The sequence below is a fragment of the Taudactylus pleione genome, unplaced genomic scaffold (assembly GCF_031769625.1).
Source record: "Taudactylus pleione unplaced genomic scaffold, aTauple2 ptg000483l, whole genome shotgun sequence".
Lineage (NCBI taxonomy): Eukaryota > Metazoa > Chordata > Amphibia > Anura > Myobatrachidae > Taudactylus > Taudactylus pleione.
In genome coordinates, this window is record NW_028284885.1 from 272,601 (window position 1) to 402,690 (window position 130,090).

The window sequence follows — 130,090 nt, forward strand, 5'->3', positions numbered from 1 at the left end:
TTTGGGGAAGATTGTTAAAGTCTTGAATTGCTGTTAACTAGCAATTTAGAGTTGTTTTTTTGTACTATGTGGATTTGACAAAATGGTGCTGTGTGACCTATTTCTAAGATGGAGTCTTGTCGCCATTTGCAAGATGGCGTCGGGCAAACCCTGTCTGCTAATCATCCGGCTTCGACAAGTCCCACAATCATTCCACTCCGACAAGTCCAATGGCAGCCTGACTGGTCTGCTTTCTCATCAGCCCTGTCACGGCCAGGGTTTCTCGGCATGGTGGTCACTGGGTATTACCTGTGAGGTCATTGTGGCGAGGGGCAGCGGTGCGGGTGTTTGGTGAGGGGCATTGGCTGCGCGTGGTTCTGTGCAGGCACTTTGGACCGCACGGCCGCCTCGATGTTTTGCCAGTGCGCATGCGCATGAGGGAGCCGGCTCCCTCGTACGCATGCGTGAGACCCGCTACGACCGACAGCGCCGGTCATAGCGGGTCTCTTTCCAAAGGGGGCGAGTTGTCGATGTTGATTGATAGCTCGCCCCGTTTGGAAGGCGGGCCGGGGTGGTGGCAGCCCAAACGGAGGCGTTCCCATGGGAATGCCTGCCGTTTGGGGGAGGCCCCACTGACATCACTAGTGATGTCAGTGGAGAGCTTCCAGCTCTGACAGAGGCGGCCGGTCAGGATGCAAGTGGCTGCCCAGTTTCTGAGCGACTGCTTGCATCCTCCGACCACCTCTGAATGAGGCCCATTGTCACTGAGGCCTGGTGGTGTTTCTGTTCCATTTGGCATGGTCGCCGCCATCTTGCCTCAGGTCATGTGATCCAAGCTGTCCAATCCTGGTGGGTCATGTGCTCTTTCCAGCCAGTCACAGCACCTGGTATTTAGGAAGGTCCAGAGCCTTCGTTCATTGCCAGTGCAACGTGTTTCTCAGCTGCGGCTGAGAGAGAGTACCTGTGCCTTACCTGTCTGCCTGGAAGCACTACTAGCCTGTTACCTTGCCTGCTCCAAACCTGCTGGACTCACCCTGCACCCTCCATCTACCTTTCCCCTGCCTGAGTACCTGAACCTGCTGTTTCCCTGCACCTTGCCTCACACTCTTAACTCCCAGCTTGACTTCATTACCTCTGCCTGCACTTCGTTACAGCTCACCAAACCTGCATACTGGACATTTCCTGCCTGTCACTATCTGGACATTCTCCCATTTGCTTCACCACAGTTATCAAGTGCACTTTAGTGCTAAACCTGGACTTTTTCTTTTGCCATTCCCATGTCTGCTAGATCACTCTTTAAAAACTCCATCTTTTTATTTAAATCTGCTTCTGTCACCACCCCGGGTCCACAACAAACCCAGACCTTCACAGTTTGCACTGGCCACATGGATCCGGCCACGGAACAGGAGTCTGGAGTGGATTTATTTTGCTGTATTGCTGGTCGTTTAGAAAACCTGGAAACTATGCAGCATCAAATGGCTAAGTTATTACAAGAGATGTCTAAGCGACAAGATAATCTGCAAGCCTCGTTAACCACCCCAGGGGTATCAGCAACTACACCTCCTCCTGTGCCTGGTAATACAGGGACCAGGGTATCCCCTCGTTTACACTTACCTATGCCAAGCAAATTTGACGGCAATCCTAAGCTCTGTCATGGTTTCTTAAATCAGTGTGACATACACTTTACCTTACAGCCTGATAACTTTCCCACTGCTAGAACTAAAGTGGCATACATCATGTCTTTGTTGACCGGCTCGGCTTTGGGCCTCCCCACTCTGGGAGTGTTCAGACTCGCTGCTGGATAACTATACAGACTTTGTATCTTCATTTAGGAGGATTTTCGATTAACCTGGACGCACAGTGTCAGCATCATCCAGCATCATGACCCTGAGACAAGGAACCCGTCCTGTCAGCCAATATGCCGTACAGGTTTAAATCTTGGCATCAGAGCTTAAGTGGAATGAGGAGGCCCTCACCTCAGCCTTTTGGCATGGCCTTTCTGTCCGATTAAAAGATGAACTGATCACCCATGAGCTTCCCACAAATTTAAAAGATATGATCTCACTCTGCAACAAAATTGACCTACGCTTCAGAGAACGTCAGCCTGAAAAGCACAGAACTGACTGGCAAGGGCCATTTACGCCTCCCTTACCTACCCGTCCACCCCATCCTCCTATAGATGAGGAGCCTATGCAGGTGAACCAAACCCATCTCTCCAAAGAGGAACATCAGAGAAGGATGCCAAAAAACCTCTGTCTGTACTGTGGAGATTCGGGTCACCTGGTGGCCTCCTGCTCCCGCAAATCGGGAAACGCCCGTTCCTAACTGACCTTGGGGACATCAAGTAAGGAGTCATGAGTCTGTCCCCAAACACTAAAGATTTCCTTAGCTTTGGCTCTCAAGTCCAACCCTGTCTTCGTCTCTGCTTTATTAGACTCTGCAGCAGCCGGAAACTTCATGACTTCCAGCCTAGTCGATAAAACACAGATTCCTTGTTCAGCTCTCAATCACGCAAAATCCCTGACTTCTGTCGATGGACGGCCTCTAGCTAAAGGAGTGGTCACCAAGGAAACTCAACCAGTATTAGTTCGTGTTGGGGCACTCCACTCTGAGGACCTCATTCAGAGTCGGTCGAAGCGGCCGCACGGTCGTACGGGAAAAGGGGCCGGATATTCAAATGATTCCCTCGCAAGTTGTGTCCCTAAGTTCGGATCGGTAGTTGGCCGACCATGGAGAGGAAGATGTCGGAAGACAAAAAATACGCCCCCTTCTCGTACGCATTGCACGTCATCTCTGGGCATATAAGGATTAATCGAGACCATCGGAACTGGTCGTAGAGCTTAAGGTTGACCATACCCTCTCTTAAGCTCTACGATCATGTCAGTGTAAAAACCTCCCATGTCACATGTGCCATGACGCTACTTTGTTAATTATGCACTCCCATAATCCGTATGCACTCCCATAAAACGCTGTTCGCATAATGAGGCACGCCTGCGTTCGGATCTCCACTCCCCCGTTTTCAACCACCTTCCCGTTACCACCCACAAACGCCTCCATCTGTCACTCAAACTACCGACCTGGCTGTGTTCAAGGAGAGAAATTTCTGATTGTAGCGGCTAGTTTGCACATGCGCATTGCGAACATCGGTGGCGTACGACCGTGCGGCCGCTTCGACCGACTCTGAATGAGGTCCAGAGTCTTTAAAGTTCTTAGTGATACCAGAGGCTTCTCAAGAAATAATTTTAGGACTACCCTGGTTACGCCAGCATAATCCCAGAAGACAGATTCTTTCATGGGGACCTGACTGTCAGAAATCCTGTCTTCCCAAGATACAACCTGTAAGAAAGACAGCTTCGTTAACATCTCCAGCTATTCCCAAGGAGTACCAGATGTTCTGTTTTTTCTGAACAGGCGAACGTCTTATCTCCACACAGAGAATGGGACTGTCCTATTGAGCTGCTGCCTGACAAGATGCCACCCCGTGGTCGCACCTATCCTCTATCCGTGCTGGAGACTCAAGCCATGTCTGAATACATCCAGAACAACCTAGCGAAAGGGTTTATTCATCCTTCCACCTCTCCTGCTAGAGTTGGCTTTTTCGTTGGCAAGACAGTGGCCTAAGGGCCTGATTCAGAGCCGCTCGTAAGTGGCCGCTCGTTCGCTCAGAGCGATGTTCGCACAACTGCGCATGCATATGGGTTGTAATACGCATGCGCGAACCAGTCATTGCGGTCGGAAATTGTGTACTCGCAAAATAGCGAATGCCTGCTAATTTGAGTGACAGAATGAGGCGTTTGTGGGTGGTAACAGGGGAAGGTGCTTAAAAACGGGGAGTAGAGATCCGAACGCAGGCGTGCCAAAAGGTCAAAACGGGCGTTTTAAGGGTGTGCATAATTAACAAAGCAGCGTCATCAACCACGTCACTTGGTTGTCTTTTAGCCTGAACTGCTCGCATGATTGCGGTAGGAAAATGCTACCACAAGCACTGTGAGCAGTTCAGATGCCTTTCGATGTACTCGATTAATCTAATAAATAGCGGAGATGACGTATGATGCAAGCGGCCAGGGGGCGTTTTTTAAAAAATAGCGAGCGCATGTTTCATTCGTTCGTTCAGACATAGAGGCATCAACAGACCGCAAAGAGCGAGCGCTCTATTTAAATATCCAGCCCCTTTTTCTGAACGAGCGAGCGCAAATAGCGTCCGGCTCTGAATCAGGCCCTAAGACCGTGTATAGATTACCGGGGCCTTAATGATATAACGATTAAGAAACGATATCCTCTTCCCCTGATCACAGAGTTGTTCGACAGAGTTAAAGGGTCCATCATATTCTCAAAGTTGGATCTGAGGGGCTTATAATCTCATCCGTATTCGCGCGGTGATTAATGGAAGACCGCCTTTAATACCAGAGATGGACACTTCGAATACCTTGTGATGCCCTTTGGGTTGTGCAATCCCCCTGCCATGTTTCAGGGCTTTGTTAATGAAATTTTACGGGACTTATTGTATGTCTCGGTTGTAGTTTACCTGGACAATATACTGATTTTTTTGTTTTCTATAGAGAAACATCATGAACATGTGAAGGAAGTATTATCCTGTCTAAGAAAGAACCACCTTTACTACAAATTGGAGAAATGTGACTTTGGAGTACCCAGTGTGCCATTCCTTGGTTACGTCATCTCCGGCTCCAGTCTTGAAATTGATCCCAAGAAGGTGCAGGCAATTTTGGATTGGTCCCAACCTCAAACCTTGAAAGCCATCCAGAGATTGCTTGGGTTCGCCAACTACTATAGACGTTTTATTAAAGGATTCTCCTCATTATTGGCTCCCATCACCGCTCTGACCCGTAAAAACGCTAATCCTGCCCTATGGTCACCTGAGGCAGAGACTGCCTTCCAGCATTTAAAACGAGCTTTGATTTCTGCTCCAGTCTTACGTCAACCAGATTTGGACATGCCTTTTCTATTGGAAGTGGATGCGTCTTCAGAAGCCGTGGGTGAAGTTCTTTCCCAGCATTATGAGGATAATCGAGTTCATCCCTGTGGGTTTTTCTCCAAGAAATTGTCGCCTGCCAAAAGAAATGATGCCATAGGTGAACAAGAACTCCTGGCAGTGAAATTGGCATTAAAAGAATGGAGATACCTGCTGGAAGGGGCTAAGTTCCCCATCACTGTTTTTACAGATCATAGAAACCTCCTATTCCTCAAGAATCTCTAGTGTGTGAGTCCTCGACTGGCCCGATGGGCAATATTTTTTGCTCGTTTCCAGTTCACCCTGACCTTCTGGTGTGGAGCCCTTAATCAAAAGGCAGATGCTCTGTCCAGATCTCTCCTCTGTGATGACAAAGCGGAGAATCAACAAAATACCCGTCTTGGAGTCAAGAGTATTTGCCACCCTACAAGTACAGCCTCCCACTGGGAAGTCCTTTGTGGCCCCAGAGTTAAGGAAGCAGCTCCTCACCTTGGCTCATTCCTCTCACTTTGCAGGTCACTCAGGTACCTGGAGGACCCTGGAATTTCTGAAGAGAGGCTATTGGTGGCCATCCATGAAAGCGGACGTGTCAGAGTTTATTTCTTCATGCCCCTTGTGTGCTCAGCAGAAGACTTCACGTCAGGCTCCGGCTGGTGAGTTGTTGCCGCTACCTATTCCATCACGTCCATGGACGCATCTCTCCATGGACTTCGTCATGGATCTGCCGAATTCTCAAGAGTTCACTACCATCTGGGACGTAGTAGACCGATTCTCAAAAATTGTCAATTACATACCGCTAAAGAAATTACCTTCTGCTCCTGACCTAGCTCATTTTTTTGTACAACATATATTCCGTGTCCATGGTCTTCCTGCCGAGATAGTCTCTGACCGTGGTGTTCAGTTTACAGCAAAATTTTGGAGAGCCTTATGTTCAGTATTACAAGTAAAGCTACATTTTTCTACGGCTTATCACCCACAAAGCAATGGTTCCACCAAGAGGGTTAATAAAGACCTTGAGACCTTCCTGAGGATTTTCATGACATCTTCCCAAGACAATTGGTCTGTATTGCTGCCATGGACTGAATTTGCACATAATGCCTCCTATCACTCTTCCATGAACCAAACCCCATTCCAAGTGGTCTACGGTCTTCATCCTCGGGTTCCTCAATTTCAAAGCCTGCCCGTCTTTGATGTACCAGCTGTGGAAGACACTGTAAAGAGATTTGCATCAATTTGGACTCAAGTCCATGCTGACCTGGAGAAGGCGTCCTCCCGTTACAAATTTCAAGCTACGGCTCAGAGTACCATCTATGAAATTTGTTCCATGCTTCATCGGGCACTTCTCCATTATAGAAATTATTAACCCCGTGGTTTATCGCCTTCAGTTGCCCCCTTACCTGAAAATTCCCAACTCCTTTCATATTTCCCTGCTTAAACCCCTAGTGTTGAATAAGTTCCAGTGTCCTGCCTGCTTCTCCCAGTGTCCAGACAGAGAAAGAGGCATGGAGTATGAGGTTTCCCAAGTCTTGGACTCTCGTATCCGCAGAGGACATCTGCAGTACCTCTTGGATTGGAGGGGTTACGGTCCAGTTGTTGGACTGATGCCCATGATATCCATGCTCCTGCACTCATCAAAAGGTTCCACGCTGCCCATCTGGAGAAACCTGGTGAGTGTCCTGAGGCCACCCATAAGGGGGGGTGGGTACTGTCGCGGCCAGGGTTTCTCGGCATGGTGGTCACCGGGAATTACCTGTGAGGTCTTTGTGGCGAGGGGTCTCTGGCAGCGGTGCTGGTGTTTGGCTAGGGGCATTGACTGCGTGTGGTTCTGTGGGGGCACATTGTCACTGAGGCCTGGTGGTGTTTCCGTTCCGTTTGGCATTGGTGCCGCCATCTTGCCTCAGGACGTGTGATTCAAGCTGTCCAATCCTGGTGGGTCATGTGCTCTTTCCAGCCAGTCACAGCACGGCACCTGGTATTTAGGAAGGTCCAGAGCCTTCATTCATTGCCAGTGCAACATGTTTCTCAGCTGCGGCTGAAAGAGAGTACCTGTGCCTTACCTGTCTGCCTGGAAGTGCTACTAGCCTGTTACCTTGCCTGCTCCAAACCTGCTGGACTCAACCTGCACCCTCCATCTACCTTTCTCCTGCCTGAGTACCTGAACCTGCTGTTTCCCTGCACCTTGCCTCACACTCTAACTCCCAGCTGGACTTCATTACCTCCACCTGCACTTCATTACAGCTCACCAAACCTGCATACTGGACATTTCCTGCCTGTCACTATCAGGACATTCTCCCATTTTGCTTCACCACAGTTATCAAGTGCACTTTAGTGCTAAACCTGGACTTTTTCTTTTTCCATTCCTATGTCTGCTAGATCACTAATTAAAAACTCCACCTTTTTATTTAAATCTGCTTCTGTGTCTGCTCCTGTCACCACCCCATGTCCACAACAAGCCCAGACCTTCACAAGCCAACACCTGGACTCTCTCCACAAGGCAGCACCTAGGTGTGGCAAAACTTAGTTTAACTACCCTGTGTGGGTGGATCCCCCCAGGTTATCACAGAATCCATGGCTCACTATCGCCATCTCTGGTGTTCCTGTCACTATATATATATATATATATATATATATATATATATATATATAGTGATGACTTGGAGTAATTATATCAGTAAATGGGTGTCAGTGGTGCAGTGTTTAGGTGCAGAATTAAAGTCCACACATGGCATTCCAGTAAATATGAATGGTGCTTTACTTCCAGCATGAACTAGTGCAACACAAATTAACAGAAAATAACAAACGCCTAGCCCCCATTCAGGGCACTGACTCACTTCTTTGCCCCTGAGTACCTTTGAGCAGCTAGTCTGCAAATATAGTCTCTGCCTGCTTCTCTGCAGATCTATCGCTGGCTCTAGCCTAGCTTGGCTGCCACAGCTACACAAGACACAGTCAATCTAGGTGGCCTTCCCTTAGCCTGCAGCTTAGCTGCTTCAATGTAGTCTGAGATTTACTGTCCTCCCTGCCTCCTGCAGGTCTGGACTCAAGCCCCTGTAGCTTCCAATCCTCCTTGGACTGATTCCACTAGCAGCCTGACTGTAGGTCTGCCCCATTAGCCCTCACCTGAGCTCTCTCCACAAAGCAGCCATTAGGTGAGCTAACACCTGTCTTTTCTTCCCTGTGTGGGCGGATCTCTCCAGCCCTACACAGAATCCATGGCTCACTTTCGCCATCTTTGGTGACACTGCCACAATATATATATATTGTCACTTATAAATACTGTGATTTATCATGACGATATTTGTTGGTCTACGCAAGCCGATTCTGTATCAATGCGGAATACGTGGGATCGATGAATGGCGATCCCTAGATTTTAGACATGCAGATACAGTGCCAAAATCACATGCTATCACGAGTTTACTATCTTGTAGTCAAAACGCAAAATTCCAGCCAATGGTGACTGACTTCAGTAAGACTGAGCACACACTGCACGATACGTTGGATGATTTGTTGTTTTGAGGCAAATCGGAACGACAAATCACGCATACAGTGGGCATGCCCGATTGCAAACTCCTGCGGGTCGCAAACAATATGGTGTGATCATTCATGCTGCAAGGCTAATCACATACTGCAAGTGATCATTCCCTTGCTCATTAAATCTAGTATGTACCGGCAATCTTGCATGGTCCTGGGCGAAGGTAAATCGCCCCGACCACTGGCAAGATTGCCGGGGCGTCTAGTGTGTAACCCACCTTAGCTATTCAAAGCCACAGGTGTACAGAGACAACTTCAACAGCACACACAGGGGGTGATTTAATGGTGGATGCAAGGAAACCATCAAGCATAGGTGGCCGATGGTTTCTCTGTGTTCATGCGTCCTAGGAGCACTATGCATGTGTTCCAATGGTTACCGTACAGACGCAGATCAATGCAATTTAGATGGGCGTTTCTGGATTATAACTTGGGTGTCGGCTACCGGACACAGCCATGTAGGTGTTACCGGCTTCGTCTAAAGTCGTAGTTGCACTGACACTGGCAGCCATGTTCAGTCAGACAATTTCCGATGGTGTGGCCAATGGTGATCCGATAGTGCATCTTTGTACCCAAATCGGTGGATTTGCCCCATTGCCAGTGGGCGATTCATTAGGACGCCCATCGGCCACTGCATTAGAAAAAAGACATGGTAACAACTGCAACAAAATATACAGCCGCTACTGCAATAGCTACCACCTCTGAATCGCACCCATCAGCAGGCTCTCCGATATGCCCTATTTCATGTTACACTGGATTTCTAATGTGGGATGGTTGAGCAGTCTGACAATGGAAAACCCTCTCTTGATTTAGAATCTAAACAGAGCAAAAGAGAAGGATGCAGACTCTTGTTTAGGGGCACTACTTGTAATGTAATTATGAAAATAAATAAAACTTAACATTTAATATCACTATTTAAAATAAGTTTGGACAGACAATAAACATATAACATATATTAATACATAGGAGAGTAAATCATAAATCACGATCTCCTTAAATTTGACATAATGCCCTGCTGCGAAATAAAGGGGTTAATATACATCTATATCCCTAAAAAACAGACTGGTAACAATCAATACAGTCTAACAGTAATTCACTGTTGCTAAAGCAGCACACTTCTACAAATTCATGCACATCCTATAACCTTGAGGTAAACAAGGATATACTTCTGCAACATTGCAGTACAGATATAACATGTAACAATTTATTAGTCACAATATCCAAGGTCAGATAACAAACAGCCTAGCAACACAATTTGATTGCAAGGTAGTGTGTTAGTATGGGAGAATAAACACGAGGTCTGCTAAAAGATAACATCATATCATGCAAGGAATATAATTATCTCTGGAAAGAACATCCGAAGGTTGCAACTTTCTATCTTTTGTTTAAAGTACATAAAAACTCTACACAACTACCGGGATGTCCAATCATATCCGGGATAGGAAGCCTATCAGAGGGAGCTAGCAAGTTTATTGATTTACATCTAAGACATCTTGTATTCACACTCCCCTCATAGATACGAGATACCTCTGACATGCTCAAAAAATTACACAACGTGGCACTTAATGAAGGACAACTACAAGTGAACCTAGACGTAGAGGCTTTATATACAAGCACTGATCACACCCTTGGGATACAATCAGTCCGATACTTTCTATACACAGGTAATAGTGATTTCCACAACTTTATTTTGCAACTTTTACATTTTGTTCTAAATTCCAATTTCTTTACCTTTGACGACAAATTCTTTGTGCAAACACGGGGCACGGCAATGGGATCTGCCTGTGCTCCCACCTACACCAACATATATCTAGGCTGGTGGGAACATTAATTTGTTTTTCATGATGGAAACGATAACTAGACCAAACACGTGATGATTTGGGTTGGATATAGGGACCTTCTGATGGAATTTATCCGGGATATGAATAATAACATCAACTTTAAACTCACACATAACATCAGTGATTCCTCTATATCATTCTTGGACTTGAAGATATATAAGAATTCTACAGGGTTATTGGAAACTGACTTATACAGGAAAAGTACTGCAACAGTGTCCTGTATCAAACAATCCTCTCACTTTCCACCTACAGTGGAGAATATCCCTAAAGGGGAATTTCTCCGATTACGACGCAATTGCACCGATCCAGATACTTTTAAACAACAATGGGTGGTATTTACATCAAGACTTAGACAAAGAGGATATAGCCATAATTGTATAAAGAGAGCAAAAACTTCTATTGTTAAAACTAATAGGGAGTCTCTTATTTTTTAAACATCCACCAGGAAGTCTCATAAAAAGGAAGAACAAGTCAGGTTTGTGGGAAACTTTTGCCAGGAATGGAAAGACAATAAGGACATCATTCAGAAACATTGGCATATGATTTACTTTCCTATGTATTAATATGTTATATGTTTATTGTCTATCCAAACTTATTTTAAATAGTGATATTAAATGTTAAGTTTTATTTTCATAATTACAAGTAGTGCCCCCAAACAAGAGTCTGCTTCTTTCTCTTTTGCTCTGTTTTGCTTGTACCCTCTGGCTCTGGGGAGCACCACCAACAACTAAATTATTACCACTTGTGGGTTATGCTATTGTTATATATCTGAATCCTGTGTGGCTCTCACCCCTCCTTTGTTTCTTGATTTAGAATCAACTGATACATAGAGACACTTGGCGGGTATGGCACTGGCCACTGTGGGTGAAGCGTTATATGATAACCAGCTGTCTGTATATGTAACCCATTTTCTCTGACAGTGCAATAATGTTCAGCTTGTTTTCCACACTATGGGGCATATTCAATTTGGAGTGAAAAGTCAGTTGCTGGACTTTTCGCCATCATCAGAGGTTTTCAGGTCGACAACTTTCGTGCGCGTCCCCGCGTATTCAATTCCACATCGGCGAAAACTAAATTGGTGAAAAGTCCTGTTGCTTTTTGGGTAATCAGCCTGACAACCCCAAAAGATGCTTTGACATGGGGGTTCACTGTGGGTTCCCCCCGAATATTTGGGGTCTTTAAATGGTCTCAATAGGAGCTATTTAGCGTCTTTGGGAGAGTGGTGAAGAATAGCATTTAGCAACTTTTTTTTTTTACAAAATTAAGTAGTCCCATCAAATTTGGGGTACATGAAAATGGGTGCAAGCATATTTAAAAATTGCTAAAGTCAAGCATTAAAAAGCGCCAAAAACGCACCTTTAGCAAGCACCTGCAATCAAAAAAACACCTCCCCATACTTGCAGACTCCCCCCAAAGGCTATTTCGCTAGTTTTTGAATTTGTACCCCCACTTTGAATTGTTTCGCCCACATTTTCAAAGTGTTTTTTTGGGGTGTCCTATGTGGTTTTTTTAATCAGTTTTTGACGGTTTTAGTCAAGGGGGGTGTATAAAGGGTACAGAGTGGTTTTCAAACCTCTGCACCCCAATTCTGCACTTTTTTCCGGGTATTCATTGCGTTTTCGCACCGGCAAAAAGGAGCTACAATTGAATACGGGAATAAGTGAAATCAGCAAAAATGACATCATCGACAATAAAGTTTTGCGGAGAACAGCTTTTCACTCCAAATTTGAATACGGCCCTTACACTGTAATTGCCTGTGATTTAAGTATGGCATCAACAACTGATGGTTGGCAGTCATTCATGTTCCAAAGCACCTCACTTTTTTCCACATACAAGATCATTATCATCACACTCACACCTAGCCCATCTGTGGGAAGCATTGTAGGTTTAATGGTTAGCATTACTACCTCACAGCACTGAGGTCTTAGATTTGATTCCCAAGACCCTATCTCTGTGGAGTTTATGTTCTCACCATGTTTGCATGGGTTTCCTCCCACAATCCAAAAATTATTATATTAGTAGTGGGTTTATTGAATTCTGGAAAGAAAAATTAACCCTAGTGTATGTGTTCTGTGTCCATGTGGCAGGGGATTATAGATTATAAACTCCACTGAGGTAGGGACTGTGGGCCTGATTTATTAAGGCACGCAATATTGTGTACACATGCAGTTTCACATCCATGGCAATCACAATGCCGCTGCAGCACTACATAAGGACGCCCACTTCACATACACACACATCTGTAATGTTTAGCAAGACTGCGAAAACATCGGTACAATCGAATACCATTGCAGCCTCACACAGTTAAGGCAGGTCAGACCTTACTCAGGAATTGCTTATGCATGCTTTGAGGCCTCAGGCTGCGTATGGTATCAGAATGGATAATTTATGCATGCCCATGCATCGGCGTTCAAACACTCCTGCTGTCGTCCGTCCAACACCCTCCCCACCCACAAACTGCATCCTGTCAATTACTCTGCCATGGGTCTCCGTAGCCTCTGTGATCTCAGTCCCGATCGTAATGCCTAGTTTGTGCACTGTGACTGCATTCCTTGCTGAACTAGGCTCTGTGTGCACAGTATCAATAACATAATTAACACACCCATGCAGGGCTGTAATGAGGGCGGTGCGGCCGATGCAGCCACACGGGGAAGGATTCCCTAGGGGCGGAACCGGCCATACTCACCAGCAGCTGCAATCCGATCCCTCTTCCCACCCCCTGCGGCACAGGGTTATGCCGATATGCATAACCCTGTGCCAGGGCTTCACCCATGCTAGGCGCAGTAGACTCGTCTGAATCTGGCACCCGCCATGGGTACGCACACTAGCATACCCTCCAACATTTTTCAGCAAGAAAACGGTACACAGATTAAAAGATTAAAGGGGGCATGGTCACAGATAAAGGGGCGTGTCCACGGGGGTCTTGAGGCAGCTGGCGCTGGCGGGTTTCAAAACTTGCAGTATAAGTTCAAGCTCTGTTTACCGGCGCAAGCGTCAAGACAGACTGTGGAGAACCACGGAGGATGGAGAAGAGCCGGCTGTCACTCAGCAGCGCTGCTAAAGAAATCAGGAGATTGTACCCACCCGGTACAGTCCCTGTTTGCCGGTATAGACCATTAAAAAAACGGTACTGTACCGGCTAAAACGGTAGAGTTGGAGGGTATGCACCATAGACAATGGCAACTCCGGCTGCACGCCCACGAGACAATTCCTTTACGTGTGATCGTACTGCTGCCACCCAAAAGCGCCCATTTAGCGGCCACAGAGAAACGGCTGAGGTGCGCACCCACGCTGAACCGCAAACCCGTTCGCAGAGAGGAGCACCGAGCCGGCGACGCATTGGTCGTATAATAATAATAAAGATGGCTAGATGAGGCGGCAATCAGACCTATGTGCGCCTCAGAATCATCCCCGACTTGTCTGTCACCGATGAAGCCACTCAGGCACCTGGGGAAGGGGGTGATACTGATGCACACCCTCATCCGGGTCCCTCAGGCATGTGCGGACTTTCCCAGCTCTGAATTTTGGCGGGAGAGCTGAGTGCAGTGACGTCACTGTACGGAATAAGCCCCCGCAGGCGGCTGAGAGGGGTGTGCCGGAGCTTTCCTGAGGAGGGTATCGGCAAGGGGCCCTAGGCACGCCTGGCAGGGGACACCTCGCCGGTCACGGTTAGACGTTCAGCCGTCCCCAGGCCCCGACTACCCCCGTTGTCGATCCCCCACCAGCCTCCCCTCCTCTCTTCAGTCCGAAGCAATCGACCGCCGATCGGTCTGTGCATGGGAGCAGCGCCGAGCGTGGCTCGGTGAGCGGCTACTCCGGCCTGGTCTGTTGTGTGTGTGTGTGTAGCGGCGGCGGCTCCGTGTCTGCTGCACGCGGCTCCCGGTGTCTCCGTCTCCTCCACTCCGCTCCCCGCCATGGCCGATGCCTCCGACAAGCCCTACCGGGCCGAGTACGCCAAGAGCGGCCGCGCCTCCTGCAAGAAGTGCGGGGACAGTATCGCCAAGGAGTCGCTGCGGCTCGCCATCATGGTGCAGGTATAATAATGTCTATATCTCACTCTGTAATGTATATATCTGTCTGTAATACATTGCATATAATACAGTATATAGTTATCTGCCTGTAATACATTATATACAATATAGTTATATATACACACATCACCCTATCTGTGACACTTTATAATAGTACAGTATAGATCTCACTCTGCCTGTTATACTTTATATGCAATACAGTGTGTATGTGTGTGTGTGTGTATATATATATATATATATATATATATATATATCCCTGTCTGTGATACTTTATATATAATACAGTATATATCTGCCTGTAATACATTACATATAATACAGTATATATCTCTCTGCCTGTAATACATTACATATAATACAGTATATATCTCTCTGCCTGTAATACATTACATATAATACAGTATATATCTCTCTGCCTGTAATACATTACATATAATACAGTATATATCTCTCTGCCTGTAATACATTACATATAATACAGTATATATATATATATACACACACACACAATCTCCCTGTCTGTGGTACATATATATATATATATATATATATATATATATATATATATATAAATATTACAGGATATAGTTATCTGCCTGTAATACATTACATATAATACAGTATATATATATATATATATATATATACACACACACACAATCTCCCTGTCTGTGGTACATATATATATATATATATATATATATATATATATATATATATATATATATATATTACAGGATATAGTTATCTGCCTGTAATACATTACATATAATACAGTAGTTATCTTACTCTTCCTGTGATCATTAAATATAATACAGTATACATCTCACTGTGCCTGTGATCATAAATAATAATACAGTACATCTCTGCCTGTAGTACATTATATATAATACAATATATATCTTACTCTGCCTATAATACATTATATTGTACAAATAACAAAAAAAAAAAACAGATTATCTGATAGATATGAAGTGGAAATTACACAGACAAGTGCTCATGTATGTCAGAGGTAATAGTACCTTTACCAATGATCACTGAAAAGAAAAGGAAAGTCAGTGCATTACCCTATTGGGTTGCAGCAAATCAGAAATCCTCAAAACATGACGTGTGAGGAAACCTTCAGGGTTGAGGTTAAGAACCACTGGAATAGACCATATTTTGTGTACAGTATGTAGTATTTCTGTAAAGCCATGTCCCTTTGCTGTGTACTAGTGCTTAAATATGTCAGACTCTGCACCCAGCGGTGCCGGGAGGTGGTGGGAGGGGGGAAGCAGGTACAAATTACCCAGGCCCGGGCTTGCTGTGGGGGCCCGGTGGGGGCCTGGGTCCGGCACCGCTCCCCCTCCCTCTTTAGTAACAGCAGCCCTGCACATGCTGTTTCATGCTGGACTGCACTGGGAGACTGCTCCAACAGTCTCCTATGCCTATGGGGGGAGCGATCATGCTGATCGTGCCCCCCATAGGCTGTGCACCAGGCTGAGGGGCACACAGCTCCCCCTCCCCAGCATGCAGCGCCGCTAGAAAAAAGTATTTTTCCTGTGGAGGCGTGGCCACGCCTCCCGCGATTGGGCCATGTCACCTGGGCCCGGCGTGGCTCTCGTCGGCCCTGTCTGCACCTCTCTACAATCATTCAAACGAGCTCTTAAGACCCACTACTTCATTAAAGCCTTCCAGCTGTCATCCTAACTTGCTGCTACATCTTTCTTCCTTCCCGCCTACCCCATTGGTGTCACTCCTGTTTGTCTGCCCCTCCATTTTAGAATGTAAGCTCTTTTGAGCAAGGCCCTCTACCCTCTTGTGCTTCTCCCTACTGTATTTTCATTTATCTCTTAAACTGCATACACACACGATTATTTGAACGATTATCGTTTAATGATATCGTTAAACGATAATCGTTTGAAAAAACCGTTCACTTTCTGAGTCAAATGATTAACGATTATCGTTCATGCGCGTTCACGTTTGTAGTTCAGTTAGACTTGTCAACTGAACGATTTTCATTAAGGGAATATGCAAAAATCGTTTGTAGTTCATAAAAATCGTTCATTACACTTTAAAAAATCTGACAGAAAATCGTTCATGAAAATCGTTGGTAACAAAATCGTTGGTAACAAAATCGTTGTGTGTGTATACAGCTTTACTCCCCACTAGGGCAACTAATGGAGCGTACACACGGTCAGATTTGTCAGACTTGTCAGATTTGTCAGATGAACGATTAAACGATCTGAACGATTTGAACGATTTGACCAAAGTTTTGAACGATTTGAACGATTGAACGATTTTTGACTGCATTAAAATGAATGGAATCGTCCAAGTCTGACTGCAAACCCATCAGATGTCAGATATCGTTATCTGACAAACGGGAACGCGCATCGTTGATCGTCCATCGTTCAGGCATGTCAGATATGAACGATTTTCCTTCAGATATGAACGACTGAACGATTTTTAAATCGTTATCGTCCATATCTGAAGAAAAAATCTGATCGTGTGTATGCACCATAACACTTGTCTGCTTATGTGGGTGTAAATGTCGTTAATTATAGCAATGTTTATTATCCTTGTCCTGTATTGTATTGTAAGTCACTGGTTACTTATTTGTTTATGTACTTTGTAAGGCGCTGCGGAACACTTGTGGCGCCATATAATTAAATGATGATATATCTTACTCTGTCTGTAATACTTATACATAATACAGTATATATCACCCTGCCTGTAATACATTATATATAATACAGTATATATCACCCTGCCTGTGATATTTATATATAATACAGTATATATATTACTCTGCATGTAATACATTATATATAATACAGTATATATCTTACTCTGCCTGTAATACATTATATATTAGTGTTCCCTCTAGCTCCGGCGGGAGGCAGGGCGCCGGAGCTAGAGAGGGCATGTCCGCGCGTGCGCCACCGAGAAGCGGCGTGGTCATCGAAAAGGGGGCGTGTCTATAAGACGCGTCCCCTTTTCGTCACTCTTGGGGGCGTGCCCGGCGCTTACGGACACTCCGGGCAGCCCCCAAGCCCTGCAGACAGGGAGAATAGACGCCGGGCGCATGCGCCCGGCGTCTATTCTCCGACGGTGACCGGGTCACCGCACATTTCTTCACCCGCGGGACACTGCGATCTGTTAGGGCAGGGCGCTTTTTGCCCTCCTTCTGGAGGGCAGGGCGCTTTTTGCCTTCCAGTTGAGGGCAGGGCCCCGCGCCCCGCTAAAACAGCCTAGCGGGAACGCTATATATAATACAGTTTATATCTTACTCTGCCTGTAATACATTATATATAATACAGTATATATCTTACTCTGCCTGTAATACATTATATATCTCACCCTGTCTGTGATACAGTATATGTGTATGTATGTATATATATATATATATATATATATATATATATATATTGATATATCACGCTGCCTGTTATACATATATATATATATATATATATATATATATATATATATCACCCTGTCTGTGTTACATAATAATAATAAAATGATAACATCAGTGGACGTTTCTATATACTGAGAAAGTATGGGGATTGGTGTCAGAGCATCTTCTTCCTAGCAGGACATGACCAATCAGCCACCTCCCTCCCACGGCACAGTTATGTAATTATGTTCTTGCCAAGTACCACAAAATTTAGTTCTTTTCAACTGAGCTGCAAAACTGGCTTTTGTTGTGTTTATATTCAACTGCTTTGACCTTTGCTTATTTTTTTCCTTCTTTTTACAAAATACTCACGACTTAAGGTCGCACAAGTGTTCCCCTGGCACACTTGTGTGACCGGCAGTCGTGCCGATGTCCAGGGACACCCTGGACATCATGTGATTGCCGGTACACACTGCAACATTAACCTGCATGGCACTGCATGCGCTATCGTCATGTGTGATATGCAGCACATCAAACTTGACAACAACATCGCTCCAGTGTGCACCCGGCATTACAGTAGAAACTGTAGTCTAGCCTTCAGGAATATGTATGAAACTTGAATGAGTTTTCAACTTAAAATCTTTCTTACTAAATCCCTCCCCAATTAATAGTAGTTTTTGTAGGTGACTCTCCAGACTCCCATAATCCTTTGTGTTTTTCCGCTTCCTACCATAGCCGGACTTCTGCCGATCACTTTGGGTGTTTTTCTGTTCTGTCCATAGCAGGGGAGGTCTGCTGGAGTGTCCCTAATGGTTTGGTTAGTCGCAGGGGTTTATTTCTACTTCAGGGTCCATAGGGTATCCACAGGATACCTTGGGGTATAGGTGTGACGTCAGTCGCAGGGCACCAAAGAGTTAAGCTTTCAGCCTCCCAGGATGCACTAGGTCCCCCTCCTATACCCCGCCCCCGGGCCAAGGCACCTCAGTTTAGTTTGGTGCCCGGCCGGAGTCGGGTGCACCTGTTGGAGTGGGGGCTAGAAGAGCCCCTGAAGCTTTTTCTTCATGCAGCTGTGGCTGCACATCTGGATGAACAGCATGGACAGTCAGTCCTGACGTCCATGCTGTCTTCCCTACACCCCGCCGGTACCAGAACGCCGGTACTGATCCGGGGATGCTGGTGGGCGTCTGGGGTCACAGCGGTGACCCCAGATGTTCCGGACCATGGCCGGATTCAAGGGGGACAGAGGTAAGCAGCGGGGTCCCGCGGTGGGTCCCCGCTGATCACATGGTCCTAAGTCCCCAGGCAGGGGGCTCCCTGGGGACTGGCTGCAGCGTGGAGCCAGGCGACCAACCTGCGCTTCCACTACCCCCTGGGACAGCGGACCGCAGCAGAGCGGTAGCGCTGCGGCGTCCCAGGGGTTAAATGCATGCCAGGGGAGCGCGCCTTCCCTGTCTCACAGCCGGCGCCTCCCCCGCTGCACACAGCCCTCTCTGCACTGTGCTGACTGGTCCTGTGTCAGCGCTCCTCCCCCAGGCCAGCTTCTCTCTGCTCCTCGGCGGCCATCTTCTCTGCAACGCATGGTGAACGCTGCTGGAAGTCTGGAAGGAAGCATCGTGGTCTGGGTCCCCCCGCATACCTCTCCTCCGCTGTGGCTCAGGTCTGTGTATGCAGCGCTGTGTCCTACCAGGCCCTGTGTCTGTGTAGTTGAGTGATCAGCGCTGTTAGTGCAGGAATTGTTATTTCTCTGCATTGTATGTGACTGTGCTAGCGCTGCCTGTAACTTTTCTTCTCTAAACTGTCAGCTTTATTACTGTCCCTGTTCTTTCTGCTAAAGCCCTTGCGGTGCGGTGCTGCAGGGTGGTCTCTCGCCTATTTAATACTTAATTGGTGAGAGAGGTCACATACGTGGTGCCATCATGTCTGAAAGTGATTTTCCCCTCCGGCTACAGTGTACCACGTGCAAAGTACCGTTAGCGGAGGGGGAGGGTAGCGCGGAGGGCCTTTGCCGGCAGTGTTTGTCCATGGCGCGGCCTATTACGGTTACAGCACCGGTACAGGAGCCGCCCTGGGCTTGTTTCGCTCAGGCGTTAACAGCTTTAGTGGGCCAGTTAGCTCCGCAGCCCGCGTTTACTCCGATGGGTTTGTCCCAGCAGTCTGTGGTGTCGTCACCCATGCAGGGGTTCCCACGACAATTGGTGGTACCCCACAGTCTCCCTATTTCCCCGCTCCCGGGTTCTCAGGAGCCAGCGTGGGTGAACTCCCTGACGAGTTCTGTACAGCACTTGTCGGATGTGTTGCAAGGGGAGTCTGTGATGCGGCCTCATAAAAGGCCGGTGGCGTCTCTGTCCGCTCCTTATGAGGATGACGAAGGGACGTCTGATGATGGGGAGATTCTGGATCCTTACGATCAGGAACCTTTCCATACTAAGGACGCTGATGCTAAGTCCAAAGTATATATTCCTGGACTTATTCGGGCGGTCCGCACAGCCTTGGTGATTGAGGACGAAGTTCCCCCAGCGGCTAAATCTAAGTATGCCTTTTTCAAAGATGTGAAGGGCGATGCCACAGTCTTTCCTCTTTCGGGTCAGTTGGTGGACCATTTAGAGGAGGCGTGGAAACAACCTGGCAAAAGATACCAGCCGCAGAGACGCCTGGCGGTGGCTTATCCGTTCGCGGATAATTATTTTGCTAAGTGTGAATCCCCTCCACAGGTGGATTCTCACGTGACCCGTCTTGTCCGTAGTGCCACATTGCCAATGCCATCCATGTCCTCCCTTAAGGATGCTACGGACCGCAAGGTAGAAATCTGCCTGAAGTCCGCTTATTCCCTTGCAGGGGGGGCAGCACGGCCGGCTATGGCCATTTGCTGGGTTGCCAGAGCGATGGAGCGCTGGGCGGATTCATTAGAGGCTTCTTTTGAATCCGACTGTCCGGCCGAACAGGCGGAGTTGATTGGCAATCTCCGTGATTCGGCCACCTACATCAACGAGGCGGCTCTAGACATTAGTACTCTGGTGTCTAGAATTTCTTCAGCAGCGGTAGCTGCTCGTCGCACCTTGTGGCTGCGATCCTGGAAGGCGGACGCAGATCCAAGAAAGATCTGGAAGCGTTGCCGTTTACCGGAGAAGTTCTCTTCGGTCCGGATCTGGATAAGATTGTGGCCACGCTGGCGGCAGCCAAATCTGCTTGTCTCCCGTCGGCCGCTGCTCCTTCTGGTTCTGGACCATCGTCCTTTCGGTCATCTAGGGCCCAGGGCAGGCCCAAACCACAGTCGTTTCCTCGACAGGCTGGCCCTAAGAAATCGGTCAAGCCCCGGAAACAGGCATGGAGTACCAGACGTCCAGCCCCCAAGCCAGATGACAAGCCTGCGGCCTGACGGTCCGGGTCTCCCCTTGGGGGATCCCAGGGTGGGAGGCCGCCTGCTGCAGTTCTCCCGGTGTTGGTCGTTCACTACGACAGACACTTGGGTTCTGGAGGTGGTCTCTCACGGGTACGCCCTCTCCTTCCGGCACAGACCCCCGGCTCGATTCTTCACCACGGGTCTACCATCAGACCGGAACAAGGCTACGGAGCTGCGGAAGGTATTGCACACTATGCTCCAGGCTGGAGTTATAGTGCCTGTTACATTCTCCCAGAGGGGCCAGGGTTTCTATTCAAATCTATTTTTGGTACAGAAACCCAATGGGTCATATCGTCCGATTCTCAACCTCAAAGCACTCAACAAGTCTTTGCGGGTCCCGAAGTTTCGGATGGAGACCCTACGGTCCATCATTCTGGCGCTGGAACCTGGGGACTACATGGTGTCATTGGACATACAGGACGCTATGGCGGTCATGGCGGCTTCTCTGCGGCTGCAAGGAGTCCGCATGTTGCCGCACTTGGACGACCTGTTATTGGTGGCAGGATCTCCAGAGCTCCTGTTACACCACTTGGACCTGACCATTGCACTGCTGCAATGGCACGGCTGGCTAATCAACTGGCAGAAGTCCACTCTAATCCCGTCTCGGAGGATTCTGCATCTTGGAGCCTTATTGGACTCGGGACAGCAAAGGATCTTCGTGACGGAGGACAAGATCTCTGCTTTACAGTCAAGGGTGCGCAGTTGTCTGCACAGCCGCCGGGTGTCCTTACACTCGGCGATGAGGTTACTGGGCTCCATGGTGTCGGTGTTCGACATGGTGGAATACGCCCAGTTTCACTCCAGACCTCTGCAGCACCTGATCCTGTCCAAGTGGAACGGGCTGCCTCAGACTCTGAAGTCCCAGACGATTGTGCTCACCCCGGAGGTTCGCCTGTCCCTTGCGTGGTGGTTAAAGACGACCCACCTCAACAAGGGACGTCCGTTCTGGGTTCCAAATTGGGTCCTGTTGACAACGGACGCCAGTCTTCGGGGCTGGGGAGCAGTTTCGGGTCCACACTTGTTCCAGGGCAGGTGGACACCGACAGAAGCGGAGCTTCCAATAAATATCTTGGAACTCCGTGCGGTCTTCAATGCTCTCCTGCAGGCACAGCGGTTTCTCCAGGGTCACCCGGTGCAGGTCCAGTCGGACAATGCTACCACCGTGGCCTACATAAACAGGCAAGGAGGAACTCGCAGTCGGGCGGCTCTCGTAGAGGTCTCTCGGATCCTGGTTTGGGCGGAGCGCAGTCTTCCGGCCATATCAGCGGTCTTCATCCCGGGAGTGCTAAATTGGGAGGCGGACTTTCTAAGTCGCCAGGACGTTCATCCAGGGGAATGGTCCCTGCACCCGGACGTTTTTCAACTACTGGTGGACAGGTGGGGTCTTCCAGAAATCGACCTCATGGCGTCCCGGCACAACAACAAGTTGCCGGTGTACGGGTCTCGCACAAGAGACGAAGGGGCGTCTCTGGTGGATGCTCTGTCCGTCCGGTGGACGTTCAGGTTCGCATACCTGTTCCCTCCGGTCTCCCTTCTTCCACGGGTAATCCGGAAATTCAAACAGGAAGGAGGGACGCTCCTGTTGATAGCTCCCGCGTGGCCCAGACGGCACTGGTTCTCAGACCTTCAGGGTCTGTCCGTGGACAGTCCTCTGCGGTTGCCGCTACGACCGGACCTTCTGTCTCAGGGTCCTTGTCTTCACCCGGACCTGACTCGGCTGTCTTTGGCGGCGTGGCTGTTGAGACGGCCATGCTGAGGTCCTGGGGGTTTTCCAGCTCTGTGGTGCGTACCATGTTACGAGCTCGGAAACCGTCTTCCGCGAGGATATACCATCGCGTGTGGCATACGTTCTTCCAGTGGTGTCGACCGAGAGGTTATGCACCGCGGGAGTTTCGTCTGTCTCGGATTCTCGCCTTCCTGCAAGCGGGACTAGATCATGGGCTTCGCCTTGCTTCTTTGAAGGTACAGGTTTCGGCCCTATCTGTCTGGTTTCACCGTAGGATTGCTACAATCCCGGATGTGCGCACCTTTATGCAAGGTGTTCTCCGTATTCAGCCGCCCTTTGTTCCACCTGTGGCGCCTTGGGATTTGGCTGTGGTCCTGAGGGCTCTCCAAGGACCGCCGTTTGAACCACTGGGCTCAGTGGATATTAAATGGCTAACAGCTAAGACTGTTTTCCTTCTGGCCGTTGCTTCAGCCAGACGTGTTTCTGAGTTAGGGGCTCTTTCTTGTAGACCCCCTTTCTTGGTTTTTCATGGGAACAGGGCAGTGCTCCGCACTCGGCCCGAGTTTCTTCCCAAAGTTGTTTCCCAGTTTCATGTTAACGAGGAAATAGTTGTTCCGGCCTTTAACTCACCGGGTCTTTCCGTGGGTGAGGCCTCTTTGGATGTTGTGCGGGCCTTAAGGACTTATGTTGACCGCACTTCTTTGTTTAGGAAGTCGGACGCTTTGTTGTCCTCTATGGCTTCTGTAAAAAGGGTTGGCCTGCTTCAAAGCAAACTTTGGCAGCCTGGATCCGTATGGCTATTTCTGAAGCTTATCTTCATGAAGGCCTACCGGTCCCTCCTTCTCTGAAGGCTCATTCCACTAGGTCTGTGGGTCCTTCGTGGGCAGCTCGACGTGGTGCCTCGGCAGTTCAGATCTGCAAGGCTGCTACGTGGTCTTCTGTCCATACCTTCGTGAGGTATTACAGGTTTGACACCTTCGCCTCTCAGGATGCTTCCTTCGGGCGGCGGATTCTCCTTTCTGCACAGGAGCGTCCCCACCCTTAAAGGATACTGCTTTGGGACATCCCCAAGGTATCCTGTGGATACCCTATGGACCCTGAAGTAGAAAATATGAGATATGGTAAGAACTTACCCTTGTTATCTCTATTTCTACGAAGTCCATAGGGTTCCACAGGACTCCCGCCCTGTCGCACCTGTGCTGCAGATGGGCTTTGCTCTGGTCACCGGTTTTCCGTCTCCCTCTGGTGAGAATGTGATTCTTGTATGTGTCCAGATCTTTGTTCTCTCTCTTCCTTCTCCTCCTCCGGCCTATGGCTTGGTAACTAACTGAGGTGCCTTGGCCCGGGGGCGGGGTATAGGAGGGGGACCTAGTGCATCCTGGGAGGCTGAAAGCTTAACTCTTTGGTGCCCTGCGACTGACGTCACACCTATACCCCAAGGTATCCTGTGGAACCCTATGGACTTCGTAGAAATAGAGATAACAAGGGTAAGTTCTTACCATATCTCATATTTTACTAAGTAAGCTGCCTTTCCTGGCTCATAGAAGCCCAAAACTTAAAAGGCAATGCTTGTAATAGCAGAACACTGCTTTTTCTGGCTATTAAAAGCATTGCCCTTTAGGGATGGGTTTCAACCATCCATGGTTAACAACCATGAGTGGTTTTGCCATCAATGGCGGAGATAAGATGGTTCTGCACCATAGATGGGCAGCACAGACGTGTAATGGTTAGCATTACTACCTCACAGCACTGAGGTCGTGGGATCGATTCCGACTACGTCCCTAACTGTGTGGAGTTTGTATATTCTCACTGTGCTTGCGTGGGTTTCCTCCGGGTGCTCCGGTTTCCTTCCACACAATATATTGGTAGGTTCATTGGCTCCCAACAAAAATTAACCTTAGTGTGTAAGTATGTGCATGTCCATGTGGTAGGGAATATAGAGTGTAAGCTCCACTGGGGCAGGGACTGATGTGAATGGCCAAATATTCTCTGTAAAGCACTGCAGAATATGTGTGCGCTATATAAATAACTGGTAATAAATAATTAAATGTTTTTAGAGCAGGAGTGGGGAACCTTTTTTCTGCCGAGGGCCATTTCGATATATATAACCTTATTCACGGGCCCAGTGCAGACCACGCTCCCTCCATGTGAAGTCACACGGGGAGGGGCCACAATCGCTGGTGATTACAGCAGTGCCCCGGAGCATCGTGGCTGTCTGAAGCGTCCTCCTGGCGGCCCCGCTGCCGAGATTCTGGCTGCAGGGTGCCATTCTAGGCAGCAGAGAAAAGCTCAGAGGGCCAGACCAAATGACTCCACGGTCCTTATACGGTACCCCAGGCCTGATGTACCCCGTCCCTGGCATAGAGGCAGCAATGTTTTTCTTTTCCCCTGGCACAGAAATGGAGCTTAGCCTTTTCCTGCTTGGCCTGCTGCTTGCCATTCCACAGAGCAGGGAAGTCCATTGATTTGGTGCAAACCACAGTGTTCTCACCACGCTTTATTTGTCGGGCGGTCCGCCCGGCAAAAATCCCCCACCGCGCCCGGCAGTTGAGCTGCACTGAGAACTAGCGGCGGTGCAGCCGGTGCATTGCATCGGGGCCCGCACCCGCCGCTAGTGTCCCACAAGTGTAGGGCAGACCGCTGTGAGTAGTGGTCTGCCCTACACAGAAACAAACACACAACCACCAGCGGCAGCTGTGTGTTTGTCATAGAAGCGCAGCCAGCCAATGAGAGTCACACAGACTCTGATTGGCTGCTGCGGCCTCGGAGGGAGCCAGCTAGAGCTCACTCGTGGGCTCCCATTCCGGCTCCCCCCGCAGCGGTTGATGGGAGAGACGTCTTGACGAGCAGCGGACAGTGGCTGTCGTCGGCTGGAGCGGGGATGAGGTAAGTTGTCTATTTTTTTATTTTGTGAGTATGCGTTACTGTATAAAGAGGACTGCTACTTGGGGCACTGTTAGCGTTCCCGCTAGGCTGTTTTAGCGGGGCGCGGCGCCCTGCCCTCCTTCTGGAGGGCAAGAAGCACCCTGCCCTCCAGGAGGAGGGCAAAAAGCGCCCTGCCCTCACAGCCTGCGGGTGCCGTTCTCACCCGCGGGACGCAGTGTCCCGCGGGTGGAGAAACATGTGGTGTTGCGGTGATGTCCCGGTCACCGCCGGAGAATAGGCGCCGGGCTCATGCTCTATTCTCCCTGTCTGCGGCACTTGGTGGCTGCCCGGCGTATCCGTAAGTGCCGGGCAAGCCCCCAAGTATGACGATAAGGGGATGCGTCTTATAGACACGCCCCCTTTTCGGGAGCGCGCACAAAGTTGCCCTCTCTAGCTCCGACGCCCTGCCTGCCGCCGGAGCTAGAGTGAACACTACACTGTATAATGGGGCTGCTACTGGGGGGCACTGTATCATGGGGCTGCTACTGGGGGGCACTGTATCATGGGGCTGCTACGGGGGGGCACTGTATAAAGGGGGCTGCTACGGGGGGGCACTGTATAAAGGGGGCTGCTACGGGGGGGCACTGTATAAAGGGGGCTGCTACGGGGGGGGCACTGTATAAAGGGGCCTGCTACGGGGGGGGCACTGTATAAAGGGGCCTGCTACGGGGGGGCACTGTATAAAGGGGCCTGCTACGGGGGGGGCACTGTATAAAGGGGCCTGCTATGGGGGGGGCACTGTATAAAGGGGCCTGCTACGGGGGGGGCACTGTATAAAGGGGCCTGCTACGGGGGGGGCACTGTATAAAGGGGCCTGCTACGGGGGGGCACTGTATAAAGGGGCCTGCTACTGGGGGGGGCACTGTATAAAGGGGCCTGCTACGGGGGGTGGGCACTGTATATAGTGTTCCCTCTAGCTCCGGCGGGAGGCAGGGCGCCGGAGCTAGAGAGGGCATATCCGCGCGTGCGACCGAGAAGGGGGCGTGTCTATAAGACGCGTCCCCTTTTCGTCACTCTTGGGGGCGTGCCCGGCACTTACGGAATCGCCGGGCAGCCCCCAAGCCCTGCAGACAGGGAGAATAGATGCCGGGTGCATTCTCCGGCGGTGACCGGGCCACATCACATTTCTTCACCCGCGGGACACTGCGACCCGCGGGTGAAGACGGTTCCCGCAGGCTGTTAGGGCAGGGCGCTTTTTGCCCTCCTTCTGGAGGGCAGGGTGCTTTTTGCCTTCCAGAAAGAGGGCAGGGCGCCGCGCCCCGCTAAAACAGCCTAGCGGGAACGCTAGGGCTGCTACGGGGGGCACTGTATCATGGGGCTGCTACTGGGGGGCACTGTATCATGGGGCTGCTACTGGGGGGCACTATATCATGGGGCTGCTACTGGGGGGCACTGTATAAAGGGGGCTGCTACGGGGGGGCACTGTATAAAGGGGGCTGCTATGGGGGGGGCACTGTATAAAGGGGGCTGCTACGGGGGGGGGGGCACTGTATAAGGGACACTATTTAAGCCTGGGGGTACTGCATAAGGGGCCAGTCTGGGGGCAATATTTAAGCCTGGGGCACTACATAAGGGACCAGTCTGAGGGCACTACATAGGGGCACTACTTCAGCCTGGAGGCACTGCATAAGGGCAAAGCTAAACGACAGGGGGCACTGTATAAAGGGGAAAACTACAGGGGGCACTGTATAAAGTTCACAAATACAGAGGGCATTGCATATGATGGGCACTTTTGACTGAGTGCCAGTGGGGGAGCAGCCTGAGACCTGTCAGGCTGGATTGGTAAGGGAGATGCCCCTTTTCCCGGCGCGCATAATTGCGAAGGTCCCCACCCGGCTACTTTTTGATGCCACCCGGTTGGAAAAAATTTCTGGGGAGAAAACTGAAACCATAAAGGTCCCTCGTCAATGGTTTCATGCCATTGATGTTAAGTACCAATGGCACAATCAATGGTTAACCCACCGATGACCATATTTGAGCCTAAACACTGCAGGAAGTGGCGACTTTTACAAGCTGCTACTTATACCCCTTTTACACCAAAGTCCCCGGGTCTGACCTGGGATTTGGAACACGTTTCCAACCCGGATCAGACCCCCTTTTACACTGCGGCGCCGACCCGGGCTGTGCCCGAGTCGACACCATTCACACCTGACCCGGGTCGGCACTGACCCGGCTGTCCGGCGAAGGTGACCAGCGCTTTTTCCCCTCCCTCCCCCTCCACAACCTACTTACCTTATCCTGCAGCGGTCCGGAGGCAGGGAGAGCAGGTGGGGTGCGCTGCTTCGTGCCACTCGGGCAGGCGCTGCTTGTCATCTCCAAGCGCCACTGAAGCCGGCAAATCAGGCGGCATGCGGCGCGACCCTGGTCATTGTGGGCCGTGCCGTTTACATTGCAGGGTGACGGGAACAACCCGCGCTCAACTCTGCAATCGAGCAGGGTCGGATCCCCGGGTCGTTGGACCGGGGTAGATCCGTTTACACCGACTAAAATCCCGGGGTTATGCACGTTCACGTGCATCAACCCAGGATATTTCAGTCGTTGTAAAAGGGTTATTAGTATATAAACCCTGCAGTGTCTAATCTCGCCTGCTACAGGTAGCACTGTGCACCACCAAGAGAAAATTCGTGCCATATGTGAGTATCGGTACCCTGCTATGTACTGAAAATAATGGTTAGGGAAACATATGTAAAGCCTTGGGTAAGGAGTTAGTAAATAATAATTTTATTTATATATCACTTTTCTCCTAAAGGACTCAAAGTGCTTTACATTTGTCTTTACAGTACAAAATCCTGAATAACTGGTTTTCCTCTTTAAGTATCAGAATTTTAGAGATTAAAAAAAGAAAAGAGCATACATGGAGATTGGATTCTGGGTAATGCCAGCGCTGTCTACATTAAATTGCCCTTGTCATGTGTTTGATCGTTTGCATTAAGCCAGGCATTGCTGGTCTATAATGCATTAGAGTACCGCAAGCTACTGGAAGAAAGTGGATTAATGCTGCTTTGGTCTGAGCTGTTGATCCATCATCTGGCAGCAAAACACAAACGCACGTAAAAAAAAAAGCTATTTATTCGAACCCTGATGACATTTTAGAACTCATTTCTGTCCTCTGTATAGAACCACTGTGTTCCAGAGTGTTACCGAGGTTTGGAAGCATTAGAGAGTGCATTGATAGAGGGGTTGGGAGATTCCCAGTAATTGCCTGGTAGTGTAATTATCTTCCTCTCTTCATCCTTATCTTGTCCTGCATGATGCATATCTAGATCAGCAGGATACTGAGGGCATCCGCATTCCTTCAATTACCATTCAATTAGTAGAACCCCCATCTGATGTATTCTCAATGCATGGGTCTTTGTTGGTTCACTTGTTGTGGTTTTAAATAATTCTGCAGTCATTATTTGCAAGTCTATTATTTTGTAGTCTGATTTGGAAAGTGCAACAGTATATGCTGGAGATATATAAATGTTTGTTAAAATTCTGTGCTTAAGATATGTTTCTCGCGCATGTGAAGTGCAATAAAAATCAGCACATCATACGAGGCAATGTTTATCGTACCTGCGTTACACCGCAGTGCATTTCTGTTTTGGGGGATATTTTTGTAGGCCTATGCGTCTTGTTCTACTTCAGTGCATCTGACGTGCATTAGTGTAATTGCAAAAGCTCATTGTGTACACACGTAAACACAAATGAGTTATAGTCAGGAAGACGTCACAAGTGTTTGGCATGAACGAGATAACTTCCTGCTCTCTCATAGGCACATGTTACAAACCGCAAGTGCTCTTAAACACCATGGGGTAAATGGCCTGCGACTTGCTGTCATCGTCGAGATCCCGATGAGTCTGCCCAATGTTGAAGTGGCAATGGCTTAAAAGGCAGTTTGGGTTTAGGAACAGGTGGACCGAATTATGTGGAAATCAAGGCAAATGTGCAGCCATTGATCTCATTGGAAATAATTCCTGAAAGCTAGATGCAAACAGTACATTGTTGTTTTTGGCCAGCTCCACTGGGCCAGGGACTGATGTGAGTGACTAAAATACTCTCTGTAAAGCGCTGCAGAATATGTGCACTCCTATATAAGGAACTTGATAAATAAATGTGGGTCTTCTCCAACCAGTAGGTGGTAGTGACTGAAATCCCTCTGCATTCTGGTCCATGCTGGCGGGAGGGTCAGCCTCTGGCTTCATTACTGGTGACCAGTGCGATTTGGCTGTCAGTGTGTGTGCCCAAAGTGTAAAACTGATCTTGATGTTCTGGATTAAAGAGGCTCCATCCCCCATTGTGTTTAAAAGTTTTCAATGTTTCTCTTCATAATAGTATGATAGCCTGTGTTCTCTGGCAGCATTGAATAAATCTGTGTTATAACTATGGACCAGCCCCTCGATAAACAGATCCGTGCCGCCTTCTCCTTTGGTGACGTTCGCTGTCTCCTTTATGGCAGCTGAAGCAGACAACACAACACAACTTTCAGTGTCCTAAAAATACAGGATCATTATAATTTGCTTGAGCGTAGGCTATTTATTATCTGGCATTTTAGTCAGTCTTTAGCTTGTAAATAAATAACCTACTGCAGTGTTCTTCTCAAGCCTTAATTCCCAGGTCGCATGTAACTGTGATGTGATAAGTGGCGCTGTTCTGACGTTTCTATATGAAACTTCTGTGCAGGGCGACGTCGGGCTGGAGGGCAGAGTAGATCTGTCCCACATTATTAAAGGAAGGGGGCGTGGTTGCCAATGGGAACAGAAAAGATGCTGTTGAATGGTGGAAAGCGTGGACTGCCTGCATCCATTCTCTACATTTCGTGTTTGTTATTGTTCCTTCTGTGTAGCCAGCAAGCCGGGTAGTATCTAGGCCAGGGGTCTTCAACCTTGGCCCTCCAGCTGCTGTGGAACTACACATTCCAGCATGCACTGCCACCTATTTGATATAACAGTATGCTAAAACTATGGCAGTGTATGCTGGGATGTGTAGTTCCACAGCAGCTGGAGGGCCAAGGTTGAAGACCCCTGATCTAGGCAGGGCTGCCATCTGTGTTCAGTGGGGTAATAACTGGGCCACTCTGAAAAAAAATGTTTCTACTTCAGGGTCCATAGGGGGTCCACAGGGTTGACCTTGGGGTTATAGCTGGAACAGGATCCATGGGCACCACACAGTTAAGCTTTTAGCTCCCAGGATGCACTTGGGTCCTCCTCTATACCCCGCCCCCGAGCCACAGGCACCTCAGTGTAAGCTGGTGCCCGGCCGGAGTCGGTCACCGCGCAGGGGGGCTGCAGGAGCAGCCCCCAGAAGCTTTTTATTTTAAGTTAGATTTTATTTATTTTTAATCTATTTTTACTACAGACGGCAGCGAAGGGCTGTCTGTACAGACGCCCACGCTGCCGCTCTGATCCCCGACTGATCTGGGGATCGCGGCGGGAGGGCAGAGTCCGTACTAGCCGGACTCTGTCTACCTCCCAGGACTGCTGCCGGAGTCGCCGGGGAGTCAGGTAAGCCGCGCGTCGCTGGCTAGCGGCGGCGCGCGGAATGCCTTAAATGCAGTCCTTTAGCCTCCGGTCCTGGGGACAGACCGGAGGCTGCTGGCAGTGGCGGCGGGCCCCCCCCCATAACCCGTGGGACCACTAGACCACCAGGGATAAAGGGGCAAGCGGGAAGCCAGCATCCCTGGGGTTATGGCCAGCCAGGGGAGGAAGCCTTCCCTGTCTAGCGGCTCCTCCCCTCAGCTCAGCGCGCCTTTCAGCACGCAGTCTGGCGTCGCTGAGCTGCAGTTACACGGCCACTCCTCCTCTGAGGTCTCCAGCGGCCATTTTCCCAGTGGCAGCGCAGATCTCAGGGAGCACGCGGACCGGTCCCCCTGTGTACCTCTCCCCTGATTAAGGACAGCGTACACAGCACTATAGCCCTCCCAGACACTGAATCTGGGCAGGTTGATTGTAGTGTAAAGGTGCAGTGAGTATATCTTCCTGCATGGTATGTGACTTTTGCTAGTGCTGCCTGTCTGTGCTTATTTTCTACTTACTGTCAGCTTATACCTATCCCTTTACTTCTCCTACAAGCCCTACAGGTGTGTGGGGGAGGGGCGTTTCTACTGACCTCACTTATATAGATCACGTATTTGTGAGGTCCGTCACATACAGTTGTATGCTACTCAGTGCCATATTGTGGGCTGTTGTTCAGCACACCGGTGAGTGCGTTTTACTTCTACCCTGGTGCCAGATATATAATATATTCTGTCATGTCAGACGAGGAGGTTGAGCGCTCAGTGGCTCCTCCTGCGGACGCTGTTCTGCAGGAGTAGATAGCAGGAACCACCGTGGGCGATGTTTTCTCAAGTGCTGGTGTCTATTGCGGACCGTCTGTCGGTCCCGACTGCTCTCCCTACTAGGGCGGTGCCCCAGCCGACCATCCCCCATTCCCCGGGTGTCCCGCAGTTATTGCGGAGTCCTCCTGGGTCTCAATCAGTAGGTCCCTATGTGGGGTTGCCTATGTATATACAGGCTTCCCCTGTGCCGCAGCAGCCTGTGGTACCTTTTCAGGCCCCTATGGCGACGCCTCCACCATGGGTGGATGTGCTCTCCAACTCCGTGCAAAATTTGGCGGCCGCTTCCTCGGCTTTTCAGTCAATGTTGCAGACTGACATGCCTTCTAGGATTTCTAAACGCCCACTCATGACACGGGCTGCTCAGGTATCGGACTCAGAGGGTTCCTCAGATGATGGGGAGGTCCCTGATGACACTGACTCGGACGCCTCGGTCCAGGAAATTGATACCAAGTCGTCCATTAATGTGCGAGCACTAGTTAGGGCGGTGCGAGCTATTCTTCTTATAGAGGATGAGGCACCGGTTCCTAAGTCGAAGTTTCCTAGTTTCAAAAAAACTAAGGTGGCTTCTGCGGTGTTTCCCCTGTCGGATCAGTTGACGGATCATATCTAGCTTGGCAGGCGCCCAGTAAGAGATTCCTTCCTCAGAAGCGGTTGGCTTCTAATTACCCCTTCCCTGAGGCACATTGTAAAAAATGGGAAACTCCACCGGCGGTGGATTCCCATGTCACCCGTTTAACTCGGGGCGCCACCTTACCATTACCGTCGATATCCTCGCTGAAGGATCCCACGGACAGGAAAGTTGAGACTTGCTTAAAGTCTATTTACTCCCTCTCCGGGGCGGTGGCCCGACCGTCCATGGCCATTTCCTGGGTGGCCAAGGCCATTGAGGGGTGGGCCAATGCATTGGAAGATACCTTCCCGGACGACGCTCCAGATGTCCAGCGGGCGTTGTTGGGACAAATGAGGGACGCTGCTTCTTACATTGGAGAAGCTTCTTTAGATGCTAGTCTGCTGACCTCGCGGGTATCGGCTGCAGCGGTGTCTGCCCGCCGATCCTTATGGTTGCGGTCCTGGAGAGCGGACTCTGATTCAAAGAAAGGTCTGGAGGCCTTACCTTTCAATGGGGAATTACTATTTGGTCCGGACTTGGACAAAATAGTGGACACCCTGGCTAAATCCAAGTCGGCCTTCCTCCCTTCGGCGGCACTGCCTGCTAAGGTTCGGAGTTCGGCTTTTCGTTCCTTTCGGGTTCAGGGTAAGGCGAAAGGTCAGTCCTTCCCGAGACAGTCTGCGAGTAAGACGGCCTCTAAACCCAAGAAGCAAGCCTGGAGTGCTCTGCGCCCTTCTTCCAAGCAGGAAGATAAACCTGCGGCCTGATGGGACGGGCCTCCCTCTGGGGGACCTCAGAGTGGGAGGCCGACTTCTTCTATTTGCCCAGTGCTGGCACAATACCACCACGGATGCCTGGGTTCGAGAAGTGGTCTCCCAGGGGTACGCCCTGTCTTTTCGGCACAGACCACCCCACCAGTTTTTCTGCACAAGTCCTTCTCAGGACAAGACCAAGGCGTTACAGGTTCAGGAGGCTATAGAGTCCTTGCTGAAAGCAGGGGTCATTGTTCCCGTTCCTCTATCACAACGAGGGACGGGGTATTATTCGTCTCTGTTTCTGGTGCAGAAACCCAATGGTTCTCATCGCCCTATCCTCAACTTGAAGTCTCTGAACAAATTCCTCAGAGTTCCCAAGTTCAGGATGGAAACGTTACGTTCCATCATTCTGGCGATGGAACCGGGGGATTACATGGTGTCCCTGGACATCCAGGACGCCTACCTCCATGTTCCGATAGCATCTTCACACCAGCGGTATCTGAGGTTCGCTATCCTTCAACACCACTATCAGTTCCGGGCGCTACCCTTTGGTCTCTCCACGGCACCGAGGGTGTTCACGAAGATTATGGCGGTCATGGCCGCACATCTTCGGAACCAGAATGTACGGCTGCTGCCGTACCTGGACGACCTCCTGTTGCTGGCGAGCTCCCCGGAGGTACTGCTTCAACATCTCCATCTGACGATCGCCTGCAAGCACACGGGTGGTTGATAAATTGGAAAAAGTCCTCTCTGATTCCATCACAGCGGATGGTTCATTTGGGAGCCCTGCTGGATTCGCGTCAGCAAAGGATCTTCCTGACTCCGGAGAAGGTCGCCTCCCTACAGCTGCGGATACGCAGTTGCCTGAGCCGTTGCCGCCTGTCGGTCCATTCGGCTATGAGAGTTCTGGGGTCCATGGTGTCGACATTCGACATGGTGGAATTTGCCCAGTTCCATTCCCGGCCCCTGCAGGGGCTGATTCTATCAGAATGGAACGGGTTACCTCACCGGATCCGCTCTCAGGTGCTGGTGTTGTCTCCGGACGTTCGGCTATCTTTGGCTTGGTGGCTTCAGACAGCTTATCTGGTCGAGGGGCGCCCATTTTGGATCCCGGACTGCGTCCTGCTCACGATGGATGCCAGTCTCCGGGGTTGGGGGGCAGTGACCGGCTCTTTGTCGCTTCAGGGTCGTTGGTCAGCGGAAGAAGCACTTCTCCCCATCAACATCCTGGAACTGCGGGCAGTATACAAGGCCCTGCAGTCGTCCGGCCCCGCTCTTCACGGAAGGGCGGTACAGGTGCAGTCCGACAACGCCACCACGGTGGCGTATATCAATCACCAAGGCGGAACTCGCAGTCAGGCAGCGATGTCGGAGGTGTCTCGTATCCTGTCTTGGGCGGAGGGTCACATTCCAGCGATCTCGGCGGTCTTCATCCCCGGAGTCCTCAATTGGGAGGCGGACTTCCTCAGCCGTCACGACGTGCATCCCGGGGAATGGTCGCTTCACCCAGAGGTGTTTCAGCTACTCGTGGACAGGTGGGAACTGCCGGAGCTGGACTTGATGGCCTCCCGTCACAATCACAAGTTGCCCGTTTACGGGTCAAGGACAAGAGACGCAGATGCAAGTCTGGTGGACGCGCTGTCGGTGACATGGACGTTTCACCTGGCGTATCTGTTTCCTCCGATATCCCTGCTTCCTCGGGTTCTGCGGAAATTTAAGGAGGACGGCGGCATGCTCGTGCTGGTAGCTCCGGCGTGGCCCAGACGTCCTTGGTACTCCGATCTCAGGAGCCTCTCCATCGACGCTCCGTACCTTCTTCCTCAACGTCGGGACCTGTTGTCTCAGGGGCCCTGCCTTTACCCGGATCTGGGACGGCTGTCTTTGACGGCGTGGCTCTTGAGACAGCCGTCTTGAGGTCTCGGGGCTTCTCCAGTTCGGTTATTGGTACCATGCTCAGGGCACGCAAGCCTGCTTCAGCACGGATTTATCACAGAGTGTGGCACACTTACTTTCAGTGGTGTGAGTCCAGACTTTATGATCCTCAGGTGTTCCGAGTTTCTAGGATCTTGGAATTTCTTCAGTCAGGATTGGATCTCGGCTTACGCCTTGCATCTCTGAAGGTTCATGTGTCCGCCTTGTCCGTGTGGTTTCAACGGCGGATTGCAATACTACCAGACGTTCACACCTTTTTCCAAGGTGTTCTCAGGATCCAGCCTCCCTTTGTGGCTCCTTGGGACTTGGCGGTGGTGCTACGGGTCCTGCAGGGTCCTCCGTTTGAGCCTCTTGAGGCTGTGGAGCTCAAGTGGCTGACATTTAAGACGGTTTTTCTCCTGGCAATTGCTTCGGCCAGGAGGGTGTCTGAATTGGGGGCGCTTTCCTGTCGCCCTCCTTTCCTGATTTTTCACCAGGACAGAGCGGTGCTCCGCACTCGTCCTGAGTTTTTGCCCAAAGTGGTCTCGAAGTTCCATATTAATCAGGAACTTGCTGTGCCAGCTTTTCAGTCCCCTGATCTTTCAGCTGGTGAGACTTCCTTAGATGTGGTCCGGGCGCTTAGAATTTATGTAGACCGGACGGCTTCGGTTAGGAAGTCTGATTCCTTGTTTATCCTCTTTGGTTTTCACAAGAGGGGTTGGCCTGCCAACAAACAAACGTTAGCCCGTTGGCTTCGTTCCGTTATTTGTGAGGCTTATGCACAGGAGGGCTTACCTGTGCCAGCCTCTGTTAAGGCTCATTCCACTCGTTCTGTGGGTCCCTCTTGGGCTGCTAGACGTGGCGCTTCTGCTGTTCAGCTGTGTAAGGCGACCACTTGGTCTTCAATTCAAACGTTTTTGAGGTTCTATGCGTTTGACACCTTCGCCTCTCAGGATGCTTCCTTTGGGCGCCGGGTACTCCTTTCAGCACAGGAGCGTCCCCGCCCTTAGTTGTACTGCTTTGGGACATCCCCAAGGTCAACCCTGTGGACCCCCTATGGACCCTGAAGTAGAAAACAAGAGATATGGTAAGAACTTACCTTTGTTATCTCTGTTTCTACGAAGTCCATAGGGTCCACAGGGCGCCCGCCCTGACGCACCTGGCTTCAAATGGGCTGTGTGGCTGGTCACCGGTTTTCCGTCTCCTATTGCTGTGAGTATGGTTTCTTGTGTGTTCCAGTCTTCCTTCTCTCTGTTCCATATTCTCCTCCGGCCTCGGCTGCTTACCAACTGAGGTGCCTGTGGCTCGGGGGCGGGGTATAGAGGAGGACCCAAGTGCATCCTGGGAGCTAAAAGCTTAACTGTGTGGTGCCCATGGATCCTGTTCCAGCTATAACCCCAAGGTCAACCCTGTGGACCCTATGGACTTCGTAGAAACAGAGATAACAAAGGTAAGTTCTTACCATATCTCTTGTTATTTGGGTGGAATTAAATTGTTTCTACCCCCCTTTGCGCACGTCAAAGCTATTCAATTGTTGCTCCTGTTGGATGCGATCAGCTGCCGGCTGCACCATTTCAGCTCGCACCCCCCGAGGTGGGGTGCGAGCTGTAATGGTTGAAAAGTGACCCGTTTGGGTCGGGGGTAGCGCCCCATGATCTCCCGTCACGTTAGACGAGAGATCGGGCACACTAAAGCAATTGAATTCCACCCTTTGTGTCCAAAGGGTGCAAGAGTGCAGTATCTATTAAATATTGTATGTGTTCAGTCAGCTATTACCCATGAGGAGTAAGAATTTAAATCAGAAAACATTCTTAAAATGGAAGACCTGCAATCTTAAACTATGAAAATAGTAAACTAGAAGGGGCAGTTGCATCAAAATTTGTTTGAACTAGAGTCCTACAAAAATCTAGATTCAAAACGAATCATGCATACATTCTCAACAACGGAGCTCAAATAATCTTTTCCAAACTTAGCAAAACTAGCTGCTATTGGACTGGCTATACCTATAAGCACCGCTGAATGAGAGAGGGTTTCTACTCTATAACGTATTATATAACCTGTCTAAGGAATTGTATGATACAGAGCACACTGGGTGGGAAGGATCAAGCATCGCATTCTGAATGCGATACATACCTCCACCTACTGCATGCATAGCAGCGTTTATTTACGCTATATGCATGTAGATTAGCAATTAAAACCGCAGTGAAGAAGCTGACCTTTGCGGTGTGAGGACTTCTGAGTTTATGACCCAGGATTCCTTCTATGTATATGCGAGCAGTGGGGAATCCTATTGGATTATGCGAAAAGTAGGCCATAGGGTACTATAAGGCAACACCATCTTTCCGGAGCTTAATACATATGACAAATGTGGTCAAACTTTCGAAAACTACAGTTTCTGGAGTTTTGACTGCATTTTGCTGTTGATACATCCCACCCTAAATAATTTGCTGATTTGACTAGAGGGACCAGATCCTACCGACTTTGATTATGAAAAAAGCTAGTTTAAAGTTTTTTGTATTTCTTGTGTGTGGGGGTTAAGGGGACATAGACCATACCTAAATTATCTATTGGTCCAGTCAATGTAAAAAAAAAATAAAAAAAAAAAAAAATTGATCACTGGGAAATGACTGAATTTTATGCCATATATTCCGGGGGTTTCCATCATGTAGTGAGTCATGTATAATTTAGTTAAATGTATTTAAAAAAAAATCCCCTTTAGTTGCCTTCACTGTATCTGGCATTACTTTGTGTGGGGAGCTCCTCCTATAGACTGTGGAAAATGAAACTTAGGGCCTGATTCAGAGCCACTCGTAAGTGGCAGCTCGTTCGCTCCGAGCGATGTTTGCCCAACTGCGCATGCGTACGGATCGTTATACGCATGCGCGAACCAGTCAGTGTGGCCGAAATTCATGTGCTCGCAAAATAGCGAATGCCTGCTAATTTGAGTGACAGAATGAGGCGTATGTGGGTGGTAACAGGGGAAGGTGCTTGAAAACAGGGAGTGGAGATCCGATCGCAGGCGTGCTTAAAGGTCAAAACGGGCGTTTTAAGGGAGTGCATAATTAATACAGCAGCGTCATTGACCACGTCACTGGGTTTTTTGTAACTCAGAAATTGTGGTAGCAAAAACCAACCACAAGAATAGCGAGCAGCTCATACCCTGTTCGATGTACTCGATTAATCTAATAAATAGCGGACATGACGTAGGATGCGAGCGGACAGGGGGCGTAGTTTCCCTAAAAACGACCGCAAGTTTTGTTCGCTAGTTCAGACCTAGAGGCGTGAACAGACCGCAAACAGCGAACGGTTCATTTGAATAGCCACCCCTATTTTCTGGACGAGCGAGCGCAAATAGCGACCGGCTCTGAATCAGGCCCTTAGTTTGCATAGCTGTCTCTTTCATGTAATCCCTGAGTATCCGCAACAGTAATTTTATTATTTTTAATACATTTTTAAAGCTTCCTGAATACGCACATTTGTCCATATTCAATCTAAAGATAAAAGTCCCTAAAAATAAATGGCAAAAAGGATGTTCCCTACTGATTTATTGCATTCCATGTTATGCAACTTTTTTGCATAGTATTTGTGTGGTGAGCTTTGCATTTGGTCAGTCTGTTTTGTGAGAATGCTCCTGTACCAATCTTCCCCCAGGATCATTGTATGTAGAATTTAATCTTCAGCTTCAGTGGGCGCGATTCAATTCAACGCAAATTGAATAGCGCCGGGAATCTGCTCCCGGGGATATTCAATTCTGCGCGCTGTTAGGTCGGGGAAAGCCCGTTCTCGCGCCTTAAACAGGGTGATGCTCCCTTACTGGTCTGATTATCTAGGATGTGGACAGTCTTTGGTAACTGGCAGTCTCCTGTTATCAGTGCTGCATCTTGTAGTATGTTAGAGAGATCCCTGCACGCTGCAGAGATTTCCTGCACAGCACTATGGTATCTGACTCACAACTACTGTGACATTTTAAGCTGTAAACATTTATATTTTAACCATCTGGATTTAACCCTGATAGTAGCACTCTCCCTTCTAGGTTAATTACATTTTGTCTGTATTTTGTTGAATTTGGGCACGGTCCAGTAATGAGCTCAGTCTCAATGGCAGTGCAACTATTCGTGATAATATCAGTTTAGTATCCTGCCAGTAAGCATCGTTTTCCTTATGTCTGTGTTTTAAATGTCATAGTGTGGGCAGCTCACATTGCACAGCATCAGAATTACTGCTTCAGTGGCCTGTGAATAGAGGAACCTTCTTGTCTTGTTCTAAAACTTAGCAGCGCTGTTCAGTAAGTTGGTGCAATTATAATGGAACAGTTTTTAAAGTATTATCCACTTTCAGGCAATATATTACACAGTACCCTACTGCAACTTTGTTATGCTGATAGATAGATATAAATATATCTATTATGCACATATATGTAGTGTTCACTCTAGCTCCGGCGGCAGGCAGGGCGCCGGAGTTAGAGAGGGCACTTCTGCGCGCGCTGAAGGGGGCGTGGCCATTGAAAAGGGGGCGTGTCTATAAGATTTGTCACTCATGGGGGCGTGCCCGGCACTTACAGACATGCCGAGCAGCCCCCAAGCGCTGCTGACAAATAGAATAGATGCCGGGCGCATGCGCCCAGCGTCTGTTCACAGGCGGTGACCGTTACCGCACATTTCCCCACCCACGGGATACTGCACCCGCAGGCTGTCTTAGCGGTGCGCTGCCCGGTGAGGGCAGGGGGCTTTTTGCCCTCCAGAAGGGCTCCGCTAAAACAGCCTAGCGGGAACGCTATATATGCTTGTGTATATACAGATGCATCATGCTACATCTTTGCTCATAGCGCGCCATACTTTATTCTAAGTCACGGCATGAGAATAGTGCGGTAAGGCGCAGTGAGACTTAACAATATCCACGGTATGCAATACACAGCTTCACCGCTGGGTGGCCAGTGCTCCGCTGATTTAAACTACAGTGGTTAATAATACCGCAGTGGATGGATATGGCACTACAGAATACAATAGTACAGTAATGCTGCATACACACGGTCAAATTTGTTTCGGATATGAATGATAACGTTTGTAAAAATCGTTCATATCTTTGCCGTGTGGGGCATGCATCGATGAACGATGCGCGTTCCCACATGTCAGATAACGATCTCTGAAATCTGATGTGTTTGCAGTCAGAATTTAACGATTTCATTCATTTTAATACTGTCAGAAATCGTTCATTGTTGATGAAATCGTTGTAAAAATTGTTCATCTGACAAATCTGGGCAGGACAGATGGTGTAATGGTTAGCATTACTGCCTCACAGCACTGAGGTCATGGGTTCGATTCCCACCATGGTCCTACCTGTGTGGAGTTTGTATATTCTCCCTGTGCTTGCGTGGGTTTCCTCTGGGTTCTCCAGTTTCCTCCCACACTCCAAAAATATACTGGTAGGTTAATTGGCTCCCAACAAAAATTAACCCTAGTGTGTATGTGATGGGGAACATAGATTGTAAGCTCCACTGGGGCAGGGACTGAAGTGAGTGGCCAAATATTCTCTGTAAAGCGCTGCAGAATATGTGTGCGCTATATAAATAACTGGTAATAAATAATAAAATAAATAAATCTGACCATGTGTATGCACCATAAGCCCTGACACGCAGGCCAATCACATACTGTACACTACCGCACAGTGGAAACGGTGTCTTTAATAAAGTATACAGTACTGTAGTAATTCTGCACAGCAGACTATTATCTAAATGCCTGCCCATGCGATTACGGCAATTTCGGCACTCTCACAGTGATGGCATGCCTTAGTAGTGGGGTTTTAGCAGCGCTGTATGAAATAATTACTGAACCACAAATCTCAGCCTAGAGGCGTTTTTGGATTGCAAGCTGACTGTGCGCCTTCTGTAGCACACTTGCTGCAATGTCGGCACTGCTGATGTGGCTGGCTTGTGTGGGTAACGTTACGGGTATCGCAACTTGTAGGATGTATGTGGACACTGTAGCATAGAAATGCCAGGTGGTTGCAAGTGGGGAGCAATGTATTGAGTTCGGCAGAGTTCCTTTAAGAACATTGAACTTGATTTGCTCTGTCTTTATTCAATACTGGGCGTGCATCTTCTGGCCACCGCAGATATGTATTTTTATAAATGACAGAACTCACCAAATAATTTAATTCTTAATTTAATCCTGTATTGAAGATTTAAAAAGCATGAAAAAAAAAAAAATACTGATGTACAATATTACATTGTCCCTTTCCGGGCCTCGAACTTGAAGCGCCGGCTCTGTAAGGTGCTCACCTTACCCACTCACCCACATACGCCAGCCATGGGAGGGCAGAGTACATGGGAGAGCAGTAGGGGTACAGAAATGGCGAGCAGGGTACTGGGGCACAGAGGTGGGAGGGCAGAGGATACAGGAGAGCAGAAGGGGTACAGACATGGGAAGAGGGTAACGGGCACAGGTGGAATGGCAGAATACACAGTAGAGCAGAAGGGATACAGACATGGAGAGAGAGAGTAAGAAGAGGCACAGGAGAGCAGAAGTGGGGAGAGGGGAACGGGGCATAGAGGTAGGAGGGTAGAGTACCCCAATGCAGAAGGGGTACAGACATGGGGAACAGGGGTAGGAATTAATAAATGTCATAATCTATGTAGGAAGCAGTGCAGACCAATGGATTTATCAATGAGAAACATCAAACAGGTCACTTCAAGTTGTTTTGTTACCGTAAGTAAAGTGTATCAGCGGCACTCCATAGTTCTACTCCAAAACGTGCATCACTCTCTTAATGATAGGGCCCTCAGTGTCTCTAAGGCCTGGCGCTGTGCCCCTCACTGCTTCTAGGCAGGGCCCTTCAGCTGAACTCTCGTCTCCTTGTGCTGTGAGGAGCCTCGGGCCACGGTGGTGAACAGCAGGTGGGGCCCTGTCACAGATTATTGCAGGGTGCCTAATGATACAGGTTGGAGAGGAGCTGCATCATTCAGTTGATGGAAACTGACCTCTGTCCTTCTCATTGGTGAAGCCTCCTGGTGGCAGATCGCTTGTGAGGGGGCTGGAGATGGACTCAGCCCAGCTGCATTCCCATAGCTGTCCTCAGCTGCCACGCTCTGATTTTAATCAGCTGGAAGAGCCGGGCGCTCGCAGTCCTCGATACTTTATACTCCCAGCTCAGCCTCGCACAGGCAGTAAAGCACTCTAGTAGGCAGGACACTTGGAGCGCGCGGAAGTCAGGTGGAATGCACAGCCTGCGGCTATTGGATGAGAGAGAGAGACCGCCGGCGGTGATTGGTTGGTGATTGGCTGCTGCGACTCGTGTGTGTGTGTGCGCGCACGCAGCAGCCAGTCACCTCTGGCAGCATCTCCCCAACCAATTGCCGGCGGCGGTGATTGGCTATTCACAGCGTGTCCTGGGGGACCCGGTCATTTTTTGAAAGCAGAGTCCCTCACTTCCTGTATTGCGTAAAAACGCGCTATAGCGTGTATTCAGTGATGGTTTTATACATTGCCGTTCAAACCCAACTGTTAATTTCTAAGGCATGTTATCACTGTGTGAGTGCCGCACACCGCTGCAGAACATGGCACATGTCACACGTACTTGGAACTGACTTTTTTCTAAAATGAGTGTTATCGTGCTGAAAAGTGTCTAGCATAATATACTGTAATAATGAAGGACACATTTGTAAATTGTTTTTCAAAAGTGTACTCTGGACTCGCACACCGAATGATTTAATCCTTTATTACACCCTCCGTTATAGCTCTCGAACCGTGACAACTATAGCGTACCGAATTACATGTTCAGTCAGCCAATCAGTGGGCTGTGCTACATACATTGCATTGTTTTATGTTACGCATGCGCAGTGCAGTTTAGGAAAAGTGACATCTGGTGCTTAAGTACGTTACGAAGCGACTCAGTGCGCCACGACACAGTGCGACTAGCAGGGCGCACTACATGGCGTATGAAGCAAAGATGTAGCAGGGCACATATATATATATATATTTTATAAAAAAAAAAAAGCTTCTTGACAAAGGGACACGTTCGGTCCCGAAACGTTGGTGTCTATTGTTATTACACGCTAGTTGTTCACTTACAACAGTCTGAGTGCCTCTGTTTATGAGAAGCTTTTGATGGAATTGTGTACGGAGGGCACCTGAGCAGCTGATGTGGAAGGAAGAGTGCCGGTCTGCATGAGATTGTATATGTATGTGTGTATTTGTGTGTGTATGTATATATGTGTGTGTATGTATGTATATATATATGTGTATATATATATATATGTGTATATATATATATATATATATATATATATATTCGGGGTGGTTCTAGATATTGTGGAGCTCAGGGCGAAAGTTCCTGGTTGGTCGATCAGGGAGGGTGTGTAATTGCGAACACCCCCAATTCATCACACTTTGGGGCGTGCCCAGCACTTACGGAGGTGCTGGGCTTCCCTCTCCCCTCATGGTGAATAATTGCCATGTGCAGTAATGTGCCTTACACCGTATGTCTTACACAGTAATGCCCTTTATGCCACACCCTTTATAACACTTGATGCCACACCCAGTAATGCCCTTTATAATACATTGTGCCACACACAGTAATGCCCTTTATAATACATTATCCCTAATTTAAATTACGCCACGCAGTAGTCCCTTATTCATGTTATGACACAGTAGTGCCAATTTTTACCAAAATGCCCAAATTAGTGCCCCTTATGCAATGCCCACAGCAGCTGTGCCCCTTGCACAATGGCCCCATTAGTAGTGCTCTCTGTAGTAATGCCCCCAGTGTAGTGCTTCTAAGAAAAAAAAAAAATACAATTAAAAATACAAACACAATACTTACCTTAAGCTCCGGTGCCGTCCGAACGGTCCTCTGATCTATGGGGGAGACGTCATGTCGTCCCCGTAGTGCTCTCTGCGGAAGCCGGCACTCAGGAGTGAGCTCCAGCCTTCGGCTGTGGGTAAGGAGCCACATGCCTGCTGGTAACCAATCTCAGTGGGTGCCCGGCAAATGGAGCCTCCCTGCGGCAGCTTTAGGAGGGTGGGGGTGCGAGGACCGGACCAGCGATTATTTTATTTTTTTCTATTTCACATTAAGGTTAACTTTTTTTCAATTGCGCTTTTTTTGCTCGTCCACCATTCATAAGATGACACTTGTGACACCACGGAGACTAAGGGCCGTATTAAATTAGAAGCGAAAAGCAGAGATCCGCGAAAAAGTATCGCCAATTGCGACTTCGCAAGGTGGAAACTTATCTACGTATTCAAATGCAAATACTTTTTTCGCATGCGCGAAAACGCAATGCAATGTAATAGGCGAAAGAGTTTTACCTCTGAATACTGTAGGTGGAGAAAAAAAGGTAAAAATCGCTACTTTGGGTGCAAAGGTGGGGAAACCACTCAGTACTCAAGCACTTTGAAAATGGGGGCAAAAAAGTGCAAAGTGGGGGTACAAACTTAAAAACTAGCGAAATAGACTTTTGGGGGGTCTGCAAGTATTGGTGGTGGTTTTTGGATTGCAGGTGCTTGCTGAATGCGTTTCTTCAAGTGGTTTTTTTTTTTTAAACTTTAGTGACTTTAAACCATGCTTGCACTCATTTTCAAGTACCCCAAATTTTACAGGACTACTTATTTTCACCCCAAAAAAACTGCTTAATGCCATTCTTCACCACTTGCGATAAGTTTCAGCGGCTAAAATACGCGATGTAGGCGAAAAGTACGGCAGGCGAAACTTTATCATGTACGCGAGTCTACTTGAATACGGGCCTAAGGGGTATATTTACTAAAGTCAAGAGTTTTTAGAAGTGGAGATGTTGCCCATAGCAACCAATATGACACCAGCTCGCGCCCGGAGCCAAGCTACTCCCGCCGACGCAGGTGGTCCCTTCACCAGGTACCCGCCACAGTGGCTTACCCGGCGCTGGGAAAAAACACTGTCCCAGCCCCGGGCACGGACGCTGTGCCGATGCTGGGATCAGACGGCTTTCCACAGCAGCAGCCAATGAGAGTCTATCTGACTCTCATTGGCTGGTCTAACAGACAGCGATGTGTCTGTGTCTCTGCAGGGCGACACGCTGTGCTGCAGCCAGCTGTCAGGGATTAGCCACAGCACAGTGGGGACCCGGGGACTTTAAAAAGTCCCCAGTGCCCGATAGCTGGTAAAATACGCGCTATAGCGCTTATTTGCGACCACTGCTGATGATATAAAGCCCTGCCTATAAAGCACATGAATAAATCAGAAGGAATTTGCTCTGTTTCGCAAAATTTCCAAGAGACAGAGTACAAACCTCCAGGAACTATATACCCTTGGTGATAAGATCCCATAGCCCACAGCAGTAAGCTTATTTTATACCACAGTAGATCTACAATTATATAATATAGTGGCCAAATGTTTAAAATAAACCCTATATCCGTACAGTCTCCGTCATTAGTGCCGTCCTGTCGTAGACTTCTTGCTTTCTGTGGCTGTCGGCTAAAGGGCTTTTTGAGCTCACTATAACAGTTTGGGATTGTTTAGTCGAATTACAGCCAAGTGTGATTCAGCGCAATGAGTTTGCTGCCATGTTTGGAAATCATAGGAAGTTATTTTCCCATAAACCATACAGCGCACTCGGGCAAATCCTAGCACTTCAAATCCTCGTAGCCCTCTGCTAAGTCTTTGTGGTGTGTCACATAGCTTTCTATTGGGAACCCTAAGCAAAGAGAATGCCTTTCAGCTATTAAATTATTGCATGTGTGCGTGTATGTATATGTGTGTGTGTGTGTGTATATGTATATGTGTATATATATATATATATATATATATATATATATATATATATATATATATATATATAATTATAGTCAAATATCTGTATCTATATCTAGTGCCTATTTTTTTTTATATAAGGATGTTATAGGAGCAGATTCAATTAGCTGCGAGCTTCGTACGGCGGCTCGCTTTCGCCATATTTCCGCGCATTGCGGTAGGCAGGTTCTGTTCTTGGTTCCATAGGCTGCAAGCAGAATTTGCCGTCTGCGGTTCACACGCGGAAACTATTGGGACCCGTTTTGATGGCTTCCACATCTAATTGAATCTGCCCCTTTTTTGTGGGTTTTCTCAACCATATAGAGGAACAAGGCTCTAGGTCTATTGTCTTTACCCAGGTAACAAAATACAAGTTTCCCCAAAGAAAACTGAAGCGAGGACCTCAGATCTTACTGAGAACGCGGGAGTTCATGCCTACTTATTAGCGTCACATGAATTATAAATTAATCCCACATACAAGTCTAATGTCCTTATTGGCTGTTTATTTTGCCTGACATGGAAAACTGACCGTCTCCAGTTGCTGTTGTTTCTCCTAGTCGCCCATGTTTGATGGGAAAGTCCCACACTGGCACCACTATTCGTGTTTCTGGAAGCGCACGCGAGTCTTATCCAACGGGGAGATTGATGGCTTCACAGATCTACGGTGGGATGATCAGGAAAAAATTAAGAAGGCGATCGAAACTGGGGGAGCCACAGCTGGTAGGTGGATGACTCTTTCTAGTACAATTGTGTCAGAAAACATATCTAAATAATTTATATGTGCCCTGTGTTTGGTTATTCCTATAGCAGCAAACCCTGGGCAGCCCTATTAATAAGGAAGTTATATAGAAGCATTTGTATGAATTATTGCTTTTTATATTGTTTTTTATTTTTTGTTTTAGTGTGTGGTTCTGCTTTAGAGGGGGGGGGGGGGGAAGAATCGTCATTAGGGCTTAACACATGACCTCTCTATAACAGTGGGGAAACTATGCATAGATTATACTATATATGAGTGGAAACTGCATGCATTATACACAGGAATTAAGCGTGGTCTCTTGTAACTGCTTCCACGAAGTATGAAGAACCCTCGTCTGGTTTTATGCACTAGTACTGTTCCCCTGGTTCAGCCTACAGACTAGTAGGTGAGGCCCTGTCCATGTGAATTAAGAGCGCATAGATGACGGATGGGTAGGGTATAAAATACCGGCTGTCTGGATGCCGCCGGTCAGAATACAGACCGCGGCTCCCGACAGCCAATATCCCGACGCCAATAGGAAGTCACGGTAAGTATTTTTCTAACCCCTACTCTAACTTCCCCCCCCCCCCCCCCCCCCTTTAGTGCCTAAACCTATCCTCCCCTACCCAGTGCCTAACCCCGCTACCTAACCTCCCCCTAACACCCCGATACTTCTCTTCGGGAAGCCAGCGGTCGGGGTACTGGTTCCAGGAGGGGTACCTGACAACATGGCTACCTCTTTGACTATAGCCAGTCTGTAAAACCAGTGTGGGAACTTTGGGGGTTTTAGGAAGTAGCTTAAAGAGGATTTCTTGTTAAAATAGGGAGCTCCACCCAGAGGTTTTTTTTTTTTTTTATATATTGTAGAGGGTTTTTTTTTTTTTTTTTACATCTGTGCAGAGTAACGGTGGGCAGTATATTGGGTAGCAAATAGAATTCCAGCTGGTGATTTATTTTTATTTTTGTGGCAGGAGGTGACTGTAAAGGAGGTAAAGCAAGCATGACGCTGAATGATTTTGCAGCTGAATATGCAAAGTCCAACCGAAGCACCTGCAAAGGCTGTGACCAGAAAATAGAGAAGGTAACACGAAGGATATATAAAAAATAATAGCTGGATGAATGTACTCCATTTCCTGTAGAGGCGCATAACACGCCAGTATTCCTGCTCCAGGAGCCTCACATTGCTGCTCTGTGCTGCTAGGGACCCTGCTCCTCCCACTATATAGCTCTACGTGTGACTTCCTACTGCCTCCATTCCCCTCCTCCCACCATGCCCCTGTCACATGCAGCCCTGTCCTCACTAACCCATTACTCATCTCCTAATATACTCTGTGCTGCTGGGGGACCCTGCTCCATCCACTATATAGCTCTATGTATGACTTCCTACTGCCTCCATTCCCCTCCTCCCACCATGCCCCTGTCACATGCAGCCCTGTCCTCACTAACCCATTACTCATCTCCTGATATATACTCTGTGCTGCTGGGGGACCCTGCTCCATCCACTATATAGCTCTATGTATGACTTCCTACTGCCTCCATTCCCCTCCTCCCACCATGCCCCTGTCACATGCAGCCCTGTCCTCACTAACCCATTACTCATCTCCTGATATACTCTGTGCTGCTGGGGGACCCTGCTCCTCCCACTATATAGCTCTACGTGTGACTTCCTGCTGCCTCCATTCCCCTCCTCCCACCATGCCCCTGTCACATGCAGCCCTGTACTCACTAACCCATTACTCATCTCCTGATATACTCTGTGCTGCTGGGGACCCTGCTCCTCCCACTATATAGCTCTACGTGTGACTTCCTGCTGCCTCCATTCCCCTCTTCCCACCATGCCCCTGTCACATGCAGCCCTGTCCTCACTAACACATCCGTCATCTCCTGATATACTCTGTGCTGCTGGGGACCCTGCTCCTCCTACTATATAGCTGTGTTTTCCTGCTGCCTCCATTCCCCTCCTCACATCATGTAACTGCCCTTGTCACATGCAGCCCTCTACTCACTAACACATCCCTCATCTCCTGATATACTCTGTGCTGCTAAGGGAACCTGTTCCTTCTACTATATAACTCTCAGCCTGGTAATTTTAAAGGGCAAGAATTGTGCCCTTTGCCAGTTCATATACCGGAGAACCAGCTTATCCTTTTGCTTATTTTTATCTCATTTATGTTATAAGTGTTTCATGTTGTTCAGTACGAGCCTGTGTGTGTGTTCTATGCGCAGGGTCAGGTCCGATTATCGAAGAAGAGTTTGGATGTGGAGCGGCCTCAGCTGGGCATGATTGACCGCTGGTATCACCCAGACTGCTTTGTGAGCCGCAGGGAAGAACTCGGCTTCCTCCCGATATACAACGCCAGCCAGATGAAGGGCTTCAGCATTCTCAGTGCAGAAGACAAAGAGGCTCTGAAAACAAAGCTCCCGGCAGTAAAGAACGAGGGGTATGTATGCGAGCTTCATAGACTGTACTCTGGGAACGCGCTTCCTACAGAGGTGACTAAATATCGGGTATCCCCACCAATCAGCAGCATTGTGTAACCGTTTCTGTATTACTGAACTAAACCACCTGTTCACATTTCATGTCCCCCCATCTGCTTCACACTATCGCCATGTGGCCACAAGTAATAGCTTCTCAGTTCACTAATACCATATTCTATCAGGTGATCTTCTGCGCACTGACCCAGAATGCAGTGGCCAAAGTCGGGTTCTAATTGGTCTGCACGGTAATGAGTGTCTTCTGCAGTCTAACCATTAGCAAGTAATTGTCTCCTGTCCTCGGGGCAGGAACGCTGTAGTGCTCCCCTTCTGTGACCCTTTCTGGCTCATTGCCTCATGCAATAGAGCATTTTCCAGGGGACAGACATGCTGGGGGCTACAGAGCCTGGAGTGAGGTGAACTTGTCTTACATTTTCTACAGACTAGCACAATGCACCTTGTCTTTTATACCTGTAACTTGTATTGCTCACCCATATGCCAGTGATATCATTGGGAGATGGGCACCATGTAACGCCGCATTACATGCATCAATGTAGGGTTCAACCAACAGGGAGAACCTACTAAACATTCAAATTTGATACATTTAAATAATTGTATTAGAAATATTTACACTACTGCATTTCTCCCATAAGATGTAAAATAACATATTACACCAGGAAATGTTGAAACTAATTCTCTTAAACTAACAGGAATAACCACATCTATCTCCTGCAGATGGCACTTGGACATGACACATTAAGAGCCTTCGTAGTTGACTTCAATTGTTGAACGGATCTGTCCATTCACTTTTATCACTTACAATCCACTGCTCCCTTTTGCATATCATAATCTCCGTGGGTTATGAGTGGTAGGGGGTGCACAATATTGCAGTGATTTTATTAATAAGAGCTCTGTGTAAAATAAACACTAATATATACTGTGTGTGTATGTTTGTGTGTGCCATACACAAACAAAAGTGTTAGATTTTAGGAAGGCTGACTTTGCAGAGATGGAAAGATGTGTTACTCAGTCAGTGGCAGATTGGAGGAACTTGGAAGGGGTGCAGGAGAGGTGGGGGAAAATAAAAATGCAATACTGAAGGCTACAGACCTTTGTATTAAAAGGGTTAGGAAAAGCACCAGGAAAAGGAAACCAGTGTGGTTTACAAAACAGGTATCAACTAGTGTGAAATAAAAAAAGATGGCTTTTAGGAAATATAAGCAGGCCTAAAATAATAACGACAAAGAGGTGTATCTTGCCAGAAGGAAGGAGGCTAAGAAGGTGATTAGGCGTGCACAGGCAGAAGCTGAGGAGAACATGGCCCAGTCAGTGGATAAAGGGAGCAAAACTTTTTTTAAGTATATAAGTGAAAGGAGGAAGTCACATGGGGAATAAGACGACGTAAGACAGAGAGTGAGTACATGATGGAGGGAGACAAAGAAATAGCAGATCATCTAAATAATTATTTTTGTTCAGTTTTCACTACAGAAAAAGAGGGGAAGGGGCCACAGTTAAGTTGCAGAGTCAGTCATAAAAATAAAGTGCATAAAATTTCATTTACAGAGGATCGGGTCCTAACAGAACTAAAAGTGGATAAATCAATGGGGCCAGATGGGATTCATCCGAGGATACTAAAAGAGCTTAAAGGGGTCCTGGTAACACCATTATCAGAATTATTCAACCAGTCGCTAGTAACAGGAGTGATTCCAGAGGACTGGAAAAGAGCAAATGTAATACCACTGTACAAAAGTGCCAGCAAAGAAGAAGCAAGTAACTACAGACCAGTGACTACAGACCAGTGACTACAGACCAGTGAGCCTTACATCAGTAGTGGGAAAAATTATGGAAACACTATTAAAAGAAAGAGTGGTGGAATATCTCAAATCCAACAATTTAGACACACCAGGAGGGGTAAAACAAATGACTGAGGATCTGGGTAGACTAGAGGAATGGGCAAGAACGTGGCAACTACAGTTTAATGTAAAAAAATCTTATATCATGCACTTGGTACATAGGGAGAGGAATCAGTAGCAGGAAAAAAGAAGTGATAATACCACTGTATAGGTCCTTGGTACGTCCTCATCTAGAATACTGTGTTCAGTTCTGGAGGTCATATCTCCAGAAGGCTATAGACACATTAGAGACTGTACAAAGAAGGGCAACTAAAATGGTGCATGGCCTACAGCACAGAACTTACCTAGAAAGACTAAAAGATCTTAATATGTATAGTTTGGAACAGAGAAGGGAAAGGGGGGACATGATAGAAACTTTCAAATATATGAAGGGTTTTAACAAGGGACAGGGGGGAAGCATTCTTCAAAGGAAGAGGTGTACAAGAACCCGAGGACATGCACTGACACTGGAGGGAGGGAGGCTCAGAGGAAGAGATGTACAAGAACACGAGGACATGCACTGACACTGGAGGGAGGGAGGCTCAGAGGAAGAGATGTACAAGAACGCGAGGACATGCACTGAGACTGGAGGGAGGGAGGCTCAGAGGAAGAGATGTACAAGAACACGAGGACATGCACTGACACTGGAGGGAGGGAGGGAGGCTCAGAGAAAGAGATGTACAAGAACACGAGGACATGCACTGACACTGGAGGGAGGGAGGGAGGCTCAGAGGAAGAGGTGTACAAGAACACGAGGACATGCACTGACACTGGAGGGAGGGAGGCTCAGAGGAAGAGATGTACAAGAACACGAGGACATGCACTGACACTGGAGGGAGGGAGGGAGGGAGGGAGGCTCAGAGAAAGAGATGTACAAGAACACGAGGACATGCACTGACACTGGAGGAAGAGGTGTACAAGAACACGAGGACATGCACTGACACTGGAGGGAGGGAGGCTCAGAGGAAGAGATGTACAAGAACACGAGGACATGCACTGACACTGGAGGGAGGGAGGGAGGCTCAGAGAAAGAGATGTACAAGAACACAAGGACATGCACTGACACTGGAGGGAGGGAGGCTCAGAGGAAGAGATGTACAAGAACACGAGGACATGCACTGACACTGGAGGAAGAGGTGTACAAGAACACGAGGACATGCACTGACACTGGAGGGAGGGAGGCTCAGAGGAAGAGATGTACAAGAACACGAGGACATGCACTGACACTGGAGGGAGGGAGGGAGGCTCAGAGAAAGAGATGTACAAGAACACGAGGACATGCACTGACACTGGAGGGAGGGAGGCTCAGAGGAAGAGATGTACAAGAACACGAGGACATGCACTGACACTGGGGGGAGGGAGGCTCAGAGAAAGATGTACAAGAACACGAGGACATGCACTGACACTGGAGGGAGGGAGGCTCAGAGAAAGAGATGTACGAGGACATGCACTGACACTGGAGGGAGGGAGGCTCAGAGGAAGAGATGTACAAGAACACGAGGACATGCACTGACACTGGAGGGAGGGAGGCTCAGAGGAAGAGGTGTACAAGAACACGAGGACATGCACTGACACTGGGGGGAGGGAGGCTCAGAGGAAGAGGTGTACAAGAACACGAGGACATGCACCGACACTGGAGGGAGGGAGGCTCAGAGGAAGAGATGTACAAGAAGACGAGGACATGCACTGACACTGGAGGGAGGGAGGGAGGGAGGCTCAGAGAAAGAGATGTACAAGAACACGAGGACATGCACTGACACTGGAGGAAGAGATGTACAAGAACACGAGGACATGCACTGACACTGGGGGGAGGGAGGCTCAGAGGAAGAGATGTACAAGAACATGAGGACATGCACTGACACTGGGGGGAGGGAGGCTCAGAGGAAGAGATGTACAAGAACACGAGTACATGCACTGACACTGGAGGGAGGGAGGCTCAGAGAAAGAGATGTACAAGAACACGAGGACATGCACTGACACTGGAGGGAGGGAGGCTCAGAGAAAGAGATGTACAAGAACACGAGGACATGCACTGACACTGGAGGGAGGGAGGCTCAGAGGAAGAGATGTACAAGAACACGAGGACATGCACTGACACTGGAGGGAGGGAGGCTCAGAGGAAGAGATGTACAAGAACACGAGGACATGCACTGACACTGGGGGGAGGGAGGCTCAGAGGAAGAGGTGTACAAGAACACGAGGACATGCACTGACACTGGGGGGAGGGAGGCTCAGAGGAAGAGGTGTACAAGAACACGAGGACATGCACTGACACTGGAGGGAGGGAGGCTCAGAGGAAGAGATGTACAAGAACACGAGGACATGCACTGACACTGGGGGGAGGGAGGCTCAGAGGAAGAGATGTACAAGAACACGAGGACATGCACTGAGACTGGAGGGAGGCTCAGAGGAAGAGATGTACAAGAACACGAGGACATGCACTGACACTGGGGGGAGGGAGGCTCAGAGGAAGAGATGTACAAGAACACGAGTACATGCACTGACACTGGAGGGAGGGAGGCTCAGGGGAAGAGATGTACAAGAACACGAGGACATGCACTGACACTGGAGGGAGGGAGGGAGGCTCAGAGGAAGAGATGTACAAGTACACAAGGACATGCACTGACACTGGGGGGAGGGAGGCTCAGAGGAAGAGATGTACAAGAACACGAGGACATGCACTGACACTGGAGGGAGGGAGGCTCAGAGGAAGAGATGTACAAGAACACGAGGACATGCACTGACACTGGAGGGAGGGAGGCTCAGAGGAAGAGATGTACAAGAACACGAGGACATGCACTGAGACTGGGGGGAGGGAGGCTCAGAGGAAATGTGAGGAAAAATGACATCACGGAAAGGGTAGTGGATAAGTGGAATAGCCCCCATCAGAGGTGGTTGGAGCTAAAACAGTGGAACAATTTAAACATGCTTGGGATAAGGCAGAAGAATATCCTTGAGAGACGTAAGGAGTAAATATGTTTGAAGTTGCCGAAAGGATACATGAAAAGGGGCAGACTAGATGGGCCAAGCGGTTCTTATCTGCCGTCACATTCTATGTATGTGTGTGAGTGTGTGTATAATATATATATGTGTGTATATATATATATATATATATATATACATCTATATCTTATAATAAAATGAATGGATTTATCGGATGACTCTTCCTGGGGATGTGGGGGTGGACTATGCAGCTCGCTGTTGCTGGGATTAGTGTTCTATAATGAGTCTCCTCGCTGGGATGTCCTCCATTCCTGACCTCAGACCAGCAAGTGAGCCTAAGCATTGTTTTAGGTTGCTCATGTGCACGATGATGATATTCCAATGCGTTTCATGTAGTGACTTTCTCAGGGGAGGGGATTACATTTATCATTTGCTACTTTTTCCCAAACTTTGTACAAAACTTAGGCCGGTATCCATTTAGCCGCGATCGGCAAAAAACGGGGCTATTTTGCTGACTATCAAAGTTTCTTCTTTTGGATATACCGTATATACATTTTTTTCCCCATATCTTATTATTTCAGACAAAATACCGTATATACTCGAGTATAAGTCGACCCGAATATAAGCCGAGGTACCTAATTTTACCACAAAAAACTGGGAAAACTTATTGACTTGAGTAGAAGCCTAGGGTGGGAAATGCAGCAGCTACTGGTAGTAATCTCCAAACCCCCCCCCTACCCTGGTAGTGCCCCCAGTAGTAATATCCCCCCCTGGTAGTGCCCCCAGTAGTAATATCCCCCCCTGGTAGTGCCCCCAGTAGTAATATCCCCCCCTGGTAGTGCCCCCAGTAGTAATATCCCCCCCTGGTAGTGCCCCCAGTAGTAATATCCCCCCCTGGTAGTGCCCCCAGTAGTAATATACCCACTGCGGGAGCTGGAAGATGGCTCCCACAGTGGGAGCAGCAGCAGCCGATGAGAGTCTGACAGACTCTCATCGGCTGCTGATTACAGCAAACGCACAGCTGCCGGCTCCGGCAGCTGTGTGTTTGGCTGTGTGTAGTGCTGACCGAACTCCGTCCGCATCGCTCCATCGCATCGCTCCTTCACATGGTGTGTCAGCGCTACACACGCGGTGCAGCTGTGTCACAGAGACACAGTCTGCACCGCGGCCCGCATGGTACACAGCTGAGTGAGGCGCCCTCCAATATGTGGCGCCCTACTCAGCTGCGTAAAGGGAGAACCGGCCCTGGTCCTGGAGCATCACTCGAGTATAAGCCGAGGGGGGACTTTTTCAGCACAAAAAATGTGCTGAAAAACTCGGCTTATACTCGAGTATATACGGTAATAGGATATTTTTGCCAAAAACCCATAGGATCCGTGATAAGCTCATAGACCTATGTGTTTTCGCCATTGAGGCAGTGAAAAAACTGCACTTTTTGTGTATTGTTTTTCGGAATCAGGTCTCGAAAAAAAATCCACGATAAGTGCCGGCGTCTGTAATGTATTTTCTTACTAGCCTAGAACGTGATCTGCAGATCAACTTGCATTTTAGGAGCATAATTTGTGTTTAGTACAATGTTTTTGTATTATGACAGCTCTTAATAGGTAAATTTTTATTGCATTTTTTCAAGTACAGGGCAGTGTTTAGCGATCACTGTCCCAAAAATAAAATTTCAAGGTACGTTTTCTTTCCCTCCCCCTCCCCCTTTTTTTAAATGACTGCTTGTGTATAAAGCTAGTTGTGTGTCTTCAAGAGTCTTACACAGCAGTCTCTCGCCTGGTAACAAGGCCATTAAATTATTTGTTATAGAGCACCCCACCCCCAGAGCTAATAAAACAAAGGGACATCGCTTAATATTTGGGTGGGTGAAGCCGCTGTTGCCCGCAGCTTCACGCACGATGAATCGCTTTTGCCAACATTTTTTTTTTTTTTAATTGGTTATTTAATTAGTTGTGTTGCTTTGCATACAGGGGCCATGTGGCGGGAGAGGCCCACGTGACCAGCAGCGCTATACAGACTGGTGTCAGTAGCGCCTTCACCCACCCTCACACCAATGTCACTGTGTGCCCTGTAGCCTATCCTATTCATGTGACCGCGGGCCCAAAGCTCCTCTCCCACCACCCCTTACCTGCCGCACGCATTGGTGCCGCACCTATCTCTTGCATTGATGATGTCAATACATTTTTATTTTAGTTATTGCTCAGCTTTACCTTGATGGATGGAGATGAAACAAAGTGCAGGTTATTTCTAGGAGTTCCCACTACACAATGTTCAGTAGTTTTTGCGCCAACTTGAAACGGACTCAACGTTCTTATGATATTAGTTTGTGAATTATTTTAATTATGCATTTTTGATTATAAGTGGGGGGGGGGGGAGCATTACATTAATGTAAGTGAACAACAGAGGTTTGATCCGTCCATGCGGCCGGTGTGACCGCCTCGCCCCTGCTGCACAGGAAGATTCTCTTGAAGGAGTTTCTGAAGGACTTCAGTTTGTAGACGTACATGATGGGGTTTAGGGCAGAGTTGGCGTGGGTGAGTATGATGCCGATCTGCAGGATGATGGGGGGGATGTAGCAGTGAGGGCAGAGCAGGCTCAATCCGTTCATGATGTGCAGGGGAGCCCAGCACAGCATGAAGAAGAAGATAATCGTGAAGAGGGAGGTGGCCGTCTTTAACTCCTTCATCCCTGCTCCCTGTTTACCCACCATGCCTTGCAGCTGCTTTTTCACTGCAGAGTAGATCTGAGCGTAGATGATGAACATGATTATCAGGGGCAAGTAGAAGAAGACGAAGGAGAAGAAATACACCAGATAGGTCATATCGATGACATGTACAAAGATGCAGTAGCCATGTTGGGGCGGCGGCTTGTGCCAGCCCATCAGTGGCATCAGCCCACTTAGAAACGCCACGATCCAGGCTGCCACGATCAGGATGAGTGAGTTTGTGGGGGTCATTATGCTCTTGTACCGCAGAGGGTTTAGGATGGCGATGTAGCGGTCCACGGAGATGGCCAGGAGGCTGAAGGTGGAGCTCATGGTCAGCATGATCAGATTGGAGAGCATCAACAGGCAGACCTCCAGATTGTACCGCGGGACGCCGACAGCCGTCAGAATGGCGCAAGGAATGGCGAAGGCCCCCACGCACACGTCTGCCAACGACAGAGACACCAGGAAGTAGTTAGTTACCGTCCTCAGCTTCCTGTCCTGCATGACCGCAACGCACACCAGTATGTTTCCTAGAGCGGCTGCAGCGGCAATCACTATCTCCGCCGCTGTGTAAGGTTCATCCAGACTGAACAGGATATCCGTAGGGGCTGAGACGCTGGCGTTCATGGTGCCGTAAAATGTGTTGAAAGTACCTGATGTAAACTGGGGAAAGAAATTATGATCATTATATTGTGATTGTACTTCACCGTATATTAATACTCCAGCAGAAATGCACCTGGCATGCGATGGTGGGGTTAAGGGCTGGGCACTCGTGCTTAGGTCTACATCCTCACTGTTTAGGAAATGTTGAAACTAAAGCTGGGTAGCCACTATACAATGTATAGTGCGATTATATCGTTCCAATGCAGATATATCGTATAGTGTTTACGTCCGATGCGCCGTTCATCACATCGTCCCATCTGCTGTTCTACATGGCAGATGGGACGATGCAATGAATGACGCGGTGCCACGCAGCATGTAACGACTCTCTGTGCCGTTGTATGCCGTATTGTGCAATGTGTATGGCGCGTGCGATATGTCGTTACATCGCATCGCTCCTTCACATGGTGTGTATCCAAATGGTGTGTCAAATACCACGCTCCTCGTTGATCACTTTATTATGAAGAAATAGTGAATGATAGAACATTGATCTGTTCACAACCTCTGCTGTATAGGAATCAGGTACTTTGTAGTTTTGTCATTTTTCTTTTTTATTTTTAAAGGTTACTACGCTCAACCTGAAAGCGAATCTGGAGGCTCATTGTTTTTAATTAGCGGCACCTGAATGACTAATAGGACGAGACTGGGAACATTGTATCTCAGGTCGATAGGCCACATCACATCAGGATTGTTTTAAGCCTGTTAGTGCTCCTGAAAAGTGACCGCAAACACAGACCTCCTTCTACCGCGCCATTTACTAATCCTATTGCTTTTACATTGGCTCTTTATATATGAAAGCGCAAAATTATTAGGATAAAATGCTGCTATATCAGTGCGATAGCCGATGAATATTGCAGCGTGCGTGTCAGCCTTCTTCCCATGGATGGTTTTATTTATTTATCAATCATGTTTTGTTTCATTACAAACCGGTACATAAATACTTTTGGAAGTGACACAGATAAATCAAGATAGTGAGATGTCAGTACAGTTAAGTATAACGGCAGTGTCACACCAGCGATTTCTCACAGGCGGTTTCCCCCCGCGAGTTTTTCGTTTGTGACCGTGGAGCGATTTTCCCGCTGGCTATTCCGGTAGCATTGTATGTGATGACCCAAATTTCTGTCAGCAGCAAATGACCGGGATGCTGAGAATCACTAGCGGGACGTTGTTCAGTAACATTTCAATAGTATCAACGAGAATATATTTACAGATGTTCAGCTGAAATCTGACATAATGTGGAGTAATCATCAATATCGCACTAACTATAGTGTATGAAAACAAAGTTGAAATCCGGTGCAGATTAACTAGTGTCGCGCTAGTGATGTGTTTCCCTGCGATTCTGAAATTTGACCTAAGGAGGAAATAAAAGCGGCTACAAATCACAGCACTACAGGTACCTGTCCGGGTATCATTGGTTTTAGTAGTGCTGCATTTTATAGTGGCATTTGATGCATGGGAATAAATCCCTGCCGGCTGCAGGTTGCCAGAGAACGTAATCCAAAAGCAATTTAATGGATAATGGAATTATTTATTTATTTTTATATGATCAATACCAAGAGTCCCAGAAACATTGTTACAATACATTTTTTTCAGTGGAATACAGAACATTTCAACCTTTTTAATAGAAAATTGTGATGTGGTAAAAACAATGACCTTAGTCACATATGGCGCATGCGTTTTATTGCGTCTGTTTGCACGATGTGTACTTTTGAGGCAGTGTGAAATGGCTTCTGTTTTATTTCCAGCTGTTCTCCCCACCCGGTCTCCACATATCTCATTTGTCCATTATAAGTGATCTTATTATCTCTAGTGTGATTGTATCAGGTGAACAGAACAGTGTAGGGACCAGTACTGAAGTCGGCACGAGTGAACTGTGAGCGTTACATTAGAAAGACATAGGCCCTCATTCAGAGCCGTTCGCTATTTGCGGTCGTTCGTTTAAAAACAAGGGGTGGCTATTCAAATGATCCGTACGCACATTGCAGTCTGTTCACACCTCTAAGTCTGAACGAACGAGCAAAACATACGCTCGTTTATTTGTTAAAAACGCCCCCTGGCCGCTCGCACCATACGTCATGTCCGCTATTTATTAGATTAATCGAGTACATCGACCAGCGTATGAACTGCTCGCTATTCTTGTGGTTGGTGTTTGCTACCACAAATTTGCGAGCAGTTCTGGCTATAAAATAACCCAGTGACGTGGTCATTGACGCTGCTGTTTTAAATATACACACCCATAAAACGCCCGTTTTGACCTTTAAGCACGCCTGCGTTCGGATCTCCACTCCCCATTTTCAAGCACCTTCCCCTGTTACCACCCACATACGCCTCATTCTGTCACTCAAAATAGCAGGCACTCGCTATATAGCGTACAAACGATTTTCGGCCGCACTGACTGGTTCGCGCATGCGTATAACGATCCGTACGCATGCGCAGATGTGCAAACATCGCTCGGAACGAGCGTACTGCCGCTAACGAGCGGCTCTGAATGAGGGCCATAGGTAGCAGTTAAGGCTGTTAATATAACTTATTTGAGCTTAGACAGCGATAGAGGCATCATTTTATATGCTGGGACATTGACTCCTAAAGGAAAGCGCATGACTTTTGTATCTCTCAGGATAAGCCCGGCTTTGGGGTCAAACCGTGTTGGCAAGATTACCCACACTCCCCTTTTCTCCTTTACTGTAGGGATCCTTCTCATCTGAGACCTCCATCATCTGCACTATAGGGGTAGCTGAAGACATTGGGCCCTTACAACTAGGAGAACCCTATTTGGGGTAGGCGGTATACAGCCCTCTTCCTGCCCCGTGCACCAGTCATCTCGCCACTTTAATATTGAAAGATGGCGGGCTTATCAATGTGATGGTGATCCAGAGAGGACATAGTGGTACCCTAAACGGGGCCAGCCTCAGGTCAGAGGAGATAGGACGCCATAGGGGGTGACCTTCACACATATGGTGGAAAATAGAGAGGAGTAGAGTGTAAAGATGTTCCACACACAAATGTATTTGTCATGGCACAAAGTAAATCAACTGTTTCTTTGTATATTTAGTATCATATTGGTAAAGTATAGAAGCATAATCTGATGTCCTTACACACTGAAGAAGTCCAATGTTACATAATATGTGCAGGCACAGTCCTACGTACAATATATCTGATATAGAGAAAGGTGCTACACTGACACTACTGTACTGTACGTAATCTTATTCCAAGAAAGATAAAATATGCTGCTTCCCAACCAAATGGTGCGACTTACGGTTGCTCCGTGTCAGGTGAATGAGAATCTGGTGATGTCCAATCGCTCCCTGTAATAAAGTTCTCGCTCTGTCCTGTAAGTGGGTCACTACCTCCTCTATTTATTTCTGTCCGTCACTTCTCACTTTATTGCCGTCCAGCTGTCTCTGCTTCATCGGTCGTAAAGGTGTTGGCAGTAGATTTGATTAATTACCTTAATAATTAGTCACTCTCATTGTGATTACCTGCAAATATCTGCCCCTGGAGGATCTATAATGCCCTTTCCTGGGACACAGCTCACACCTCGCTGGTTAGGTGTTCTAATTAGGGATGCGGCACAGCTGGGAGCAGTATGGAATATTACACAGCGGGGGCTCTGTGTGTTTCTGTCCCCTTTACGATTTGATTTTTACGATCAGTAGTCCCACTGTCCGCCTTCTATTTCTTGCATTCTCTCTGTTGATTTGAGGCAGTTTATGAGCATTATAAAACAATGTAACCTCTAACCTCACCCACTACATTTTAAAACACTAGGCAGTCACAGCGCGCTTAGCGCCGATCTGCTTAGCGCTCAATCTGTATCTATCTGTTCCCAGGAATACTACTGAACTAGTGTCGGCATGATATTTTCCAGCCTGGCCACAATGTGCATCGATATCTTCATACACTGCATCCCCTTAATATGCTCTTTTCTGCATTCCACCTAGGAAGAGAAAGGGGGATGAGCTGGACGGATCTGTCGTATCCAAAAAGAAACTAAAGAAAGAGAAAGAAAAAGAATCAAAGCTTGAAAAGTTGCTGAAGGTGAGTTAGGGGGGTGCAGTCATTACAGCTGTATGTTATTTTTAGGCGTGCGCGCACGCTTGAACAGGATATAGTTGTATCATTCATGGGTTAAGGTTACAAAAATGTCTACGTTGTTTTATTATTTTGATTTAAGTATTCCTAAATGGGCGAGCTGCAGGTGTTCTCTCGTTGCCTCTGAATGCTTTGTTACTGCACAGAGTCCAGTGTTAGCCGATTTGTGAGGTCTCGGAGTGAGGACATCGTTGAGTCACCAGAGCTTCGATATGTCAGTAGACATGAGGCTAAAGGTTTCAGTTACGTGGTCTCATGGCCATATTAGCTACATAAATGTATGCAAATCGGAAGTACGCAGTGAGACTGATTCTCAGTGTTTAGTGAGGTTGAACAATGACTCCACACGGTCAGATCAGTCCACTCCGACCCCCAACTTCTGCAATTTCCGATCATCGTGATATTTCCTGATCAGATGTTGATCTCTACTTCTATATATTGCCTAAAACAACATAACATGTCTGCAGAGCCCGTAGCATATATAGGTACGAGTCATTGTCACCGTGAGCTATTCCAGTTGTGCAGACAGACGCAGGCTCCTGCACTTCCTGTCCGACTTATGACCGTACTCTCGGAATAAATGTAGACCAAGATTACATTTAGACCACACAGGTGTGACTTTGATGAGAAGTACAGAATTGGATGACGGGTTTGGCCGACTTTGACAACCAAAACCACGGTGTGGGCAGCTTACCTGTTAACATTAGCAGGACGTTTTATTTTTGCTGAACTGTATTTAAGACTTTAAGGGGTCTATTTACTAAGCAGTGTTTGGAGACAGGGTGATAAGGTGCCAGCCAATCAGCTCCCAACTGTCATTTTTCAAACTGGGAGCTGATTGGCTGGCACCTTATAACTTTTCACTCTGTCTCCTAACACTGCTTAGTAACTAGACCCCTAAGACGTTAAACAAGCACCCACATTAAGGCCGGAACTCTCTTACTGGAGTAATCGCAGGACACTGAAGCATTAATCTCCTCCTCTGTAGAACTAGATTACATTTGGCGCTTATTAGTTGTGTTCTATAAGTGTGTGTATGTCACTGAATTTCCCCGTATTCTGTCTCTGGGTACAGGAGCAGACAGAACTCATCTGGAGTATAAAGGATGAGCTGAAGAAGGTCTGTAGCACCAATGACCTGAAGGAGCTGCTTATAGCCAACAAGCAGCAGGTCCCATCTGGAGAGACCAACGTAAGTCCCTTCCTGTCGTCACCATGTATACGGGGAATAGACCGTCTCTTTGTAACATACCTGTCATTTAGAGATGAGCATTATGGTTACTGGTATTGAAATGGGAGCATCTTGTGCCTCAGAAATACTCTATATACCGCAGAAGCATTGTGCCAGCTACTGGCTAAATTACCAGGATAATTGGCCAATATTTCATTGAAGTGTACCACAGGCACGAAGGCGCATTCCTCAGATCTCGTCATGTTGTGTTTTACCCATTTGTTTTATTTTTCTAACCGTAAGTCATTTTGTATTTATTTTTGTAATGGTTCTTAAATGTGTTATTGTTTCCTGAATGCTTTAGATCCAGGACCGGGTGGCGGAGGGCATGGCGTTCGGAGCTCTACTGCCTTGCGAGGAATGCAAGGGACAGTTTGTGTTCAAGACGGATGCCTATTACTGCACAGGAGACATCAGCGCTTGGACTAAATGTGTTGCTAAAACACAAACCCCCAACAGAAAGGACTGGGTTATACCGAAGGTGCGTAAAGCCGTTTTCTAGCATTAACTCTGTTTGGAATCATTCTGGGCTTCCGTGTTCACCCAAACCTCATGCTTTCCTTTCTTTGCCTGTTGCACGAATTTGCTGGTGTTTCTTCTATCCTACAGGAAATCCGTTTGTATTTGTAATACACAAGTGCAGACAATAGTCCAGGCAATCTCTAGCCTAGATACTGTAGCGCTCGGCAGATTAGTGCTCTAGAGATACAATCTTCTCATACTTTTTATTTTTTTTCGTGTGTCCAGGAGTTTCACGAAGTGCCGTACCTGAAAAAATTCAAGTTTAAAAAACGGGACCGGGCATTCCCCCCATCCGCAGCGCCAGCTCCAGTCAGTGCTCCTGTCCCGCCTGTACCTGCAGTTAAAGAGGAGCCTATTCCAGAAGGTGAATGGAATTATTATTTTTTTTTTTTTAAGGCTTAAAAACAGATATCTGCATTGGGACTGTTCCTGTTTAGGAAGAACATTACTTGAGCAGCCTGTGGGGGATATGTATCAAACTTTGTGGAGAGATAAAGTACCAACCAATCCACTCCATAACTGTCATGGTACAGGCTGTGGGCCTTATCTATCAATGAGTTTTATCATTCACGACGAGTGATAAACACAACGTATGATAATGGTCGTCCAGCCAATCGGCTACCAACTGTCACCTGTTTAAAAAAAATGGCAGTTGGGAGCTGATTGGCTGGATCACCATTTATCATACACAACAAGTTTTATCACTCGTTGTGAATTCTAAAACTCGTTGATAAATGAGGCTCTGTGTTTGAAAATGACAGGAGAAGATTGGCTGGTACGTTATCTCTCAAGATTTGATACATTTCCCCCTTTAAATGAATGGTAAACTGGGTGCAGATACGTGCAACAACGATTTTAAACAGAGGTGGCAGACACTATTATGGGACAAAGAAGAACCAGGTTTGGGTTGTTCTTTGGTAGGATTGCACCTGTGAATAGTCCCTGTAATTCATCCTGCAGCCGTCCATGAGCGGGAGTATTACAAGCCATGAAATCTGTATTTATTACCGTTATTCACATACTATTAGGGGAATTCAATATGGGAGCGAAAACTCAGTTTTTGCGTTAATTTCGCACCTATGACGTCATTATCGCAGGTTTTAGTTTTACACTGTATTCAATTTCAAAGACTTTTCGCAGGTTCGAAAAGTCTTTGATAAAAAACGGGGATAACTTTTCACCATTGAATAGGTGTCGAAAAAAAGTGCAGAATTGGGGTTTAGGGGTGCAGGCTTAAAAAAAAAAGCCTGCACCCCTGGGAATGACATTTAAAAAATAACTTAAAAAAAAAAAAAAATAGTGACACCCCAAAAAATGTATTTAAAAATTGGGGTGAAAAAAAAAAAGGGAAAAAATTGTTTAAAACTAGGGAAATAGGTTCAGGGCTATTCTGCAAGTATGCGGCAGGTGTATTCTAGAATAGATTATTAGCGGCAGATGTTTTCTAGAATAGATTTATAGCGGCAGGTGCACAAATGCAGAATTATTAAAAACTTACTTTAGGGACATCAAAATATGCTAGTACCCATTTTCATGTACCCCAAATTTGATGGGACCACTTAAAAAAAACGATAAAAATAACCTAAGTGCTCTTCTGCATCACTTCTTCAATGTCGGGAAAAAAACACCTGCTGCGGCTATTTAAATCCCCGACTTTCATTTACAGGCTAAAACGGGGGGGACCCATAGTGATCCCCCATGTTTTTACAACTTTAGGGGGTTCCTACAATTTTTTTAAGGAAAATTTTGTAACTTTATGCAAATCCCACTTCGCAGGCTCCCGTTTTCGTCAGTTTCATATTGAATACGGGGATAAGCGGGCGCACGCCCGATACTTTATCCCAGGTAAAAGCTCCGATATGAAACGTAAACTTCGACAGCGAAGTTTACGTTTCATATTGAATTCCCTTCTATATCTAGGCAGATATCTGTGCTTGAACAAGCTTTATGAAGTTACTGTTACGTGTACTAAGTGTATCCGTGCTCTTGCTCCAATCAGCCCCTGTGGTGTTGCCTTAAGGCTCTAAGATGAAGGAATCGGCATGCTGGGACCTCTGGTGCGTTACCGCTGCTGATTGTATTGACCTCTTATTTAAACCGTCAACTTAGACTCTTTATTGTCCTCCTAGGCAAGCCGTTGACAAACATGATGGTTCTCGTTGTTGGAAAACTAACCAAAAACAAAGATGAAATAAAGACTTTAATTGAAGAGCTGGGCGGAAAGACAACCGGATCTGCAAATAAAGCCACAATCTGCGTCAGCACCCAGAGTAAGTTCACAATCCCTGAGAAAGAAAAGCGGAATTTCATGTATCTATAATCCAAAATCAGTCAGTATAACCCCTCCTAGTATCTCTAATATATGATAATTCAAATATCTTTATTATTATATTTCATAAGTGGGTGCAACCACGGAAGTACACGGCAAGCACACCGTTCCCAAAGAGGTTGGAAAAAAGAAATCCGTATTAGTGCGCACACACACACACACTGACTGACAAGTTTATTTAAATCTATTAAAATGATTAAATGTATGTGCTCAAGCAAGTGACAAAGATAAAACCAAAAAAGTGAAGAAAAATTAATACAAATTGTGAATTAAAATAAGAACCGAGGGGTCTCCTCAATGATTTGTCTGTTTATTATTTATTGTTGTTTTCTTATAATTATCATAAATGCTGTTTAAATTCCCACCTTATTGGCCGTCCCAATCCTCTGTCGTTATTCTGGTTATTACAGAGACTTGTCTTAATATCCAACAAGTCTGCAAAGAGATTACGGATATATTTTACAGCAATCCGTGTTGTGATGACAATTGCAACTATGTAATAAAAATTACAATGTTGTTACCAGATGTATTGTTTTACTGCAAATATTGCTGACACCTGGATGTTAAATATACTTGCTGTATGATTCAGTTTTAAACATGCACAAAAAAGTTCCTGTAGCGGAGGTTTTATTAGCCACAAATGTATAATCCAATCTCCACAGTTTAATAAAACATTTCATAGTTGTAGCATTGTAACAAGATTATATACATGTTGTTTTTGGGGGGCATTTAACATTTAGCCCATTGTATTACGGCTTATTCAATCAGCGATGCAGGAAGACCGAGGTCAGAGCTATTTCTGCCTGTGTGAGACTGTAACACAGTGCTCTACCAAACAGTATCTCTTCTAACCCACCAATGGTTATTACATTGGTGGGTTAGAAGTGACTTATGCTTAACGCCATCCATTATAATTAAGCCATAGAGTATATCGCTACTATTACTAATCAATAAAGATTGTGAATTAATTATTATATTTGTGATACAAGCTTATGGATATGGATGTAATATACTTTTAAGTATAGAACAGGGCTCGACAAATTTTTGTAAAATCTAGGAGCCATCTTAAAAGTTTAGGAGCCAGACCATCGTCCATTACCAAAATATATGAAAGCTTGTATAGACCACCACACATGCCCTTTCAGTGCCCCTCAACCTCCCCACATGCCATCAAATCACCACACATGCTTCTTTTAATGGTCATCAGATTCTGCAACATGCCCATACCAGCCCATGTAATAGTGCCCCCAGTAGTAAGCCCCCTGTAATAGAGCCGTGCGAACACACACACAAAAAACACAATACTTACCTAAGCCCCGATCCTGCGTCCGCTGCCGTCCGCCGCTATTTGGAACGTGACATCTCTCCCATAGTGCCCGTGGGAGGAGCCGGACGCCGGAGCTCAGGAGTGAGGTCCGGCTGCTGCTGCGGGGAGTCGGGCGCCCACTGGTAAAATTTCAGCGGGCGCTCGGCAAATGGGAGCCTCCCTGCGGTGGCAGGGGGGGGCTTGGAAAACTCGGTCGCCAGGACTAAAATCTTAGTTGCCATGGCGACCGGGATTTGTCGAGCCCTGGTATAGAAGCATAGTCATGTGATCTTGTAGGAGCTGACGAGAATAACAATGGTCTTTAACTGAATAGATGTACATCTATCTTCTGCAAACTTCCTACTCGTATCTCTAAAAATCACAAATAGATTTAACGATATCAGATATACATTTATCTCTCCCAGTTCATGACGTGATCGGTAGACAAAATAGCTACAAGAAAAAGCAATTATTGCAGTAAAACAATACATCTGGTAACAACATTGTCATTTTTATTACATAGTTGCAATTGTCATCACAACAGGGATTGCTGTAAAATGTATCCGTAATCTCTTTGCAGACTTGTTGGATATTAAGAGAAGTCTCTGTAATAAACAGAATAACTGCATAGGATTGGGATGGCCAATAAGGTGGGAATTTAAACAGCATTTATTTGTAACAATAATTATAAGAAAACAACAATAAATAATAAACAGACAAATCATTGAGGAGACCCCTTTGGTTCTTAATTTAATTCACAATTTTTATTAAAAGATTTTTCTTCACTTTTTTTGGTTTCAACTTTTTCACTTCCTTGAGCGCATACATTTAATCATTTTAATAGATTTAAATAAAGGTTACATTTTACACTTGTCAGTCAGTTTGTGTGCACTAATACGGTCGACTTTGGAAACGGTGTGCTTTAAATTCACAATCCAACAGGAGGCCTGCGGGCTGGGAGAACGTAGCTTATTTCTCTGTATATTGTGCAGGATTTTATTCTAGATACAGTTTCTGCATTAAAGTCCCCTTAACCCTTAAATAGAAAGTTATCTGAACTATCCAACACTACATGCAGGGGTCTCGGCGTCTCGCCAGAGCTAAGATGGCTCATAGTGCCTGTGTTTCGCCCATAAACAGAGGAGGTGGATAAGATGGGTAAGAAGATGGAGGATGTGAAGGCGGCCAATGTACAGGTGGTGACTGAGGACTTCCTGAAGGAGATCCAGTCTGGGAAGAGCACTCAGGAGTTGCTGACCCAGCACCGGATATCGACGTGGGGCGCGGAAATCAAGCAGGAGGTACCGGAGCCCCAGCCAAAGCAGAAGCCCAGTACTGGGAAGAGCGCAGGGAAAGTTAAGGAAGAGCAAGGTGAGTGTTTATCTAGAAAATCCTATACATGATGGGTAGCGGAGTGAGAGAATGGTGCTTATGGGGGTTCTCAAGCTTCTGATAACTGTATTGGATGTTGTGCACCGTTTCTGCAACTTATACTTTTGTGTGCTTCTCGGCCATATCATTATATCATCCAGCACTTGTAGCTTTATTAAGATCTACATACAGAAGATACATGATGTAAATTCCACCACAGGGTGAGGTTTTACCAGCATTGAGCAGCCGTGAGCAAACCTTTGTACCCCTGATACTGTTCAGTGGAAAAAAAAAATGTTTTAAAAAGGGTAAATAAAAAAGCAGCCATGTATCGTTTCCATCTGGAATAATCTCGTGCAAGGCCACTGAGACTTTCGGTGGTCTCAGCTAATGGAGGGGGGCTACACCCCCTTGTTCATTACTTACCTTATTTGCGCACCGCTGCAGAAATGCCCTAGTAATCTGTACCCGCTCCCCCTACCCCATGGTGCCCTTAAGGATCCAAAGAAGGAACATTTGTGTGAATTTAAGCAACCTACATTTTATTGAAACCTTTTTTAACTGCACCCCTCCCAACCGCCGCCCCCCTCCCCAAACGCACATTAAAAAAAAGATAAGTTCACTGAAGTTTGAAACTGCTACATTGCGAGCTCAGTTATATAACGTCAGGAATGGGAGGGGCCCGTGGGGTGACCTCCCTCATCCCCTCCTACTTACTTTTCTTCAGGGCATTTGTGGGGGAGAGAGGAAGTGAGAGGTTCTTCTGTAGAGGACAACCCATTAAAGAAGAAATTGCTATTAGCGGTAACACCACATCCCTTCCCTCACGCTTTCTTTCCATGATTATTTGAATTGTTTTGGGGAAATCACATAGATATATAGTAAATATGAAAAGGGACACTACTCCCAGCCTAGTTATCCAATAATCACCTTTTCTACAAATCCATACATGGTATCATATACGTGTCACAAAATGATGAGTCCTTGTCTGCTGCAATATGTAACAGACCCAGGATTAGCATGTGTTTGGTGCTTCATAACACGGTACATGATCGTTTCTGCAGTCGCCTGCTAGTTACCACGCTACGTCATAGGCCCACTAAACGGATTCTGCAGGAGAAGGCGGTGGTTAATATGTATTGCATAAATGAACGCTTTGACAGATACCTACAGTATACCAGGCCTCCTTGCCACGCGAGTTGAATCATTCTGTGTAAGCGATTTCCCTGTAATCTGTAAATTAGCGCATTACAGCAATTTCTTATTTTTAGGAGGCAGCAAATCTGAGAAGAAAATGAAGTTGACCGTTAAAGGGGGAGCCGCCATCGATCCAGACTCCGGTAAGTGGCTGCAGGAAAGCCGCATTATCCATATCTGAGATCTGTGCAGTCAGATAGAGGTATGTGAGAATAGAAGCAATATGCATGGTAGCAGTTTCTTCTCATACATCCACTTTCGGAGGTCGCTGCTAACCTTGGGCTGTAGGATGTGTTTGGTGCAGGATTAGGCACTGTTGTAAAACTAGGCCACACTTGTGTGCAGTCTCCTCCTCTCTGCACCCCTCCACCAATCAGAACTCTGTACCCATAGGAGTAGGGCATCGTTTAAACACAGCAGCGGTAGCCTGATCTCAGGGGCCTTGTTATAGAGGGGGAATGGCTGCAGCAGCCATGTAAATGCTCTTCAGCCAGGATCACCCACAATCCGTCCCTCTCATCAGACAGTGATAGGGGTTTGCACTTCTGCAGGCGCCACAGTCTCAGCCCTTGTGCTTTCTGGTAACACTTGGTATTGCATAAAGGCAATCATGGGACCTGACCAAAAAAAAAAATTTCTTTATGATGTTGCATTTTTACTGCTCATAATTGTTATTGTCTGAGTGTCAGTCCGGTACATTACAAGGTTCTGAAAATTGCTCCGGCCATGAGCTCCCACCAATGAGGAATGTTGGATCAAACTCTATTTATCCCTCTGTGTTTTGTTCTCCTTTCAGAGTCCAGCATAATTTTGATACCACCTTTGGGTGCAGTCACTTGTATTTAGTTATTGTTTATTACATCCTACAGATCACATTATGATAGGACAACGGTAGCCATGACTGTTTACCCCTAGATACGCTAGCTGCTTTTTTCGTCCATGTGTGTACGATTTTCCTCTGTCACCCTTCTATGCTCTCTGGGACCTTTTAACAATGGTGAGAAAACACCGGGGGCCACAGGAGCCGCGGGGTGTAAATTTGTGTAAGGTCATTAAGTCGGTGATTATTCATTACACGAAAGTGTTATCTTCCTGGGGAGCCACAGCGACTGCTCCTTTCCTGTTAGTGCATTTGTGATCATTCTGCTTAATTGTTTATTTTAGGAAAATGAGCAAAGTGAAGAGGTTCATAATATGAGGCTTAGGGTCTGATTCTGGGTGGGACATAATGCGGTCGCAATTCCGGGCGCATCGATACGATAACACTGTCCACAGCCCTCCAGCACTGCTAACAACGCTGACAACTCTTGCGCAGTTTGATAAAAAAAAGACGAGAGATGCGGCCTCTTCTGACTTGTGTGCCAGGACGGTCGGGGGAGCATCGATGAGCTAAATGGAAATGTCAACGTGATGCAGAGTTCAACGTTTATCTCAGGGCTAGGCAACTGTGGCCTTCCAGCTGCTTGGGTACTACACATTCCAGCATGCCCTGCCACAGTTTAATATGTCCAAAATATCAATACTGTGACAGGGCATACTGGGATGTGTAGTCCCACAGCCTCTGACGTGCCACGGGTTGCCCTTGGTGTAACGTGTGGTTACAGTGCACCTGAGACATAAACAAAGTGGAGACACCAGTCCTCTAATTAGAGCTGCCATATCACAGGGAAAAAGTGACATTACTGAGGCACTTCATGCCTCGCTCCTCCCTAATGAATGAATGGATTGGATGTGTTGCTGGTCATTTCTGGTATAACCTATTATGTAGGCAGAAGCTGCACTTTAATTCTATGACTGCTTCCTGACAGCTGAACTGTTTGTGTTTTATAATATATCGTATTGTTTTAGGACTTGAAAATTCATGTCACGTGTTGGAGAAGAGCGGGAAGATCTTCAGCGCTACCCTGGGCCTGGTGGATATAAAGCGAGGAACAAATTCTTACTACAAACTGCAACTGATAGAACATGACAGAGACGCCAGGTCTGCTATCTTCTACACAGGACTGGGATGAGGAGTAGCGAGGGATTGCTCATGGTCACATAAAGGGAGTCATTCTGGATATGAGCTTGTGGTACCAAAGCTGGGTGGGATTGTTGGTAGAAGAGGATGTCCGTGGCAGCCACTGGATGTGCGTGGGGGCAGGGTGGGTGAGACTGGTTGTGCGTGGAGGAGACTGGCTGTGGGCAAAGAGTCAGAGACTGGCTGCGGGCATGGGCAACTGGATGGGGGCTAATAGGAAGTTGCAGTGGGAAAAGGAGGAGTGACTGTAAGAGGCATGAATGGATGTGGGTGGAGGGATAGAGAAAAGGTAGTATTTGGGGAGGAGGGGATAATGGGAATAGTAATCTGCTTTGTTTAGGAATAAGGGGTACGGGAGTCTGGGGGGGGGGGGTCTCTGACATGCTCTAAGCATATACTGGAAATAATTATACAGGAGTGATATATTGTAGACTCGTCTCCTGAATGCCTCTAATCCTGTGGTATTTGCAGGTACTGGGTGTTCCGGTCCTGGGGTCGGGTCGGGACGGTTATAGGCAGCAACAAGCTGGAAGAAATGTCCTCGAAAGAAGAAGCAATTGACCATTTCCTGAACCTGTACCAGGAGAAGACTGGCAATGTCTGGCACTCCACCAACTTCACCAAGTACCCCAACAAGTTCTACCCACTAGAGATAGACTATGGACAGGTATGTGGGCAACGACTATAATGTATTATTAGTGAAGCACAATAAGTTCTACCCACTGAGGATAAATGATGCACATTTGGGTACGAGTTCCTAGCAACATAATGTACTGTCTGTAGACGTGAGTCTTACACCGACCTCTGGTTAAAGCTGTAAGGAAATGCTCACCTAGAGATGGGGGCTGTGTGTCTGTCTGCTGGGTGCTGGCAGACATGCGTCGGTCACATTCCCTTACCTCTTACTCAGGGAGAAGCTGTTAGAGTGTATTTTATTATGTTCTCATAAACCTGAGATCAGACATTTCCTATAGGGTAAATCCAATCCTGCTTCCAGCCAACTTTTCTTATTGAATTTAATGCTGTTGAAGAGATTACAGACTAGAGTGTAGATCATAACATTTATAATCATTACACTTAGGTCCTTATATTGTCACTAGGAATATAAACTCTGCTGTCGCAATTCATGGCCTGCACCAAATATTTACTAATAATTCAGCAGAAATATCACAGACATTGAGGAATTTATCCCTCAGCCGTATGAGAACAATGGCAGAGTTATATTACACCCCTAGGAAGGGGCAGATGATTACCTGCCTATAAACCAGCTCCGTCCTGTGTTTGGCCTTAGCCTTGAGTCAGATGGAAACATAACTGCCTAGGGAGGACACAGGTTTAATGCTGCTACGCACCCCTGCAGTATCCCCTGTCCTCCTGTCATGGTCACCAGTGTTTCCTGAGCAGGAAGGGCTGAATGACAGGTGCATGTGGTCTTTGTAGCATGTGGCATTTTAATTACAGGGGGAAGATAGAGTGCACGATATGTGGAGGGGGTTTGCGCTCTACAAACATGAGACAGACCGGCCAATTACTGGAGTGCTGGGTTACCAGCTGCCCCCGTGCAGTCAGCAGGACTATTGCTATAGGATCCTGTGACTGTACATCCTTCCTAGGGGGCTCAGTTTGTGCCAGCTGACGGGCTGGCCGTGGCACCCCTTTTTTGTGCCTTAGTGATCTCGCTAGTTCCCAGTGATTTCACTCGGTGATTGTCCATCCTGCAATATGTCACCTACAAGCCACAGACAGGGCTACATCACAGGAGTCCATCGCAGGCGCACTGTATTACCAAAGCCGCAGTATAATCGGTCACATGAATATATTATCTGATGTAAATTGTCATAACACTATAGCTATTGATGTATACATTTAAACAATTTATAATTCACATATAACAATCACGGAGCACTGATATAAATCCGATAACTAGAAAGCAATAAAACAATACAGTCCTTCAATCAGATAAAAAATATAATTAATTCCAATATTCCAGCACTGACTAAACTGTAGCGTAGTCCTCTAACAGAGAGCAACACCTCTTGTGGGAGACATACACAGCATCTAGGGTCCCTCCTACAGTAATAGGAAACAGTGTCCCAGAAAATCCACCTAAATAGTCCTGCTGACATTGAATAAGTGCACAGTTCTCCTGGTAAGAGTCAGTCAGCGATGTTTAGTATCAGTAACTACTTACGCAGTTTTTGCAGAGACACTAAATACAGGGAATAGAGACTGGAGTCTGATTTTAAAATGGCTACTGCTTAAGTATCAAGATTTCCTCTGATGAAACTGCACGTTGGAGGATTGCAAACTGAACTATCGGCACCACTCCACTGACTGCTCGCGTACATGCTTGACTGCGCAGTTGTGTAGAAATCTCGTCATTTCATTAATCCCCCACTGTTTAGTTTGTGTAGATGTATTGTATTATTTGTATGTTTTATTGTCCCGTTCCCTGTACGGCACTACATATAATTAAAGGCTAATATTTCACAATTGTCATCTATGTCATAGGTTAACTCCTGTGTGGGATATTTCTCTCTGTGATTGTAGTGCAGGGTAGTAACAGTGTTATCAGAAGCAGCATCTCCTAAAAAACGTATTTGCAGCAGCTGTTGATGTGTCTCTTGGGTTATGGTGCATTACACTATGTTTAGCTAGGTGTGTGTACACCTGATCACTAGCTATTGATGATCATCATTATTCCGCTGGTTGTTTCCCACACTGTGATCTATTTTCAGGAGGAGGATGTGGTGAAAAAGTTGTCTGTGGGCGCTGGGACCAAATCCAAACTTCCAAAGCCGGTGCAGGAGCTTATCAAGCTGATCTTTGATGTGGAAAGCATGAAGAAAGCCATGGTGGAGTTTGAGGTACTGTAATAGGTCACTGGACGTAAAATTTAAATCCGGTTATTTGTCGTACTATTTATCCGACTGCAGGCCATTATTTTCAAATTGCTGGCGGCTTCTTCCTTAGGCTTAATTACAGGAAGCTTGCAGAGCACAGGAAAAAGTCTTCCACCCTGTTCCCACCTTTTTATCTGAACGTATCTTCAGTCTGGATAAGGTTTTGAAACTTGCACGTCTACAGGGGGTGGGCAAATAATGGAAACCGTTGCGAAAGGCACAAATCCTGGTTGCCTAGTATTTCCTCATAGTCACTGGCAGTAATTCGGCCATTGAGAGTAATCGCAGTTGGAATCAGGCATTCGGGATTATAAGGGCGATCGTGATACGTAAACCCGGCCTGATATAGGGAATAGCATGAAGAATAACTCATTCAACCATATGATGAGAATCCAAAAATCAGATGTTTAATCTCTATAACCCTGACACCATTTTATTTCCGCCTTTTAGTGTCTCTGTCCGTAGAGCAAGTTTTGCCTATTGCAGCTCTAACGCCTATGTTGGATTTGTGAAGCTCTCGTCGGACTGTTTTTTGGGTCGTCAAATGAATATCGAGTTCTATTTGCTGCAGTAGTTCTATGACTTTTACATACAATCCCTTTCAGCGTTCGGCGTTCCCGCTCACTTAGTTGTGCTTTGCGGTCGCTGTTCCTCTCCAGCTGCTAATGTCTTCCCTTGTCATCATAACTTTGCCGACTGCTCTGGAAACGCCAACTAAAGTGGCGTTTATTTTACTAACAGATGCCCCAGTTAAACGCTTATCAACAATCTGCTGTCATTGTAAATCTGACAGGTGTCCCATGTTACAGTAATTCAACACGAGCGGTTACCCACCGCAACCCATAATGCATTGACACCGAAACTACACCGCACAACAGACAAAAGAATAATGACTGATCAGCGCAACTGAATGTTCTTGTGTAGCCAACACAAAGGGCTTCCACACCTATAGCGCCTAGTGTTGTCATATTTTTGACCACTATATCTGTGAATCGTACAAGTAGATGTAAGGTAACGTTTGGTTTATAGAAGAAGCGATAGGGGTGCTGGTGTTGCTGCATTCAGTGCAAAAGCGAATTAAATTGTATGTGCGCTGGATGTGATTTATTACCTGTTACGCTCACTGATTGTACTCCCTGGTTTCCAGATTGATCTCCAGAAGATGCCATTGGGAAAGCTTAGCAAACGGCAGATCCAGAGCGCCTACTCTATTCTAAATGAAGTACAGCAAGTAAGTCGTGGGTGGGCCGGGACATATAAATCGGTCAGTCCTGTGTGCTGATCGCTCTACTTGCTGTAAATGGGCCAGCTCCCATTTTAACACTAGAGGGCGCTGCTCTGTTCAAGGCTGTATCCGAAAGTGCTGGTGAAGCTCGGCTGCTGGATCTGTCCAATCGCTTCTACACGTTGATACCTCATGACTTTGGAATGAAGAAGCCGCCTCTCCTGGATAAAGAGGAGTACATCCAGGTGTGTATAGAGATCTGGAGGCCTCTGGTCGCGCTGGCTGTGATGCAGCAGTTCTGTTAATGTGTCATTTTTTTATGCTTTGCAGGCCAAGGTGCAGATGCTGGATAACCTGCTGGATATTGAGGTCGCCTACAGTCTTCTGAGGGGTGGCACAGACGACACGGAAAAGGACCCCATTGACGTCAAGTATGAAAAGATCAAGACCGATATTAAGGTAACTTGTAAGATTCTGCAATATTTATATATACAATATTAAGATGAGCGGCTGAAACTGCATGTGATGGTAATTTGTGGTTGTGATGCTCGTTCTGTCCATACAGGTGGTTGACAAGGATTCGGAAGAAGCCAAGATAATCCGTCAGTACGTCAAGAACACGCACGCCGAGACCCATAACGCATATGACCTGGAGGTCATTGATGTGAGTGCGTGTGTGTATGGAGTTCAGGCTTTTTCAAAAACGACATCCAAAAATGTTGACTTTTTTTTTTTTTTTAAGTGGCTATAGCCCTGCAGTGGTAATAGGGGAAGCAGTCGGGAAGCCGACGGACGAAATCCCGACCGTAAGGCTTCCCAACTGTCTAATATCGGCAAGGTACAAATGACAGACGTCGAAATCCCGACGCCTGTCATTAGACCTACGCCGGGAGCCCGACACCCAGCTTACTGATCGAAGGTAAGCCGGGCGCGGACAGCCACGGGGGAGAGGGTTAGGTTAGGGGCTCCCCGGGGGAAACCTAGGGTTAGGAACCCCCCAGGAGGTTAGGGTTAGGCTAAGGGGAGGGGGGGTTAGGGTTAGACACCCCTGGAGGGAGGTTAGGGTTAGACAGCCCTCCGGTAGACTTAGGGTTAGGCTGCAGGGAAGGGGGGGTTAGGTTTAGGCACTTGGGGGGAGGGTTAGGTAAATCATACTGATTCCGGTAATAGATCCTCCCCCAGTGGCATTGCCCCCCGTTCCCTAGACCCCCTGCTGATCTCTGCATTTCAGTTCCTCCATTTGCACTGGATTTTAAGTTGTGCTCCAGAAATGCCATTCGCCTGGCATTATTGGGCACCACATATCGCCAGTGATGTCGCTTGTCAGAGACTCTTACATCACTGTAAGAACTCCTTTCTATTTAAATGGTCAGGGGAGGAAGGAGGGCGGCACAGTCGCTTTGGAAGGCGACCATGTCAGAGGAAGCCCGTCTGGCTGCATTTGCTTCACATGCGTCTGCGCCAGTTAAGTGACTAATAGCGAACTCTGTAAAGTCTGTAGGTCATAACAAGGGAGCATATGTATACTCTCATTCCGTCATCTGGGAACACTGACGTACAGAGGGCTAATTCCCTCCCATGGCAGCCAGGGCACTTAGAAACTAACGTGTGAGTTCTTCCCCTGTCTAAATATGCTACATACATGATATCAGATATTTTGGTTTAATTTGTTCAATAAAAGCAGTTCCACAGGTTCTCTGTACAGTACAGTGGTACATTTACAAAGTCGCATTGTGCATCGGTCATGTGAACACGTAACATGGACACATGAGGCCTAGTTACAGCTCTGGGCAGTTAACCAGTCACAAATGAAGGGTCACAGTCAGATTCTGATCATGATTGATGACCTAATGCTGGTCCACGTACGGCCCGAGCCTGCTATAGTGGAGAACGGCTGAATTACCCAACTGCATTACCGCGCCCTACTTGCTGTGGGTTAGAGTAGAATTGTGGTACTTTCGCCGTGCTGTTAATGATGGCTTTATGGTTACAAATTACCACCATTTACAAAATAATGGTAGTTTTTAATAGGGTGACTATTATGTAAAATTAAATGATAGGCCACGCCACTGTTACACAATAAATAATGGTGATATGGCGACTACTTTACAGCTATACAGTGTTACATTATATAATAAGTGTCTCCTTCAAAGGGACTTTCTACTTCAGGGTCCTTAGGGGGTCCACAGGGTTGACCTTGGGGTATAGGTTGGGAACCAAATCTGGGCACCACGCAGTTAAAGCTTTTAGCTCCTAGGATGCACTTGGGTCCACTCTCCCTATAACCCCACCCCCAGCCAGAGGCACCTCAGTTTAAGTTGGTGCCCGGCCGGAGTCGGGTCACCGTTTAGTGCAGTGGGGAGCTGGTTAACAGCCCCTAAGCTATATATTTTTTTCTAAGTACAGATTTTTTTATTTTTACTTTGGACTTTCAGAGTGGCAGCGTCGGACTGTCCATAGGACGTCTAAGCTGCCGCTCCATCACCCCGCCGGCGCTGAGACGCCAGTACAGATCTGGGGATCTCAGCGGGACCACAGAGTCTGTACTAGCCGGACTCTGCGGGCGCCCAGGACTGCTGCCGGATCTACGGGGAGCAGGTAAGGTCGCGGATCACCGCTTGCGGTGATCCGCGCATTTAATATGCAGTCCTGTGCCTCCGGTCTCCAGGGACAGACCGGAGGCGTCGGCAGTGGCGGCGGACCCCCCCATACCCCGTGTGTCCACTAGACCACCAGGGACTTGCTGATCGGCGCTGGGAGCCGGCGTCCCGGGAGGTTAATAGCCGGCCAGGGGAGGAAGCTTTCCCTGTTACAGCAGCTCCTCCCCTCAGCTCAGCGCGCCTTTCAGTATGTATAGTCTGGCGTTGCTGAGCTGCTTCCTACGCGGGCCACGCTTCTTCTGAGGTCTCCAACGGCCATTTTCTTGTGGTGCAGCAGCAGAGCTCCGGAGATGGCAGTGAGTCCAGTCCCCCTGCGTACCTCACCATCAGGTCAGTGTACACAGCGCTGTAGCCTTCCCAGACACTGAATCTGGGTAAGTTGAATGCAGTGTAATAGTGCAGTATATTATATGACATGTTTATGTATATATGTATTTCTACTTCAGGGTCCATAGGGGTCCACAGGGTGACCTTGGGGTATAGCTGGATCCTCGGGCACCACGGAGTTAAAGCTTTTAGCTGCTCCCAGGATGCACTTGGGTCCAACCTCCCCTATACCCCGCCCCCGAGCCACAGGCACCTCAGTTTTAGATGGTGCCCGGCCGGAGTCGGGTCACCCTGCGGGGGGGGCTGCAGGAGCAGCCCCCTAAAGCTTTTTATTTAACTAGGTTAAATTTATTTTTACACTAGTTTTGTTCTCCAGAGCGGCAGCGCTGGGCTGTCTGTACAGACGCCCACGCTGCCGCTCCTTCTCCCTGCTGGCGCCGCGACGCCAGCACTGAACTGGGGATCGCGGCGGGGGAAGCCAGAGTCTGTACTAGCCGGACTCTGGCTTCCCCCGGGACTGCTGCCGGAAGACGCCGGGGAGATCAGGTAAGCCGCGCACCGCTGATTAGCGGCGGTGCGCGGGTTCCTTTTAAATGCAGTCCCATGCCCCCGGTCTAGGGGACAGACCGGGGGCGCTAGCGGTGGCGGCGGGCCCCCCCTCCAGCGGAGGCATACCCCGCCAGACCACTAGACCACCAGGGTTAATATCGCGGCAAGCGGGATGCCGGCAACCCGGGGGTTAATATGCTAGCCAGGGGAGGAAGCCTTCCCTGTCAGCGGCTCCTCCCCTCAGCTCAGCGCGCCTTTCAGCTCGGAGTCTGGCGTCGCTGAGCTGCAGATACACGGCCACTCCTCCTCTGAGGTCTCCAGCGGCCATTTTCTCTGTGGCAGCGTGGATACTCTCAGGGAGCACGCGGACCGGTCCCCCTGTGTACCTCTCCCCCGATGAGGACAGTGTACACAGCGCTATAGCCCTCCCAGACACTGAATCTGGGAGGTTGATTGTAGTGGAAAGGTGCAGTGAGTATATCTTCCTGCATGGTATGTGACTTTTGCTAGTGCTGCCTGTCTGTGTCTTTTTTCTACTTACTGTCAGCCTGTACCTATCCCTTTCCTTCTCCTACAAGCCCTACAGGTGTGCGGGGGAAGGGTGTTTCTACTGACCTCACCTATATAGATCACGTATTTGTGAGGTCCGTCACATACAGTTGTGTGCTACACGGTGCCATATTGTGGGCTGTTGTTCAGCACACTGGTGAGTGCGCACGTTTTCTTCCTAAGTCATGTCTGAGGAGGAGATTGAGCACTCCGGGGCTCCGGTATTGTTTTCCTGCAGGCGCTGTTCTGCAGGAGTGGATAGGGAGGATTTGTCACAGGACGGCCAGGCGGTCCCTGGTACGTCTAAACCTCCCATTTCGCAGGAGCCACCATGGGCGATGTTTTCCCAGGTGCTGGTGTCCATCGCGGACCGTCTGTCGGTCCTGACTGCCGCCCCTACTAGGGCGTTGCCCCAGCCTGCCATCCCCCATTCCCCGGGTGTCCCACAATTATTGCAGACTCCCCCGGGGTCTCAGCCTGTTGGTCCCTATGCGGGGTTGCCAATGTATATTCAGTCCACCCCTGTGGCACAGCCGGCTGTGGTGCCGTTTCAGGCTCCTGTGACAGCTCCTCCACCCTGGGTGGATGCGCTTTCCCACACTGTCCAAGATTTGGCGGCAGCATCTTCGGCTTTTCAGTCGATGTTGCGCAGTGACGTGCCCTCCAGGGCGTCTAAACGCTCAGTCATGGCACAGGCTGCGCATCTTTCGGATTCTGAGGGGTTCTCGGATGATGGTGAGGTACAGGATGACTCAGCCTCAGATGCCTCAGTCCAGGAGGTAGACACTAAGTCTAAATCAATGTGCGGGCTCTGGTTAAGGCGGTGCGGGCTATTCTTCTGATTGAGGATGAGGCACCCGCTCCCAAGTCAAGGTATCCTAGTTTTAAAAAGGCTAAGGTTACTTCTACAGCGTTCCCCTTGTCTGATCAGTTGACTGATCACATGGCGGTGGCCTGGCAGACGCCCAGTAAGCGTTTCCTGCCACAGAAACGCTTGGCGTCCAATTATCCATTCCCGGAAGCGCATTGTAAGAAATGGGAAACTCCGCCTGCAGTCGATTCCCATGTAACACGCCTCATCAGGAGTGCTACTTTGCCATTGCCGTCTATATCCTCGCTGAAGGATCCTACGGACAGGAAGGTGGAGACTTGTCTAAAGTCTATTTATTCTCTCTCAGGGGCTGTAGCCCGGCCGTCCATGGCCATCTCCTGGGTGGCCAAGGCCATTGAGGGGTGGGCCAACGCCTTGGAGGACACGTTTACGGATGAAGCTCCGGACGTCCAGAGGGCGTTGTTAGGACAGATGAGAGATGCCGCCTCCTACATTGGAGAAGCATCTTTGGATGCTAGCCTGTTGACCTCTAGGGTTTCGTCGGCAGCAGTGTCTGCTCGTAGATCCTTGTGGTTGCGGTCTTGGAGAGCAGACGCGGATTCAAAGAAAGGCTTGGAGGCCTTACCTTTTAATGGGGAATTACTATTTGGTCCGGACCTGGACAAAATAGTAGATACCCAGGCAAAATCCAAGTCAGCCTTCCTCCCTTCAGCTACTACACCTGCTAAGGTCCGGAGCTCGGCGTTTCGTTCCTTTCGGGTTCAGGGCAAGGCAAAGGGTCAGTCCTTCCCGAGGCAGTCCGCACCCAAGACCGCCTCAAAGCCAAAGAAGCAAGCCTGGAGTGCTAGGCGCCCTTCTTCCAAGCCAGAAGATAAGCCTTCTGCGTGATGGGACGGGCCTCCCTCTGGGGGACCCCAGAGTGGGAGGCCGACTTCTTCAATTCGCCCAGTGCTGGCACAATACCACCACGGATGCCTGGGTGCGAGAAGTGGTCTCCCAGGGGTACGCCCTGTCTTTTCGGCACAGGCCGCCTTGCCAGTTTTTTTGCACAAGTCCTTCTCAGGACAAAACCAAGGCCTTGCAGGTTCAGGAAGCCATAGAGGCCTTGCTGACGGCGGGGGTCATTATACCCGTACCACAGTCTCAACGTGGGATGGGGTATTACTCTACGCTGTTTCTGGTGCAGAAACCCAATGGCTCTCATCGCCCCATCCTCAATTTGAAGTCCCTGAACAGGTTTCTCAGGGTTCCCAAATTCAGGATGGAAACTTTGCGTTCCATCATACTGGCGATGGAACCGGGGGATTATATGGTCTCCCTGGATATCCAGGACGCCTACCTCCATGTGCCTATAGCAACATCGCACCAACGGTTTCTGCGGTTTGCTATTCTCCACAACCACTACCAATTCAGGGCTCTACCCTTTGGTCTCTCCACGGCACCAAGGGTATTTACCAAGGTGATGGCGGTCATGGCGGCTCACCTTCGGAGCCAGGGGATACGGTTGCTACCGTATCTAGACGACCTCCTCTTGCTGGCAAGCTCCCCGGAGGTACTGATCCAGCATCTCCACCTGACGGTCGCTTGTCTACAGGCGCACGGCTGGTTGATCAACTGGAAGAAATCCTCCCTCATCCCATCACAACGGATGGTTCATTTGGGGGCCCTGCTGGACTCTCGTCAGCAACGGATTTTTCTGACTCCAGAGAAGGTCTCCTCCTTACAGCTGCGGATTCACAGTTGTCTGAGCAGTGGCAGAGTGTCGGTGCACTCAGCGATGAGAGTTTTGGGGTCCATGGTGTCGGCATTCGACATGGTGGAGTTTGCCCAGTTCCATTCCAGGCCCCTGCAGGGGCTGATTCTTTCAGAATGGAACGGATTGCCACACAGGATCCGCTCTCAGATGCTGGTGTTGTCCTCGGAGGTGCGTCTGTCCCTAGCCTGGTGGCTGCAGACAGCGCATCTCCTGGAAGGGCGCCCCTTTTGGATCCCGGAATGGGTTCTGCTCACGACAGATGCCAGTCTCCGGGTTGGGGGGCGGTGACAGGCTCCTTGTCACTTCAGGGTCGTTGGTCGGCGGAGGAAGCGATTCTTCCCATCAACATCCTGGAACTGCGGGCAGTATACAGAGCCCTGCAGTCGTCCGGCACCGCTCTTCACGGAAGGGCCGTTCAGGTGCAGTCAGACAACGCCACCACGGTGGCGTACATCAATCACCAGGGAGGGACTCGCAGTCGAGCTGCGATGTCGGAGGTGTCCCGCGTCCTGGCTTGGGCGGAGCGCTATCTTCCAGCTCTCTCGGCAGTTTTCATCCCAGGAGTCCTCAATTGGGAGGCAGACTTCCTCAGCCGTTACGATGTGCATCCCGGGGAATGGTCGCTTCATCCAGAGGTATTCCAACTACTCGTGGACAAGTGGGGGCTGCCAGAACTGGACCTGATGGCGTCCCGTTACAATCACAAGCTGCCTGTGTACGGGTCACGGACAAGGGACGCAGGCGCAAGTCTGATAGACGCGCTGTCGGTGAAATGGCTGTTTCAACTGGCTTACTTGTTCCCTCCGATATCTCTGCTGCCTCGGGTCCTGCGCAAGTTCAAACAGGACGGAGGCACACTGATCAGTCCGGTCCGGTTTGGACTTAGGATTACGTCTTTCTTCACTGAAGGTACACGTGTCTGGTCTGTCGGTGTGGTTCCAGCGCAGGATCGCTGCTATGCCGGACGTACACACCTTTTTCCAGGGTGTTTTGAGAATCCAGCCTCCCTTTGTGCCACCTGTGGCCCCGTGGGATTTGGCGGTGGTTCTTAGGGCCTTACAGGGTCCTCCTTTTGAGCCCTTGGAGTCAGTGGAGCTCAAGTGGCTAACTTTTAAAACTGTTTTCCTCTTGGCAATTGCTTCTGCCAGGAGGGTTTCAGATTTGGGGGCGCTTTCTTGTCTGCCTATGGACCCTGAAGTAGAAAACAAGAGATATGGTAAGAACTTACCTTTGTTATCTCTGTTTCTACGAAGTCCATAGGGTCCACAGGGCGCCCGCCCTGACGCACCTGGCTTCAAATGGGCTGTGTGGCTGGTCACCGGTTTTCCATCTCCCATTTCTGTGAGTATGGTTATCGAGTGTTCCAGTTTTCTCTCTTTTTCTCTCCTCCTCCGGCCTTTGGTTACTTACAAACTGAGGTGCCTCTGGCTGGGGGTGGGGTTATAGGGAGAGTGGACCCAAGTGCATCCTGGGAGCTAAAAGCTTTAACTGCGTGGTGTCCGGATTTGGTTCCCAACCTATACCCCAAGGTCAACCCTGTGGACCCTATGGACTTCGTAGAAACCGAGATAACAAAGGTAAGTTCTTACCATATCTCTTGTTTTTTGGTGGGAATAACAGGCGCCTACAGTGACCAGAAATTTGCTTTCTAACGTGTACGAGAAATAGAGAAGATCACAAATCTGAGAGCGCCGGGTACATTTTATCAAACGCATCTTTTATTGGTTTATATGCCTGGAAAATGCTCATTGTATTTTTTGTTTTATTATGTAAAAAAAAAAAGATCTTTAAGATCGAGCGAGAAGGAGAACGTCAGCGATATAAGCCGTTCAAACAGCTGAACAACCGGCAGCTGCTCTGGCACGGGTCCCGCACCACAAACTTCGCTGGGATCTTGTCTCAGGGTCTCCGGATTGCTCCGCCTGAGGCCCCCGTTGTAAGTACACGCTGTTCATCTCTTCTATAGGGTCATGAGCTGTGGGTGGTGGCCGTTATCTGAAGGGGGTCCTTGCAAATGGCTTTTTATTTTTAATAGATCAAATAAAAACATTATTTTATCCTTGCGTATATGAATCTTACTATAAAGGATTAGTTCATTAATCTGTTTTTTGTTTGTTTTTTATAATGTTCACAACTGTGACCCCCTCATCTGCGCCCTCGGTGCTGCTGTGATCTAACATTGCCTCTGCTCCTTTGTCACAGACTGGTTACATGTTCGGTAAAGGTATCTATTTTGCTGACATGGTATCTAAAAGTGCAAACTACTGTCACCCAATGCCGGGACAACCCACAGGCCTGATCCTACTGGGAGAAGTCGCTCTTGGAAACATGTAAGTAAGCCTAGATCCCGGGGGAGATTTCCTTCCTGGAATCTAGCCTAAAGTTCAGGGAAAAATTGCAGGTAGCTTTACAAGCACAAGCTCTGTAACTATGTAACTGTAGCTCTGTAACTATGTCATGTGCGAGAGAGGGGATGTCAGGTGTGTGTGTGTGTGTGTGTGTGTGTGTGTATATATGACGGTGTGTTCTAAACTTAATGCATTTACTGTAATTATCTTCCAGGCACGAGTTAAAGGCTGCTGCACACATAACAAAACTACCAAAGGGTAAACACAGCGTAAAAGGTAAGTGCAGCCGTGTGTGATCATCTGTACAGTGTTCCTATAACATGCCTACACGCGTGCGGACGTTTCTTTGTATCCGTACATGCTGACACCGTTTCCAGACACCTAATATGCCCTAAATCGGCTGTCATGTTTCACTAAGCATTGGGACTATTGTTAGTGTGTACTGACAGTGTTTACTATAGAGATCAATGTCCTGTATGGTAACAGGAGCAGTGACATCACTAAGCATTGGGACTATTGTTAGTGTGTGCTGACATAGTGTTTACTATAGAGATCAATGTCCTGTATGGTAACAGGAGCAGTGACATCACTAAGCATTGGGGCTATTGTTAGTGTGTGCTGACAGTGTTACTATAGAGATCAATGTCCTGTATGGTAACAGGAGCAGTGACATCACTAAGCATTGGGGCTATTGTTAGTGTGTGCTGACAGTGTTACTGTAGAGATCAATGTCCTGTATGGTAACGGGAGCAGTGACATCACTAAGCATTGGGACTATTGTTAGTGTGTGCTCATAGTGTTTACTGTAGCGATCAATGTTCTGTATGGTAACAGGAGCAGTGACATCACTAAGCATTGGGACTATTGTTAGTGTGTGCTCATAGTGTTTACTATAGCGATCAATGTTCTGTATGGTAACAGGAGCAGTGACATCACTAAGGTTGGGGTCACCAGTTCGGACTGCTTGCATGTTTCTGCAATGCCACGCCCCCTGGTATGTTATGTTTTTGGGGGAGGGGGTGACTCTTAACGTTGAGAGCTGCCCCCCATCCTCTCCCGGCACAGTGTGGATGACAACACCGCTGGCCGCTCTGCTATTTTAGTGTCACCCCTTCCTAGTGATGCCACTGAGCAGGAGACCATAGCGTGTGAGTGCGCCAAGCATTAAATGCAGCTGCAAGTAATGCAAGGGACATTGCTTACATAGCGACACTTTCATGCTCTCTATGGGGTCTATGTACTGAGCCTTGGATGGACATAAAGTACCAACCAGTCAGCTCCTAACTGCTGTTGCGGGCTATGTTTGAAAAATTACATTTAGAAACTGATCTGTTGGTACTTAATCTCCGTCCACTTTATCTCTCTCCAAGGCTTAAGCTGCCCATCCACTACTAGATGCGGGGGGGACGTCACGATTACGACATCGTACTCGTGCCGTCGTCTCCCTACGGGTCAAGTGCATACACTGAACGTTCAGACGTTCAGTGTATGCAGATCTATTATCCCCGAACATGGCAACCTGACTGCGGTCGTCGGGTTGACCGTCGTGTTCTGGCGATGATAGATGTTACAAACGACCAGCGGGCGCGCGCATCGCTGGTCGTTTTTAACATTTTACTGCCCAATTTGGGGGAGATTACCAAGCGATTGAGCAATAACCACGGTCGTTATCGCTCAATCGCTAGGTTTAATCACCTAGTGGAGGGGCCGCTTTAGAACATAGACCCCTATATTTCCAGAGGAAGCTACATTTCTGCTACTGAACATACATCTGGATGACAGTGGGAAGTCCTGTGTTCTGCTAATGTGCTGTCTGTCTTTTCCTTATGCAGGTTTGGGCAGAACAGCGCCTGACCCTTCTGCAACTGTACAACTTGACGGGGTGGATGTTCCCATGGGGAAAGGCTCTTCCACCAACATTAATGACACCAGTCTACTGTATAACGAGTATCCTTTTCCTTTTGCGTCCCCCACTCCGTACGGTCCCCAATTATGGGTTCTTGTCCTCATGCTCTATGAATTTATTATGAAAAGTGCGTCCAGCTCTGGTTGCTTTTGCAAGTTTCCACTGGTAAATCCTCCCAAGTCACTGCTAATGGCATTATTAGACTTGGCATTGGGTTTTAATAATAAGTTGCTACAAATGGTCCGCAGCAGAGAACATAACAGTACAGACAATGATAGATAATGCCTAATTACACATTGCACAATTATGCAATAATCAATCAACAAGAAAATGTGAACAGAACATAGAACTGCAGATCCAGCGTCTGACAGGACCGTGAGCCTCTGTGATAAGTAGCAGCCGGGTGCCCAGGAGCAGGAGAAGCATTCAGATAGTTTGAAAGTAAAACAAGAGATAAGGGCCCTGGGTGGCACTAAGTGGGCATAAAGATTGAAGGAGAGACATAGGAGTTAGGAGGGCTGAATGAAGAGATGAGTTGGGTGGGCCACCGACCGTAATGAAACTTGGCACATGCACAGTGCGTCTCATACGGTATGCGGATGGTAGATGGACAGTAACTAGAGAGATGCCAGAAGGTAGACAGTGATTAGGTTGACAGGTAAATGGTCGAGTCAAAAAAAAGTTGACGCAGGGATACAGCCTATTATTCCACACCCGACATTATACGCACGCACAGTACAGAAATCCCTTTATCCCCCACACAAGTAGAGAGGGCAAAGCCGGAGGGCAGGGGATGGAGGCGGAAGGAGGAGTTGAAGATAATGCATGGGCGGTGGTGTTTGGATGAATGGGAGGATATGAGAGCCATATTAGTTCTTCTTAGAGAGTGACCATACAGGAGAGGGAGAGATATTTGGAGGGGATGTAGTCAGGAAGCCTGCTTCCCGACAGTGAATGCCCTGCATGGGACTAATGATAGGCGTCTAAAATCTTGAGGAGGGTTAGGTTTAGGGTGTGGAGAGTGGGGGTTAGATTTAGGCATCCCCTGGGGGGAGGTTAGGGATAGGCACCCCTAAGGGAGGGTTAGGGATAATACTTACGCTAGTCGGATCTTCTGCCGGCCTTTCCCGCTTCGGTATTTCATCCGCCGGGCTTAGGTCCGGCAGTATATCGTACCGATTGCACTTGGAGACGTATTTACTATGTTTCTACATCAGGGTCCACAGGGTTGACCTTGGGGTATAGCTGGATCTGGATCCACAGGTACCACGCAGTTAAAGCTTTTGCTGCTCCCAGGATGCACTGGGTCCATCCTCCTCTATACCCCGCCACCGAGCCACAGGCACCTCAGTTTTAGTTGGTGCCCAGACGGAGTCGGGTCACCCTTAGAGCAGGGGCAGCCCCTAAGCTTATATTATTTAAAGAGTTTTACATGCACCAGAAATGAATATAAAGGCCGTCTTTCAGCACCGTGCACACACAGTTGGTGCTTACAAAGCAGATACTTGCTATTGGCAACGTTGATGACTTTGGGGCATATTTATGAACTAGCAGTTCTTCACAGTCGGCAGTTGTGGCCGCCACTTCCTAAATAAATCCCTTCGCCTTTACACCAGTCATAGGTGCCTCTGAGCCGCTCCCAAGCTCTCCCCTGCTGTTATTGTCAGATGAGTTTGTGTTGGCTTTATAACGCTTGGTTTAGAATTGTTCATGAGAATGCAGCCCCTCTGGACCTGTTTCACCCATTAATGTGAAGCCGGTCCAGACACCACCCGCATGTATTAAAAAAAAACTTTCTACTTCAGGGTCCATAGGGTATCCACAGGATACCTTGGGGTATAGGTGTGACGTCAGTCGCAGGGCACCAAAGAGTTAAGCTTTCAGCCTCCCAGGATGCACTAGGTCCCCCTCCTATACCCCGCCCCCGGGCCAAGGCACCTCAGTTTAGTTTGGTGCACCTGTCGGAGTGGGGGCTAGAAGAGCCCCTGAAGCTTTCTTCGGTGCAGCTGTGGCTGCACATCTGGATGTACAGCATGGACAGTCAGTCCTGACGTCCATGCTGTCTTCCCTACACCCCCGCCGGTACCAGAACGCCAGTACCGATCCGGGGATGCTGGTGAGCATCTGGGGTCACAGCTAGCGGTGACCCCAGATGTTGCGGACCATGGCCGGATCCAAGGGGGACAAAGGTAAGCAGCGGGGTCCCGCGGTGGGTCCCCGCTGGTCACATGGTCCTAAGTCCCCAGGCAGGGGGCTCCCTGGGGACTGGCTGCAGCGTGGAGCCAGGTACTGAACCTGCGCTTTCCACTACCCCCTGGGACAGCGGACCGCAGCAGAGCGGTAACGCTGCTGCGTCCCAGGGGTTAAATGCATGCCAGGGGAGCGCGCCTGCCCTGTCTCACAGCCGGCGCCTCCCCCGCTGCACACAGCCCTCTCTGCACTGTGCTGACTGGTCCTGTGTCAGCGCTCCTCCCCCAGGCCAGCTTCTCTCTGCTCCTCGGCGGCCATCTTCTCTGCAACGCATGGTGAACGCTGCTGGAAGCCTGGAAGGAAGCATCGTGGTCTGGGTCCCCCCGCATACCTCTCCTCCGCTGTGGCTCAGGTCTGTGTATGCAGCGCTGTGTCCTACCAGGCCCTGTGTCTGTGTAGTTGAGTGATCAGCGCTGTTAGTGATTGTTATTTCTCTGCATTGTATGTGACTGTGCTAGCGCTGCTGCCTGTAACTTTATCTTCTCAAAACTGTCAGCTTTATTACTGTCCCTGTTCTTTCTGCTAAAGCCCTTGCAGTGCGGTGCTGCAGGGTGGTCTCTCGCCTATTTAATACTTAATTGGTGAGAGAGGTCACATACGTGGTGCCATCATGTCTGAAAGTGATTTTCCCCTCCGGCTACAGTGTACCACGTGCAAAGTACCGTTAGCGGAGGGGGAGGGTAGCGCGGAGGGCCTTTGCCGGCAGTGTTTGTCCATGGCGCGGCCTATTACGGTTACAGCACCGGTACAGGAGCCGCCCTGGGCTTGTTTCGCTCAGGCGTTAACAGCTTTAGTGGGCCAGTTAGCTCCACAGCCCGCGTTTACTCCGATGGGTTTGTCCCAGCAGTCTGTGGTGTCGTCACCCATGCAGGGGTTCCCACGACAATTGGTGGTACCCCACAGTCTCCCTATTTCCCCGCTCCCGGGTTCTCAAGAGCCAGCGTGGGTTAACTCCCTGACGAGTTCTGTACAGCACTTGTCGGATGTGTTGCAAGGGGAGTCTGTGATGCGGCCTCATAAAAGGCCGGTGGCGTCTCTGTCCGCTCCTTATGAGGATGACGAAGGGACGTCTGATGATGGGGAGATTCTGGATCCTTACGATCAGGAACCTCTCCATACTAAGGACGCTGATGCTAAGTCCAAAGTATATATTCCTGGACTTATTCGGGCGGTCCGCACAGCCTTGGTGATTGAGGACGAAGTTCCCCCAGCGGCTAAATCTAAGTATGCCTTTTTCGAAGATGTGAAGGGCGATGCCACAGTCTTTCCTCTTTCGGGTCAGTTGGTGGACCATTTAGAGGAGGCGTGGAAACAACCTGGCAAAAGATACCAGCCGCAGAGACGCCTGGCGGTGGCTTATCCGTTCGCGGATAATTATTTTGCTAAGTGGGAATCCCCTCCACAGGTGGATTCTCACGTGACCCGTCTTGTCCGTAGTGCCACATTGCCGATGCCATCCATGTCCTCCCTTAAGGATGCTACGGACCGCAATGTAGAAATCTGCCTGAAGTCCGCTTATTCCCTTGCAGGGGTGGCAGCACGGCCGGCTATGGCCATTTGCTCGGTTGCCAGAGCGATGGAGCGCTGGGCGGATTCATTAGAGGCTTCTTTTGAATCCGACTGTCCGGCCGAACAGGCGGAGTTGATTGGCAATCTCCGTGATTCGGCCACCTACATCAACGAGGCGGCTCTAGACATTAGTACTCTGGTGTCTAGAATTTCTTCAGCAGCGGTAGCTGCTCGTCGCACCTTGTGGCTGCGATCCTGGAAGGCAGACGCCGATTCCAAGAAAGGACTGGAAGCGTTGCCGTTTACCGGAGAAGTTCTCTTCGGTCCGGATCTGGATAATATTGTGGCCACGCTGGCGGCAGCCAAATCTCCTTGTCTCCCGTCGGCCGTTAGCTCCTTCTGGTTCTGGACCATCGTCCTTTCGGTCATCTAGGGCCCAGGGCAGGCCCAAACCACAGTCGTTTCCTAGATGACAAGCCTGCGGCCTGACGGTCCGGGCCTCCCTTTGGGGGATCCCAGGGTGGGAGGCCGCCTGCTGCAGTTCTCCCGGTGTTGGTCGTTCACTACGACAGACACTTGGGTTCTGGAGGTGGTTTCCCACGGGTACGCCCTCTCCTTCCGGCACAGACCCCCGGCTCGATTCTTCACCACGGGTCTACCATCAGACCGGAACAAGGCTACGGAGCTGCGGAAGGTATTGCACACTATGCTCCAGGCTGGAGTTATAGTGCCTGTTCCATTCTCCCAGAGGGGCCAGGGTTTCTATTCAAATCTATTTTTGGTACAGAAACCCAATGGGTCATATCGTCCGATTCTCAACCTCAAAGCACTCAACAAGTCTTTGCGGGTCCCGAAGTTTCGGATGGAGACCCTACGGTCCATCATTCTGGCGCTGGAACCTGGGGACTACATGGTGTCATTGGACATACAGGACGCTTACCTGCATGTCCCTATTCTTTTGCGCCATCAAGAGTTCCTTCGGTTTGCAATCCGCAGCGACCACTTCCAGTTTCGGGCGTTACCTTTTGGCCTGGCGACAGCACCACGTGTTTTCACCAAGGTGATGGCGGTCATGGCGGCTTCTCTGCGGCTGCAAGGAGTCCGCATGTTGCCGTACTTGGACGACCTGTTATTGGTGGCAGGATCTCCAGAGCTCCTGTTACACCACTTGCACCTGACCATTGCACTGCTGCAACGGCACGGCTGGCTAATCAACTGGCAGAAGTCCACTCTAATCCCGTCTCGGAGGATTCTGCATCTTGGAGCCTTATTGGACTCGGGACAGCAAAGGATCTTCGTGACGGAGGACAAGATCTCTGCTTTACAGTCAAGGGTGCGCAGTTGTCTGCACAGCCGCCGGGTGTCCTTACACTTGGCGATGAGGTTACTGGGCTCCATGGTGTCGGTGTTCGACATGGTGGAATACGCCCAGTTTCACTCCAGACCTCTGCAGCACCTGATCCTGTCCAAGTGGAACGGGCTGCCTCAGTCTCTGAAGTTCCAGACGATTGTGCTCACCCCGGAGGTTCGCCTGTCCCTTGCGTGGTGGTTAAAGACGACCCACCTCAACAAGGGACGTCCGTTCTGGGTTCCAAATTGGGTCCTGTTGACAACGGACGCCAGTCTTCGGGGCTGGGGAGCAGTTTCGGGTCCACACTTGTTCCAGGGCAGGTGGACGCCGACAGAAGCGGAGCTTCCAATAAATATCTTGGAACTCCGTGCGGTCTTCAATGCTCTCCTGCAGGCACAGCGGTTTCTCCAGGGTCACCCGGTGCAGGTCCAGTCGGACAACGCTACCACCGTGGCCTACATAAACAGGCAAGGAGGAACTCGCAGTCGGGTGGCTCTCGTAGAGGTCTCTCGGATCCTGGTTTGGGCGGAGCGCAATCTTCCGGCCATATCAGCGGTCTTCATCCCGGGAGTGCTAAATTGGGAGGCGGACTTTCTAAGTCGCCAGGACGTTCATCCAGGGGAATGGTCCCTGCACCCGGTCGTTTTTCAACTACTGGTGGACAGGTGGGGTCTTCCAGAAATCGACCTCATGGCGTCCCGGCACAACAACAAGTTGCCGGTGTACGGGTCTCGCACAAGAGACGAAGGGGCGTCTCTGGTGGATGCTCTGTCCGTCCGGTGGACGTTCCGGTTCCCATACCTGTTCCCTCCGGTCTCCCTTCTTCCACGGGTAATCCGGAAATTCAAACAGGAAGGAGGGACGCTCCTGTTGATAGCTCCCGCGTGGCCCAGACGGCACTGGTTATCAGACCTTCAGGGTCTGTCCGTGGACAGTCCTCTGCGGTTGCCGCTACGACCGGACCTTCTGTCTCAGGGTCCATGCCTTCACCCGGACCTGACTCGGCTGTCTTTGACGGCGTGGCTGTTGAGACGGCCATGCTGAGGTCCCGGGGGTTTTCCAGCTCTGTGGTGCGTACCATGTTACGAGCTCGGAAACCGTCTTCCGCGAGGATATACCATCGCGTGTGGCATACGTTCTTCCAGTGGTGTCGACCCAGAGGTTATGCACCGCTGGAGTTTCGTCTGTCTCGGATTCTCGCCTTCCTGCAAGCGGGACTAGATCATGGGCTTCGCCTTGCTTCTTTGAAGGTACAGGTTTCGGCCCTATCTGTCTGGTTTCACCGTAGGATTGCTACAATCCCGGATGTGCGCACCTTTATGCAAGGTGTTCTCCGTATTCAGCCGCCCTTTGTTCCACCTGTGGCGCCTTGGGATTTGGCTGTGGTCCTGAGGGCTCTCCAAGGACCGCCGTTTGAACCACTGGGCTCAGTGGATCTTAAATGGCTAACAGCTAAGACTGTTTTCCTTCTGGCCATTGCTTCGGCCAGACGTGTTTCTGAGTTAGGGGCTCTTTCTTGTAGACCCCCTTTCTTGGTTTTTCATGGGAACAGGGCAGTGCTCCGCACTCGGCCCGAGTTTCTTCCCAAAGTTGTTTCCCAGTTTCATGTTAACGAGGAAATAGTTGTTCCGGCCTTTAACTCACCGGGTCTTTCCGTGGGTGAGGCCTCTTTGGATGTTGTGCGGGCCTTAAGGACTTATGTTGACCGCACTTCTTCGTTTAGGAAGTCGGACGCTTTGTTTGTCCTCTATGGCTTCCGTAAAAAGGGTTGGCCTGCTTCAAAGCAAACTTTGGCAGCCTGGATCCGTATGGCTTTTTCTGAAGCTTATCTTCATGAAGGCCTACCGGTCCCTCCTTCTCTGAAGGCTCATTCCACTAGGTCTGTGGGTCCTTCGTGGGCAGCTCGACGTGGTGCCTCGGCAGTTCAGATCTGCAAGGCTGCTACGTGGTCTTCTGTCCATACCTTCGTGAGGTATTACAGGTTTGACACCTTCGCCTCTCAGGATGCTTCCTTCGGGCGGCGGATTCTCCTTTCTGCACAGGAGCGTCCCCACCCTTAAAGGATACTGCTTTGGGACATCCCCAAGGTATCCTGTGGATACCCTATGGACCCTGAAGTAGAAAATATGAGATATGGTAAGAACTTACCCTTGTTATCTCTATTTCTACGAAGTCCATAGGGTTCCACAGGACTCCCGCCCTGTCGCACCTGTGCTGCAGATGGGCTTTGCTCTGGTCACCGGTTTTCCGTCTCCCTCTGGTGAGAATGTGATTCTTGTATGTGTCCAGATCTTTGTTCTCTCACTTCCTTCTCCTCCTCCGGCCTATGGCTTGGTAACTAACTGAGGTGCCTTGGCTCGGGGGCGGGGTATAGGAGGGGGACCTAGTGCATCCTGGGAGGCTGAAAGCTTAACTCTTTGGTGCCCTGCGACTGACGTCACACCTATACCCCAAGGTATCCTGTGGAACCCTATGGACTTCGTAGAAATAGAGATAACAAGGGTAAGTTCTTACCATATCTCATATTTTTGCTGAAGGAGGAGAGTTACTCACCTCTCCGGCGAATCACTCTCTCCTTCCTTCGTTATATGACCAGCGCTTGCAGTGAGCATGCGCCAGTCAAAAACTCCCAGCGGCGCCCACAGCTATTTGGAAAAGAAAAAACACTTTATTTATTGTATGCGCAATCCCTGCCTGTCAGGTCTGACCGCCAGGGACAGTGCTGTGGTGCGGTATCGATAGCTGCGTTTGTCGGAACTGACCGTTCATACATTGCCTCCCCGTTTCGGCGCTCTATCTAGGGATAGCGTTCCCTGCCATTCTGATCACTTCCCTGCATTACTACATAACGTGCGCAGTTACCGATTTTACCCCTAATGCCCCTTCATGCATTAACCCCTTGGTTCCTAGTGGATGAATAGGCTGCAGTCATGTGAATTGTGGTCCAGTCCACAGAAAAGCTGCCATCACTGTGTGAAGTGACCTGTACACTGGTTATAAACGGGTTCAGTTGTCTAGTACAGGCTGATGGGGTTTCGTATTGCTGTCAGAATCTTGTTTGTTTTTCACCTTAACGCCTCTCTCTTCAGATATATTGTCTATGACATCGCCCAGGTCAATCTGAAATATCTCCTGAAGCTAAATTTCAATTACAAAGGTGGACTTCTGTGGTGATCAACCCCTGCCTCGCATACAGCAACTTTACCTGTAGATATATAAACCTTGAAAACTGACCTAATGGCCGCTATCGGCAACCTAACTACTTTCCGAGAACTTCCACGGTGAACACACAAGAACTTTGCTTTGTTCCTTCACTGGCCAGAGGGGGTCAGTAGTGATATGCACTATAATACATTGCTAACCCCACCAATTGTTTGGCAACAAGTGTGCAAAATGTATCCTTGTATGCAGCTGAGGATGTAGAGAAGCTTCCTATAACTAGCTGGTAGGCCACCCCCCCCCACCACGAGCCCCCAGCTGCAGAAGCACCACTTGCTATTCATGTACATTTGCTGGATTCTGAAATTGTGCATCATGCTAGATTAAAAAAAAAATAAATGTATGGAACAATAAGAATCAGAACAGCAGATTTGGTCATATTAGCATTTTTGGGGAAGATGTATCACCTACTTTGTTAGAACCGTTCTTCCATTTCTTTCAGAAGTGTTTAAAAGTTTTTTTTCTTTATTTTAAGGTAAAAAAAAATAAATAAAAACATTCGAACAAAAGCGATTTCTTACCCGTTACTTTTATGTACAGATGGATGAATTGCTTCCGTTTTGATGTTTAATTTTTTGGGGCTTGTTTGTTTTATAGCAATGGTTCCTGGTGTTTTGCTGGTCCTTAAAATATTTCCGTATTGTTCCCATTGAAAGAATCTGAAGAGGGCAATGCTGCTATGAATTAATTTCACTATAGAGTAGTTTACCGCGGGCATCTTTATGTTCATTATGCAGTTTGTAAGTTATATTTCGGTTCAATCTCTGCCTGAAATGAACATTGCAAAGATTTTATCAACTATAAATCAGGTCATTTTATTTTAGGGATGGGCATCGACGGTTTAATCATCAATTGTTTTTAACCACAGGGGCTAAGACCATGGAAGATTCAGGTTACCTTTACCAAACACACTGAGGGACATTCAACATGCGGCCCTCCATATAGGTGATTATGTCCTCTTCAGGAACAAAAATATGTCCCAAATGTCTCATTAGAACAATGATCTATTCAGTCCATAAGTCCTATGCTGCAATGCAGAAGGGCCACACGACTTGCCCTTCAGTGTGCACACTCCAGACGATTTTATTAGTGTTGGGAGTGTGGTGTAGATGTGATCACAGAAATGCACGCAGGCCTCCTAAAGGGGATGGGAATAATAATTATTCCTTATTTAGATGCTCTATTGTTCCAAGCAAATTCAGAGGTTGCGCTTCAGGTGAACCTTTTTTAAGGGCACTAGACCTCTTACAGTGCCACGGCTGGGTTATCAATTGGAAAAAATTTAAGTTGCTCCCCAGTTGTCAGAAGGAATTTTTGGGCCTCAGGTTCAATACAGAATTGTTTTTCTACCAAAAGATAATCAGACATTATCATCTCACGCCAATTGGCTCAAGCTGGGATCCACCCCCTCAAAAAAATGGGGTTCCCCCTCTCCAAGGCACCCCAGGACTGGACTGATAGCCCAGGGGTATCCCCGGCAATCCTGTGCAACGGAGAACCACAAGTACCAGCATGCAGGGCACTAAGGGCCCGCTGGTACCTCCTAGTTCACATACAAAAGATATTTATTCTTCAGGGTCCACAGGAACTACCGTGGGGGATATGTAGTTGGAGCGATCCAATGCACCAAACCGCTACAGCTTTTGGCGCTCCCAGCATGCACTGGTCCTCCCTATATACCTCGGCCACGGGCATTCAGTTTTTTGTTGGGTACGCGGCAAGACCAGTTGCACCTGTTATACAGCGGGACTGCCTAGGCAGTCCCAAGCTCTTTTATTTTATGATTAACCTTAGTTTTTGAACTTCAGAGTCGATCGGTACCAGGCGCCGATAATGACGCATGTACCGCGACTCCTACTGATGCCGAAACACCATTACCGCTATATGTCTTGAGGTTTTCGGCAGGCCTCAGCATGGCTTAGCAGCGGCTTTTGCTGAGGTCCGGACTGCAGTTGGATCACTGAGATGTCGGGTAAGCGATTCCTCACGAGGAATCGTGCGCTGCAGTCCTGGCCTTCGGTGTAGAGACGCATTGGAGGTGGCTGCGGGTGAAGGCCTCGTGTAACGTCCTCACTAAGACGGCTGGGATCATATCGCCTGTCGCCGGGGATGGGTGGTAAGACGCACTAGAGACACACTAGTCAACGTCTTACTACTGTGAGGTCAGCGTACCCGGCCGTCAAAATCGCAGCCGAGGGGAGATAGGCGGTCCCCCGGGCACTCCTCCCCCAGACGCAAACGTCATTGTAGGGATTCCCCTCGTTTGGTTACTATATCTGACCACCTCGTGTATGAGACACTCGCAGTAAGCGTTTGTGTGTGTGTACTGCTGAAGCTGTTGGTCTCGGAGGTTTTGGTCGGTCTCTCTGTATACCTCTCCCTTGGGTCAGGTATATAGCACTCTACATCCTACCATTACCCCTCTGGGGCTGGCTAGTTTATTCAGAGTCCATTTGCAATAGCAATTGTACGTATTTATGCATTGTATGTGACTGTATGATAGCTGCTGTATTTACATGGCCTGTTATTTTCCAACTGTCAGTTATAGCTATCACTGTGTTTCTCCTAAATCCCTCTGCAGAGGTGCATGGGGAGTTTCATTGATAGAGGTCACATTGCATTTATACTGTACACCTTATACCATTTACACATTTGTCATGTCTAAAGGTGAGAAGGATGAACCGTCAGTGCTGAGAACATGTAAGTCCTGTTTTGCAGGCCTGTCTGAGCAGGATGTTATACAGGATGGATTGTGTAGTAACTGTTGTAAACAGCTACCTGGGCTATCCTGTACACCTGCACCAGCACTAGAGCCACCCTGGGTGGCCATTTTGCCTCAGGCTTTGTCATACCTAGTGGACAAGGCTGCAGAAGCACGAGCTCCTACTTACCACATGCTAGGGGTGTTGACAGCATGTGCATCCTATGTATATGCCCCCCATGAATTCCTGTTGGGTTAATGCTACTGCTCACTCTAGTCAGAGTATGCTGCCGTCTATGGCCTCTCAGCAGGCAGATAGACCTGTAGCGGTAAAACAGGGGCATAAGAGAGGTTCTCGTCAGTCGTTGCCTCAAGAGTCTGACTCTGATACTCACAGTTCTGGATCTTACTCAGTGGAGGAAGACCATCAGTCCCTTGTGGATGTCCCCTCTCTGGTGAGAGTGGTTAGAGCTGTCCTCAGTAGAGAGGAAGAGGTGGTTTCACTGACATCTAAGACTCCGGTCTTTAGATGTCAGAAGGTGGCTAAGGATTGTTTCCCTCAGTCAGAGCAACTGACGAATCTCATGTCTGAGGTATGGGGCACTCCTAGTATGCATTTCCATGCTATGAGGAATACAACCTCTCGATACCCATTTGCACTTGGTGAGTGAAGTTCCCCCGACGATAGAGGCTCATGTGACAAGATTGATCAGGAGCGCTACGTTACCCATTCCTGCAGCATCCTCTAGATAGAAAACTTGACTATTATTTGAAATCAATGTTTTCATTATCTGGAGCTATTACCAGACCAGCTATGGCTACTATGCCTGATGCAACCCGAGAACAACAGTCTCCGTCAGATGCGAGAAGCAGCTGTGTATATGGGGGAAGCGGTGATTGACGTAGGTATGTTGGCTTCGAGGGTCTTGCCAAACTCAGTTGCAGCCCGAAGATCCCTTTGGCTAAAGACCCGGAAGGTGGATGCAGGGTCCAAAAAGGCCCTCTAATCCTTTCCTTTTGCGGGGAAGGTACTGTTTGGACCAGAGCTGGATCACATATTGACTACTTTGGCAACACCGAAGTCTGCTGAATTGCCATTCACAACTACCTCTAAATTTAGGCAGTCCTTTCGCCTACAGGGTAGGGCATAGAAACAGTCTTCCTCCAGACAGTCATTCCCACAGGAAGACGCAGCCCAAGAAATCTTGGTCAACTAAACATCCTGCTTGCAGGCCAGACGGTAAGCCTAGTGTCTGATAGAGTGGGCCTCCCCATGGAGGATATCGGGGTTGGAGGCCGACTTCTACATTTCGCCTAGGCCTAGCATCAGACGACTGCGGATGCCTGGGTTCGAGATCTGGTCTCATGGTTACGTCATCAAGTCCTAAGGCACCCCCCTCAGCGGTTTGTTGGTACAACCCTGCCCTTTGGATCCGGTCAGAGCTTCGGCCTACTGGGAGTCTATTGGGGCCCTCCTGAAGTCAGGAGTCATAGTTCCCGTCCCTGTGATGCAACAGAGAAGGGGTTATTTTTATTTTGATTCAAAAACCAAATGGGTCGCATCACCCTATATTGAATCTGAAATCTCTCAACAGAGATACATCAAGGTGCCCAAATTCCGTATGGAAACCCTGTGGTCAATTATGCTGGCGATGGAGCCTGGAGATTTCATGGTATCCCTGGACATACAGGATGCATATCTGCATGTGCAAATTGTACAATTCCACCAAGGCTTTCTGTGGCTCTACCCTGCGGTCTACCACAGGCCCTCTGGTATTTACCAAGATAATGGCAGTAGTGACTGCTCGTTTGACGACAAGGAGTCAGGATACTGCCATATTTGGACGATCTAATATTAACACAATCTCAGGAGATGTTACATAGTCATATGCAGATGACTATTGTCTGCTTACAAAAGAACGGCTGGGTAATCAATTGGAAAAAGTAGTCTTTCTCCAACTCAGCAGATGGTGCACTTGGGGGCGTTGCTGGACTCTCTGGGACAGAGGATTCTTCTACCAGAAGACAAGATTGTGGCACTACATTTAAACAAGGGTCGTCCACTATGGGTACCGGAACGGGTACTTCTCACCACGGATGCAGGTCTGCGAAGATAGGGAGCAGTGGCCGGTCACCGCACCTTTCAAGGAAGGTGGACGGTTCAGGAAAGTCACCTAGCAATAAATATCTTGGAGCTTCATGCAGTGCAGAAAGTGCTCATACTGGTACAGGACCTACAGGGCAGGCCTGTCCAGGTTCAGTCCAACAACGCAACAAGTAGCCTACATCAATCATCAGGGAGGCACACGAAGTCTGGCTGCCATGAAGGAAGTGGCGGAAATTCTGCTGTGGCAGAATGCCATCTTCCAGCAATATTCATCCCAGGAGTTCTCAACTGGGAAGCGGACTTCCTAAGTCACCAGGACATACACGCTGGAGAATGGACTCTCCGTTCGGACGTCTTTCAACTCCTGGTGGACAAGTGGGTATTACTGGACGTAGACCTCATGGCGTCACATCCACAAGGTCCCCAAGTAAGGGTCCAGAACGAGGGACCCCTCAGCCACCTTCGTGGACACTCTGGCGGTTGAGGTGGGACTTCATGTTGGTATACCTGTTTCCTCCAATCTCCCTCCTCCCAAGAGTCGTTAGAAAGTTCAAGCAGGAAGGCGGCAGGCTAATACTAATAGCCCCTACCTGGCCCAGGAGGCATTGGTTCTCCGATCTAACATGTCTATTCATAGACAGTCCACTTCCACTGCTTCTACGGCCGGATCTGCTAGTGCAGGGTCCCTGCCTATATCAGGATTTACCTCTGCTGGCTTTGCCGGCATGGCTCTTGAGTCTTCCGTCTTAAAGGCCAAGGGTTTTTCTGCCTCTGTGATCCAGACGATGCTGAAGGCATGGAAGCCTGCTTCCACCCGCATCTATCACAGAATTTGGCATTCTTATTTTCTTTGACGCTCTCACAGAAATATAATCTAAAAGTTTTCAAGGTCTCTAGAGTACTTGCTTTTCTTCAGGCTGGATTAGACTTAGGACTTCGTCTGGCAACCTTGAGAGTCCAGGTTTCTGCATTGTCAGTTTGGTTCCATTGCAGAATTGCCCCTCTGCTGGATGTTAGAACATTCTTACAAGGGGTTCTTCGGCTGCAACCTCCATTTCTCCCTGCGGTGGCACTGTGGGATTAATCCTTGGTTCTCAGGACACTGTAAGCTCCTCTCTTTGAACCCTGGGATACAGTGAACTTGCGATGGCTGACAGCGAAGACACTTTTTCTACGCGCTATTTCTTCATCTCGCAGAGTGGCAACACTGTCATGTTGCTCTCCATATTTGATTTTTCATAAAAATAGAGCTGTCCGCTGTACTAAGGCGGGTTACCATCCAAAGATGGTTTCCCGTTTCATATAAATGTGGAAATTGTAGTCACGACCTTTCAGTCTTCAGACCTGTCTACAGGTGAAGCTTCCCTGGATGTGGTTCGAGCCCTTCGTATTTACGTGGATCGTATCAAATCCATCGGGAAATCAGAATTGCTCTTTGTGTTATATGGGTTTCACAAACGAGGCTGGCCAATGAACAAACAAACTTTGGCTCGCTGGCTGCGTACGATTATTTCTCGGGTCTATACACAGGCTGGTCTCCCTGTCCCAAACAAGGTGACAGCACATTCCACTCGATCTGTGGTACCATCGTGGGCAGTTAGACATGGTGCCTTGGCTGAACAGCTGTGCAAAGCAGCCACTTAGTCTTCCGTCAATACTTTTATCAAATTCTATGCATTTGATACTTTTGGTTCCCAGGATGCTTCCTTTGGGCGGCGGATTCTCCTCTATGCAGGAGCTTCCCAACCCTTAAGGGAACTGCTTTAGGACGTCCCCAAGGTAGTTCCTGTGGACCCTAAAGAAGAAAATCAGTTATGGTATAACATAACTTTTTGTTAACTTTTTCTTCGAGGTCCACAGGGCACCCACCCTGACCCACCTGGCCTCAGTTGGGATCCGTTCTTTGGCCTTTTTGGATCACTGATTCCCTCTTTGTATGTTGAGTGTTTCTTGTGTACATTGTACTTCATTCTCCACTATCTGTCTCTTTCCGTTAGACTTATTTACAAACTGAATGTCTGTGGCTGAGGGTGGGGAATATAGGGAGGAGGACCAGTGCATGCTGGGAGCCATAAAGCTGTAGCTGTTTAGTGCATTGGATCGCTCCAACTGCATACCCCCCCCCCCCCCCCAAAGTAGTTCCTGTGGACCCTATGGACCTCGAAGAAAAATAGTTAATAAAGGTATGTTATACCATAACTCTTATTATTAAAGTAAACACAGGACAAAGACCGTGAAAGTACAACTTTATTACGCATATACTCCTACAATCCCTGTAGCCATTCAGTCCTCTTCTCCATGTAGGCATCCACATAACCTGTAAAAGAAAAAAAACATACCTTCCCCTTGGTTCCGGTCCTCCTCTGTCCATGTAGGCATCCATGTCTTCAGAAAGAAACAGACTGAGAAACCCCGAGCCACGGACATAAGTACCTTCCTCTAAGGACAGTACTTACCGAGTGACGGCTCAACCGCTGCATATCACATAGAAATGAATAGACTCGAACTGAGAGAGGTGAGCGGTTCACACCAGTGACTTCAGTGGTGGGATCCGTTAGATAGGTTACCTATCTTTCTACTTCAGGGTCCATAGGGGGTCCACAGGGTTGACCTTGGGGTATAGCTGGATCTTGATCCACGGGCACCACGCAGTTAAAGCTTTAGCTGCTCCCAGGATGCACTTGGGTTCCTCTTTACCCCGAGCCACAGGCACCCCAGTTTGAGTTGGTGCCCGGCCGGAGTCTGGTCACTCCCCAAAGCTTTTTAATTTTTTTTATAGAGCCTTTTAATTTTTTATTTTTAACTGGGCTCTTCAGAATGGCAACGAAGGGCTGTCTGTGCAGACGTCCACGCTGCCGCTCTTACTCCCCGATGGCGCCGCGACGCATCCTCTTCTATACCCCGCCCCAGACACCTCAGTTTTAGTAGATGCCCGGCAAGATTTGGGTCACCCTTAGCGCAGGGGGGCTGCTTATTTTTAGAGGGGTTTTTTTATTACATTTTCTTGTTTTTAAATGACTCTTCAGAGCGGCAGCATCAGACTGTCCATTGGACGACCAAGCTGCCGCTCCCACGCCCCGCTGGCGTCGCGACGCCAGTACAGATCTGGGGATCGCGGCGGGACCTCAGAGTCTGTACTAGCACGGCCTCTGGGCACTCCCACGACTGCTGCCGGGGATAAGGTAAGACGCGTCTATGCAGTCGCATGCCTCCGGTCTCTGGGGACAGACTGGACGCGCTAGCAGTGGTCCCGCGGGCTCCCCCTCTCCAGGAGAATACCCCGCGGGACCACTGGACCACCAGGGAATTATGCGGGAGCCAACGTTCCTGGGGTTAATTGCTAGCCAGGGGAGGCAACCTTCCCTGTCTAGCGGCTCCTCAGCTCAGGGCGCCTTTACGCTTAGGTCTGACGATGCTGAGCTGCTTCCTTCTGCGGCCATTCCTCCTCTGAGATCTCCGTCGGCCATCTTCCCTGGCAGCATCGCAGATGTCCCAGGCAGCGCGTGGACCGGTCCCCCTGTGTACCTCTGCCCTGCTAAAGGACAGTGTACACAGCACTATAGCCCTCCCAGACACTGAATCTGGGCGGTTGATTGTAGTGACAAGGTGCAGTGAGTATTCACTGTCTGCATTGTATGTGACTTTTGCTAGTGCTGACTGTGCTTTATTTCTCTTTACTGTCAGTCTATAACTATCCCTTTCCTTCTCCTACAGCCCTGACAGGTGTGTGTGGGAAGGGGTTTTCTTGGATCTCACTTATATAAATTCATGTATTTGTGAGGTCAGTCACATCAAGTTGTGTGCTACACTGTGCCATATTTGTTGGCTTGTGTGCTGCATACTTTTGGGTGCGCCAGGAGTAAACATTGAGCTTCCCTGTTGTGTTGCTCCCACTCTGCTCTCCTGCAGACGCTGCGCTGCAGGGGTAAATATGGAGGATTTATCACAGGATAGGCTGTGTGTGAGGTGCCGTCAGTTACCTGGCCCCTCTAAACCCCCAACTTCGGGACAGGATCCTCCTTGGGCAGTGTTTTCTCAGGTGCTGGCTTCCATCGCGCACCATCTGGTGGTCCCTACTGCTCTCCCCCATAGGGGGTTACCTCAAACAGCCATCCCTCCGTCTCTGGGTATACCGCAATTATTGCAGTCTCCCCCTGGGCCTCAGACTGTTAATCCATATATGGGATTCCCTATGTATATTCAGTCTCCTCCGGTGACGCAGCAGTCCGTCATTCCCTTCCAGGGTCTCCCGCAGGCAGGTCAACCACCATGGGTGGATGTGTTCGCCAGTTCAGTCCAGAGTTTGGCGGCCTCATCTTCGGGCTTTCAAACTCTGTTACGGAAATGCACTGTGATGTCATCCCAGTCTGCGCAGCTATCAGACTCCGATGCGTCCTCGGATGAGGGGGAATTGCCTGAGAACTCTGATTCGGATTCCCTTGCCTGGGAAATGGAAACAAAATCTTCCATTAATGTGCGGGCGGTGCGGTCCATTCTTGATATAGAGGATGACGCCCCGGCCCCCAAGTCCAAGAATCCAAATTTTAAGCAGGCAAAGGTGACTTCGGCTGTTTTTCCTCTATCTGACCAGCTGATTGATCATATGGCGGAGGCCTGGCAGTCGCCTAGTATGAGGTTCCAGTCGCAGAAACGTTTAGCATCTAGTTATCCGTTTCCTGCAAGTCATTGCAAAAAGTTGGAAACCCCTGCCTGCGGTGGATTCTCACGTTACTCGTTTGATTAAAAGTGACACCTTGCCTATGCCTTCCATTTCATCCCTAAAGGATCCCACGGACAGGAAAGTGGAGATTGTTTAAAATCCATTTATTCTCTCTCTGGGGCGGTGGCCCGTCCGTCCATGGCCATCTCTTAGGTGGCTAAAGCCATTGAGAGCTTGGCCAATGTACTGGAAGATACTTTTCCTGAGTAAGTTCTGGAGGTTCAGAGAGTTTTAGTTGGACAGATGAGGGATGCCGCTTCCTATATTGGAGAAGCGTCTTTGGATGCCAGTCTTCTGACTTCCAGAGTTTCGGCGGCAGAGGTCTCTGCTCGCTGGTCTTTGTGGCTTCGTTCTTGGAGAGCGGATGTGGATTCTAAGAAGGGCCTGGAGGCCTTACACTTTAATGGGGAGATTTTGTTCTGTCCTGGACAAAATTGTTGATACCCTGGCAAAGTCTAAGTCGGCGTTTCTGCCATCAGCAGCTGCGCCTTCTAAGGCTAGGACCTCAGCCTTTCGGTCCTTTCGTACTCCGGGTAAGTCCAAGGGTCAGTCCTTCCCGAGGCAGTCATCAGCCAAGGCTGCCCCTAAACCAAAGAAGCAGGCCTGGAGCACTAGACGTCCTGCTTTCAAGCCAGAGGATAAGCCTTCAGCCTAATGGGACGTGCCTCTCTCTGGGGGATCCCAGAGTGGGAGGCTGACTTCTTCAATTCGTCCAGTGCTGGTGCAATAGCACCACGGATGGTTGGGTACGAGAAGTGGTCTCTCAGGGGTACGCCCTTTCCTTCCGTTGCAGACCCCCCCAACAGTAGTTCTGCGCGAGTCTTTCTCGGGACAAGACCAAGGCCTTGCAGATTCAGGAAGTCATAGAGTCCTTGCTGAAAGCAGGGGTCGTTGTTCCCGTTCCACTTTCTCAACGCGGGACGGGTTACTACTCTTCTGTTTCTGGTTCCGAAACCCAATGGGTCTCATCGGCCTATCCTCAACCTGAAATCGTTGAACAAGTTCCTCAGAGTGCCCACATTCAGGATGGAAACTTTGCGTTCCATCATTCTGGCTGTGAAACCGGGGGATTATATGGTCTCCCTGGATATCCAGGACACCTACCTCCATGTTCCTATAGCACCTTCACACCAGCGGTATCTGAGGTTTGCCATACGTCAGCTTCACTTCGAATTTCAGGCTCTGCCCTTTGGCCTTTCCACAGATCCAAGGGTGTTCACCAAAATTATGTCTGTCTTGGCTGCCCATCTGCGAAGCCAAAGTATACGGCTTCTGCCGTATCTGGACGAACTATTGCTGGCAGGCTCTCCGGAGGTACTTTTGCAACATCTGCACCTGACGATCGCTTGTCTGCAAGCTCATGGGTGGCTGACAAACTGGAAGAAGTCCTCCCTCATTCCGTCACAGAGGATGGTTCATTTGGGAGCCCTTCTGGACTGTCGTCGGCAAAGGATATTTCTGACTCCAGAAAAGATTTTTCTCTCTACAACGAGTGAGCAGTTGTCTGAAGAGTTCCCAGGTGTCTGTTCACTTGGCAGTGAGAGTTCTGGGGTCCATGGTGTCGACATTCGACATGGTGGAGTATGCCCAGTTTCATTCTCTGCCCCTGAAGGGGCTGATTCTATCCAAATGGAATGGGTTACCACACCGGATCAGGACTCAGATGCTGGTGGTGTCTGAGGTGCGCCTGTCGCTGGCTTGGTGGCTTCAGACATCTCATCTCACCAAGGGTCGCCCCTTTTGGATCCCGGACTGGGTTTTGCACATGACAGATGCCAGTCTCCGGGGTTGGGGTTCAGGAAGAAGCGGTTTTTCCCATCAACATTCTGGAACTTTGGGCCGTGTACAGGGCCTTCCAGTTGTCCGGTCACGCTCTTCGAGGAAGGGCAGTGCAAGTTCAGTCCGACAACGCCACCACGGTGGAGTACATCAACCGTCAATGGGGGACTCGCAGTCAAGCAGCAATGTCGGAGGTGTTACGCATCCTGTATTGGGCGGAGTGCCACCTTCCGGCCATCTCCGCAGTCTTCATTCTAGGAGTTCTCAACTGGGAAGCGGACTTCCTCAGCTGTCACGACGTGCATCCCGGGGAATGGTCCCTTCACCCAGAGGTATTTCAACCACTTCGTGGACGGGTGGGGACTGCCGGAGGTGGACCTCATGGCCTCCCGTCACAATCGCAAGATGCCTGTGTATGGGTCCAGGACAAGAGATGCCAGAGCAAGCCTGGTTGACGCACTGTCAGTGAAATGGACATTTCAACTGGCGTATCTATTCCCTCCGATATCGCTGCTGCCTCGGGTCCTCCGGAAATCCAAACAGGACAGCAGGACGCTTCTGCTGGTGGCTCCGGCTTGGCCCAGACGTCCTTGATACTCCGATCTTCGGGGCCTATCCATCGACGTTCCATTTCTTCTGCCTCAACGTTGGGACCTGTTGTTTCAGGGGCCCTGCCTTTACCTGGATCTGGGTAATCTGTCTTTGACGGCGCGGCTCTTGAGACATCCGTCTTCAGGTACCGGGGTTTTTCCAGCTCCGTCATCAGCACAATGCTACAGGCGCGCAAGCCTGCTTCCACCAGGATTTACCACAGTGTGTGGCATACTTATTTTCAATGTTGTCAGTCTAGAAACTACGATCCTCAGACATTTCGTGTTTCTAGAGTTTTTGTGTTCCTCCAGTCTGGTTTGGACCTAGGCTTACGCCTAGCTTCTTTGAAAGTTCATGTGTCTGCACTATCTGTGTGGTTCCAGCGTAGGATAGCTACTCTGCCAGATGTCCGCACCTTTTTCCAGGGTGTTATCAGGATTCAGCCTCCCTTTGTTTCCCCCAGTGGCTCCTTGGGATTTTTCGGTGGTGCCTTACAGGATACTCCATTTGAACCTCTTGAGTCGGTGGAACTCAAATGGTTGACGATTAAGACTGCTTTTCTACTGGCGATTGCTTCAGACAGAAGGGTATCAGAATTGGGGGCACTCTCCTGTCATCCTCCTTTTCTGATTTTTCACCAGGACAGGGCGGTGCTTCGCACTCGCCCAGGTTTTGTACCTAAAGTGGTTTTTAAGTTCCACATTAATCAGGAAATTGTTGTGCCGGAATTTCAGTCACCTGATCTCTCAGCTGGTGAGGCTTCCTTAGATGTGGTCCGTGCTCTTAAAGTTTATGTAGACCGGACTAGTTCCATTCGGAAGTCAGATTCCTTGTTTGTCCTCTTTGGTTTTCACAAGCGTTTGTTTGCCTGCCGGCTTCGTTTGGTTATTTGTGAGGCTTATGCACAGAAGGATTTACCTGTTCCGGCCTCTGTTAAGGCTCATTCTACTTGGTCTGTGGGTCCCTCGTGGGCTGCTAGCCGTGGCGCCTTGGCTGTTCAGCTGTGTAAGGCGGCCACGTGGTCTTCCATCCAGACCTTTCTAAGGTTCTATGCTTTTGACAACTTCACCTCTCAGGATGCATCCTTCGGGCACCAGATTCTCCTTTCAGCACAGGAGCATCCCTGCCCTTAGTTGTACTGCTTTGGGACATCCCCAAGGTCAACCCTGTGGACCCCCTATTCACCCTGAAGTAGAAAACAAGAGATATGGTAAGAACTTACCTTTGTTATCTCTGTTTCTACGAAGTCCATTGGGTCCACAGGGTGCCCGCCTTGACGCACCTGGCTTTATATAGGCTATGTGGCTAGTCACCGGTTTTCTGTTTCCCTTTTCTATGAGTATGGTTCTTGTGTGTTCCAGTCTTCCTTCTCTCTGTTTTTTTTCCTCCTCCAGCCTTACCAACTGAGGTGCCTGTGGCTGGGGCGGGGTATAGAGGAGGATGGACCCAGTGCATCCTGGGAGCAGCAAAACCTTTAACTTTGTGGTGTCCGTGGGTCCAGATTCAGCTATACCCCAAGGTCAACCCTGTGGACCCTATGGACTTCGTAGAAACAAAGATAATAAGAGATATGGTAAGAACTTACCTTACATACAAACATGAAGGGGTATATTTACTGTGCGGGTTTACAGAAGTGGAGTTGTTGCCCATAGCAACCAATCAGATTATACTTATCTTCTAGAAGGTGCTAGATTAATGAAAATTAGAATCTTATTGGTTGCTATGGGCAACATTTCCACTTCTAAAAACTCTCACTTTAGTAAATAAACCCCCTAAGAGTGAAAGAAAAAAAAGGCCTGAAATGAATGCTGCTGCACCCAACCCGCGAGTAATGCCTCAATTCCCCAAAATAAATGGCTAGAAAATAAATAAGGGGTGGTACTGAAAATACAGGCAATATAAATAATACAAGTTTAATAATGTATTAAAAATACCTCAATTATGTGACTCCTGGCAGAGTAAAATGAATAAAAATACGAATATTGTCAATTACCAAATATTAGAACAAGTAGTGCATATACACTTTAACACCTGCCAGTAATAATATGCATTTCTATCTCATGATATTGATAGATCTATATCAACCTATATCACAGGGATAACTAGAGGCTTGGAGGGCTCTGGCAAACTCTCAAGGTGGGAAAGGAAAAATGGTTCCCCCAGGACACTGCAAAGGACCAGCCATGAGACTACATGATAATAGAAATACAGAGGTCTCAAGGCCTAATTCAGACCCGCTCGCGAGCGGGTCGATGGTGCCCTAATGCGCACGACGGAGGGAGCTACGTCGTGCGCATGCGCGAGACCCGCATAGTGACAGCCAAGCTGTTGTTATGGGTCTTGCACCAAAGGGGGCGTGGCTGCCAGACGGAGGCGTTCCAATGGGAACGCCTACCGTCTGGGTCCGGCCCCACTGACGTCACTAGTGATGTCAGTGGGAGTGATTTTGGCTCTGATAGAGCCGAAATCACTCCAGGGCTTGCGGCAGCGAGACCCTACTGCAGGGTCTCGTTGCAAGCCCGATGGTCGCAACCATCGCGACCATCATCATGGACGCTCGCATAAGCTGTGGGTGGTAACCCACAGCTATGCGAGCGTCCAAGAGGCCGCTCCATTTTAAGGTAGGAGGGCCCTGATTCAGAGCGAGCGCTCTGGTCAGAGCGTCCGGCTCTGAATCAGGCCCTCAGTTTGCATATATTTGCAAAGGTATGTTTAAGCCACCAGGCTGCGTCAAGGCTTCTCTGTATCATTGGTCCCTAACGCTATGTGATAATAGCGCCAACTTTGGGTCATATAATTGCATACTGTTAGGCTACATGATAATAACACATACATTAGTATATCTAAACTGAGAGTCAACTCCCCTGAAGGAACCCCAGAATCTTCCAAATGGCACTACAGTAACCAGCACACCCTCAAAATGCTAGTCTCATCCATGCCTCTCAGAACACTAATATAAAATGGTGGTTGCTCAAATCAGCTTAATGGCCCTTCACACATGCTAGAGAAGGGAGGGGTTAATATAGACAAGAAAAATGGAAAACGTCCCGCCAGGACACTGCAAAGCACCAGCGATGAGACTACATGGTAATAGAAATACAGAGATCTCCGTTCGCATATATTAGCAAAGATATGTTTAAGCCACCAGGCGGTGTCTAGGCGTCTCTGTTCTGGTGGTCCCTAACGCTACGTGATAATAGCTCCTACTTTGGTTCATGTCATTGCATACTGTTAGGCTACATTATAAAACTCTCAAGGTGGGCCTCCTATTCAATTTCTCTATACCCTTACATCTACATGTTTATCATGTCTGAATAATTTCTGTATCATGCTTATTAGAAATACCTAACAACTCTAAATACAATTTCTTCTTCGTTCCTCCATGGCAGCCTACACCTTGGGAATAGGACCTGTTCCCCCTAGTATAGACAGGAAGTTTTTGCAAGGACCGCCCCCTCACCGTATATAGGGCCTGATTCAGAGCCGCTCGTAAGCGTCCGCTCGTTCACTCCGAGCGATGTTCGCACATCTGCGCATGCATATGGGTTTTAGTACGCATGCGCGAACCAGTCAGTGCGGCCGAAAATCGTGTGCTCGCAAAATAGTGAATGCCTGATAATTTGAGTGACAGGAGGAGGCGTATGTGAGTGGTAACAGGGGAAGGTGATTGAAAACGGGGAGTGGAGATCAGAACGCAGGCGTGCCTAAAGGTCAAAACGGGCGTTTTAAGGGTGTGCATAATTATCAAAGCAGCGTCATCGACCACGTCACTTGGGTGTCTTATAGCCTGAACTGCTCGCATGATTGCGGTAGGAAAATGCAACCACAAGAATAGTGAGCAGTTCAGACGCCTTTCGATGTACTCGATTAATCTAATAAATAGCGGAGATGACGTATGATGCGAGCGAACAGGGGGCGTTTTTTAAAAATTACGACTGCATGTTTTGTTCGCTCGTTCAGACATGGAGGCGTCAACAGACCGCAAAGAGCGAACGGTCAATTTAAATAGCCTGCCCCTTTTTATGAACGAGCGAGTGCAAATAGCGTCCGGCTCTGAATCAGACCCATAGTCCAGCCCCTTCTTCTGGTCCCTTGTCTTTTGTTTTTCCTGTCTCCAGCAGTATAGAGCAGGATAGGGAAGTTTGTTATTTTTGCCCATTGCACCCGTAGTGTTGCAGCTGAGGCGGGGTGGTTCCCCAGAGGAACAATAAGAAGGTGGTGTGCAGCAGGACCGGCCCGGAGGAATGGTGACACCCGCGTTGTTCCCGGGTAAGTCTCCAAAGGTCGGTGGGCTAATACAGACCGGAGAGCCGCGAGAGTGGGCAGGGCTGTCAGTGAGTGGGCGTGAGTCAGGATGACGCGGTGGGCTAGGAGTCTGTGCGTGTATGCACAAGTGCATGACCCTTGCTAAGGATCATGGGATACAAAATGGCGCTTCACACCGGATGCAAGGTACAAGTTAGTTAGGACGGGGAGCACATGTATCACAACAGGTGACACAAGGTTGCTGGACTCCACTATTGTCTTCAAATCGGAGAGACAACATCAGACAGGGTCCATTATTACCTCAGAACCCGGAAGTACTCAATTTAGCATTCTGGAGATTGAGCGGAAGATATTAAAGCAGAAAGAGCTTTCAGAGCAGGTGATACACATCCTATTACATGCAAGAAAGAACAATTCTTCACAGATATATATTAGGATATGGAGAACGTTTATCTCATTTATGGGAAATAAAGCTGAGGCCAGGAATTTCTACATGAAGGATTTAACAACCAAAGTACAAATATCCGCTCTCAGTGTACTTCTGGATAAAAAATGAGCATAAAATGAACTAGTGAAGAGATTCTGTCAAGCAATTAAAAGAATTCGTCCACAAGTGAAATCTGGCACAGCCCCGTGGGACTTGAATTTCGTCCGGAGAACATTAATGGTGACACCATTTGAACCTCCTAGAAGTCTCTCTTAAACATTTAACATTGAAAATAATTTTCCTAACTACAATAACATCAGCAAGAAGAGTGAGCAAATTGCAGGCCTTGCGGACAGATGAGTCATATTTGAATATTAGGCCAGAGTTTGTGCCAAAAGTGGTTTCATCTTTTCATCTCAATCAAGACATTGTATTACCAGCTTCTTTCCCTCAACCAAAAGATGGCAAGGAGAAAGAAATGCATACATTGGATCTGATTAGAGTTAACTTTATCTACAGAGAGTAATCATAAAGCATCTATTTGTTTTACCATATGGAATTAGACAAGGCCATAGTCCTACTAAACAGTCCATTGCAAGATGGATAAGAGAAGTTATGATACTTCCGTTTCTTTGCGGCCCCCTGCTGGATGTGTGTTGAAGATACGGAAGTAGGGTAAACTTCAGGAAATACTATTCGGACCCTTGCGGGCTCACTGCGCTCGCCACTCTGCGGGCATGGTGGTTCGCTTCGCTCGACACATGGATTTATTCCCCCTCCATGCCCATTTGGATGGTAGGGAATGACGTTTGACACAAGCTTATAAGCCAGTATCCAACGTCATTCCCTACCATCCAAGTGGGCATGAAGGGGGAACAAATCCATGTGGCGAGCCACCGTGCCCACAGCGTGGCGAGGGCAGCAAGCCCGCAAGGGTCCGAATAGTATTTCCTGAAGTTTACGCTACTTACGTATCTTCACTGAATAGTGAAAATACGCAAGTAGCGTAACCAGGGGCCGCAATGATATTGAAGTACGGAAGTTATTATCTTGGCATACAATAAAGCAGGACTTAAGGTGCCGGAGACCCTTAGAGCACACTCGACTAGGGCTGTAGCAACTTTTTGGGCAAAGAAGGCGAAGGCTTCGGTGGAAGAAATTTGTAAAGCAGCGGCAATGGTGTTCAGTACATACAGTAAATTCATCTCTCACTATGCATTGGATTGGTTAAATTCTTGTTTTGGAAATAAGGTGCTTCAGGAAACACTTAAATAAATTATCGTTGTGCAGAAATCATGAAGTTTGGTTATGGCCCCCCCTGTATTTTTAGCTTTGGTATTTTCCAAGGTGTGGCCGCCATGGAGGAACGAAGAAGAAAACATTGGATTATACTTACCGACAATTCTGTTTCTTTGAGAGACTCCATGGCAGCCCATAGATACCCTCCCTTTAGAGTTTTTTTTTCTAGGAACCGATTAAAGAGAGACACTCAAAAAGACAAGGGACGGTGAGGGGGCGGTCCCTGAAAAAACTTCCTGTCTATACTAGGAGGAACAGGTCCCATTCCTAAGGTGTAGGAAGCCATGGAGTCTCTTGAAGAAACAGAATTATCGGTAAGTATAATCCGATGTTTTACAGTCAAACTCCAATTCATTGATCATACAACACAATATATGTAAACCCATTCAGCCAAGGACATTCTAAAGAATTGGAGTTTTATTGTATATGCATAGTAAATAATAATCTGAATTGATTACTGGTAAAATTGTATTACTGTATAGCTGTTTTTATACCTTCAAATTCCTGAATTCTGTCTTTGTCCTTTGACATCTTCTATTCTAGTATTTTTGGTCTCATGGGTTTAAATTTTTCCTGTTTTATCACATGCCGTAACCGGAGGAAAAACCTTTTCTGGCGTTTAGCGCGCTTTTCTTTCTCTCGTTTCTCACTACCACTTGCAATTTTTTTTTAAGGACATTATCCCAGCACTTAAAGAATATTTTCGATTATACACAGGAGGAGAAGGCAGTGTTGAAGCTGGCAAGTTATTCGCTAGCATCAACAAAAAAGGTCAAGACAGTCAATACTAAGGGTGGATGTGGTCCCCAATCACTAACACGTTACTACATACCCAGCAGCACCTGCAGGTATAATAACCCTCCTCCTGCTAGTAATCACATATTTGTCCTGATGTTTGTTGATCATCTCCATCCACAGCAGCATCCTCCATGCCTGGGCTCATCGTCTCAATGATGCTGAGATCGGGGCTCTGTGGGGGCCATATTATCACTTCCAGGGCTCCTTGTTCTTCCTTACGCTGAAGATAGTTCTTAATGACATTGGCTGTATGTTTGGGTTGTTGTCCTGCTGCAGAATAAATTTGGAGCCAATCAGACGTCTCCCTGATGGTATTGCATGATGGATAAGTACCTGCCTGTATTTCTCAGCATTGAGGACACCATTAATCCTGACCTAATCCCCAACTCCATTTGCTGAAATGCAGACCCAAACTTGCAAGGGAACCTCCACCATGCTTCACTGTTGCCTGCAGACACTCATTGTTGTACCGCTCTCCAGACCTTCAGCGATCAAACTGCCTTCAGTTACAGCCAAATATTTAATATTTTGACTCATCAGTCCAGAACACCTGCTGCCATTTTTCTGCACCCCAGTTCCTATGTTTTCGTACATAGAACATTGAGTCGCTTGGCCTTGTTTCTACGTCGAAGGTATGGCTTTTTGGCCGCAATTCTTCCATGAAGACAACTTCTGGCCAGACTTCTCCGAACAGTAGATGGATGTACCTGGGTCCCACTGGTTTCTGACAGTTCTGAGCTTATGGCACTGCTGGACATCTTCCGATTTCAAAGGGAAGTAAACATGTGTCTTTCATCTGATGCACTAAGTTTCCTTGCCCGACCACTGCGTCTATGGTCCTCAATACTGAGAAATACAGGCAGGTACTTATCCAGCATGCAGTACCATCAGGGAGGCATCTAATTGGCTTCAAATTTATTCTGCAGCAGGACAATGACCCCAAACATACAGCCAATGTCATTAAGAACTATATCCAGCGTTAAGAAGAACAAGGAGTCCTAGAAGTGATGATATGGCCCCCACAGAGCCCTGATCTCAATATCATCGAGTCTGTCTGGGATTACATGAAGAGACAGAAGGATATGAGCAAGCTACATCCACAGAAGATCTGTGGTTAGTCTCCAAGATGTTTGGAACAACCTCCCTGCCGAGTTCCGTCAAAAACTGTGCAAGCGTACCTAGAAGAATCGATGCTGTTTTGAAGGCAACGGGTGGTCACACCAAATACTGATTTGCTTTAGATTTCTCTTCTGTTCATTCACTTTGCATTTTGTTAATTGATAAAATAAACTATTAACACTTCTATTTTTTAAAGGATTCTTATTTTACAGCATTTTTCCACACCTGCCTAAAACTTTTGCACAGTATTGTCCCTCTCTCTCTAGAACCTATCTCATATCTATCTCATATCTAACTATCTCATTTTTTTTTATTTCATATCTATTTATCTCATATCTTTTTATCTTTCTACTCTTCTCAATACTGCAAAGCTATTGATAAATGGTTTATGTTTTCAGGCTTCAACATCTTAAAATGGAAGGGGCTATATTATATTCTGGGGTTCATTCTCTAGTGTTACCAACATCACAACAGTAAATGGAACTATTTAAGCCTATTCATTTGGGATATTTCAGACATATAACTTATTTTCATTGTAACATTTAGGATAAAATAAGCTTATCTTACCTTACACTGTGATATGTGCTGCCAGCAGGAATAACTGACAACAGAACGTCCAAGCTGAGTGACATCACAATGTCTGCTTGTGATGTAAGTGAGTCACATGACCAGCCTGGTCAGCTGTCACATCTCAGTGTTTCCTATCTAGCTAGCTCATATCTTATCTTTCTTCTTCGGGATCCATAGGGATCCACAGGGATACCATGGGGATATTATGGTTGAAAGACCAGGCACCAAACAGTTAAAGCTTCTGCTCCCATGTATACCCCGCCCCTAGCCATAGGACTTGAGTTGTTCATTTGGTGCTGCAGGATCAAGACGCACCTTTGTAACAGGGGACTGCCCTGGCAGTCCTAAGCTTTTATTTTAATGAATGTCCTTATTGACCATGTCAAAAGGGAAACAGGAGGGGGAGCAGCCTGTGCTGGTTCCATGTAAGTCATGTACAGCTTATGTGTCTTCTCAGGACCTAAAGGATGGTTTGCGTGTTGTCTGTTATAAAGAGTCACCTCACCAATCCAGTTTGCCTGTCCCTGGAAAAGAGCCATCTTGGGTTTCCACTTTGTCCCAGGTTATGATGAAGGTTGTGGATCGTATGGCTGCTCCTATGATGAGACCTTGGATGGGGTGTCCACAGTATACTATGTTTGCACCTCCTATGCATCCTTCATGGAAGGATGTTTATGGCCATTCTAGTCAGAGTATGGCACCATGTAATATTGATAACAGACTGGTAGTGACCAAAGCGCCTAAGTCCAAGTTATCAATTATGCTGGGGTTATTTACTTATGCTTGATAACATTCACAAATGAATAATCGGATATACCAGTTTTCCATCCAGTATAATGTTTATAGCTATTAAGAAGATAATAACATATATCTATTTTTAAAAATGAAAATATAAACTTTTATATAAAATAAGTGACAGACCTCTGGTGGGATTTGAACACTGGCTGTCTGGTCTTTGGTCTATGCTGTTAGCCTGCTGAGCCACAGAGATTATTTGCTTTACAAATTCGAAATATGCCATCTATCTAACATTTTCTGATTAATATTCAGATATATCAGTTCTCCATCTAGTATAATGTTATTGTTATGACGATAATAATTTCTAGCTATTTTTGAAATATAAACTTCTATATAAAATAATTGTTGACAAGCCTCCGGTGGGATTTGAATACTGGTTGTCTGGTCGCTGGTCTATGCTATTAGCCTGTTGAGCCACAGAGCTATTTTGTTTTGTTAGTTTTAAATATGCCATCTATCTAGACACCTTCACTGATTGATAATCAGGTACACATGTTCTGACCTAGTTTGATGTTTACTGCTAATTAACTCTAGAACAAGTGGATTTATCTTGAGATCTCTCTGATGTCATTTTCTCTGATGCCATTGTATTTTTTATTAAAACATTTTATGGGAATATAAATGTTCTTTATGATGTATTTATTGTATTATTAGCTGTGCTGGTGATTTGAACTATTATAATCACCTGGGATTAATTGTTATGCAAAATGAGCCTACTGTGATTGGACACTGACTGTTTAAATATCTGGTCTGACTGAGCCACAATTTTATCTTCTGAGGAAACAGTTGTATGGTCTAATAACGGAGAAATGCGTTAAAGTTTGTGGACTTAATACTGGCTGCTTGACAAGTGGATCTGTCTGAACATTGTGGTGTTACGGATGCAAAACCTCCGTTTTTTTTATGCAAGAGCTGTGACTTCTTCTCATATCTGGGCACTGATGTGTTTCTCCCACTGCTGCTGACGTCATCACAGTGGCAAGCGGCGATTCTGATTATCAGACGGGGAACGTAATTCACAGAGGATTGCCCTACCACTTGTACTATCTGGGGACTTTGCCTTTGCTCAGGACTTCCCTAAGAGTGGTGAGACTATATGTATGCAAATAATACTAACACACTTGCTCTGCTAATCAAGCTTCTATACCACTAGTGGATTTCCACAGGATCCTTTGAATGACCTTTTTCAAGCGACTAATATTTGCCAGTCATCAGTGGTTATATTGTATCTTTTAACCTAATTTTATTGTTGTATTCATATGCAATGTTATATATGTATTAAATTTATTATCAATTAATTCAGCGCTCCCTTGGGTGTATATACATATATGTACTCATTTGGTTTTTGTTGATCTTAATTGAGTAGTGTCTCCAGCACTACTATCGGGAGCTGGTATATAGCTAACAATTGGTTATTGTATTTTATTGGTTGTGCCTAATTTTTATACATATATATTAGGGATGTGCAGGCTCGGATAGGTTCGAGTTTGCACGTGGAGTTCGGATTTTTCCCTCCAAAAAAACGGAACTCAGAACGAGGCAAAACGTCATCTTACATGGACGAACATCATCATTCCTGGTCTTTTGTCCAGGAATGATGATGTTCGTCCATGCAAGATGACGTTTTGCCTCGTTCTGAGTTCCGTTTTTTTGGAGGGAAAAATCCGAACTCCACGTGCAAACTCGAACCTATCCGAGCCTGCACATCCCTAAATTATATATATATATATATATATATATATATATATATATATTATTTTTTTTTATCAGTCTGTCCAACATATGGATTCAGACGCATCATCAGGGGAATCAGATGATGCACAGGGTTCCGCTCCAGGATCTAGTTCTGGAGAGGAGGATCATCTGTCCACTGTTGATGATCCTTCTTTGGTTTGGGCGGTTAAATTAGTCCTAGATATTCAGGATGATGAAGCAGCTCATAGTAAGAAGGCTCCAATGTATTATCACCACAGGAAGGTGGTCAAAACGGAGTTCCCTGTGTCTGAACAGCTTACAGAGCTTATTGAGGAGGCATGGGGTAACCCTGATAAATGATTTTATGTGTGAATAAATAATAATGGTATCCATTCCCACCTTCTGTATGTACTAAGTGGGAGGTACCTCCTACTGTGGATGCTCATGTAACACATTTTATCAGAAATGCTACATTGCCTATTCCATCAGGATTCCACAGATAAAAAGATTGAAGCCTGTCTTAAAGCAATATTTTAATAATCTGGAGCAGTTATGGAGCCTGGGGTAGCCAAGCCTGTTGAAGAATGGATAGGGGCATTGGTTACCAAATGCTACCAAAGAACAGATGATGAATATCTCCCACACACGGGAAGCAGCTTCCTATCTGGGAGGGGCTGCACTAGATGCTGGCATTTTGGCTTCTAGGGCATCAGCAACATCAGGGCCCTTTGGTTAAGATCTTGGAAGGTTGATACAGGCTCTAAGAGGGCGCTGGAAGTCTTACCTTTCTATGGAAAGGTACTTTTTGGAGCAGAGTTAGATAATAATATATAATCACTACTCTGGTGGCTCCAAAATCTGCAGGTCTGCCAACTACGTCAAAAACCAGATCTAAGCAGGTTTCTTTTCAGTCCTTCTGTCCTCAGGGACGAGCAAAGGAACAGTCTTCCTCCAAGCCAACTAGCTTCCACAAGTCTAAGTGACAAACTAGGAGGTCTGCCCCTACAAGACTTCCAGCTTCTAAACCAGACAACAAGCCCTCGGCCTGATGGAGCAGACCTCATCCTGGGGCATCCCAAGGTGGGAGGCCGACTTGTTCAGTTTGCAGATTATTGGCATCGGACAACTACAGATGCCTGGGTCTGAGAAGTGGTCCCTCAGGGGTATGTCCTCACTTTCAGGAGACATCCCCACAAGAAGTTTTTTTTTTTGCACAGGTCTTCCATCAGATGCGGTCAAGGCTTTGGCCCTTCAGGAATCCATTCACTCCCTGCTGCAGGCGGGGGTAATAATCCCGGTTCCTGTGTCTCAGTAGGGGTTATTATTCCAATCTGTTTCTGGTTCAGAAACCGAATGGGGCTTATCGCCCTATACTAAGTCTAAAAACCCTCAATAGGTTTATCCATGTACCCAAGTTTATGGAAACTCTCCGGTCAATTATATTGGCAATGGACCCAGGGGATTACATGGTTTCACTGGACATTCAGGATGCATATCTGCATGTTCCTATTATACCATCCCACCAACAAGTCTTACAGTTTGCTATCCTTCAGCAACATTACCAATTTCAAGCTCTAGCCTTTGGCGTATCCACGGCTCCCCGGGTACTTACAAGAAGCACATCTCAAAACCTTAAACAGAGCGTATATTGCTCCCTCCCAACGTAAACACATGGTGGTCTCTGAAACAGGGTCTTGCGGTAAATGTAAACACTCGAATGCTACCTTTGTTCACTGTATGTGGGATTGTGGTGTGATTAAGAAGTTCTGGAATAAACTAATAATAGAACTAAACAACAAACTACATCTCAACCTCACTCTAGATCCCTTAGCTCTACTGTTTGCTAACTTTACTGGTTGGGAATCCATTCCTGACATTCAATCACTAACTCCTTTCCTCTCTGTAACCATTACTGTGGCTAAGAAGGTCATCTTAAATCACTGGACTACTCACTCTAAACCTACTATCCAAGAAGTAAGAGATTTATTGTTAAAATTAATGTATTTTGACAGGTATTCTACTTTTCCAAACATAGTCGGGAGGGATTACATTTTACCGTAAATGGGGGAGATTTGTGGAGTCTTTAGATGCTGAGACACAGACACAAATATTTAAAATATTTGAAAAAACTGATTGGTTTCTCCTTAAGAAGATTTCATAAAGGAAGCAAAGTTTATTCATGATATATATGTTTTATACGTATTTGAATGTATATGTATTTCTATCAGGATCATCTTATCTTAGTACTTCCTGAAATGTTACTAAGCGGTTAGTTTAATTTGTGAGCCTCCAATCTCATAGGACCAATAAGCTGATTGATGTCCACTAAATACATCTTACATCCTAGAATATCTGTACGCGTATTTCTATTCCCCCTCCCCCTTCCTCCCCTAATGTGTTTCCCTATGTCTAGTGTCTAGTGTCTGATATTAAATAACCCCCTATTAGTTTTTCCTTTTTTTCTTTCTTATTTTCTCAGATAATTATAGAATGATCTATTTCCATAATATCTCTTTTATACTTCATGTACCAATTTATATTGCTACTTTCTTTATTCTTTATATATATATATATACAGATATTATGTTGTACACGTTTCATTATTCACATTGTGCCAAAACTCTTGTAACCAATTTACTCTTCTCGTTGTTTCTGTCAAGAGTTAATTACTGGAAGAGAGTGTTTTATGCTTTTGTAACATCTAGTGTATATTACTTTTTGAAAAAACTCAATAAAGAGATTTTGAAAAAAAAGAAAAAAAGAAATACAGACATCTCCGTTCGCATATATTAGCAAAGATATGTTTAAGCCACCAGGCGGTGTCTAGGCGTCTCTGTTCTGGTGGTCCCTAACGCTACGTGATAATAGCTCCTACTTTGGTTCATGTCATTGCATACTGTTAGGCTACATTATAAAACTCTCAAGGTGGGCCTCCTATTCAATTTCTCTATACCCTTACATCTACATGTTTATCATGTCTGAATAATTTCTGTATCATGCTTATTAGAAATACCTAACAACTCTAAATACAATCTCTTCTTCATTTCTCCATGGCAGCCTACACCTTGGGCATAGGACCTGTTCCCCCTACTATAGACAGGGTTTTTCAAGGATAGCCCCCTCACCGTATATTGGACCTCATTCAGAGCCGCTCGCTCTGAATGAGGGCAGCCGCATCTAAAAAATGATCCGGCCTCCTGGCCTCTCGCTAGGCTGTGGGTTACGAGCGGCCAGGATGATGGTCACGAAGGTCAAGACCATCGGGGCTTGCGACGAGACCCTTGAGGTAGGGTCTCAACTGCCGCAAGCCCCAGAGAGCTTTCGGCTCTGATAGAGCCGGAATCTCTCCCACTGACATCACTGGGAACGCCTCAGTTTGTGAAGCCACCCCCCGCTACGCCTACAAAATGGGTCAAGCTGTCGATCAACATCGACAGCCGCCCCTTTTGTAGTGAGCCCCGGAGCGAGAGAATTTCTCTCTCGCTCCGGGGCTTGCGCACGCGCAGTGCGACCGCTGCGCATGCGCACAGCCAAACATCGACCCGCTTGCGAGCGGGTCTGAATGAGGTCCATAGTCCAGTCCAGTCCAGTCACTTCCTCTGGTACCTTGTCTTTTTTTTTTTTTTTCTCCTGTCTCCAGCAGTATAGAGCAGGATAGGGAAGTTTGTTATTTTTCCCGTAGTGCCGCAGCTGAGGCGGGGTGGTTCCCCAGAGGAACAATAAGAAGGTGGTGTGCAGCAGGACCGGCCCGGAGGAATGGTGACACCCGCGTTGTTCCCGGGTAAGTCTCCAAAGGTCGGCGGGCTAATACAGACCGGAGAGCCGCGAGAGTGGGCAGGGCTGTCTGTGAGTGGGTGTGAGTCAGGATGACGCACTGGGCCAGGAGTCTGTGCGTGTATGCACAGTGCATGACCCTTGCTAAGGATCATGGGATACAAAATGGCGCTTCACACCGGATGCAAGGTACAAGTTAGTTAGGACGGGGAGCACATGTATCACAACAGGTGACACAAGGTTGCTGGACTCCACTATTGTCTTCAAATCGGAGAGACAACATCAGACTGGGTCCATTATTACCTCAGAACCCGGAAGTACTCAATTTAGCAGTCTGGAGATTGAGCGGAAGATATTAAAGCAGAAAGAGCTTTCAGAGCAGGTGATACACATCCTATTACATGCAAGAAAGAACAATTCTTCACAGATATATATTAGGATATGGAGAACGTTTATCTCATTTATGGGAAATAAAGCTGAGGCCAGGAATTTCTACATGAAGGATTTATGGCAGTCTTAACAACCAAAGTACAAATATCCGCTCTCAGTGTACTTCTGGATAAAAAATGAGCATAAAATGAACTAGTGAAGAGATTCTGTCAAGCAATTTAAAGAATTCGTCCACAAGTGAAATCTGGCACAGCCCCGTGGGACTTGAATTTCGTCCGGAGAACATTAATGGTGACACCATTTGAACCTCCTAGAAGTGTCTCTTAAACATTTAATATTGAAAATAATTTTCCTAACTGCAATAACATCAGCAAGAAGAGTGAGCGAATTGCAGGCCTTGCGGACAGATGAGTCATATTTGAATATTAGGCCAGACAGAGGACAAATCCAGAGTTTGTGCCAAAAGTGGTTTCATCTTTTCATCTCAATCAAGACATTGTATTACCAGCTTCTTTCCCTCAACCAAAAGATGGCAAGGAGAAAGAAATGCATACATTGGATCTGGTTAGAGTTAACTGTATCTACAGAGAGTAATCGATTTCAGGAAAATAAAGCATCTATTTGTTTTACCATATGGAATTCGACAAGGCCATAGTCCTACTAAACAGTCCATTACAAGATGGATAAGAGAAGTTATGATACTTCCGTTTCTTTGCGGCCCCCTGCTGGATGTGTGTTGAAGATACGGAAGTAGCGTAAATTTCAGGAAATACTATTCGGACCCTTGCGGGCTCACTGCGCTCGCCACGCTGCGGGCATGGTGGTTCGCTTTGCTCGACACATGGATTTATTCCCCCTCCATGCCCATTTGGATGGAAGGGAATGACGTCTGACACAAGCTTATAAGCCAGTGTCCAACGTCATTCCCTACCATCCAAGTGGGCATGGCGGGGGAACAAATCCATGTGGCGAGCCACCGTGCCCACAGCGTGGCGAGGGCAGCAAGCCCGCAAGGGTCCGAATAGTATTTCCTGAAGTTTACGCTACTTACGTATCTTCACTGAATAGTGAAAATATGCAAGTAGCGTAACCAGGAGCCGCAATGATATTGAAGTACGGAAGTTATTATCTTGGCATACAATAAAGCAGGACTTAAGGTGCCGGAGACCCTTAGAGCACACTCGACTAGGGCTGTAGCAACTTTTTGGGCAAAGAAGGCGAAGGCTTCGGTGGAAGAAATTTGTAAAGCAGCGGCAATGGTGTTCAGTACATACAGTACATTCATCTCTCACTATGCATTGGATTGGTTAAATTCTTGTTTTGGAAATAAGGTGCTTCAGGAAACACTTAAATAAATTATCGATATGCAGAAATCATGAGGTTTGATTATTGCCCCCCCCCCCCTCCCCCTGTATTTTTAGCTTTGGTATGTTCCAAGGTGTAGGCTGCCATGGAGGAACGAAGAAGAAAACATTGGATTATACTTACCGATAATTCTGTGTCTTCGAGAGACTCCTTGGCAGCCCATAGATACCCTCCCTTTAGAGGGTTTTTTTCTAGGAACCGATTAAAGGGAGACACTCAAAAAGACAAGGGACCAGAGGAAAGGGGCTGGACAATGTACGGTGAGGGGTAACAGGTCCCATTCCCAAGGTGTAGGAAGCCATGGAGTCTCTTGAAGAAACAGAATTATTGGTAAGTATAATCCGATGTTTTACAGTCAAACTCCAATTCATTGATCATACAACACAATATATGTAAACCCATTCAGCCAAGGACATTCTAAAGAATTGGAGTTTTATTGTATATGCATAGTAAATAATAATCTGAATTGATTACTGGTAAAATTGTATTACTGTATAGCTGTTTTTATACCTTCAAATTCCTGAATTCTGTCTTTGTCCTTTGACATCTTCTATTCTAGTATTTTTGGTCTCCTCATGGGTTTCAATTTTTCTTGTTTTAATCACATGCCACTTTTCTGGCGTTTAGCACGCTTTTCTTTCTCTCGTTTCTCACTACCACTTGCATATTTTTTTGAGGACATTATCCCAGCACTTAAAAAATATTTGCGATTATACACAGGAGGAGAAGGCAGTGTTGAAGCTGGCAAGTTATTAGCTAGCTTCAACAATAAAGGTCAAGACAGTCAATACTAAGGGTGGATGTGGTCCCCAATCACTAACACGTTACTACATACCCAGCAGCACCTGCAGGTATAATAACCCTCCTCCTGCTAGTAATCACATATTTGTCCTGATGTTTGTTGATCATCTCCATCCACAGCAGCATTCTCCATGCCTGGGCTCATCGTCTCAATGATGCTGAGATCGGGGCTTTGTGGGGGCCATATCATCACTTCCAGGACTCCTTGTTCTTCCTTACGCTGAAGATGGTTCTTAATGACATTGGCTGTATGTTTGGGTTGTTCTCCTGCTGCAGAATAAATTTGGAGCCAATCGGACGCCTCCCTGATGGTATTACATGATGGATAAGTACCTGCCTGTATTTCTCAGCATTGAGGACATCATTAATCCTGACCTAATCCCCAACTCCATTTGCTGAAATGCAGACCCAAACTTGCAAGGAAACCTCCACCATGCTTCACTGTTGCCTGCAGACACTCATTGTTGTACCGCTCTCCAGCCCTTCAGCGATCAAACTGCCTTCAGTTACAGCCAAATATTTAATATTTTGACTCATCAGTCCAGAACACCTGCTGCCATTTTTCTGCACCCCAGTTCCTATGTTTTCGTACATAGAACATTGAGTCGCTTGGCCTTGTTTCTACGTCGAAGGTATGGCTTTTTGGCCACAATTCTTCCATGAAGACAACTTCTGGCCAGACTTCTCCGAACAGTAGATGGATGTACCTGGGTCCCACTGGTTTCTGACAGTTCTGAGCTTATGGCACTGTAGGACATCTTCCGATTTCAAAGGGAAGTAAGCATGATGTGTCTTTCATCTGATGCACTAAGTTTCCTTGCCCGACCACTGCGTCTATGGTCCTCAATGTTGCCTATTTCTTGGTGTCCTCAATACTGAGAAATACAGGCAGGTACTTATCCATCATGCAATACCATCCGGGAGGCATATGATTGGCTCCAAATTTATTCTGCAGCAGGACAATTACCCCAAACATACAGCCAATGTGATTAAGAACTATATTCAGTGTAAAGAAGAACAAGGAGTCCTGGGTTATGGCCCCTACAGAGCCCTGATCTCAACATCATTGAGTCTGTCTGGGATTACATGAAGAGACAGAAGGATATGAGCAAGCTACATCCACAGAAGATCTGTGGTTAGTTCTCCAAGATGTTTGGAACAACCTCCTTGCCGAGTCAAAAACTGTGTGCAAGTGTACCTAGAATTGATGCTGTTTTGAAGGCAACGGGTGGTCACACCAAATATTGATTTGCTTTAGATTTCTCTTCTGTTCATTCACTTTATATTTTGTTAATTGATAATAGTTTATTTTAACACTTCTATTTTTTAAAGGATTCTAATTTTGCAGCATTTTTCCACAACTGCCTAAAACTTTTGCACAGTATTGTCTCTCTCTCTCTCTCTCTCTCTCTCTCGTACCTATCTCATATATATCTCATATCTAACTATCTAATTTTTTTATCTCGTATCTATCACATATCTTTTTATCTTTCTACTTATTTCAATACTGCAAAGCTATTGATAAATGGTTTATTTTTTCAGGCTTCAACATTTTAAAATGGAAGGGGCTATATTATATTTTGGGGTTCATCCTCTGGTGCTATCAACGTCACATCAGTAAATGGAACTATTTAAGCCTATTCATTTGGGATATTTCAGACATATAACTTATTTTCCATGTAACATTTGAGATAAAATAAGCTTATCTTACCTTACACTGCAAGATGTGCTGTCAGCAGGAATAACTGACAACAGAATGTCCAAGCTGAGTGACATCACAATGTCTGCTTGTGATGTAAGTGAGTCACATGACCAGCCTCAACTGTCACATCTCAGTATTTAAAATCTATAAATCTATCTGTATCTCATATCTATCAAACAATCGATCTCATATCTATCTTTCTATCTCATGTCTATTCATATCTGTCCAGGGCCGGCTCGAGGCACGTACCAGCAGTGCGGCCACACAAGGGTGCCACCCTGTATGGGCACACCGATTTCCTAAGCTTACTGCAAGTTAGCTGACGATTTCCCCGTCGCCCGCCTCCGCTGCCCTCCCTGCTTCATAGATGTAGTGTAGTATCACGCCCACTACACTGAGTGACAGTTAGACTCAGCCAGCCAGATTGGGCAGTGCTGGGAGGGCCAGTCATGCCCACAGCTCTTCTCCGCCCACCACCTCGCTCCAGAGTCCTCACAGATAGGAGCGGGTTGGGCCGGGGGCAGGGTCTCCTTCCAGAGTCCCCACAGCCATCCATCTATATCATATCTGTATATCTCATATCTATCTATCTTATAGCTATATACAGTCAGGTGCATAAATATTGAGACAGTGACAGAATTTTCATATTTTGGCCTCTATTCACCTCCACAAAGGCTTTGAAATGAAACAAACAAGATGTGATTTAACTGCAGACTTTCAGATTTAATTTGAGGGTAATTACATCCAAATCAGGTGAACGGTGTAGGAATTACAACGGTTTCTATATGTGCCTCCCACTTTTTAAGGGACCAAAAGCAATGGGACAAACTAAACAATCCTAAATCTAACTTTCACTTTTTAATACTTTGTTGCAAATCCTGAAGTCTGGAACGCATAGACATCACCAGACGCTGGGTTTCATCCCTGGTGATGCTCTGCCAGGCCTCTACTGCAAATGTCTTCAGTTCCTGCTTGTTCTTGGGGCATTTTCCCTTCAGTTTTGTCTTCATCAAGTGAAATGCATGCTCAATCAGATTCAGGTCAGGGGATTGACTTGGCCATTGCATAACATTCCACTTTTTAGCCTTAAAAAACTCTTTGGTTGCTTTTGGAGTATGCTTCAGGTCATTGTCCATCTGCACTCTGAAGTGCTGTCCAATGAGTTCTGAAGCATTTGACTGAATATGAGCATATAATATTGCCCGAAACACTTCAGAATTCATTCTGCTGCTTTTGTCAGCAGTCACATCATCAATAAATACAAGGGAACCAGTTCCATTGGCAGCCATACATGCCCACGCCATGACACTACCACCACCATGCTTCACTGATGAGGTGGTATGTTTTGGATCATGAGCAGTTCCTTTCCTTCTCCATACTCTTCTCTTCCCATCACTCTGGTACAAGTTGATCTTTGTCTCATCTGTTCATAGGATGTTGTTCCAGAACTGTAATGGCTTTTTTAGATGTTGTTTGGCAAACTCTAATCTGGTCTTCCTGTTTTTGTGGCTCACCAATGGTTTACATCTTGTGGTGAACCCTCTATATTCACTCTTGTGAAGACTTCTCTTGATTGTTGACTTTGACACATATACACCCACTTCCTGGAGAGTGTTCTTGATTTGGCCAACTGTTGTGAAGGGGTTTTTCTTCACCAGGGAAATAATTATTCTGTCATCCACCACAGTTGTTTTCCGTGGTCTTCCGGGTCTTTTGGTGTTGTTGAGCTCTCCAGTGCGTTCTTTCTTTTTAAGAATGTTCCAAACAGTTGATTTGGCCACACCTAATGTTTTTGCTATTTCTCTGATGGGTTTGTTTTGATTTTTCAGCCTAATGATGACTTGCTTCACTGATAGTGACAGCTCTTTGGATCTCATATTGAGAGTCGACAGCAACTGATTCCAAATGCAAATGTCTAACCTAGAATCAACTCCAGACCTTTTACCTGCTTAATTGATAATGAAATAATGAGGGAATAGCCCACACCTGTCCATGAAATAGCTTTTGAGTTGATAGTCCCATTACTTTTGGCCCCTTAAAAAGTGGGAGGCACATATAGAAACTGTTGTAATTCCTACACCGTTCACCTGATTTGGATGTAATTACCCTCAAATTAAATCTGAGAGTCTGCAGTTAAAGCACATCTTGTTTGTTTCATTTCAAAGCCATTGTGGTGGTGAATAGAGGCCAAAATATGAAAATTCTGTCAATGTCCCAATATTTATGCACCTGACTGTATCTATATCATATCTATCTCCTATATTTCCATCTATCTCATATTTATATATATGTCTATCTCATATCTCTATCTTTCCATCTATGTATCTATCCTATAGATTGTAAGCTTGCAAGCAGGGCCCTCTTACCTCTATGTCTGTCTGTTATTACCCTGTTTTGTTCTATCAATGTTTCCAATTGTAAAGCGCAACGGAATATGCTGCGCTATATAAGAAACTGTTAATAAATAAATAAATAAATATCTTATATCTATCTATATCATATCTATCTATCTATCTATCTCATATCTATCTCATTTATTTCTATCTATCCATCTATCTATCTATCTCATATCTATCTGTATATCTCCCCTCTCTGTCTCTCTCTCTCATATCAAACAATCTAATTTCTATCTATATATCATATCTATCTCGAATCTATCTCTATCAATTTCCTATCTATATCATATCTATCTATCTACTCTTCCCAATACTGCAAAGCTATTGATAAATGGTTTATTTTTTCAGGCTACAACATCTTAAAATGGAAGGGGCTATATTATTTCTGGGGTTCATTCTCTGGTGTTACCAACATCACAACAGTAAATGGAACTATTTAAGCCTATTCATTTGGGATATTTCAGACATATAACTTATTTTCCATGTAACATTTAGGATAAAATAAGCTTATCTTACCTTACACTGCAAGATGTGCTGCCAGCAGGAATAACTGACAACAGAACGTCCAAGCTGAGTGACATCACAATGTCTGCTTGTGATGTAAGTGAGTCACATGACCAGCCTCAACTGTCACATCTCAGTATTTCCTAGCTAGCTAGCTCATATCTTATCTTTCTTCTTCGGGATCCATAGGGATCCACATGGATACCATGGGGATATTATGGTTGAAAGACCAGGCACCAAACAGTTAAAGGTTCTGCTCCCAGAATCCCCCGGGTCCTCCTCCACCTTTGTAACGGGACTGCTCTGGCAGTACTAAGCTTTTATTTTAATTATTGCCTTTACTGACCATGTCAAAAGATAAAGGGAAACAGGAGGGGGAGCAGCCTGTACTGGTCCATGTAAGTCATGTACAGCTTATGTGTCTTCTCAGGATGTAAAGGATGGTTTGTGTGTTGTCTGTTATAAAGAGTCACCTCGCCAATCCAGTTTACCTGTCTCTGGGCAAGAGCCATCTTGGGTTTCCTCTTTGTCCCAGGTTATGATGAAGGTTGTGGATCGTATGGCTGCTCCTTTGATGCCACCTTGCATGGGGTGTCCACAGTATACTATGTTTGCACCTCCTATGCATCCTTCCTGGAAGGATGTTTATGGCCATTCTAGTCAGAGTATAGCCCCATCTAATGTTGATAACAGACCGGTAGTGCCTAAGGCGCCTAAACGCAAGTTATCTTTTTATCAGTCTGCCCAACATATGGATTCAGACGCATCATCAGGGGAATCAGATGATGCACAGGGTTCCTCTCAAGGATCTAGTTCTGGGGAGGAAGATCATCCGTCCACTGTTGATGTTCCTTCTTTGGTGAGGGCGGTTAAATCAGTCCTAGATATTCAGGATGATGAAGCAGCTCATGGTAAGAAGGATCCAATGTATAATCACTACTGGAAGGTGGTCAAAACGGAGTTCCCTGTGTCTGAACAGTTTACAGAGCTTATTGAGGAGGCATGGGGTAACCCTGATAAACGATTTTATATGTGAATAAATAAATAATAATTGTATCCGTTCCCACCTTCTGTATGTACTTAGTGGGAGGTACCTCCTACTGTGGATGCTCATGTAACACATTTAATCAGAATTGCTACATTGCCTATTCCATCAGCGTCTTCACTGAAGGATTCCACAGATAAAAAGATTGAAGCCTGTCTTAAAGCAATATTTTCATCATCTGAAGCAGTTATGGAGCCTGGGTAGCCAAGGCTGTTGAAGAATGGTTAGGGGCATTGGTTACCGAATG

The 130,090-nt window shown here is 47.5% G+C and overlaps 1 protein-coding gene across 1 annotated transcript; it reads left to right on the forward strand.

Annotated features, from left to right (window-relative positions):
• Positions 1-13,875: 13,875 nt before the first annotated feature.
• On the forward strand, positions 13,876-95,495 carry PARP1 (poly(ADP-ribose) polymerase 1). The gene is made up of 23 exons (XM_088449363.1): positions 13,876-14,351; positions 46,689-46,851; positions 47,839-47,948; positions 49,094-49,308; positions 61,486-61,582; positions 62,712-62,828; positions 63,172-63,348; positions 63,615-63,753; positions 65,519-65,659; positions 68,165-68,395; positions 69,667-69,735; positions 71,441-71,573; positions 72,084-72,279; positions 74,351-74,479; positions 75,663-75,746; positions 75,863-75,985; positions 76,071-76,199; positions 76,306-76,404; positions 84,197-84,349; positions 84,616-84,743; positions 84,976-85,037; positions 86,594-86,708; positions 94,867-95,495. Exons 1-23 carry the CDS (start codon positions 14,232-14,234, stop codon positions 94,949-94,951), a joined length of 3,015 nt encoding a protein of 1,004 aa, XP_088305489.1. The 5' UTR covers positions 13,876-14,231; the 3' UTR covers positions 94,952-95,495.
• Positions 95,496-130,090: the final 34,595 nt, after the last annotated feature.

Coding starts and splice junctions, on each gene's coding strand:
- PARP1 (XM_088449363.1), top strand. CDS start 14,232: ATGGCCGATGCCTCCGACAAGCCCTACCGGGCCGAGTACGCCAAGAGC. Junction 68,396..69,666: donor GAAAGTTAAGGAAGAGCAAG/GTGAGTGTTTAT, acceptor TCTTATTTTTAG/GAGGCAGCAAATCTGAGAAG. Junction 74,480..75,662: donor AAGCCATGGTGGAGTTTGAG/GTACTGTAATAG, acceptor CCTGGTTTCCAG/ATTGATCTCCAGAAGATGCC.